The 144,179-nt window shown below is 44.7% G+C and overlaps 3 protein-coding genes across 9 annotated transcripts in view; 1 reads left to right on the top strand and 2 right to left on the bottom strand.

The window, feature by feature from the left end:
* The window catches only part of PTGS1 (prostaglandin-endoperoxide synthase 1), a 21,486-nt gene extending 7,908 nt beyond the window's left edge, over positions 1–13,578 (bottom strand). Inside the window, exons 1-8 of the mRNA XM_041726943.1 lie at positions 13,439–13,578; positions 13,250–13,348; positions 6,551–6,667; positions 6,053–6,193; positions 5,696–5,839; positions 3,082–3,263; positions 2,886–2,969; positions 409–655 (exon numbers count right to left, since the gene is read on the bottom strand). Of these exons, the coding sequence (XP_041582877.1) occupies positions 409–655; positions 2,886–2,969; positions 3,082–3,263; positions 5,696–5,839; positions 6,053–6,193; positions 6,551–6,667; positions 13,250–13,348; positions 13,439–13,544 (1,120 nt within the window). The 5' untranslated portion in view covers positions 13,545–13,578. The remainder of the gene's footprint in view (positions 1–408; positions 656–2,885; positions 2,970–3,081; positions 3,264–5,695; positions 5,840–6,052; positions 6,194–6,550; positions 6,668–13,249; positions 13,349–13,438) is intronic.
* Positions 13,579–54,936: 41,358 nt separating this feature from the next.
* MRRF (mitochondrial ribosome recycling factor) lies at positions 54,937–111,933 on the bottom strand. 3 transcript variants are annotated; one of them, XM_041725292.1, is made up of 8 exons: positions 111,720–111,737; positions 111,031–111,093; positions 106,456–106,667; positions 97,645–97,800; positions 94,261–94,379; positions 87,214–87,305; positions 66,465–66,624; positions 54,937–57,567 (listed from the first exon to the last, which is right to left on the bottom strand). In XM_041725292.1, the coding sequence occupies exons 3-8, from the start codon at positions 106,637–106,639 to the stop codon at positions 57,490–57,492; spliced, it is 789 nt and encodes a 262-aa protein (XP_041581226.1). In that variant the 5' UTR covers positions 106,640–106,667; positions 111,031–111,093; positions 111,720–111,737; the 3' UTR covers positions 54,937–57,489. The 3 variants fall into 3 exon arrangements, with proteins under 3 accessions (XP_041581226.1, XP_041581227.1, XP_041581228.1); XM_041725293.1 differs by lacking the exon at positions 111,031–111,093 and having other exon boundaries at positions 111,720–111,872; XM_041725294.1 differs by lacking the exons at positions 106,456–106,667; positions 111,031–111,093 and having other exon boundaries at positions 111,720–111,933.
* RBM18 (RNA binding motif protein 18) lies at positions 111,827–134,878 on the top strand. 5 transcript variants are annotated; one of them, XM_041725295.1, is made up of 6 exons: positions 111,827–111,963; positions 115,061–115,189; positions 123,950–124,076; positions 127,234–127,320; positions 129,014–129,099; positions 132,859–134,878. In XM_041725295.1, exons 2-6 carry the CDS (start codon positions 115,077–115,079, stop codon positions 133,016–133,018), a joined length of 573 nt encoding a protein of 190 aa, XP_041581229.1. In that variant the 5' UTR covers positions 111,827–111,963; positions 115,061–115,076; the 3' UTR covers positions 133,019–134,878. The 5 variants fall into 5 exon arrangements, with proteins under 5 accessions (XP_041581229.1, XP_041581232.1, XP_041581233.1 ...); XM_041725299.1 differs by having other exon boundaries at positions 111,852–111,963; positions 115,071–115,189; XM_041725297.1 differs by lacking the exon at positions 111,827–111,963 and adding an exon at positions 111,983–112,193 and having other exon boundaries at positions 115,071–115,189.
* Positions 134,879–144,179: the final 9,301 nt, after the last annotated feature.

Genomic DNA, 144,179 nt, shown 5'->3' with positions numbered 1-144,179 from the left:
CAGGAAGGCAGATACACACAGGGCAGAAACAGGAGTATTCCAGAAGGCTGGTCAGGCTGGAGTCTGACCTGCACATGTTAGGGATGTCACTGTGTGCCTCTGGGGCAGTAGACAGGGAAACAGATTGGGGTGGCTAATCAAATCTGCTGCAAGTCACCCAGCTAATGATCAACCATCACGGCCACCCATTTTCTGAAGGCCTACTATGTGCTAAGTGCTTGTCATTATCTCAACGAATCCTTACAATCATCATTAGCCCCAAATTCCAGATTTGGAAACTGAGCCTCACAGAGCAGAAGAGCCCTGCTCAAGGGCTTATAGCATCTCATCCCAACTCTCTCTCCCCAAGCCCCCCAACCCCTGCCTTTCAGGACAGAGGACATGACAGGGCAGGTCTGGAGTCCTTACCAATGAGGATGAGGCGGGCCGTCTGGAAGAGTTGCTCATCATCCCAAGTGGGGTGCTCAGCCTTCAGCAGGTCACACACACGATTGTGCTCACGCAGCCAGAGCGTGGCATAGAGCATGAGCCCAGGAAGCAGCCCAAACACCTCCTGGCCCACGGCCATCTGACTCTGGGGCAGAATGCCCCGTGGGTAGTGCATCAACACAGGCGCCTCCTCCACAGATGGCGGGTACATCTCTCCATCCAGAACCTGTGGGATGGGACCACCTGGCAACCTGGGGACAGCGTGGGTGCCTGCACTTGCCACAGCTGACATTCCCTAGTTACAGCTGTCCATGTCACACAGAGCAACTGCGCACCCTCCCTAACCAAGGCCTGCTAATTCTAGCTGATTCTAGTTCCTAAATCTTAGAATGGGTCCTTTTCTCTCTATCCCCTCTGCCACCCCCTACTTCTAACCCACCCTCATCTTCCACGCTGACCCTTCTCGTCAGTGGCTCCCTATGTCAACCCTTGCCTCCAGATAGTCCATTCTCAGCACCGCAGCCAGAGTAATCCTTTAAAAAACACAAATTTAGTATCATGTCCTGGCTTCAAACCCTCCCACGTTCTCTCTCTGCTCTTGGCAGAAATTGGAAATCCTAAACACGCCCCATAGGTGTCTCCCCCCTCACCTGCAGTCATTCAGGTGTCCAGCCACCACATGCCCCTTCCCTCACTCCCTCTGAGTAGCACAAGCTGTCCATCCTCTCCAAGTCCAAGTCCAGGTACTGTTAGCCCAGAAAGCCCAATTCCACCCCCTTGGCCTCTTGAACTCCCCTCATCCTCCCTGAAGTTCTTGATTTATCTGATCTTCCTAGTAGGGAAGCCTTCCCCACCCTAACACTTCCCCAGCACTCTCATGGCCCCTTCCTAGTGGGCGATCACAAGTGTAACTGGTTCTATGGCAGATTTTTCATTTAGTCAATAAACATACACTGACCTGTAGTAGGGCCTACTACAAGCCAAGTTCTGTTCTTAGCCTTAAAGATTCAGAGTTTGGTTTGTTTAGATTTGTGTAGTCCAATAGGGGAGTGGCTAGTCACATGTAGCTGTTGAGCACTAGAAATGTGGTTGGTGTGAATGAAGAACTGAATCTGTAACTTTATTTCATGTAGATTTAAATTTTAAAATGACTACGTCAGCAATTGGAACATCTTTAAGTATGCTCAGAACAACTTTGAGCATGTAAATCTACTTTCTAACTGTAACTTTGTGAAATCTAAATACAGATCAGAGATCTCTACTGAAAAGTTGGCATCCAAAGTAAAATGTGCTGTGAATATAAAATATAGATCAGTTTGAAGATTTAGCAGGAAAAAAAAAGAATGTGAGATATTTGTTTAATAATTTCTGTATTGAAAGGGAGACAGAACATGAGAGACTCCTAACTCTGGGAAACGAACTAGGGGTGGTGGAAGGGGAGGAGGGCAGGGGGTGGGGGTGAATGGGTGACGGGCACTGAGGGGGGCACTTGACGGGATGAGCACTGGGTGTTATTCTGTATGTTGGCAAATTGAACACCAATAAAAAATAAATTTATTATTTAAAAATGTATTATGGGGAAAATATAAATACATGTGGTATGTTGTTCTTTGGGATGCATACACATATAATACAAATAAAATATATAATATCTATAAAATGAAAAAAATAATTTCTGTATTGATTCCATGTTGAAATGGTAATATGTTGTGCTGGCTATCCATGGGGTTAAATAAAATACATTATTAAAATCAGTTTCAGGGGCACCTGAGGGGCTCCGTGGTTGAGCATCTGCCTTTGGCTTAGGGTGTGATCCAGGGGTCCTGGGGTCAAGTCCCACATTGGGCTCCCTGCAAGGAGGCTGCTTCTCCCTCTGCCTAGGTCTCTGCCTCTCTCTGTGTCTCTCATGAATAAATAAATGAAATCTTAAAAATAAAATCAATTTCACCTGTTTATTTTTACCTTTTTCAATGTGGCCACCAGAGAAATTTTAATGACATATGTGGCTCACATCATATTTCTAGTAGACGGTGCTTGTGCAGGCACAAAGTCCTTGTGGAACAGGCATCCTAGCATCTGGGGGTGGCCCTCACTCATCTGTGAGTTCCTTAAGGTCAGGATCCATTAACTCTCATGGTCAATGCTCAGTCACCTACATGAGGCACATCATAGTATCCAAATGATATGGTGGAAAAATTCAGTGTACATATACAGACTGGAAATGTCCATCTCCTCCTATCAAGTCTGGAAGTCTACCTCCCAGGAGAACATGAGAGGCCATGTCTGCTCCCAGTGTGCTTCTCTGGCCTGGCACCTTCTCCCCGGGTTCATTGTCTCTCTTATTCACACACACCTCCAGCTCCTGCAGCTGGCCCTCCTAGGCTGTCACTATATCCTTTGCCAGGGAAGACCACAGGAGGCCTCTCCCACTGCCCCACCTGTAAGCCCAGTGCTACCTGATACTTGAGTTTCCCATCCTTAAAGAGCCGCAGCTGATACTGACGGTCCAGATTGTCCCCATAAATGTGGCCAAGATCTACCTGAGGAGAGAAAGAGGGTCCACTCAGATCCCCAGGGGCTGCCTCGGCGGCGATGGCCTGCACGTGCTAAGTTGGGGTCCAGAGAAGTCCTGAGCCCCTCCTAGGTACTCACCCCATGGCCCAAGGCCTTGGTGAAGCCAGGACCCATCTTGCCAGAAGTTTTGAAGAACTGATGGGTGAAGTGTTGTGCAAAGAAGGCGAACATGAGGTTGGTGCCTTGGGGGTCAGGTATGAACTTCCTCCTGAGCAGGAAGCGACGGCCCAGGAGTTGGGCGTCTGGCAACTGCTTCTTCCCTGGTTGGGGAGGTGGGAAGGGGCAGTAGCTGCCTTCTGCCTCAGTCTCCCTGCCCCAGGACCTTCAGGGTTCTCTGGACCAAACTGGTCCACAGAGGAAGCCCAGAACAGCCTCCCTCCTACTGGATAGCCCTTGCACTTTCTCTACCAAAAGACCCTAGAAATATTTATAGGTAAAAATAGCATGATATTTAGAATTTGCTATAGATTACTCATAAAAAATAAGAGATGAAATAAGATTGGCAAATTATGGGTACATTTTGAAGTGGAGAGATGGATACATAGCAGTTTATCATGCTTTCCTCTCAACTTCTGGATGTGTTTGCAACTTTGAAAAAGTTAATCAAGAAGGAAGAAGAAAGAAAAGTAAATAAAACAAGAAGAAAGAAAAAAGGAACTTGGACTTCCTGGCCCTGGAGCAAGGTAGTCTGTGTTTAAAACTAGGGACATGGGTACCTGGGTGGTTCAGTGGTTGAGCATCTGCCTTTGGCTCAGGTCATGATCCCAGGGGCCTGGGAGTGAGTCCCGCATCAGGCTCCCCACTGGGAGCCTGCTTCTGCCTATCTCTCTGTTTCTCATAAATAAATAAATAAAATATTTAAAAATTAATTAATAATTAAACAATTAGTTAATTACAACTGGGGATGCTGCCTGCTGACTGTGTAAACATAGAGAATTCACTACATCTTTCTGAGCCTCATTTTTTTATCTGTAAAATAAGGCAAATGATACCTATTTTACACAGTATTTTGAGGCATTCATGAGATAATATAAACATGACTGAGCACTGGTGTGATGGGATCTTATAAATCAAAGATCAGTGAACTTCAAACTTTTTCTGTAAGATAGCTAGTCAATATTTTAGGCTTTGCCAACATATGAGCTCTGTCACCATCTATTCTGCTTTGCTGTAGGGGAAAACAGTCATAGATGATACCTAAACAAATGAATGTGACCAAGTTCTAAAAAAAACTTTATTCACAAAGTAGGGAGTAGACTGGATTTGGGCTGTAGGCTGGAGTTTGCCAACCTATGTTAAATGACGCCAGTCTTTCCGTCTGGAGAAAAGACAACAGGTCATCTTGAAGCAGGTGTCTGTCATCATGAGAATCAGTATTAAGGGCCTTCCTTGGGGCACCTGCGTGGCTCAGTCGGTTAGGCGTTTGCCAGCTCAGGTAATGATCTTGGGGTCCTGGGATTAAGCCCCATGTCAGGCTTCCTGCTCAGCAGGAAGTCTGCTTCTCCCTCTTCCTCTGCCTTTCCACACCCCCCTACCTACTCATTCTCTCTTTCTCAAATAAGTAAAATCTTAAAAAAAAAAAAAAAAAAAGAGCCTTCTTAATTACATCAGTATCAGATAAGTCAGTACCGAATGCCCACACAGAAAGGAATGACAGAATTTTTGTGTTTTGGTAAAGGCATCCTTTTATAATACCTTAAACGAGTCCCAGTGTTGAAGGTTCAAGATCAATAGAACCTCTCTGGATTGAGATGGCCAACTGGTTTCCTCCAGCGGGCAAGAAGATCAAGCACCCCTAAGGAAACTCACCAAAAGGGAAGTTGGAGGGAGTGGTCTATACCCTATAACCTAGAATCATGGCTCAGACTGACACTGAGCAAGGACTGGTTCCTGCAAAAGGCTGGCAGAGTCCAGAAACTGCCAGATCCAGCTATCTGGTAGGATAGTCATGCTTTAGGTTTAGTAGCTAAATATGTGAGTGCAAACCATCAGAATAATGCCCTAGAGACCCAAGTAAGGACATCAATATATATGCAGCATTCTGAACCAGCAAAGACTCACAACCACGGGACTGCAAAGGACAGGCATTCAACAGCCAGGAACAGAAGTGATGTCAATGGTGGACCAACGCTTCTCTTGTTTCCTCTATACTTAAAGCAGACTTCATGGCTCTGAACTGAGTAAAGCCCTGGGTTTTTGGGCAATCAAGGGGGGAGTGGGAAGAAAGATTTAGGAAGAAGACTCCTGCCAGTGAGACCAAGTGGGGTCTCAGGCAACTAAAGGAAAGAACTCTTACTGATGAAGCACAGTAAACTACACCAGTGAAGAGCCAAACATGGAGTTAGCAACCAAAAAATAGTACACTATTCCTTCCTACATTTCAATTTTTAAGTCCCCCCCCCCATTCCAGCAGGATCCTACCAATTCAGGAGACAAGGGTTCAAGTAAAGAGGCACCCTGGAAATACAGAAGCACTAGTCTGACTCTGCCCTAACTTTCTAGGTGACCTCAGCAAGAGGCCCTCATTCCCTAGCCCTGTCCTTGTCTGTGGTTCTGGATATGTCATATATCTTGCCTTGGTCCACCCGTCTCAGAAATGGGTCAATAATTGCTCTTCCACCTGCTTTTTCCCAAAGAGAACAGAGCATCTCTGTGACCCCTAGGCCCAGCTCCCTAACCCCATCTCCATTACCTTTGGTCCCCATGGGCGTGGGGCAATCTTGGGGCACAGAGGGCAGAACACGAGTGTAATAGCTCACATTGGAGAAGGACTCCCAGCTGATGTAGTCATGCGCTATGTTGTAGGTGGGAGGACTGGGGATAAGGTTGGAACGCGCTATAGAGGATGAAAACAGTGGTGACAATGGGTTTCCCATCCCCTGTTACACCCCCTTCCCTCCCTCCTCTTGGGTTGGACATGTTGAATCTGGCATCACAGTCTCCCACCCACTGTCCTTATCAGATGTCAAGAATTCCAAGAGCTGGCAGGATTTCTTGCTCCCCAGATTGCGGGGGGGGGGGGGGGGGGGGGGCGACGCACTCCGCTCACCTGTGAGTACCAGGCGCATGAGCATGTCACGGATGAAGGTGGCATTGATGAATTCCCAAAACCAGCGCCCATGCGTCAGCAGGAAGTGGAGGAAAGAGGGACTGGGGCGCAGTGAATTCCGGAGCCAGGTCCACAGCTCGGCTGCAGGGATAGTAGGAGGCACTCAGTCGGGATCAGAAGTATCCGGAGTGGAAGATGGGACCTGGAAAACTTGGCCATGATGGAACCAGGTAGAACACACAGGGCAGGGTAAGGGTGAAAAGTTGGGAGACATGACACATGACAGAGCCAGAAGCAGATGTGAGTGAGGGCAGGAGCTGGGGCCAGGGTGTGAGCTCTGCCGCAGCAGGGTCAAGGAGAGGGCCAGAGGTCAAAGCCAGGCAAGGAAGGAAGACAGAGCCTTGGCCAGGGTGAGGGCAGGATGTCCGTGGGTCTCGGGACTAGCCCAGGGGAGTCAGGGGAGCCAGGACAGGAGTGGGGCCAGGAGTCCCAGCTCACGGATGGTGCAGTTGGGGCCAGAATAGCCCGTGCGGGTGCAGTCACACTGGTAGCGGTCAAGGCCGAAGCGGACACAGATCCCTTGGTGCTGACATGGGTAGTAACAACACGGGTTCACTGCAGGGAAGAAGCAAAGATCACAGACCACTCTAAAGTGATCCCCCAACCCCCATTCTGCCCTGACAGGGAAGTGTAGGGCCAGATTTAGGGCATGGACTCAAGTCACAGCTCTGTTCTAACTCATTCAGGGGCCCTCTCTAGACTTCAGTGTTCACCTCGGGGGTCCTCTCTGTTGTCCCAGTCATGCACAGAAGTCCCCGGCCCTGCCTTGTTCAGGCCCTGCTCTGGTCTCCAGCCCCGTCCACACTGTGCCCCCAGGGGAAGTCCCCTCTCTTCCCTGCTGCTGTCAGAGTAGGGTAGGGAAAGAGTCCAGACCCCAACTGTGACACCAAAGGTTAGGAAACAGCTGATAAGATACTGCAGCCACAGAGATTTCTAGAGCGTTCACTTCCTGCCAGGTCAGAGCCCAGCACCAAGGGCAGGGTTTGTGGATAAGGAAGGGGGGCTTCTCTCAAGCCAGCGCCCCCCCAAAAAAACCCAGCCCCTAAACTCTAGGCACCTGGACACTAGGAAGATGAGAGTGTCCACCTTCTCTCTATTTCTGCAGAAGTGGAGTAAGAGCGGGAATCGTAATGCCCACTCACAGATAGGGAAACTGAGGCCAGATAAGGCGAACCTCACGCAGGTCACCCAGAAAGTCATACCAGACAAACTGCCTTTCATTTCCACCCCACCACCCCCAGATTCAACACTCAAGCCCAAGGAAAGAATTTTCCCAGATCCCTGTAGACAAAGCGTGGGTTTGAGGGAAGTCCCAGCCGTGGCCCATGTCAGAGTGGATTCTGGGCTCCAGGATCTTAAGGAAGGTCAGGGACCAAGGAAACAGCACAGATAGGGTTGGACAAATCTCCTGAGTTGGTGAATGGAGCTCTGGTGTCAGCCCTCCTGCCTCCTGGTGAAATCCACACCAGTAAGTCCCTCCTTGTGTCTAATTCAGGTCTTGCTGACCACAGCCCCTTTGCTCAGATCTGCACTGCTTTAGTGATTCTTCAACAGCAGAGTCAGAGACTTCTCAGGGCTCATTTGGTGTTCATTACAGCTCAGTGAGGGAAACCGAGGATCAGGGAGAAGGGGAGGCTTGGTCAAGGACATAGAACAGAGCAGGGCTTTCCTTGTAGACCCAAGTCTCCTGGATCTTGGCAAGGGCTGCTTCCCTGGTCTCATATCAAAAACACCAGACTCCATTGAGCAAACACACTTCCTCATCTAAGTTCAGAACCAACAGTACTTGGAACTCCTATTCTTTGCACCACTGATTATTGGGAGCCAAGAGGGTAGCAACAGGCGGTAGAAGGGTGTTGTTATCAGAGGGCATGACCCTAGGCAAGGACTGACCCCTTCTCTCTCAGCCTCTTCACTTTGCAGCATGGGGGCTGGAGAGCAGAGCGCTCCTGGCCCCCACCCAGGGGAGCACCCCAGCAGCAGCAGCACTCCCCCCAACACACACACACACACACACACACACACACACACACACACACACAGGCGTTCCAGCAAGAAGAGAATCGCAGGAATCATGCAAATAGTTTTTCTTAAGCCCTGGCACTCCCACAGTCCCACAATGGCGTCTCTGTGGAACCCTGTAGGGATGCAGCAGGGTAGGGCCAACCGGAAGAGGGCTGGACAGAAATGGCCTTATCAAGCCAACACAGGCAGACCCAGCGGACAGGACTCAGCCTCCCCTCCCAAAGCCACAGGCCCAGAAATGCCAAGGAGGGTGAGTGGATGATCACCCACAGCTGGCTCGGGGCTCTCCTCATTGATTCCTCCTGCTCAGGACGCTCTGTCCACTTGCCCACCTCACCTGCCCAGGAGCCCCGGAAGGCCCCCGCCGTGTGGCTCCCAAGCCTGACACACGAGGCCCTCTGTCACAGATGGGTCAGTCCTACCACCAAGCAGGCACAAGGCTAAAAGCCCAGCCTTTCTCTGGGCTCATCTTCCCCACCCTTATTGCAGCAGGGCTCTCAGAAGGACTCCAGGAGCTGTGGCAGCCCCATCCCTTGGCCCCCAAGCCGAAAGCTCTCCTTCCTTTGCCCAGAGGGCTGCTCTTCCCTAACAAAGCCCTCCAGGGCCACCTGACCCTCCCAGGGAGCTCACCTCTTGCATCTTCCAGGAAATCTGCCCTGAGAGTCCTTCGCCCTGCTCCATGTTCCCACTTGGCCTGCTTCTCTCCACCATGAGCCCCCCCAGAGAAGGGGCCATGCTTCCCCCCCACTTTCTCCTTTTTAACACTGGCCACGCCCACACTCGAGCTCCACCCGAGAGGATCCAGCCACCCACAGGATCCAGATGTGCTGGCCAGAGCTTGACAAATGTTTGCGGAGTTCATAAAATGAAGCCAAGAGAATGGCGACCCTCTTTGGCGACCCTTGGCCAAAAAGCATCCCTCATCCGTGGTAGCCAGCTCTGAGGGCCAGCCTCGAGCCTTCCCACTGCCTGCCCCAGAGTTCTGACCCAGCTCCTGCCCACATCCCTCTCCTGCCAGCAGAGGAGATGTGCCCAGGGAAGGCTCCTCCCACCCGGCCCGGCTGTCCAACCTTCCCTCCCTCCTGCTTCGTGATGTCTCCATAAACACCAGCTGCCCTGGGCAGGAAAAGCTCCCCAGTGAGGACAACAGCTGTCACTGGGGTCCCTGGGTGTCTGGGTGGGCAGGGAGGAGCTAAGTGCCTCTTCCCTGGGATGAGCCTGAGCACACTGGACTGTCACAGTTGCCAGGAATTCCGGGGCTCTAGCAACCACTCCACAGCCTTGCGTGCCTCCTACTCTTTTTTATCTGCTCGGCACTCCACAGGACGGTGGATAAGACTCCCTGTGGCACAAATGAGGAATGTGAGGCTCAGGAGCAGGAGCCTAGCCCCAAGCCCCACAGCTTTGAAGTGGCAGAGCCAAGACTTGGACTCTCTTCTCTTTTCCTCCCTTCTTTCCACTGGAGGTTCCCAGGCCTGGATCTGGGAAGCGGATGGGGTGGGACAGTCACTTTGAACCATGAACTGGGAATGACCTCAGAGGGATCACCATTCCCTGCCGCAATTAGAGTTCTAGGACTTCTCACAAAGAAAGGCCTTCCTTCAGTCTAACTTAAATCCAGCATGCTTTCATGCCAGTTCTGCTCTGTGATCAGTGGAGAACACCCTGTATAATGAACCATCCAGAAAGGGACAGCTGGGTGGTTCAGTGGTTGAGCGTCTACCCTTGGCTCAGGGCGTGATCCTGGGGTCCTGGGATTGAGTCCCGCATCGGGCTCCCTACGGGGAGCCTGCTTCTCCCTCTGCCTGTGCCTCTGCCTTTCTCCATGTCTCTCATGAATAAATAAATAAAATCTTTTAAAAAAATCCAGAAAGAGAAGTGGGGAGATATAGGCACCAAATGTACTAAGTTCCCAGTACAGGGCCAGGTACCCGGTAGGTGTTGGGGAAAATGTATCAAGAGAGTGGCTGTTTTTTACCAGTTGTATATTTTCAGGCACATCCCTTCCACCCTCCAGTCCTCATTCCTATGTATCCCAGAAAGGGGATGGAGCAGACGAGCTCTAAGATGCCTCCTTTTCTGCCTCCCCTTCTTCTCTACTCTGGTTCAAGCACATCTATTCCCATAAATCTCCATTATTTGCATCACTATGAATCCCCCAGCCCATCAGCTGAGAACCTTGCAACTTGCTCTCACTGAATCTTTAAGCCACCCCAGAGGTGGGGTTGACCAGCCTACTCATCCCACACATATTCCCACAGATGAGACTATCCAGTACTGTCTAGCTCCAGGACTTTCTGAGGATTCAGACAAAGAAATGTCCCCAAGCCCAGGAGTCAGGGCTCTGGGCAGGGTATGGGAACACTATGTCCACTGGGATGCAGAGGGTACCTTGCAGGTAGCAAGAGGGACCATTACAGGGACTGAGCTGAAATCTCCTAAGAATAATATTTAGAGAAGCTCTAGGGGTTTGGCTGCCAAAGAGCAGGGGGCGGGGAGGCCCTGACTAACCAGACCTGGGCCCCAGTTCCTATACTCAGCGGAGATAGCAGCCAGAGCTGAGGCACCAGCATACAAGGCCCCATCAGCTGGGCCACCCCCTGCTGGGAGAGTCTGCTGGAGAGGAAGCCCCCCCCCCCAAAGGCCCAGCTGGTACTGCAGATAGGAAGCAGCCAGCTGTGTGCAGCAGGGGGGACTCTTCTCAGGCTGGGTTCCCCCCTGCCATGTGCCAGGGCTCACTGGCCTCAGGACCCTCTTGCACAGAGCTCAGAGCCATGTATCTCTTGCCAAGGAGAGAATACTAGGCCAAGTCCAGGTGCTGGAGGTGATGAACTGGAGCATTAAGACTCTGCTTGCATGGCCTTACCCTCCAAGCCAGACTCAATCTCCTCCCCTACACGAGAAATCAAAGCAACATTCTCCCTGCCATCTGCCACCTGCCCCTAGGTGAGTCTGCAGCCCTCATCTCCTGGGGGTCGACCTTTGCTGTACCTCTAAGGGCACCCAGAGGCTCTGGCTTCCCAGGGGAGATGCCCAGGCGTCTTGCCTCACAGATCTGAAGTAGAGTACAGCCCCGCATGCAGTTCCTTGCTGTTCCTTCCTTGACCCTGGCAACAATGCTCCTTAAAGTCTCCTGGCCTTCAGTTCTGCCCCAAGTTACCTGTCCCACCCACTCACCCTCAGGCTGGAGTCCTGTCTCCTCACCCACATCCAAAGGCCCTTGCCAGCCAGCACCTGCCTCTTGTCCCACTCCTAGGTTCCCATCTGCCTCCCAAGGTGCAGAGCTTTAGGCTTCTGCTCTGCCATCACTTCCATCAGAAAGACCTTACAGAGTCTCGTAGTAAAGCCTCAGAGCCCTTCTCGTCACTCACCACCTCCTTGGGGATCTAAGTCAGACATTAGCACCTCCAGGAAGCCTCCCTGTGTTCCTCACCCTGCCTGGAGCCTCACACACCCCTGTGTGTCCCGCAGTCGTGACCCCGGACCCCCTCTGGATCACAGTCTATGGGCATTTCTGACTCCCTGTGAGATCTGGGCCCCTCTCAGCTCTGCATCTCCAGCTCCAGCCAAAAACTTAAAGCAAGTCCTTGGGAATGTTTGTGGAGTGAAAAGAATAATTCCATTTAAACACTTATGATATAAAGATAAGTAGAAAAGACAAAAACAAAACGGCACAGACCAGGGCTCACTGGGCATTAGTGAACACACCGGTAGACAGGCAGGCCAGCCCTTCTTGCCCTGGGGGATTGGAGCCTCAGCACGGGGGGGGGGGGGGGGGGGGGGGGGGGGGGGGGTGTTGAAGCCTCAGAGGAAGTGGTGTGCTGATCCAGGGGCTGACAAATCGGTCACTCATGCAGCCTGGTCAGCCCCAGCTCTGCTGCTGGGTCTCAGATAAATGGACCCCTCTGGACCTCAGCTCTCCCTTCTGTAGAATGGGTCTGACACATCTCCCTGGCAGGGCTGCCGTGAGCACCAAGAAGTAGAGGCCCGTAGCTGGGCTTTGTAAACTGTAAAGTGCTGGTCACATGAGTCTTCTTTCTCTTCTCCCCATGAACTGGGCCTCTGCTTATCTCCAAACTCTGGAAGCACCCTCCACCTGGCTTCCCCAAATGCCACCTACTCAAAAGCCTTTCCTCTGGGAAATCTGGGCTGATTCACAGTCCTCATAGACATCTTTCTTCTCTCAACTAAGCTCCAAGTCCTTACAGCATCACAACAGAAAACTCAGACCCCTCTCTGCAACCACCTTCCCACCAGCCCTCTCTGGCCCACATTTTCCCCCAGAGGGGAAGTGGAGACCCAGAGATCATATGGCGAGGTGGTGGAGGAAGGTATGCCCAGGACTTGCACACCTGCACATGAGCATGCATGCGTGCGTGCACACGCGAGCACACACACACACACACACACACACACACACACACACACACGCCAGCCATAAGCTCCGGGAGGGAGGCTGGCTGAGGGTGGAGTTGAATTCCTTCACCCGGAACCTGGTACATGCATGTGGCAGGGGAGCAGGAGTGGTGGAATTTTACAGGATCTGACTTTCCCCATCATCTTCTGCGTGATGAAACAGGGTCCTTGGAGGGGAATGGTGGTGCTTGCCTGGGGTGAGTGGGGTTGGGGCTCTGTGGAAAGACTTTGCAAAGTGCCTAGAGTAAGATAGATTGCAATTTCAAGTTTAAACGCTTGGCCCACCATGTGCTGTGTGAGCTAGAGAGAATTACGCACCTCCCGGAGCCTAAATCACCTGCCCAGTGGGAACCTCACAGCTGAGGATTTAAAGGGCAGGGGTTGTTGGGGGGCAAGGCGGCTGGGACAGCTGGGGGCCGGGAGCAGGTAAGGGAACCGCAGAGGCGCTATCCCTTCCACCAAGGCCCAGTCTCCCAGTTTGCCCTCTCCCCCCAAAATAGCCTGTGGCGCCCTAGCCAAGGCCCCTCGCCCCTGGGGGTCTTCAGAGCGCCCTTCTCCCACCAGCAGAGTCAGCTCCCTCCCCCATCCCAGGCCCATTGGGCAGAAAGGGGAAGCTGGGTCGGCCCCCGGGGAGGAGGGGCCAGGCCTGGGCGCAGGACTGGGGGGCCCCCCGGGGGCGAGGAGTGGGCCGCCTACCAGGCGCTGGGGTCGGGGCCTCCGCGGGCAGGACCGGGGGCGGCGGTGGCAGCAGCAGCAGCAGCAGGAGCAGCGGACACCGGCGCAAGCGACTCCTCCCTGCAGAGCGAGAGGTGAGGGCTGAGCCTGGCATTCGAGGCTCCACCAGGAGGCGAAGAGGGGTCCTGGGGGCCTCAGGGTCGAACTCACGGCTCATAGTTCTGGGCGGCTGCTGCGCTTGGGGTGCAGACTGCCGGGCTCCCGGGGTGCGTCTGTGCCAGGAGCTCCCGCTGCGCCGGGCCCGCCCCCTCCCCATTCCCTAGCTCCACCTCTCCAGCCCGCTGTCACCTCGGCGCCTCCGCCCTCTCACTTCCTCTGCTCCCGCTCCAGACGAAACGTTTTATTAATTATTCTGATCGCAACTAAAGCGATTTTTCCCCGAGATCCTTGAGGCACTTGAGCCTTTGAAGCCCCGTGGCACCAGAATTGTGTCCATTTGGTAGACAGGAAACTGAGGCCCAGAGATTATGTGCAATGCTGAGGTCACCCAAGTCTTCAGGGCAGAACCCAGAGTATCTCAGGCTAGAAGTGGCCCCCAGAGTGGAAAAGGGGGCAGTCCAGGCTGGCATGCATGTAGTTTCTGGATGAGAAACCCACTCAGACAGATCCAACAGGGAGGACTGGCTACACCCGGAGGGCCTGGCTCTGCCTTCTGAGGCCACAGGTCTGTCTGACCTCTGCTGCCAGAAAACCAAGAGACCTGAGCTCAAATCCAGACTCACAGCTTAGTAGCTGTGTCACCTTGGACCTGGTATTTACCCCTTTCTGGTCTTCAGTAGTCTCATCTACAAAATGGGGATAATCACAAGAACCATCCCTGAGGATTGATATAAGATGTGGTGAGATCCTGTACACAAACCCACTGATGCAATGATCAGTTATTAGGCGGCATTGTTTTCGGAGATCTCCCAACTCTTGGCACTCGAGCCAGACTCACATCTGCCTGCCAAGCTTCCAACACCAACATCTAGTTCCTGGTTTTTATAGATGGGGCGACAGATCCTAGCAGAGGGAAGGGATGGGTGCAGGGTCACACAGAGTCTCCTGATCATCCACAGATTTTCTCCCTCAGTTTCACCAGCCCACTGAGCCATCCTTTGGGCTCCACAGAAGGGATGCCTGGCACAAGGACTGAGAAGTCCTTGGGCCAATTCCCAGGGTGGGAGGGTGAGAATCACAGGTGTAGGGTAGGAACAATGCCAGGTGGGAGAAGTGAAATGTGCTGGGCAGCCCCTCCTAGGTCCCCACCCAAACTGTTCCTGTGCTCCACTAGGACAAAAGCCAGCTGCCCCAGGGAAACAGAGCAAGCCACGGCCGACCTGGGGAGGGAGCGGGGCAGATAGAAGCCCTAGGGCCCTGGGGTGCAGGGACAGGCCTCAGCTCCCCTCGTGCACACACACACACACACACACACACACCCATCGCCTAACACAGGTCCAGGGCCCCCTGGTATCTGGTGAGGAGCTATAAGTCATGGATAATCAGCAAAAGGGATGGGGTTGGGGTAGAGATTCAGGGGTTCAGATACCAAAGAAAAAGGGACTTTCTGCTGAAGAAAGGAGAGGAGAGCTTGAATGAGACCCATTTCTATTACAGGCCCTCCAGGCTCTGGGCCTGCCTGAACCTTCTGCTGACTCCTTATCCCCAAGCTACTCTTTATACTCAAAGGGACTAACACTTGAGTGGCCCTGGCCTTGGGAGAAAGAGCCTTAGGCTGGGAGTCAGGAGAACTGAGTCCAAGTCTCAGTTCTTCCAGGGACTGACTTTAGACAGGTCTCTGCACCTCTCCAGGAGGCTGCTTCTCCATCCGAACAATATAAAAGTCACATCAGATGGTCTCTGCGAACAGGTCTGGCATAGAATGACTGAGCCCTCACTGGTGCTGGAGATATTGAGATGGATGCAATGAAGGAGGACAGAGGTAAGATGGCAGGCAGTCCTCCAGGGACAGGAGAGGTTGCAGCAAAGGTGTCAGGGCTTGGTGACCGGTTGGCACTCGAAGGAAAGAGAGGTGCTGAGGAGGGCACTTGGTTTTTGGCTTGATGCTGGCAATAATACTCAGGGAAGGAGTCAGGGAGGAGAGCAGGCTGGAGAAATGGCATTCAAATTTGGACTCGTTCTGTTTGGTCCATGTGGGCAGCAAGGCCCAGCATGCAACTGGATTCACAAAGGAGAGGTCCAGGCTGGCCCTTGCCCCAGCCCCGGGAAAGCCTTTCCTGCCCCTCTACTCCAAAGCCTCAACATCTGGAGAATTTTCCCCAATATTTAGGATGGTGAGCTTCCTTCCACTCCAGGGTCCCCTGGGATGCCTCCTCCTCTTTCTGTTCTCCACGGAAATCCCTGTGCCTTCTCTGACCACAGCAGCCTTCCCAGCACACTGGATCATGTCGAGCTGCGGAAGACTCAGTCACTCTTATATCCCCGGGACCAAGTACAAGATCTGGCATGCAGAAGATGCCTGCAAATGTTGTTTGATTAAATAAAATATGAGTGATTTAATGAATGAAAAAATATAGAACTTCTACAAGTGAGTGAGAGTCCAAGGCCAGCTTCATAGGGTGACTGCCAACCCATCCATCTGCTGTGACCGCCACCAGAAAAGGAAGTACCCAGCCTCAAGGTTCCCTGTCTTCCCCATCTGGGCCCATTGACCAGCACCCCATCACTCACAGGACCAGCTCTACCCCAGGCCCTGAGCCCCTCCCAGCTACAGTAGCACACTCTTCCCTCTTTTCCTGTACCCACTGGCAGCACGGGGCAGGGTTTCTCCGTCTCTACATACCCCTACCTCTGGCTTCTGGCAACCCTACCAGAGGCCCTAGCTAGGGCCTAGATTTTAATGTCCCTGGAGAAGTCTCACCCCTGCTGGGTCCCACCCATTATTTAGAAATCCAGAGCTGACTCTTACCTGAATCACACAGGGACCTGGCCCCACCCAGCCCCACCTCTGGAGGCAGCTTCACAGAGTGGCAGGAAAGCTCTGGAATCAAGCTAACGGCTCTCTAAATCCCACTTCCCCTGCCCCCCACCCAAACTTCTGAACAGCTCTAAGCTCTCAACCTTAGGCAGCCAACTGTCCCTGCTTGGGCCTCAGTTTCCCCATCTGTAAAATGGGGTTAATAATTCTACTCTTGCAAGTGTTACTGTGAGAAGAAAATAAGATGGTCTATGTGAGCATGCCAAACCTCCAGGAGCCCAATGTAAATGCTTTACCTGCTTTCTCTTCTGTCCCCCACTCGAGCAGGAGGGTTTCATGCAAACTTCTCTTCCTCTTTTGTACCTATTTTACCACTGCCAGGCCAGGGTTGGGCACTGGCAGTAATAATAAAAATTGCTGATATTTCTCAGTACCTACTATGTGGCACATGGAGTGCTATGTACTCTGCATGCACTATCAGTTGTAATTTCATTGACAGCTTTATAAAGTATTATCACCTCCATTTTACACAGATAAGAAACGGCAAAAAATAAAATAAAATAAAATAAATAAAATAAAATAAAATAAAAAAAGATAGGGAATGGCAGCCCAGAGAGCTGAAATGACTTGTCCAAGTTTGCACAACTAGTAAAGGTTAGATGCAAAGGTCCAGTCCCTGTGTTCTGGAATAGCAGGTACCAGACACCTAAGCCCCAGCAGAGCCAGCCAGTGTTTGGAGTTAGCAGAGGAAGCAGAAATGCGCTATGGGTGATATGCTGTTCACCTCCTCATGGAAATCCTCACAACTGCTCCAAGAGGAAGATATCACTAACTCCATTGCAAAAGAGGAAACTGAGGCTAACGGAATTCACTAGATCTGATGGGGGGTGGGGAGGAGGCAGAGAAAAAAGGAGGAGGAAGAGGAGTTACAACCCCTGCAGAACACATGCTGTGTAGCAGACAGTCTGCTGAGTGCTCTGGGTGTACCAACTCCTCTATAACTCGTAACAGCTCCATGAGATAAGTTTTCTTCTCGTCTCTGTGTTTGTAAATGGGAAAAAGGGAAAAATAACTTGCTAGAGGCCACAGGCTAGGAGGTGGTAAAGCTGGGCTCTGAGCTCTGGTCTGCTTGATGCTGACATCTGCAAGCTTAACTCCCTGCTGCATACACTCCATCTCTGGCTCTCTTGGATTCTAACCCCTGAATCTTTAAAACAAACACCCAAATCCTGGTGGAGGTAGGCCAAGAAGACAGATAAACAAGCAGGAGATTGGTGAGTGGAGAGTCCCCAAGCTCATCTGGGGAGTTTCCACTGCAGGGTCCCCTGTCCTACAGGCCCCAGCAATAAGCAGCTGGCGCCATCTGATCTGTGATCGGCACAGGATGGCTAAGCAGTCACGCCACTGGCAACACGGCCTCCCCAGCCCACCCCCACCAACAACGGAATCTGCGGAGCATCGGACATCATCAGTTCCTGAGATCTGGGGGCCTGGCTGCCTGTAACAAGGGAGGAGCTGGAGGAACCAAGCTGGGAAAATGAACTATGGTCTTGCTAAAGAGACAGTAGCTGCTCTAGAAGTTGCTGGGACAAAGTCTCAGTCTCTGCCCCCCTCTCCTTCTGCACCACAGTTGAAGGAAGAGGAGCCATGTTCATAGCTCTCCTTCGGTATGTGAAATGTGAAATACCATCCTAATTCTACCCAGAAAATTTGGTAGCTCCCAGGGTCCCCAGACCTTAGCTCCATCTTCAAGTTTCCTGGTTCCCTGAGCAGCAGGTGCCATAGAAAAGAGCCCTGATAGGGAGACCCAGAAGATCCCATTTCTAGTGACACAACCTCCTGAACTCACCATGTGACCTTGGCAAGTCACTTACCCTCTTGGACCTGAGTTTCTCTGTTAAATGAGTCTGTTGAATTGGATGTTCTGCGGGGCGGGGGGTGGGGGGTATGCAGAGCTTTTGGAGTCAGGCAGAACTAGATTGGGAGCCCAGGTTCATTATTCTCGCTGTATGACTGGGAACCTATCATATGTCATCTCTGAGACTGTATCCTCTTAATATCTATTTCTGGGGACCACTGTGAGGATAAGACCACTTAGCAAAATTCCCAGCACTCAGGAAGCACTTGGTCAATGATCATCATTGATGGAATTCCTATAATTAATAATTATATAGGGGGATCCCTGGGTGGCTCAGTGGTTTAGCACCTGCCTTTACACCCAGGGCATGATCTTGGAGACCCAGGATCAAGTCCCACATCGGGCTTCCTACATGGAGCCTGCCTTTCTCTCTGCCTATGTCTCTACCTCTCTCTGTGTGTGTCTCTCATGAATAAGTAAATAAAATATTTAAAAATAATAATTATTATTATTATTATACAACTAATCCAGTTCTGTCAGCCTGGTCCCAGATGTGGAAAAAAAAAAAAGCGTGTTCTAGACACGCACACAAAATGTAAGAGGGAATGGTTGCAGCCAAGTGTTAGCCTTGTGCACAAGGAATGCATTTGGCCATATAACAAGGTCCCAAATATGGAACTGGAGAGGAAAAGTAGATTCTTCTTGAAGTTTCTTCCCATTGTTCTGCAACACCCTTGGGATGGGTTATGTCCTCAAGCCATGTTCCAGGCAGGAATGGGGTAGAAGGGGGAGCCACAGCCCCAGCAGAGCCCCCCTTCCATTCCTCTTGCCAGAATTGTGTCACATGACCTTGCTTGGCTGCAAAGGAAAATGGGAAATGGAGTTTTTGGGTTAAGCAGGAAGGACTGAGTGTTGAAAATGGAGATTGTCCAGTCAACCTCTAGTGTCTGCCAGGCGCTGAAGGATTTCTTTCTGGTGTAGGGTGTGGTTTCCGGTGTGTGGCTTCCGCAGGAGAATCCAGGAAGAAGTATATGCTGCAAAATCCAAAGATGAGCAGAATTTTTTTTGTCCCAGGATAGGGTCTGAGAATTGCAAGTCTGAAGTAGGTCAGAGCCAGGAGTTGCCCTAAGAGAAGGTCCAAACCACCTACCCCTCTCCAGTGACAGACTCAGAGACTCAGGGTGAAGCAGGGACTTGCCCAAACGGGCCAGGTATCTCTCCTCTGTGTCCTCTGGCCTCTTGTTTTTTGTTTGTTTCTTTTTAAAGATTTTATTCATTCATGAAAGACACACAGAGAGAGGCAGAGACACAGGCAGAGGGAGAAGCAGGATCCCCAATGGGGAGCCCAGTGTGGGACTCAATGCCAGGACCCCAGGATCATGACCTGGGCCAAAGGCAGACGTTCAACCCCTGAGCCACCCAGGTGCCCCACCACTGAGCCACCCATGTGACCTCTTGTAAAATGACCAGCCTTGGAATGAGTCACAGTAGAAACAGTGGTGCCCAGATGCAAGAACATCTCATCCTTTGAAACCTCATACCCAATGGCCTGAAAGTTTAGTGGGCAAGAATATGCACTTCCAAACAAGCCTTCAGTTCTCAGGCTAGAGCCTTAAAAGAGCATTTTCTTGAGCCTTTCAGATAGAACTGGACTGACTCATCACTGGCATAGAATGTCTGCTCCTGCTTTAAGCACCTCATTAATAACTTACCGTCACTGAGCTGTACCCAGTTTAGGAAAATATTTTCACTTACATCATCATTTCTTTTGTCAGCAGTCTTCTGACGTCGGTGTTTTCAGCCCTAAATAAGTCAGGATTATTTCCATTACAAATGAGAGATACCCTATTCCAACTGATTTCGGCAAAGAAGGGGAAGAGTTGGCTCCCAAGCTGAAAATTTGAGGACAGGTATGGCTACAGCCAGGCGTCAAGTTTTCTCTGTTTCTCTCTGTGTCTCTCTCTGTGTGTTTATTCCCTCTTGTTGGCTTCACCCTCAGGCAGGTGCTCCCCAAGCGCTCAGGCTGCTCCAGACTCACACTGCCCTAGCACCCCAATCTCATATGAAAAGAAAATGCCTCCTTCTTGGAAACTTCTGATTGCTCTGGCTCAGCTCATGTGCCCATCCCTAAACCAAATGTTTTGACCAGGAAGATGGAATATCCTGATTCAGACCGGCCAGTCCTAGACCATGTACCCATGTGAACTGAGAATGGGAGAGAGATGTTCCCCAAAAGAAAACTGGGCGCTGCTATCAAAAAAAGAGGGAGGGAAGGCAGGGTAGGCAGAAACAACCATGCTCTATCTCTCCACTTGGCAGACAAGGAAGCCAACACTCAGAGAGGTAAGTGGCTTTCTCCTAAAGCCTCAGGGCTGTTGAGAAGGGGAGGCTCTCTTGCCTTTGGTTTCAGCCTGGATGGAGAGAAGAGGAAAGAGCTACATGTTGTGAGTGTATGCCTGCCTGTTGGAGACTCACAGCATCAGAGCCTCCCCAGGAGGGAGGGAGAAGGGTTCAGAGGGATGCTAGTAGCCAAAGCTGCTTCTCCTATGTACTTCCTGGGATTTGCTTGAGCTAGAGAGAATGCTCACGTTTGCTGAACAATTTCAAGGCCTGCCAGATACTGTTGGGCACTTGACATATCTTTCTGACCGTGTTTTGCAGAGATAGAAGTTTAGGTGCAGGGAGGTAAGGTAACTTGTCTAAGTCACACACAGTCTTGCAATGGCAGGGCTGGGAACAATCCAGGTCTGGCATGATTCCAAAGCCTGTGCTCTTTTCTTCAATGCTTTTCTATGGGGCACTATTGACATTTTGTGTAGGATTGCCCCTCACAGGGCAAGAAGTTTCTCTGGCTAATATTAAGCCCAGTAAGGGCAACAGTCCATAGTTGCCCCATGCATTTCTAACTCTCTTCCCTCCAGGAGGCTACCTCTGGCTTGGAGGGGAACCGTAATACCATGAGGACCAAGTCTGTTTCCTTTTTGTGGGCTCAGGGCCTGACACAGAGCATGTACTTAATAAATATTTGATGGATGAATGAATGAATGAATGAATGAATGAATGAAATACCCTGTAATCAAACAGGGCTGTGTGTGACTCCCAGCTTTACCATTTGGTAGCTATATGTACTGAGCAAGTTACTTAACCCCTCTGTGCCTCAGTTTCCTCCTCTGCAAAATGGGGACAATATTAGTACCATCCTCATAGTGTTGTTATGAGGATCAAATGAGCTACTGCTTATAAAATGCTTGGTATGTTGGTCAATGCTTAACAAGCACTGTATCAGTGTTTCTTAAATGAGCCAAAAATGAATAAATGAATGACTATTATTTATACACACACACAATCAGGAGTTTACAAACACCGTGAGTTTGTTATCTCCTTGGACCACCTCCATTACCCTAGGAGGGAATGTTACACACATTTTACAGGAAACTGAGGCTCAGAGAGGTGAGGTGACCTGGGTCTTCTGGTTGTTCAACTGCAGCTCCAGATTTTCAGACTCTGGCTTCTCTGCTTAAATCCCCTGAAAATATCCATTTGTAAGCCAAGAATGAAGGAGGGAAGAAGGAGTTGCAGGCATTCCAACCTCTCAGAGCACCTGGAAAGGAATAGGTTGTCTGACCCCATTGCTACAAAGGACCACTCTCCTTTCCATCCAACCCAAGGCTCTCTCACTGGGCTGCCCAGTGCTCTGTGGGGTGTGTGTGGGGTGTGTGTGACCAAGGGGTTGGGAGGAAAGGGGTCCAGCCACGTGGCCAGGACCACAGGACCATATCAAAGAACTGGGTGGTGAGTGAGGACTGGTCAGCTGCCTGCCCACAGCCAGAGAGGAGTGCTGGGTTTGCAAGTGCCCCAGAATCCCCAGATCTGGTCCCCTCCCCCAAGCCACCCTCCAGACAGCAACAGGCTCTCTCTCCTGGGGGCATCTCACAGCCAGAGCACAGGAGTGGCCTCACTGCTCTATGATTTTTCAATTCCACACCCACCCATCCCACAAATAATCACGAGATAAATCTGGGCCAACTTCCAGGCCAGCTGCTGGAGACTTCTGCCCTCACAAAACCCTCAGACACGGAGGTGAGCCCCAGAGGAACAAAAGACTAAGGGTGGGGAAGGAGCCTTGGGGATCTCCTTGCAAGGCCCACCTGCCCAGATCCTTAGGAGGATCGCAATTCCCAGATGCTGCAGGTTCATAAACCCGCACCTGATCCTGCTGCCTAGCTGAGGCTACAGGTCCCATGACCAGGCTTTGACTAACATGGCATCTCTGGGTGCCCACTCCCTCAGCTTCTCTCCTGCTCACCCTCCCCGTACACCCCCCACCTGCTCTAGCTCCTCAGACCCTCTCACCTCCTTTGCCCATCCATGTGCTTTAAATATTCTCTTGCTCTCTTGGCATAAAGGAAAAAATATGGACTTTAGAGACATGCGCACCTGGGTTTCCATCACACTAGCTGTGTGACCTTGGCCATATTGCTTAGATCCCTTGGGTCACAATTTCTCCACTATAAAAAGAGGGATAATGTGATGATTTAAAAGGCTGTTGAAACACTCAGTGTATAGAAGGTGTTCAATAGATGCTACATTTCCTTTTCCTCAAGGGCTGCTACCCAAGAATTGGATTAAGAGACAAACAGGGAAAGCCTTCTGGCTTTTGCTTTCCCCTTTTATTCTCCTTTTTAATCTTGCCAGGGGTTCACACAAAGAAAACTCCTTCTTGCAAAAGTTAATGTTCTATGGGGGACATTAACATATAACCAAGAAACATATACAAATATATGTATATATACGCACATATATAATGGAATATTACGTTAAAAATATTTTTTAAAATCAGCCATAAAAAAGAAGGAAATCCTGCCATTTATAACAAACTTGAAAACATTATGCTAAACGAAGCAAGTGAGACAAAGACAAATACTGTCTGTACATGTAGAATACTAAAGAGCCAAACTCACTGGCAGTGGCACCTGGGTGGCTCAATCAGTTAAGCATCCTACTCTTGGTGTGGACTCAGGTCATGAACTCAGGGCGGTGAGAGGGAGCCCTATGTCGGGCTCTTCACTGAATGTGGAATCTGCTTAAGATTCTCTCCCTTAAACGAACTAGGGGTGGTGGAAGGGGAGGGGGGGGGGGGGTGGGGGTGACTGGGTGGCGGGCACTTGAGGGGGGCACTTGACGGGATGAGCACTGGGTGTTATTCTGTACGTTGGCAAATTGAACACCAATAAAAAATAAATTTATTTTTAAAAAAAATTCTCTCCCTCTGCCCCTCCCCCTTCTAAAAAAAAACCCCAAACACAAAACTGAACCAAACCAAACTCACAGAAACAGAAAGCGGACTGGTGGTTGCCAGAGGCTGGCAAGTGGAGGAAATGAGTGGTGGTCAAAGTATACAAACTTCCAGTTACAAGTTGAATACCTTGGAAGTATCAATGGACATTGTGGTAACCGTGGTTAATAACACTGTATTGCACACTTACAAGTTGCTAAGAGAGTAGATCTTAAACGTTCTCAACACACACAGATACAGTAACTATGTGAGGCAATTGATGTGTTAACTAAGGTTATCGTGCTAAGCATTTCACAGTGCACACCTGTACCAAATCACCGTGTTGTACACCTTAAACTTATAAATGTTATATGTCAAATACATTTCAATAAGCTGGAAAAAATTCTATGGGATACTGATTCTCAACAGGAGCGTGTCCTTGCTACGGAGGCATTTAAGAATCACTTCTAGGTATTTTTTCAAATCGCCTACACACACAAGCACATGCACACATTCAATGGGATTTTGATATTCCCTTCTTCTGATAGAAGATGCAAATCACATCCTTAGTGAGTTTCCATACCAGTGGAAGTGCAGAAAGGTAGAAGATGGGAAAACACTGAGATAGATCATTTATATGCCAAACCATCTCAGACTCACAGATCTGCTGAGATCTCAAGATCTCAGCCTGGCATATCTCCCCTCACCAGGTCTGTCCTTGGTATCTCACTTCGTCTTCCTTCCCTGGCAACATAATTTGGATTGTGTTGGATCTGGGCTCCTCCTTACTCCTGTCTACTTGAAATCTTCAACTTTCTTATCCAGACCAACCCAACCTAATCAACTCAGCTCAATCTCCCATAATTCTCCTAAATTCAACTCGAGTCAACTCAACTCAACACAAAACAACTCAGCTTAATTCTACAAAGTTCAATTTGAAGTAAACCAGCTCAGCTCTACTCCACTTGACCAAACCCAAACCCAACTTCCATTCATTCCAATCAAACTGAATTTTATTCACCTCACCCACCCCTACACAAGTCTATTCCACCAAAACCAAACCTACCAAAAAACAAAACAAAAACAAAACAAAACAAAACAAAACAAAACCAACCATGCTCAACCCAACTAAACCCATCCTGCCCAGCTCAGTTTTTCTCCCTTTGTATCTCCTCCTTCTTTCCAACACTTGATACCTACATTCCAATCCTGACTCCCACTACCAGATTTTCCTATCTTTCCCCAAATAGTCAGACACAAAGTTAATGCCTCATTTAAAGGAAGATGAGGACATTTTTCTTTGGACTTGCTACCTTCTTGCTCTTCCCTCAACCCTAACTGCATCCTCTTGTAGGTAATAACCTCCATTTAGCTCTCATTTCCCACCATTTGTCTCTACCCTTTAATGAAGACTTGAGGCCATGAAGCCTCAGACATCCCAAGCCTGTGCAGGCTCTCCTGTCTGCACACATTACTCCCAGGGGCATTATGTCGGAGGACATTTAGATTGGGAGGCCAGAGGGTTCTAGTCCCAGGGGAAATCCGAAGAGAAGAAGAGCAACCACCAGACCCAGGCACAGTGTGGGCAACAGCAGGATCTGGCTTGACCCCTAGGGAGCAAGACACTCTGTTGCTGACTTTCCTACCCATCCTCCTGGATCTCTTTCTAATCATTTATGGCTGCTCTCTTCCTGTCTTTATCTCTCAGTCTTGGTCTCTGTATCTCTGTATCTCTGTTACACTCTCTCTCTCTCTCTCTCTCTCTCTCTCTGTCCTCTCGTTATCTCTGCCTCTATCTGTGGGTGGCCCTATCTTTTCATCTCTGTCTGGAACACTCTCTTCCTCTTTCAGTATCTCTCTTGCTGCTAGCTCCCTCTTGCTGCCCAGTCCCTCTCCATCTCTGTCTCTATTTCTGGCACAATCCACTTCATGTTCCACGCCTTGGCTGGGGAACTCTTTCTCCTGAACACAGATGCCTCCATCTCCTCATCCCCTCCACTTTCTCCCTACCAAGGGAGCAGCAGTCATCCCAGGCTACCTGAGAGCCTCCCCAAGGCTGCTGAACTCAAGCTGATTTCTCGCTCAGGAAATCACAATTGTGCACATAACACTGGAAAGGAGTCCAGGCCATCACCTTGTTTTATGAATGAGGAAATTGAGCCCCAGAAATGGCAAGGGACCTGCCAAAGTTCATTTAGAGTTAGTGGAGCAAGAACTAGACACTATCAACTAGATACCTCAGACTCTGAAGCCAGAGTAGGAAGGTCTGGGTACCAGACTAGCTGGGAGGTAGATGGAAGGACAATGACACCTGATCCCAGAAGCCATCTGCATGAACATGGGAATTAATTGCCTTCTACATCGTCTCAGAGCAGCACTTCCTTGTCTCTCTGCCTGTCTGTCTCATAGTAACATGTATGCTCTGGGGGGCAGGGATGGTGGGAAGAAAGGGGACAAGAAGCATCCTGGGTGCCCTTTTGGTGAAGGTCATTTACCACTGAACCTGACCGTTCCTGACAATTTTGAGAGAACAAGCAGGAGGCCCTCAAAAGGCTTGGGGGAAAGGAGGAGACCAGGGTCTGGCCTCCTGCTGCAGCAGGGGACAGGGCTGGGGTTTTAGTCAGACTGGAGCCAGAATCCAGCCCCTGAACCCTCAACAGCAGGCTCCCTGCCCAGCGAGGCACAGCCCCAAGACTGTCTGGGTCTTGATCAAGGTGAAGCTTCGGACTTGGCTAAAGGCCAGGACTGCATTCCTCTTCAGCCCCACCCGGCACCAGGCTCCTGGCCAATCTGGGCCCCAGCAGGAACCAGAGACCCCTGGTGGGCCTGAGCCAGAGCCAGACTGGAGAAACGACCCTTATCCAGCCCAGAAGGGAGGCCCCCAATACCTCCTCCTAAGCCAGTGACTGGCACACATATAACTGCTCTGGGGCTGCCTCCCTCAGCAGCATAGAGTTCCTGGGCTGCTGCCAGCCCAGGCTTCCTCAAAACCCGAGAAGGTCCGAAAATAGAAAAGGAGAAGAGAAGGCTGTAGTCAGTGTGGTGGACCGAGGAGAACTTGGGGAAAGAGGGGAACTGGTTCTAAGCCGTGGGCAGACACCACCAGGACCAGGGCTGGCCTGACCTCCAGTACTCTCCCACCCCTCTTGCCTAAGCCCCAGCTGCCTCTCTGTACAAGGGACCCCAGATCCTTGGCCCCAAAACTCTATTGAACAAATCAGGAGGGACACCTGGGTGGCTCAGTGGTTGAGCGTCTGCCTTTGCCTCGGATCGTAATCCCAAGGTTCTGGGATCAAGTCCTGCATCAGGCTCAACCACAGTTGAGTCTCTGCTTCAATCTGTGTGTCTCTTATGAATAAATAAATAAATCTTAAAAAAAATTTTAAAAAAAAGGAACAGATTAGGAGACTGTGTCCCAGAGAAGGAAAGAAATTGCCCAAGGACAAGTAGCAGGAGAAGGAGCCAGAATCTGGGCTCCTGGCCCTCCTAGGCCCTGCTCCTTCACCAGCAGGTTCTCGGGTTAGGGTTCTTTTGGGTCCTAATCCTGCCCCATCTGCCCAAAAGGCCAATTTCAAGTAGTTTCCTTCTCGTGTGAACTGTCCTAACCCGAGAGTGCCCTGTTCCTCAGAACACACATCTAAGCTTGAATCCCAGCTCTCCGCAGAAGCCTTGGGAAGGCAAGGCTCTCCTCTGCTCCTCCTGCCACTGTTCTCTGATCTCTACCTGGCCTGGCTTTTCCTTCCCCTTTCCCCAGCCTTCTCTCCCCACTGCCACCATGCACCCAGTGGAGCCTGGGGTAGGCAGGGAGAGGGGCTGGCCCTGCTTCCACCCACTCTTGGCCCTCCCTGAACCCCCAGATTGGTCCCTGTCCCTGCAGCAGACCTCGCAGGGCTGGAACCCACTCACTCCCCTGCTACCCCTGCCACCACCAGGCAGCCTTTGTTCTTAGAAGGTCCTTAAACTCTTGAAACTGAAATCTGCTTCCCTGGATTCTCTGCTGCTGCCTCCAGGACCTTCCTCCACCTGATGTGCCCTCAGAGGTGGGCAAGCCGTGCACCTTCCCTGACAGCACTTTTGCTTCAGGAGGCTCCAAGGTCAAATCCTGCCTCAGCTATCACCAGCCGTGTGACCTGTGTGACTCTGCCCCATGTATCTCCTCCCCTGGCTGATCCTAATCTGTATCCTTTCCCTGTAATAAATAATAACTATGAGCATAAGACTTCCAGTGAGTTTTGTGTATTTTAGCAAATGATGAAAGCCGAGGGGAGTTTGCAGCACCTCCCAAACTCACAGTAGTGTCAGAATGACGGCAGTCTCGTGCAGACGCTGCTCCCTGCCCTTGTAGTTGGCCCCATGTCACTGCAACTCCTCTCATGCAATACCCACAACAACCCTCTGCAGTAAGTGCAATCGCCATCAGTCCTGGTTTACGGTTTAGGAAACTGAGTTAGGGAACCTAATCAAGGAGGCACTAGGGGCAAATGACAAAGGTGAAATGTGAAAGCAGGCAGCCAGGCACTGAAGTCTACAGTTGTAACCACTGTGCTGTGGCACTGCCCACCTCAGGATGCCGAAGGGGGACCCATGAGAACTGGTACGGGAGAGTTTCCAGAGGGCTTCCCTGGTAAAGAAGTTGAACTTTGTCCTGGGACCAATGGAAAGCCAGGGGTGATTTTGAGCAAGGAGTGACATGAGCAGCTGCACATTTTAGCAAGGTCTCCTGGATGCGGAGAAGACCAAATGTGGCTACTGCAACAGATGGGGCATGGGGACGGCGTGGGGGGTGGGGGATAGTGGTGGTTGGACCTGAGCCTTCGTCTTGGTGATAAAGAGCAGTGGACACATTCCAGGTCTACCTAAAAGGCAGACTTGACAGGACTTGGGGACAGACTGGATTTAGGGAGTAAGGCAGTGGAAGGGAGCCCAGGGTAACACCCAGGCTTCCAGACTAGACAATCATGGTGTTAAGTCCTTGAGATAGGGTAAGACCAAAGAAGAACAGATTTGGGATGGACTATACGACCATTAACGACCCCAGAGTCCTGAGGGCCAGGGCTACCCTCACCCCAGGGCACAAGGCCCTGGTCTGGACCAGGACAGCCTGCCAGCTTCAGAGCAGGAAAGCTGTGCCTCACCTACCTCAGAGTTGCCACCAGGTGGCAGCATAGGCCACCTTTTCCCAGGAAGGCCAGGGAAAGGAGGAAGACCAGAGCATCTCCTGGCTTCAGATGCAGACACATTGGAGAGACCTCCGAAAATGGACAAAGGAGCCTCACCCAGGGGCCTGTACATGTGAGTTCCTGCAAGTGCAGCATGCAAAGATCCCCGGATCTAGGAGGCAGGAGTCCTGGGTTCTAGAAACTGCCCGTGGTCCACAGCCAGCACCCGCCCCTCCTGGTTTCTCCCCTATAAAGAGCACTAGCCCTGCACAGGAGCCAGAAGCTGGCAGGGGACTTTGAACTGCATCTCTACCCTTCAACCCCTAATATCTGTGGCTTTCAAATATATTTCTTAAGGCAGCAATTTTTTTTCTTTTTACAAAATCCCAAGTACCTCATGTATAACACAGAGAACAAATTCATACTGATGTGCTCCAGCTCAAGTAGAGCCCACAGAGCCCACAGAGAGGATGAAATCCAGACCCTTCACCTTGGCATTCAAGCCCTTTTCTCACTACCTCTCCATGCCTTTTCTTACCCAGACCACACCCTTCAACTCTTTCAGCTCAGACTGGACTTGCCCTTGGGAACGCACTTCTCCTCCCCTCCTGATTCAAATCCTCCTCCTCCCTTACTGTCAGGTCCCTCATCACCTCCTCTGAGAAGGCTCTTCCAAAGCCCTTGGTGGAAAGAGTCACTCCATCCTCTGCACTGCCCCACACTTCAGCCACCAAGCACCTGCTGTGGCTAGGCACTTCCAACAAACCAACAGTACTTCGTCTTGCTCTGAAGGTCTCATGTTCTATGCACGCTCACACACCTCTCTCCTTGCTCCTGAGGACCTCCAGGTGGGGACCACGCCTGGCTCCCCCCCACCCCCCGCCCCCGTCCCCAGTAGAGTATGTACAGCCTCACACAGCTGGGGCTAGCAGACCAGCCTCTGCCCGAGCAGGCCTCCTCAATCCACATTAGCAGATAGCTGATCTTTCTTGGGTCTTTGCTTTCCCCTCTGTGTAATGGGGGCTGCTATTTTCTAAGCAGGACTCTGTATAGGATCAGGGCTGGCTACATCATTTGTGAGGCCCAGTGCAAAATGAAAACGTGCAGCCTCTTGTTCAAAAATTACTTAAAATTTGGGATGCCTGGGTGGCATCTGCCTTTGGCTGAGGTCATGATTCCAGGTTCCTGGGATGGAGTCCTACGTCAGGCTCACCACAGAGAGCCTGCCTCTCCTTCCACCTATATCCCTGCCTCTCTCTGTGTCTCTCATGAATAAATAAATAAATCTTTAAAAATAAAATAAAATAAATAAATAAAATTTAAAGACAATAATAGTATATCATTGAGTCAAACACAGATCGTACTCCCATCAAGCTACCCATGAAGTTTCTGCACTACACAAGGGGTCTGAAATGTAATCAGCCTGCACCCAAATGTGGAGTTTTGTCCGCCAACAACACACTTTTTTCTTCATTCAAAGGCACTGTCTGCTGCTCAAGTTGGATGCAGCAAGGCTGCATCTGCCCCAAAGGGAGTGACTTTTCCATAAGTCACACAAAGTTATGGTATTGGGCAGTGGCAGCCCTGTCTGAGTTCTCTAAGATTTCATGACCCAGGCACGTGAGCTGCACTTGTGGACTTTTTGTTGAATGACAAAAGGGGACTAGAAATTGGACATAAGACATTGGAAAGCAGGGATGAAGGCAAGCTAGCCCATAACTGTGGCCTGTTAATGTTTGATGGGCGAGTAAACGAATGGCCAAGTGAGCGCTGAAGACTCATCCCTGGGTGGCTCAGCGGTTTAGTGCCTGCCTTTGGCCCAGGGCGTAATCCTGGAGATCCGGGATCAAGTCCCATGTCGGGCCCCCTCCATGGAGCCTGCTTCTCCCTCTGCCCGTGTCTCTGCCTCTCTCTCTGTGTCTCTCATGAATAAATAAATTAAAAAAAAAAAAAAAAAACAATAGCCAAACTGTGGAAGGAGCCTCGGTGTCCATTGAAAGATGAATGGATAAAGAAGATGTGGTCTATGTATACAATGGAATATTCCTCAACCATTAGAAACGACAAATACCCACCATTTGCTTCTACGTGGATGGACCTGGAGGGTGTTATGCTGAGTGAAGTAAGTCAATCGGAGAAGGACAAACAGTGTATGTTCTCATTCATTTGGGGAATATAAATAATACTGAAAGGGAATATAAGGGAAGGGAGAAGAAATGTGTGGAAAATATCAGAAAGGGAGACAGAACATAAAGACTCCTAACTCTGGGAAACGAACTAGGGGTGGTGGAAGGGGAGGAGGGTGGGAGGTGGGGGGGAATGGGTGATGGGCACTGAGCGGGGCACTTGACGGGATGAGCACTGGGTGTTATTCTGTATGTTGGTAAATTGAACATCAATATAAAATAAATTTATTATAAAAAATAATTTTTTATTTATGGTTTATCTCTTTATTGTTTCTCCTTTTATCAAAACCTGTCACAGCTGGGGGCCAAGAGGAAGTAAAAAAAATTGCCACAAATATTCCCCCTTGTCCCCAGTCAGTCTTCCCCCACCCCTCACCCAGAGCTTCCCACCAACCCTGGGCACACATGATCATCTCCCCCCACCCTCAGCCTTCTCCCAGCAATAAATACAGGTGATCGTGATTCGATGAAACCAAAACAGATTTCTCCATCTTAAATGCCCCCAAAAGGGACAAAAAGGGGGCAAAAGAAGTTTAATGCTGATACCCTCTTCAGGAAGAGTGGAAAACTTCTTTCCCCCAAGGGACAGAGGAGATAGAACTGCCCCTGTCGGAACTGCAGCAACTCTAGAAGCAATCAGGAAGAGAAAAGGTTGGGATGGCAGGGAAAAGGATGTTCTTCAGCAACCTCACTCCTTTGATCCATTCATCCCTTATCAGGTAAGGGGTGGTCCCAGTGTTATCAGTGGGGCATATAAAGGGGAGGGCTAACAGAGAAGAATTAGGTGAAAGAAATAAAAGGAGAGAGAGCAGTTTGGTGGGGAAGGGGAAGGAGAAAAGGAGCCCTAAAGCTCATTGCCCTCATCTTCCAAGAAACAGCATCAACACACAAGAGGTATGATTGAAGAGCGTTTAGAGGAGATTCAGGGCCCCCAAAAGAAAGGAAAGAGAAGGGAAAGCAAGGGCCTCTGTGGGATTACAGAGCTAAAAGAGATTGAGAAAACATCAAGTCTGGGGTTTTCCAACCGTGTTCTCCAAAGTTATAGGGATCTGCAAACGTGTGTTGGTAATGGGGAAAGACCAGGCGCTCAGGGATTGGGTCCCCTTCCTGCGTTTTGACTTTTGATCTGTCTCACACTGGCCTTCCCATATAAGCTTTTGTTTAAAGAAGTTTGCTGGCTCTGGAAGGGCAGGGACTTGCCCAAAATCCCACTGCAAAGCCTGGGGAGAGGATCAAAGATTTGAAGGCAGAAGTCAGCCTTGAGCTCCCAGAGGAAAGCCTAAGGCAATACAATCCAGGCAGCAGAGTGAACATCAGAAACTGGAGTTTTGACCATAAAGTTGAGGGTCCACTTCTGGATTCTCTATTCTGTTCCATTGATCTATGTGTCTGTTTTTGTGCCAGTACCACACTGTCTTGATGACCACAGCTTTGTAGTACAACCTGAAATCTGGCATTGTGATGCCCCCAGCTATGGTTTTCTTTTTTAAAATTCCCCTGGCTATTCGGGGTCTTTTCCGAATCCACACAAATCTTAAGATGATTTGTTCCAACTCTCTGAAGAAAGTCCATGGTATTTTGATAGGGATTGCAATAAATGTGTAAATTGCCCTGAGTAACATTGACATTTTCACAATATTAATTCTTCCAATCCATGAGCATGGAATATTTTTCCATCTCTTTGTGTCTTCCTCAATTTCTTTCAGAAGTGTTCTGTAGTTTTTAGGGTATAGATCCTTTACCTGTTTGGTTAGGTTTATTCCTAGGTATCTTATGCTTTTGGGTGCAATTGTAAATGGGATTGACTCCTTAATTTCTCTTTCTTCAGTCTCATTGTCAATTCATATTCGACAAAGGAGGAAAGACTATCCACTGGAAAAAGGACATTCTCTTCAATAAATGGTGCTGGGAAAATTGGACATCCACATGCAGAAGAATGAAACTAGACCACTCTCTTGCACCATACACAAAGATAAACTCAAAATGGATGAAAGATCTAAATGTGAGACAAGATTCCATCAAAATCCTAGAGGAGAACACAGGCAACTCCCTTTTTGAACTCGGCCACAGTAACTTCTTGCAAGATACATCCACAAAGGCAAAAGAAACAAAAGCAAAAATGAACTATTGGGACTTCATCAAGATAAGAAGCTTCTGCACAGCAAAAGAAACAGTCAACAAAACTAAAAGACAACCTACAAGGGGATCCCTGGGTGGCTCAGCAGTTTAGCGCCTGCCTTTGGCCCAGGGCGCGATCCTGGAGTCCCAGGATCGAGTCCTACGTTGGGCTCCCGGCATGGAGCCTGTTTCTCCCTCTGCCTGTGTCTCTGCCTCTCTCTCTCTCTCTGTGACTATCATAAAAAAAAAAAAAAGTAAATAAACAAATAATTATATCTTTAAAAAAAAGACAACCTACAGAATGGGAGAAGATATTTGCAAATGACGTATCAGATAAAGGGCTAGTATCCAAGATCTATAAAGAACTTTTTAAACTCAACAGCAAAGAAACAAACAATCCAATCATGAAATGGGCAAAAGACATGAACAGAAATCTCACGGAGGAAGACATAGACATGGCCAACACACACATGAGGAAATGCTCCGCATCACTTGCCATCAGGGAAATACAAATCCAAACCACAATGAGATACCACCTCACACCAGTGAGAATGGGGAAAATTAACAAGGCAGGAAACAACCAATGTTGGAGAGGATGTGGAGAAAGGGGAACCCTCTTACACTGTTGGTGGGAATGTGAACTGGTGCGGCCACTCTGGAAAACTGTGTGGAGGTTCCTCAAAGAGTTAAAAATAGACCTGCCCTACGACCCAGCATTTGCACTGTTGGGGATTTACCCCAAAGGTACAGATGCAGTGAAACACCGGGACACCTGCACCCCGATGTTTCTAGCAGCAATGTCCACAATAGCCAAACTGTGGAAGGAGCCTCGGTGTCCATCGAAAGATGAATGGATAAAGAAGATGTGGTTTATGTATACAATGGAATATTACTCAGCCATTAGAAACGACAAATACCCACCATTTGCTTCTACGTGGATGGACCTGGAGGGTGTTATGCTGAGTGAAGTGAGTCAATTGGAGAAGGACAAACATTATATGGTCTCATTCATTTGGGGAATATAAAAAATAGTGAAAGGGAATAAAAGGGAAAGGAGAAAAAATGAGTGGGAAATATCAGAAAGGGAGACAGAACATGAGAGACTCCTAACTCTGGGAAACGAACAAGGGGTGGCAGAAAGGGAGGTGGGCGGGGGGTGGGGGTGACTGGGTGATGGGCACTGAGGGGGGCACTCGATGGGATGAGCACTGGGTGTTATGCTATATGTTGGCAAATTGAACTCCAATTAAAAAAAGGAAGAAAAAAAGAAGGAAAGAAAGAAAAAAAGAGAAGAAAAGAAAAAAAAGAAAAGAAAAGAAAAGAAAAAAGAAAAAACTGGAGTTTTGAGCAGCCCCTGTGGAGCAGCTGTTTAGCGCCACCTGCAGCCTGGGGTGTGATCTTGGAGACCCAGGATAGAGTCCCATGTCGGGCTCCCTGCATGGGGCCTGCTTCTCCCTCTGCCTGTGTCTCTGCCTCTCTCTCTCTCTCTCTCTCTCTCTGTCTCTCTGTGTGTGTGTCTCTGTGAATAAATAAAGTCGAAAGAAGAAAGAAAGAAGAAAGAAGAAAGAAGAAAGAAAGAAAGAAAGAAAGAAAGAAGAAAGAAAGAAAGAAAAGAAGAAAGAAAGAAAGAAGAAAGAAAGAAAGAGAAAGAAAAAGAAAGAAAGAAAGAAAGAAAGAAAGAAAGAAAGAAAGAAAGAAAGAAAGAAAGAAGAAAGAAAGAAACTGGAGTTTTACCCAGGAATGTGGATTCAGTGCAGAGGATCCCCGACAAACCAGAGGGTGGAGGTCAGCGATGGTAAATCTCAGCTCAGAGAAGAGATTCAAGGTCAAGTTCCAAGTTCAGGGGTCAAAGATGAAGGCCTATTCTTGGTTTGTTCATTCAGTAGGTATTTACTGAGCACCTACTATGTACCCAGCATGGTTCCAGGCCCTGGGATATAGCAGTGAACAAAACAATGCTCCTGCCCTCACGTGGCTCACGTTCTGGGAGGCAGGGGTCTGTGTGCAGGAAATAAAGATGCTTATAAGAAAACAAATGAGGCAACCAGCTAGAGATAAGTGACACAAAGCAAATTAGAGTGGGACGGGAGAGACTGCCAGTAGGTGGGCTCGCTCATGCAGGGCGGTCAGGGAAGGCCTCCCTGAGGAGGTGACATTTGAGCTGCACTCTGAATGAGTTGGGGCTGCCAGTGTCCCAGCTGGGGGTGGGGGGTGTAGCCGCCTGCCTGCTGGGAGAGCCTGCAGATCCACACAGTGAGGTTGGGCAGGCTGGGCAGGAAGTCTGGCCCCCTGTAACCATATCCCCAGGAAGGAGGAAGCCAGGAAGGCGCTTTCAGCAGTTGTATTCATCAAGGCCGGCTGCAGTAACCCCGGGCAGCACCAGAGGCTCCTTGGGGCCCCTATCCACCTTTAGCCGCCTGGGGAGGAGACAGCCAGGGAGGGAGGGCAGCCTAGAGCAGGCCTTGGATTCTCTTCCAGACAATAAATGCTTCCAGGTTCCTGGGGAGCATTCCTTGGGTCACAGCTCCATCTGATCTCAATTACCCCCGGTGTAGGGTTCCAGGGCTGGGTAGGGGCAGGGGTGGAGGGAAGGCCGCTTCTCCGTAATCAGAGTCTCCTGGCCCCGTAGTGAAGACACCCCAGGACAGATCCCCTCAAATTTCAGGATTCAGGGAAGGGGTCCTCCCTGGAAGGAGAGGTTTGGCTGTGGTGGAGAGCCTCTGCTTCGTGTTCCATTTTCTGTGTGACCTGCTGTGAGTCACTTAACCTCTCTGGGCTCCTGTGGAAATGGAGACAAGTTCACCTTTTCCTTCCCAATGAGGCAAGAGTACAGCCCAAGTCTGGACGGCAAAGCTCAGTGCTTGCTGCGTGCTGAGCTGGGGTGGGCTGGAACGGGGTGGGGTTGCTAATCCCTTACTTTTTCCTGCCTTGATTAGATCTTAACCCTCCTGCAAATACATCCCCACCCAAGATCATGGTGCCAGACTTGCTGGGATTAACAGATAAAACAGACCAGGGGCACACCACCCCCACCTCCAACCTTCCCCAACTTGCTTGGGCAACGCACTGTACCTCTGGGCCTCAGTTAGCTCATGCCCCTCTCCGGAGGGGATGTGGAGGTCTAATGAGTAACGAGCCAAAAGCCCCGTGAAGAGATGCACAGCAGTAGCCCAGCGGCGGCGTGCCCTGGATCCCGTCTGCAGTCAAGCACCACCAAACCGCGGCCAACGTCTGCTTGCCACAGGTTTTGTGATCAGTGACCTTGGGCAGGTCCTTCTCCTTCTAGCCCTGTTTCCCCATCCACGCCGGTGCCTGCAAAACTCCACGTCTAAGGGGGTCTTCCCGTGCAGCCCCCCTTGCACAGAGGGGTGTCGCCCGAGCTCCACTGCTGTTTCCCTTCCGGGGAAAGCGTCCGCCCTGCCCCTGGGCTTCACCGAGGCCTCTGCTCTTCCCGGGGCCCAGGGGCGAAGTTGGGTTTTGAGCGGGGCAGGTGGACGGTGGACGGGAGGGCGCGGGCGCGGCGGGGTCAGAGGCGGGCGTCCAGCGGGCGGTGCCTGGGGGGCGGCGGGGGGCGGGCGCGGGAGGCGGCGGGCGGGATTCGAACCCGGGCCCACGGCCGCAGGGGCGGGGCGCGCTCCTCTGCCGGGCGGACGCGGGGTCCGCGGGGCCGGGAACTCCCTGCCCGCCGCGGCCCGCGAACAATGCGCCGCTTCCTGCCGCCGCCCCCGCCCCCGCCCCGCCCCGCAGCCGGGACCTGGGCCTGGGCCGGAGCCAGGCCGGGGCGCCGGTACAGGGGCGCGAGGCCGTCCGTGCGCCCGCGGCACGTGCCCCCCGCCCGCCGACGCCCACGGGGGCGCCCCCGCGGCTGGAGGGCCCTGAGGACGCCGCAGGGAACGACCGAGCCAAGCCCTTGGCCTCCTGGCTTGCGGGGGAGCGGACCGGCGTCCTAAATGCCTGGATCGCACAGTGTATTTAAGAGTCACACTTTTCTAGCCAAAATTAAAGAAAGGGCTGACGGGTATGGCAGTTACGTCTGTCTTAAATAGGGTGGTCACGGAGATTTTGACTGAGGTGACATGAATGCAAACAAATATGTACACCTCAAAAGGGCTTGCAGTAGCCCCCAGGCAGATGCATTACGCGGCATGTACACTGGTCCCTCGTGTGCCCAGAGGTACGTGCCCAAGCCCATGTGAATGCAGGAGCACCTACAGTCCAGGTGCGACGCCCTGCATACATACCGTTACGTATCCACTACATCCGGCCTCTATGACACCTACCACCTCTACGCTCGCACAAAGGTGCCATGCTGTGTGCACATGTGCACATTTATGACCATGCTGCGTCTCAGATATCTGTCATCACCCCCATTTCCATACATTCATCAACTCACAGGTACAGAGCCCTGTGATATGTGAATCTCACATATCACATACCTCAAGTATATGTTTTTCTCTAATTTCGTAAGACACTTGTCAATACATCATGATACATTTGTGTTCATGTCTTGTGTCTGTTATGGAACATGTATCACATGAGCATACACCCAAGGACATTTAACAGAAGCCTTGAGTAAATGTATGCCCACACTCTACACACCCACAAACACACCTACACATGCCTCTCTCATACAAACCTACTAGATGCACCTTTCCCACGTGTCCCCTTGTACCTATTGACAACTACCATGTGCAAATAATAGTAATAACATTTGTGCCAGACACAGTCATAGGTGCTGAAATTGGATTATTTCATTCAGTCCTTAAGGCAACTTTATGCAACTGGTGCTATTTGTTTAGCCTAGCAGTTAAAAGTTCAAGATGTGATCAGACTGCCTGGGTCTGAATCCCAGCTACCCCACCGCCTCACCTGAGAGCTTCAGTTTCCCAGGCTGTAAAGTGAGGGCAACTGTAGTCCTTACTTCAAAAGTTATTTGAAAAGCCAATAAGATAATGCATGAGAAGCATATAGTACAATACCAGGCACACAGTAAGTGCTCAATAAATGTTCCCTGTGACTTTTATTATCCATTTTGCAGATGAGAAAAATCAGTCTCAAAGAAGTTAAATGATCTGCCTAAAGCCACACAGTCTATAAGTGGAGGAGGCAAGCCTCAAGCACAAGTCTGTGTGACCACACAGTTCAAACACAGTTCAAGTCCTTGAAGTGTTCCACTGCTCATGCTTCCATATTACACAAGAGACACCACACACACACACACACACACACACACACACACAGCACATTCCATGCAGACTCCATATGCATGCATCACATAGCTCCCATTGTGTAGATACGAATTCATTCAACATTTATATAATCCAATCTATCCACCCAGCCAGACACCCATCTAGGTGCTGCGGGTATTAGCAGTAAGCAAGCCAGACTGCTGTCATGGCACTTACAGACCGGCACACACAACTTAGGGCACATACTGCATATGACCTGTGAACACACTGCATGTCCACATGCAGATAACCTGTACATCGAGCCCAGGTATATGACTTACTTGCACACCTCATTGTTAAACCAGCTGCACATAATCCGTGTAGACACGTCTTCCATCATTTATGCATACTCAGTATATCCATCCCACGAGCACCACAGGTACCTACCTCCTCTGTATATGTCATTCACACATGGCCACTGTACACACTATGCTTAACCTATGTCCACATATTACATATACCCAGCCTGTGTCACTCATGTACCTGTTTCCCTTTCTGCCCCACGTGGGCATCTTGGGAGGCCCAGGTCAGCCCTTCTGAGCCGGTTGGCGGGGAGGGGGTGTAGGAGGTCAGAAAGACAGGGCCTGGACCCCCATCACAGGGGAGATAAGGTGGCCCGTGGCTTCACAGCTGGCGGCCAGGAAATTATAGTCGACACCAAACCAAAGCGGTCCCTTGGTGGACCAGGTAATCAGGCCTCTCCTGGATTCAGCCTGACAGCTTAAATGTTCTAATTCCGCTGCCAAGGGCCCAGCTCCCAAACTCCATGGCCCAAGCCTCGGCCCTCCGTCGTAATTGGACCCACGTTTTCATTACTTTGAGATTAGACAGGTCCCCTCCGGTCAGGACATCCGCAGCTGCATGGGAACCAGCCCCCAGCACAAATGCATTTACCTGATTATGGAGTTTATTTTATAGCAATTGCTCTGGAGTGCTGGAGGCCCTCTTCGCTCCACCTCCTGCTCCCCAGACCCTAGAGGCCTCTACCAACCCAGGACAAGTAGTTTCTGCCTAATGTGCTGAAGCCACCTCCCCCCAGTCCTGCAATCCTGGAACCTGCCTACTGGCTCCCTCACAGGGACTAGTTCCCTTTTTTTAAAAAAAAAAAAATCACTTAAGGAATTTGAAGACAGAGGGAGGAAAGAGCATTCTAAGACTCTTATCCTAGGGTACAAATAGGAGTGACTGTCCTTGTTTCATTTATTCACTCAACAAACATGTGTTCAGTTTCTGAGCTTATAGTAAAGCCATTGATGGGTGAGGACGTTCGTTCATTAAACATGGACTGTAACAGGCCAGACAAGACTGTGCAGGTGGCCACTGCTTTCCCAGACATCACAGTCTAGCAGGGATGGTTAGAAGTTTTCCTGGTGCTTGGTTTAAGCTCAGGTGAGGGCTGGAGACCTAGCAGAGTTAAGAAAGAGGGTTGGGTTGGCATGCCACTCTTGATCTCAGGGTCATGAGTTCGAGCCCCATGGGGGGTGCAGAGGTTTACTAAAAAATAACCTTTAAAAGGTGGGGGGAAGCAGTGTGTGCCTCGCTGGCTCAGTCAGGAGAGCATGTGACTCTTGATTTCAGGTTGTGGATTCATGCCCCACATTGGGTGTAGAGATTAAATAAATAACTTTTTAAAAAGAGGGGGTGGGGATGGAGGCATTTCAAGCAGAAAACACGGTGCAAGTGCAATAGCCTGCAGAGAGAGCCTGGTGTAGGAACTGGAAAACGATAATGAAGTTCAAGTTTCAGGTGTGCAGGGCAGAGGTAAGATTGAAGATGGAGGTCACCAGGACTCTGATCATAAAGGGTCTTGCTTAAAATTGCTGGTGCTTGACCTTGAGGACCCAGGAGCTATGGGAGGGCTTTGGAGGGACCCCTTGCATAGCACATACGAACATTTTAAGTACTTGCTGTGTGCCACACATGGTTCTGAATGCCCTGTGCATAATAACTCAGTTTATCCACATGTTAGCCCCATGAGTGAGGCAGAGACCCCAGGCCCCACAATCCCTTCTCCACAATAAAGAAATCCTAAAAGCTGCAATGACCAAAAGGTTTTACACAGGTTTTGTGCCATACCATGTGGTGCCAAAAGTGACTTGAATCAAGTAGAAGCTATTTTTGTTCATTTCACCACCTGATGTGAATATTCATGTTTTGTTGGGAAAAAAAAGAATTTGATTATAAGAAATGCCCCAGACCCTACTGGGAGGTTATACGTTGTATGGGCTATGTTCTGTATTAGACTTCAGACTCAGAAAAGCTCAGAAACCATCTGACTTCACAGGTTTTAGAAAAGGGACTCTGGGTTTTTAAAAAAGCCTCATTTCACAGATGAGAAAACTGTAGAGTGAAGTTAAGTGATTTATTTGCTTGAGATCACATAGCAGGATGGTGTCAGAGTCTGGCCACAGCAGTACACATCCTGTCTTTTGGCTTTTTATGCCCTGGAATGGGGGTCTGAGCCTGCCCCAGGGGACAAAGGCGTCCCATGGAAGGGAGGGAGAGCTGACATTGTTCAGCACGTGCTCTAAACCTGGTCCTGTGCTAGCTCAGGGGCCTCTGACCTTCAGCTGCGCCCCTTCTTGGCATCCTTAGTCTCAGGTGGGGCTGGGAGGATCAGAAAAGGGAGCCACCTTGGCCCAAGTCTTGCAGCAAGAGAGCAGCAAAGGTGGGAATGGGACTTGGGGAAGCAGTCACCAGAAACCTGGCCTTCCCACTATCCTGAGAACTGGCAAGAAGGAAACACAAGCTGGGCCAGGTGGGGCCGAGGAATGGGACCCCCAGTAAAAAGTAGATCCAGGTCAAGAGCCTTAACCCCAGGCTGCCCGGGAGCAGAGACATGATGCCCCCGTGTCACCCTGGGTGACAGCCCCCACCCCCACCTCTATCCCCAGCAGGGCTGCCTCCACCCCACCTCTGGCTCCTGTGTCTCCACTTGGCGTCTGTGCCCAGCCTCCTCCAGGAAGCCTTCCCTGATCCCTCTGAGCCAAGGTTCTATCTTCTTTTTTTTTTTTTTAATTTTTTTTTTTAATTTTTATTTATTTATGATAGTCACAGAGAGAGAGAGAGAGAGAGAGGGGCAGAGACACAGGCAGAGGGAGAAGCAGGCTCCATGCACCGGGAGCCTGATGTGGGATTCGATCCCGGGTCTCCAGGATCGCGCCCTGGGCCAAAGGCAGGCGCCAAACCGCTGCGCCACCCAGGGATCCCCTATCTTCTTATTTGAGCCCTCCAACCATGCCTTCTTCACTCTCCTTCACTAATCATATATGTTAAGCTATTTATTCACAGAGCCTCACCTGCCCAGAGACTGTGTGGGTCCTTCCTTTGGAAGAGAACTGACAACCAGCTTTGGAGACAGACTAGACCAGGGTTCAAATCCTGGCTGGATTTGACCTGGGACAAATCATTTTACTTCTGTAGACCTCAATTTTCTCATTTGCAACATGGGAGAAATAATAATGTCTCGTCTCTTAGAGGCTTGCTGTGAAGGTGAAAGGAGATCATGTCAGTGAAATGCAGGCCCTCTACCTGTGGGAGCTGCTGCTACGGTTACTCCTAGCATCCCGTGCACGACTGACTTTGAGTAAGTTTCTATCTTCTGATCGTGACTTTCCCTGCTACGAGGGATGTTCCATTAAAACAACAAAACCCAGGGGAGATCGTCTGCCTTTGGCTTGGGTCATGATCCTGGAGTCGTGGGATCGAGCCCCACATCAGGCCCCACATCAGGCTCCCTGCTCAATGGGGAGTCTGCTTTACCCTCTGTCCCTCTGTGAGCTCTCTCTCTGTCTCTCAACTAAATAAAATCTATAAATAAACAAACAAACAATAAAACCCAGTCCTGGGGCACATGGGTGGCTCAGTGGTTGAGCTTCTACCTTCAGCTGAGGTAGTGATCCCGGGATCCTGGGATCGAGTTCCGCTTTGGGCTCCCTGCAAGGAGCCTGCTTCTCCCTCTGCCTCTCTCTTTATCTCTCATGAATAATAAATTAAAACAAACAAACAAACAAACAAAAAACAACAACCAGTCCTGGGCCTGGCCCTGAGCCTACCAGGCCTCTCTCACCTCATCTCATAAGCCTTCCCTTTGGAATTCTGGATTCTGCCTTTGTACCCTGTTCCCTTTCAAAGATTTCTTAACCTCCATGCCCTTGCTTGTGCCATTTCTGACCCCAGGCATTTCTTCTCCATGCCCTACTTATGCATGTCTGAATTCTACTATTCATTTGCTATTCATTCCTTTATTTGTTCACAAAAAAAAAAAAAAAAAAATGCTTTACCAGATGTCTACTTCGTGCCCAGCTCTGTACCAGGAACTTTCATTAACTTACCTCACTCAGTCCTCATGCCAGCCTTGCAAGGGAAGGAGTGTTATCTGCATTTTACAGAGGAGGAAACTAGACACAGAGAGATTATGTCACTTTCCTGAGATGACCCAGCTAGCATGTGGCAAAGACCTGCCAGACTCTGGAGCCCAGCTCTTTCCTCTTTGCTCTGCATGCGCCAAGGCCCAGGGACAGAAAGCAATCCTCTGTGCCTGAGTGAGCGAGAGCTGGGTAGGGAAAGGAGAGGAGGTGGCAAGGGGGTGAGGACTAGATTTTGATTGAGCTGGGGGAGCAGGTTGTTCTACAGGGAGGATGTGCCTGGAGGGGAGCCTGCCACAGACAGCAGCAGACTTGAACCCAGATCCACGATAGGGGACTCACTGGGAGGATCCCAGTGTGCTTGAGGAGTCAGTGGGAGTTCTCCTCTACGCTGCGCACCCCCACCTCCCAGCCCCCTTTCCCAGGCCAGGGCGAGATTAGGTCCGTGATGTCTGTTTTCCTGCTCTCCTTGACCAGGGCTGGAATATGGGTGGCCCGGTGCTGGCTTCTGCAGGAAGGCTCCAAAGGGTTCAGAAGCCCACCCACAGCCCCACCTCCTCCTTCCAGGGTTCACAGGTCGAAGGGAGGCAGCCCTGTGCTCTCAGACTTACCAATCCCAAACAGAGGCCAGCTCCAGTAACTCAGGCAGCTGAGAGCAAGCTAGCAGATGTGGTCTGGCAGAGAAGCGGCAGTCAATCACAGAGAGATGGGGGGCGGGGTGGAGAGCGAGGGGCAGGGAGAGAGAAAGAGGAGGAAGGGACGCAGAGACAGTCGGGAACCAGGGATAAAGACAGGGACAGACAGGGGAGAGAAAAAAGCACATGGAGATGCAAACAGAAAGAGGAGCCTGGGGAGGCTGAGAAGCAGAAAGTAGAATGGTCCTCAGGGCCTGCATCAGGAGGCTCTGGCATCAGTACCGTGTGGCTTTTAGCCCCACCTTCCCCTCTCTGGACTCAGTGGTCCCACTGGCAACATGGGCACAAAATGGTGCCCCCTGCTTTGGTTCAGATTCCTGGATCTCCGTGACCCTGATCTAGGGAGCTGAGGTCACTGATAGGCAGGGGCCTGCACCTGGGCTGTGGCAGCACAGACCTGTCTCGTTCATGCCCAGGGCTGTGGCTGTGGCTCTGTCCACCTCAGGCTTCTGGCTGTCCATGATGATGACTGCAGCTTGGGTCACATCCCTGATGGGTCCCTGACTACTTGTGCATCCCGGTCTCTCTCTGGGCCCTAATCCTCCACTCTCTGTTTCCATGGGGAGCTTTAAGGAATTTTGGGATGCACAGACCCCTGTCCTGGCAGATCCTCAGGTCTGATGTCCTCATCCTGGTCCTCTCCCCTCCCCACCATGAAGTGTGCAGCCATTAGCCCTGAGGGTCTCCTGACCACACACAGCTTACTCCCCACAGTCCCCTCCAGCCTTGTGCCTGGTATTGAGTCCAGGCCTGGACTATGAACCATGATCTATGAACCATGATGGTCACCAGGAGCATCTGGAGGACAGACCCAGATTGGGAGGCTGGAGGCTCCCTCCTGGGACAAGCAGCAGGAATTGAGAAGACCAGCCCTAGGAGAGGTGACTCGGAAGAGCACAGTCCCAAATGCTGGCCTCGTGGGGGGGACCTTGAGGGAGCACAGGTGGGCCGGGGGCCCAGAGCACAGGGTCAGGGCTGAGAGGGCTCATGCTCCTGGGCAGCATCCAGTCAGTCAGAAGCTGAGGAAGCTGGAAGAGGCTCGCTACAGGCAGGGAGCTCCTCATCCCCAGGGGAGATCAAGTGAGAGCTGCTCTACCTCTCCACAGGAATGCAGTGGAAAGGGTTTTCATTACCAGATAAATGAGGGATCAGAAGCTTTCTGAGGCCCAATTCCGAGAGCATCCTGCCTCTCCACCCAAAAAAAGAGCACAAGAAATCGAGAAAGTGGCAAAGGGCAGCTGCCCAGATTTCAAACTTTCCCAACTGCCTTGGCTGGCTTTTTTTGAGTTTTGCTGGCTGTCGCTCAAGCCCACAATGATGATACTATGAAGGCAATAATAATAAAAACAATTGCATCCGTTGGGGCAGAGCTAACATTCGGCAGGAATGCTCTGCTGAGGCCCTACCGGTTGTTAAGGTACTGAAATGCATCCGCACCAGTTGTTAAGGAGCCCAGGTCCCAAGCGCCCTGAGCACACCCAGGCCCACAGGGGTGTGCTTAGCAGCCGGGGTTGTAACCCCACCTTTCACTCTCTGGCCTGAAAGCCTGCCTGACTCTGAGCATCCCTGGGTCTAGTTCCCCTGCAGGAAACGTCCTCCGGAACGGAGATACCCTGCCTCAGCCACAGAAGCTGCCCCGAGGCAGCACCCCCTCTGCCAGGGCCCCTCTCCCAAAGAGTGTGAGCAATCAAGGCCTGCTCCCTCCCTGGGCTGGTGCTGAGTGCCCGCCTCCTCTGGGTCCCTCACCGGCTGCAAACCCAGCTCATTTGCATGTGGATCGTGCCTGCCACCATGGGTGCTGGGGTCAATTGAAACTCAAGAAAAGAGAAGAAATTTATGCAAAACTGTTGATTGCATTTGTATGTAATGAAATCATCCAATATTCATCTGACTATAGAATCTAATCTGAGGAGAGAACTGAAGGACATGAGTGTCACTGCAAAACCGTAATGAGCCACTGTAGTGATTAAAAAAGCTCTTGAGCCTTCTGAAAATCCAGGCAGAAATAGTGTCTAATCAACTCTGAATATAGGAGGCGAGATTGGGCTGGCGCGCTGCGCACGGCCCGCCGCAGTACTGGGGGTGCGAGGTAAAGCCTGGCGGCCCGGTCTAGGGGTACCAACCGCCGGGCCACAATCAGCTGAGTACTCTGCGCATAAAGCAATTGCTGCCTTGTGCCATACAGGAAGAGCCCAATCATGGCTGTTGTGGAGAGCAGCTCCTTCGGGCTTTCGCATCCGCCTCAGAACCCTGCCAGAGGCCCCGCCTGGGTTCCTTTCTTCTGCCCTGGGAAGTAGAAAGGGTGTGGGTGGCTGGGACTGTCACACCTGGACACACCTAGGGCCCAGCCAGCCTGAGTGGGGGAGAGGCTCTGTGCTTCTTGGGAACCCTGGATCATCTCTGAAATGCCACCTCCTCTGTGAGGCCTTCCCTGACTTCTCCCTCTATACTGGCAGCTCCCACCAAACTTGCACACAATGCTCCACCCCTGCTTTGTTTTCCTTCATAGCACTTAGCTCAGCCTGGCATTGTCATTCTTTCATCTGTTTAGTATCTGCCTCTTCCAAGTGAGCTCTCGGTGAAGGCAGGGACTTTTATGGTAGTTTGTTCACCACTGTGGTGTGTGGAGAACTGGGCTCAATATGCTAAAAAAAAATGCTAAAAAAGTTTTGTTATTGAGCAAAACTCAGTAGATGCTCAATAAATGCTGAGTGAGTCAATTTCAGTGGGCAGCCAAACATATTTACTCGATCTTTCAGCAGGTACTTGAGTGCACAGTGTGTGCCGCGTGAGATGGTCTCTGCCTTCTTGGAGCTCACGGTCTGGGCAGGAGGCAGACCCTGAAGACCACATGGGACACTGTGGTGCTGGTTCAGTCCAGTGGCGGTATGAACCGCAGACAGAGGGTCTGAACCCAATCTAGGAAGGTCAGGGCAGGCTGCCAGGAAGCAGTAAGATTAGGAGGCTATCTAAAGGACAGCCAGGAGCCAGTCAGGCAGGGTGGGGTCTGGGGTGCCTCAGGCAGAGGGAGTGGCAAGTGCAGTCCAGTGACCAGTGCCTGTAGGGACATGAAGGAAGTCAGAGCCAGAGCCACTGGAGCCTGAGCAAGGGAGGGCCTGGTGTGAGAGGCGGTTGGAAAGAAGGTTCAAGTCAGACCCTGCCGTTAGAACTTGAAGCAAGAATATGGGGCTTCTTCCTGCAGGTGACTGGGAGCCGGCATCTGAAGGGAACAGCATGATTTGTGTTGTCACCGTGTGGAGAACGGGTCCGAGGGGCCAGCGGTGGAGGAACAAGACAGGTTCAGAGGCTGTTCAGTTATCCAGACGATGGCAAGATCTGGGGGGAACTTCTGAGCAAGGCCATTTTAAGATCATTGATCTGACAGCAGGAGATGGCGCAGAGGAAGGGAAACCAGGTGGGAGGCAGCCATTCCCTCATTCATTCATTCATCAGGCATGCATTTAGCATTCAACATACAACTGAGTGTAAGCCACCCTTCCCCACATCCTAATTTATAGTTTCCAATCTGCTCTGGGCTTGCCTACCAGGTTACCTATTATTAAAACAAGTTCTAAAGTTGGAGTCAGTAGCTTCTGAGAATCCAAGGGATTCTGTGGATCATGAGGCTGCTTTTTTTGGCTTGGACTTCCTGACATCAAAAAGGCCTTGTGAGTCATTTGCTTTCTTTAGGCCCTGAGTTCCCCATCGCTGCCAGGAGAGAGCCAAGCAAGATGATCTCTAAGTCCCATCCCTGGTCCCCAAACTCTCAGTTCTATGTCCTGTGAAGACATCATGACACCACAATGCCCAGTGGACTGCAAGGCCCCAGGTAAAGTCTGCCCTGCTATGTACGTGGCCAGGGGAGCTGGAAGCTGTGAGGAGGCTGGAGCTCATGTCCAGCTCTGCCACCCACTTGTTCTTCTGTTTATGAGTAACTTGGTCTCTCTCTGTGCCTCAGTCTCCCCCCAGCTACTGGCTCCTTCCTGTGGGGGGCAGGGTTTAGACTGGCACACAAGGGTCCTCCTGGGCTGTTGCCCACATTAGACCCCCCCCCCCCCATACAATGGAATTCCAGGAAACTACCTTCAAAAACAAACACACAGGGAGATAGGGGAGTTGCCTGCAAGTCAGGAGAGCCATGTTTCCCCACTGCCCACACCAGAGACACACTCTCCTCCACCTAACAGCTCAGACCTCAGTCCCAGTCCCAACACTTAGGGCTATCCAGTGACCCTGAGCAAATCGTCTAGACTCAGAGTCCTCACCCATAAAACAGGGGCTCTGTGAGAGCCAAATTAGATGCCGTAGCTCAGGGCAGAGCATGGAGTGAATAGATGCTCAGGAGATGGGGCTGCAGTTAGGGTTGGGCCATGCCTGCCCTGGTTCTTCTTCCTGCTTTGGCCTCTACAACAGCTCCATTTTACCAGCAACTGGGACTCACAGGGGGCCAGGGGAATTCAGGGTTTCTTTTAAAGGGTATATTTGGGTGGGAGGAGCTACATGTCTCTGCCTCACTAGGGAGGGGAGATGGGACTCGGCTGGGACTCAAGCTTCAGCTTAGTTATTAGCAATGGTGCTACAAACACCAGCAAACTAGGACCAGGTGATTTCCTCGTCAGCAAACAAGACCTCCTAAACATTTCTGAGTAGCAGCTGCCACCCCCAAGGTCCCATTCTAAAAGGAATGCTTTGAATTTCAGGAGCCTACTCCTCTCTCCCCAAAATTGGTTGTGGGTATTGGAGCTATGATGTCATCAGAGCCTTGGTGATTTGCCTCCTACAGCGGTGGATGGGAGAGCTTGACCCAGTCTATGGACACCCCCTAGCTAGGTACTGCCTCTGTGTGGGCCTGGGGCTGGAAGCCCCTGTCTGCTGGGGGGCTCCTGTCCAGTCAGGAAGTCAGTCCACGAACATCACAAAGGGAAACATCACAAAGGGAAACACAAGAGGGAAAGCGCTTTGAGCCCTGAGAGGCGGATACCAGCAAAAGGGAAGACCACATCTGACTGGTGGATGGATTTCTGGAAGGCTTCTTGTAGGAAGTGGCACTGAGCTGGCTCTGGACTATAGCTAGGATGTCTCTCTTTCTCTGGAAAAAAAAAATTTTAAACAAAACCAGAAAACAAAGGAATAACCAACCGTTCCTATTTTCACAAGCCCAAATTAACACTTGTAGAGTTTTCATTTCTATCCACATACATGAGATGATTTCAGGTACCTTTACACTCTTCCCCCCCATCCCCAGTGGCAATCACCATTATGAATTTGGCAAGTATCCCTTCACAACCCCCACCCCTTAAAAAATATATGTATAATGGAAAATAGTCAGGAATAATTTTTAAAATTACTTTGTGTGTGTGTCATGCTAGTTTACATAAGGGTGTCACATTGTACCCACGACTCTGCTTGCTTTTCCACTGCCTTTTGTGTTTCAGGGGCTCTCTTCTTATTCCAACATGCAGCATCCCGTGGAAGCACCACGCTGATTTACCCCTGGAGTGGGCAGGGTTTCCATGGATGGAGATCATCAAGGGCTGACATTCCAGGTAGAGGAAGTGATGGCAGCAAAGGCATGGGGATAGGAAATGTGGGGGGTGCATTTGGGGGCTGGCAGGGGTCCAGGGTGTCCAAGGAGGGAGCATCAGGCATGTGTGCGATTGCTGAGGGAGGCCCTGAACCCCGGGCCAGGAATCTGCGCTGGCACGCTGGACATCTGGGAGTGGGGGGACAGGCCTTCCCCCACTTAGAACCGCCCTCCACAATAATTCCATTTATCCACCCTCCAAATCCTCCCTGGGGAGGCCTCTGTTACTCTTTCCATTAATTGTCTCATTAATGACCCACTGAAGTCAAGTACCCATTGTTCTCTGGACCCGGGGCAGCCTCCCTGGCTTTCTCCCCTGGGGGGGGTGTAAATGTCTTTCCTTCCCCGCCTTCCTTTGGCCACCATTCTTATCTGGTCCCTGCAGCCCTGGCCTGGCTGCTGCCTCTTCCTCCACCCACACCCTGGGCCCTGCAGCCACCCCGGCGGGGCTGGTACCCCCCACGCCTCCCTCTGCTTCATTCTGTCCCCCACTTGTTTGCGTGTGTCCCTTCCTGCGCTGCTGTGCTCGCTCACCCGCTGTCTCTTTCTTCCTTCTCTTTCCTTCCCTTCCTCCTCTCTATCCCTTAACTGTGTTCCTCTCCCCGGAAATCCAGAAATCTGTCGTTTCTCCCTTCGCATGTATTTATCTCCCTGTGTCTCTGTCTCTATCTCAGCATCTCTCTCTAGGGGTCTTGGAATATCTCTCCGGGGGACAGTGAGACTGTCACCCTGTGTTTCTGTCTCTGTCACTACTTGCCCACTCTGTACTTGTGTGTGTGCATGCGTGTCTTTGTTTCTGATTCTGCCTCTTTCTCCCTCTGGCCTTTGTGTCCCTCCCTCTCTCCCTCTCTGTTTCTCTGTCTCTGCTCTCTCGACCCCGTCCCTCCTCCCTGTGTGTCTCTGAATCCTCTTGATTGACTATTGTCCTGTATCCAACCCCGGCCCCACCTCCAGGACTTGCTCATCCACAGGGTCCCCAACTCCCACACAGGTCAGACTACTTCCTTCTGTTGCCTGCTCCCTGGTGACAGCTCGGGCTTCCCCTGGAGGACAGCCTCAGGACCTCAGTGTAGGAGTAGGCTGGAGGTCCCACAGCTACCAGACTTTGGGATTCATACATCCGTGAAGTTAAAAAGAAAAAAAGAAAAAAAGAAAAAAAACAAAACAAAACAAAGAACAGAGGTGACCAACAGAAGGTGACCGTTTATCTTTCTAAATGGGATTTTTTTTCTTTTATAATCACCAACTTCTCATGATTTGTGATAGAAAGAACATTTAACACCAAAAGTAAAAGTATAGAGCAAGATCTAACAATACAGGATTGCTCTTTACATTCAATAAATTTAATTTTCTGAAAACATTTGCAACATTGTCTGTATTTTAGTTATTCTGCTCCCAAATAGGAGAAGATGTTGTCAGGGACCGGCCCAGTTGTGCAGCCCCTCACTGTACCCACAGGGAAATGGAGTGACCTTTACTCAGGGTACAAAGGGCAAGATTGGGGCAGCCCCGGTGGTTCAGCAGTTTAGCGCGGCCTGCAGCCTAGGGCGTGATCCTGGAGACCCAGGATGAGTCCCACCGTCAGGCTCTCTGCATGGTGCCTGCTTCTCCCTCTGCCTGTGTCTCTGCCTCTCTCTTTCTGTGTGTGTCTCTATGAATAAATAAATAAATAAAAAATCTTTAAGAAACAAACAAACAAAATAAAGGGCAAGATTGAGAAAAGACCATAGCTCGCAGGCACCTCCTACACCTTGTGGGGCCGGTTTGCTGAAAGAACTTCTGAAGCTGCTTGACTGGGAGTCAGACACCAGATGCCCTGCATCTTGTGTCTTCTGCTGGTCCTGTGTGTCTCTGAGCAATTTAACCCCTCCCTGTGCCTCACTTCCCTCATTTATAAAATGAGCAATTAATAACTAGCATCCTAGAGCTGCCTCACACCCAGCGAAGGTCCAGGACTGTTAGCCACTATTATCATCATCATCATCATCATCATCATCACCAAAGGGGGCAATTTGGGCTGAGGCTAGAGCCTGGGAGAGAAGGCTCATGCACCCCAAGCCACCTCAGGGCAGGGGTAGGGGACAGGCTGTGCCCCACAATTTGGGGGGCGGGTACCAGCCTATGAGGCAGCCTTAGGGCCTTGGACCCCAGCAATTCTGCTCTGTAGGGGCCAAGGGTGGCATGGCACTAGGGAAGAGACCTTCCCTTGTGTCTTCAGGAGCCCACCCAGCATGTTTGGGTGACCCAAGCCCAGCAGCCAGCACTCCAGTCACTGACAGACACTTCCAATCGGAGTGAAGGCGAAGCTCCAGGTGGCATTCACAACTGCAGATGCCGGCAAGGGAGAGCCTGGACAGCAGAGGAGCAGGGTGGACGCCAGGTGATCAGGGACACCACGGGAGGCAGCCTTTAGATGCTGAGAAATTCTGGAGGCCGACTCTGCAAGATGAGGTTGGAGGTCTGAGTGAGCAGGTGAGAATAATTAGGGAGACTCTGGGTTACTGATGCTGAATTGACTTCATTTGTATTCAAGGCCCAGGCAGGCCCCGGACAATTGGGCAAATATTTCCTTCACAGCTGCTCTGAGCCAAGCACTGTGCTAGTCATGGGATGCAAAGATTAAAAGAGCAGAGAACCTTCTATTCAGGGATTCATACAAGGCGTATCTCGGGCCTGTGGTGTACTGTCTCTGAGGAAGGCCCAAGACACAGGCAGAGCCAGCCTGAAACATTTGGCACTTCTGTTACCTGGTACATACCACTCGAGGATGTGTTAGGAAGGAGAGCACTTCAAAGGTACAACTGACAGGTTGGTGACTTCCCAGAGGAACGTGTGAAGGAGAGGGAGGTGACAGGTGGCTCCCAAGGTCTTGGTTTGGCACTTGCTTGGACAGCAAGGGCATTTCCAGGAGGCAACGCAGGGGAGTGAGCAGGCCTGGCGGGGACACGTTTTCCAGATGGGGCCTGCTGAGTTTGGGGTGCTAGAGGTATATGTAGGTCAGTGGGCACACACACATTTAGGAATCAGGAGAAACATCAAGATACAGAAACGAATTAGTGCAAGGCTGTGGGACCAAGGAGAGCTGTGGAGGCTAGATAAATTTTGCCTATTGGGTGGGACAGCCATCTAAGGCAGCGTGTGGCAAGCAAACAGCCAAAGAAGACAAGACACGGAAGTGGAGGAAAGCAGGACAAAAATTCAGAAAAGGTAATAATAGCATTGAGCTTAAGCACTAGTTGCCTTAGGGTAGTTGGGAGAGGCGTATCACAGCTAAAGAGATACAGAGGCTTAGACGGCAGAAGTCACTGCACACCCCGGTGAAGTCTGTACACAGCTCAGCAGGCAACAAGGAGCCATTGAAGGGTGTGGAGCAGAAGACAGGGTGTGATGAAGGCTATGTCTCAGCTTGAGCTAACAGCATGTGATGAATTAAAGACCAGAACAGAGGAATGTGAGAGACAGGGACCGCTACTTCTTTGTTCATTCAACAAGCAGTGAACCTCCTCTGTGCAGAAGCAATCCTCCTCCTCAACCTAACATCTAGCCCCTCATCTGCTAAGGGTTTAGACACCAAAATACCTAATATTAATACTGCATGCAAAAAAGAGTAACTGTAGGGTTCTATTAAACATTTCAGCATTATCAATACATTTGAATGAGTTTAGGCCACCTCCTAAAAGAAAAGGAGTCAGCCAGGACACCTGGGTGGCTCAGTGCTTAAGCATCTGCCTTTGGCTCAGGGTGTGATCCTGGGGTCCTGGGATTGAGTCCCACATCAGTTTCCCCACAGGGAGCCTGCTTCTCCCTCTGCTGTGTCTCTGCCTCTCTCTCTCTGTCTCTCGTGAATAAATAAATAAAATCTTCAGGGGGAGAAAAAAAGGAGTCAGCCTTAGAAAGGAAAGAAATTCTCACACCTGCTACAACATGGATGGACCTGGAGAACATTGTGCTGAGTGGCTATTCCCCGAGATTATGACCCCAGCCCAAGGCAGACGCTTAACCACCGACTGAGCCACCCAGGTGCCCCCTAAAGATAATTTTTAAAAGGAGTTTCAGAATGGATCATAAAACCTAGCTCCAAAACAGAAACCACACCTAAAGCAGTGATTTAGAAACCTCAAATAAAGGAATGGGAAAGATACATCAAACAAATGTGAATAGAAAGTAAGCAGGGGCTGTGATCTTGAGAGAGGACAAGAACTCAGACTCCAAGCACTGAGATGAAGACGAGAAGAGCCAAGCTCTCTGGGCATCGGACAATCCAGCAAGTCATCCAGGAGAAATTATAGGAAGTGCAAGAAGAAATATGAATGCTAATAACAAGACTGAAACACCCCACTTCCAGTCCCAGACTCATCAAAAGGCCAAAAATTAGAATATGGAAAACCTAATATAATCTATAAACTACATTTCCTGTGTACATATCAAAACTTGTACTCCCAGAACAGAGACCATTCCTTTTAACCCACCTCATGGAAACCGACCACATATCATAGCAAAAGAAACTGCAAAGTTTCGCTCAATGATTTCAATGGGATAGAGGACACAGGGCAACTTAGAAAACTAAAAGAGACCAAGCCAGTATTAGTTATTGACACCATCAATACTACTACTGTCATTATTGTCATTATTCACTGCTGGTGGTCTTTCTGCTTATTCACTGGTTCTCGTACAAGTTCTAGAGGAGTCTGTCAAACAGGTGTGAGGTAGATATATGTAAATATAAACCTTTCCTGTCTCCCTTAGAGCTACCATCCCTTCAGCATTTACTATGTGCCACCACCTCCCATGCAGCTTTCAACACACCTTTATTAGACATAGGTAAATTGTTTTATGAAAGGGAGCTTTGTGCTTCTCTTTCGATGACCTTTGGGGCCAGGCGCAGTACTGAGTGCATTCTGAATAAGTACTCAGTGAAGACTTACGGACTGAAGCGCACTAATTAAGGACCTACTTTAAAGTCAGATCTGAGTTTCAAACTTCACTCTGGCACTGACTAATTGTGTGACCTTGGACAAGCTAAATGCCCATTCTGAATTTCAGTTTTCTCACATGTAAAGAGAGCGGAGTGATATTTACACAGCATAGCATTGTTCAGAAGTTTAAATGTAGTAACACATGTAAGGTGTCCAGCATGGCACCATTCTTCAGTAGGCATTCAGCAAATATTAGTCTAGGTTGAGGAAGAATAAGTAAAACTCAACAAAACAAATAAACCTAGGAGTTCTTATTTCTCAAAAAAACAAAAAAATCATCTTTAAATAGAAACATCCTCCAGGGATCCCTGGGTGGTGCAGCGGTTTGGTGCCTGCCTTTGGCCCAGGGTGCGATCCTGGAGACCCGGGATCGAATCCCACATTGGGGTCCCAGTGCATGGAGCCTGCTCCTCCCTCTGCCTATGTCTCTGCCTCTCTCTCTCTCTCTCTGTGTGACTATCATAAAAAAAAAAAAAAAAAGAAAGAAACATCCTCCAATGCATGTCAAATGATTTTTTAAAAGATTTATTTATTTGAGAGACAGGGCAGGGAGGGGTGGAAGGCAGAGGGAGAGGAAGAAGGAGTTGCAAGCAGAGTCATGCAAGGAGCTCGACACAGGGCTCAATGCCACAATCATGACCCAAGACGAAACCAAGAGTCAGATGTCCAAATCGATGGTGCCACTCAGGCAATCCTGTAAAATGATTCTTTAAAAATATCATGGTGGGGGGGAATCCCTGGGTGGCTCAGCGGTTTAGCGCCTGCCTTTGGCCCAGGGCGTGATCCTAGAGTCCCAGGATCAAGTCCCACGTTGGGCTCCTGGCATGGAGCCTGCTTCTCCCTCCTCCAGTGTCTCTGCCCCCCGCCCCATGTCTATCATTTTTTTAAAAAAAATATTAAAAAAAATATCATAGGGGTAGCAGTGAAGTAAGTTACGATACATCCATATCAAGGAACACTGCACTGCAACAAAAAAGGGGTGAATTGCAGCTCCATGTTCACATATGAAGAGATGGCCATAATATGTTGTTGGATTTTTTTAAAAAAATAGCAAGCTTCAGAATATGAACAGAATAGTTCTCTTCCCTGCTTCTTAAAAATTATGTACATACAAAGGTCTGAAAGGATACACATCTAATTGCTAAAGAGGAGTAAAAATGGGAACTTAAGAGAAGTTTCTCTTTTAACTTTTTATAGTTTCTTTTGTAACTTCCAACACACACACGCACACATACACATGCGCATGCACACAAGCATATAAAAAAAGAAAAAAACAGGACAAAAGTTCTCTTTGGCCTCCATGTTTTGTGAGACTTAGAAAGCTGGTGAGCTGAACAGAGGAGGTGGTTAATCCTTGTGCCAAAGGTAGGAATTTCCATCCCTGCTTTTCCTTTTGAAAGAAAGAAGTTCAAGGAAGGAGAGATGGAGAAGGCATTGCTCCAGCATTACTCATTACTCAGCAGATCCAAAAAGGTAGTCTCATCCCCGGTCCCTGCCACCATGGCAGCCCTGACACGGAGAAACAGAGAAACTCTTTGATAAATGTCAACTGAAATAGAGCAATCAGCTGAAAGTCATTTGCTGAGCTGTCTGGCTGCCCTGGGCTCGAGGTTTTCCTTTATTCATTTATCATGATATACAGCTTTGGCCAACATACACACAGGAGAGAAATTATTGACATGTGGGACCCAAGTACAGAAAATCTTTCATTTTCCATCCCCCTCCCTCCCCGTCTGTTCACCAAATAAGTTTTTGTTTATTTAAAGACTACAGAGGATTTGGCAACAGCCAAATGCCTTTGGAGTGGAGTTACAACATAATTTATCATTTCCTCTCTTTATTAAAAAATCCTGCATCTTTGAGAAGTACATTTGCTGTGAGTGGGGGATTTCGGCCACTCACAAAAGACAATTGCAATGCCCTGCCATGTGGTTTACTCCAAAAAAGGCTTCTTGATTGCTATTTCTATCCCTGTTCTACCCCCAGCTGACTTCCAATCCTGTGATGGCACTCAGGGCTGGGGTTGGACTGAGGACAGGTAAATAGGCCAGGAGACTATGTTAGCTTCTTTCATTTTTTACCTGACTCTGACCCTGAACCCCCACCGGCTGTGCACAGTGTGCTCCATCAGCACCAGCAGAGGGAGAAGGGCAGACCTCCACAAGGGGCAGGATCTCAGAGGAGTCAGACAGCAGGAAGTCTGGATGCTGCTTCGAGGGAGTTGCAGCCAGGCCTGGTGGCTGCCCGAGTAGATTCCTCTCTAAAAGCAGCCATCTGGCAGAACTGGAATGAACTTCCTACCTTCCACCCGGAACATTTTGGATAATGACTTAGTCTAGTGTGCCATGCACCCCTCAAAGACAGACTTAGTCTAGTGTGCCATGCACCCCTCATATCTTATCTATTTTACATGTCTACCCAGCATGCAGCACCGTACCTGACATACAGTGGGTGCTCACTAGATGTTTATGCAGGCTGCAGGATGCATTGGGCAGAGCACAGGCTTTAGATCAGGCCTCAGTTTGAATCCCAGCTCTGCCACTTGCTAGGGTAACATATACCCTGAGCAAGAAATCTGACCTCTCTTGAGCTCCTCCCTCTATGTAAAATGAGTCTGACCATGCATAACAAAACATTCTATCACTTACGAGGCTTGTCACTTTGGGGAAGTTATCCATGATGTCAAGTCTGTTTTCCTATTTGTAAAATGAAGATAATATACATCTCACAAGCTTACCATGAAGATTAAAGATACTGCCTAGAACTGTATCTAGTTGTATTACAGCTATAGGATAGCTACATTATGAATGAAAGAAAAGAAGAGAAAAGAAAAGGTAATTACTAAAGAAAAAACCATACTTAACCAAAAGATAAGCCACAACAAACCAGTCCTCTGTCAATAACAGGCAGGCCCTGGGGAAAGGCAAGATTGGAAAGTGACAGAGTGATGGTACTATGATGGAAAGAAAAGAAAAGCAGTCAGCATTTGTTGAGTGGCTACTTCGTTCAATTCATTCACAACATATTTGAATGCCTACTGTGTTCCAGGCATTATATCAAGTCCTGAGGAAAGTGAAGCTCTATGGACTAATTATCAAAAAGAATAGTGAAGGTTCCGCTAAAAAGCAGTGGACAGTGCTAAGAGCCAACAACAGGAGTTGTAGGCTGGGGAAGACGGAAGTAGGTGATACCCAAGCTGAGACCCGAGGGACAAACAGGACTGGCCAGGTAGGTCAGCAGTGGCAGGATGGTCCAGGCAGAGGAAAGAGCAGGTGTTACGATGACTCAGAGGCAAACGTATTGTCTGGTGGCTTGACACACAGGTCCTTAGAGAATGTTAATCCAGATGGACCACTCCTTTGTGGTGGTTATTTTTTCCAATTTATTTTAATTTTACTGTTAGGTAAAAATGGGCCTGTAGCAAAGGGATCCAGTTGCAGGTGAAGGCCCAAATCAGCCCAGAGATCAAAGTTGGGGACTGGGCCCAAATGATTGAAAAGGCAGCTCCTGAGATGAGAAACATAAGGTGTGGAGCCTGCCAGTGGTCCTGATCGCTTGCCAATGTCAGGATCAGGGCAAATACTCTGAGTAGAGGCCATCCACTGGCAGCAGGGACTCCTGGAGGCCCACCCAGGCAGAAGGCCAAAGCAGAATGGGTTGGGCAGGGAGGAGGAAGAAGAGAATGAACAAGTCTGGGTGTCCCTCTAGAAGGTTGAGCCACACAGTGACAACTGCATGATGATAGCCTTCGGCGTGGACAGGGAAGAGAGGCACCAACTTGCCATCCACAGGATCCAAAGAAACCAGGCTCTGGAGTACCGCTGCACCAGGTGGACTCTCATCCAAGGAGTTCTTTGGTCTTCACTGCCAGATGCCTGTCCAGCTCTGCAACTGTATCGTCAGCCATCTGGCTGATCTGTGGGGACACAAAAGGAGACGGTTCGAGAACAGCCTGGGATAGGGCAGGGGAACAAGCATTCCAAAATTATGTACAAGTTATTTGGGAAACAGCAATGGTAACAAAAGCTCACGCTGTTTAGTCCCAGCCAGGCACTGTGCCAAGAACTTTATACACTGCCTCTTAACAGCAGCCCCATGAAATCCTGTCATTATCCTCATTTCACAGATGAGGAAACTGAGGCAGTTGGGTCACCTGTCAGGACACACAGCTGCAAGTAACAATTATAAAATTTAATCCCCAGTAGTCTGATTTCATAGCCCCAAATTCTTAATTCTTATTACAGGAATACAGAGAAGCCGGCCTTATCGGTCACTAATGACTCTAGAATTTCCTACACCTCAGACACCATGCTGTATAAAGGCCTCATACTAATTGATAAGACTACTAAGATCCCAATAATTAAGCAGGAAAAAAAATCTTGAAAAAAAGAGTACATCTGGTTAACAAACATGGAAAATTCAACAGACACTAAGGAATGCAAATTAAAACAAGATATAATTCAGTTATTGTAGTTAACAAAATCTGATGTTGTAGCTTTTAATTACAGTATTCAATGCCAGAAAGCTATGGTAAAATGGATGAGCTCATATATCAATGATAGGAATTCAAATCAATGCAAATGTCCACACCGGTTTTTAACTCCTAAATTCTCTCAACTGGGAAATTACCACATGGATGGAATCTGAAAACATTTTTCTAAAGTTCCATATGCAAAAATATTTATCTAGGCTTTATAGTTAAAGATTTATTTATTTTTAGAGAGTGGGGAGGGGCAAAAGAGAGAGAGTCTCAAGGAGACTTGACACCAAGCAAGGAGTCTGATGTAGGGCTCAATCTTACAACCCTGAGATCACCACCCAAGCCAAAAACCCATCACCACCAGAGCTAAAACGAAGAGCTTAATGCTTAACTGACCGCACCACCCAGGTGCCCCCATCCAGGCTTTATTTTTAATAATGAAAAATCAGAAAATCTAAAGTGATATAACACAGAAGTAGTTGAATACATATAGCCATTAAAAATGGTTGAGATTATCCACTTCTTATGGAAAGGGTTCAAATATGAATAACATTCTAGTACATATTTCTGAAATGTTTGAAAGTTTATAACAAGTATGGATTGCTTTTGTAATCAGATAAACAGAAATAATGTTTCAAGATATTCTTTATAATACCATGGGAAAATGCTCATGTTACCTTTAGAGTTAAAGAAAAAGCCGGATCTCAAATATGTTACAAAAAATGCTTATTTCTTAAAAATGGAAGGAAACATCTTATATAAGACCTAGTGTAGGGCAGCCTGGGTGGCTCAGTGGTTTAGTACTGCCGTCAGCCCAGGGCGTGATCCTGGAGACCCGGGATCGAGTCCCGCCTGAGACTCCCTGCATGGAGCCTGCTTCTCCCTCTGCCAGTGTCTCTGCCTCTCTCTGTGTCTCTCACGGATAAATTAAAAAAAAAAAAAAAAAAGACCTAGTGTATAGCAAGTGCTCACAAAATATTTACTAAATGAATAATTAAGGTTTTCTGTACTTTTCTGTATCTTCCAAATTTTCAAAAATAAACATGTACTAAGAACGAGAAACAAAACACAATACAATTTAGTAAGTGTTACAGCTTCCCTCCCAAGTCTAAAAGGGACCTAAGACAGGAAGCCTTCAAGGATGGGCCCAGGATCTGTGTGCTCAGCCACATGACGGCTGTCTTACATATTTGCAGACCACAGGCCTTACCCAAGAACTAGGAACTAAACGCACTGGAAAGGAGAGAGGCTAAAGAGGATTTGGAGCAATTGGCCCCAGGCAGGGATACAAACAGGCTCTCACCATAGCAACAGCTGCACTTTTTGTAGCTGGAGGAAGCAGTGTCAGAGGCTGCTGGGCATGCTGGCAGAGCGGCTGCACTCAGAATGGCTGCTTGATCCCTCTTCACTCAGCCACATACTCTTTAGATCCTGCTGCCCCCGCCCAGAATAGTTGCCTTGCATGCAGGGTGGCATGATGCCCAGTAGCACTCACTCTAGTGCCTGGACGCTGGCAGCCTGGGGCAGCCAGGAACAACTGCCAGAAGCCTATTCTGAAAAAATGTCACCAGGGCAATGTGGGAACAGGAATGAGGACTGGGGGAGAAAGAGTACCAGGGGTAACACTGTGATAATATGGGAGCCCGGTTTTCTCAGTGGATGACAATGTGCAAGTCACTGAATCTCAGTTACCTCATCTATCAAATGGGGATGCTGGTCCCTTCCTCAGAGAGTAGTTGTGTGGGTTAAATGCATTCATGAATATGCAAGCACAGTTTAAACTGGTTATTTGCTATGCAAATGCTGCTTGTGCTACTCTGATTTTTATTATCACTTCCTGACTTCTTTTCAAATTAATCAATTAATGAAAATATTTACTAACTTTCTACCAAATTATACGCACAAAGTGCCCTTGAGGACAGTCTGCCTGTAAGTTCATCTTTTTCATCTTTATCAGACTTCTTAAAATAATGATGATTAACATGGGGTGCCTGCCTGGGTGGCTTAGTCAGTTGAACACCCGACTCTTGATTTTGGCTCAGGTCATAATCTCAGGGTCGTGGGATGGAGCTCCAAGTCAGGCTCCCTATTTGGGGAGTCTGCTTGAGATTCCCTCTCTTCCTCTCCTTCTGCCCTTCCCCCTGCTTGGACATTCTCTCTCCCTCTCTCTAAAATAAATAAGTAAATAAGTAAATAAATAAATAAATAAATAATCTTTAAAAAAACAATGATGATTAACAACAATGACAATAGCACCAGCAACAGTTCCCTCTTACCTAGTATTACTACATGCCAGACACTGAGCTAAAAACTTTATGACTTATTTCACACTTTCTTCAAAACATATGAAATGCTATTATGCCCCTTTAAAACACTGAATATTTAACCATTTATCCTGACAGTTGCACAGTCGTTCATGGCATGCAAAGGGGTTTTGTCCTCTGTTATTTCACTCAAACCCAACAATTACACGTAACTTCTATAAGGCAGGTGAGAACAGGTATTATCCCCATTTTACAGAAGAGTAAACCAAGGCATAAAATGTTAACTAACCTGCCCAAAATCACATTAAAAATCAGTAGTGTGACTGAGCCAGGAACTTACCCACCCTGATTGCCTTTGATGAGTCCCCAGCACCTGGCCTGGTCCTTCCTCACTCCAGTCAAGCTGTGTGAGTCACTCCAACAATCAATCCCAGCCCCACATTCATAGTCAGAAGGGCAGAGAAAGGAATGGGACAGACACATACTGAGGACACAATTACTGAGGACTGGCAAGCATGTCAGTCACTTTTTCAGTCACTTGGTCCTCTCACCAAACCTGTGAGATGAGCACCCCTCTTCCCACTTTATAGATGAGGAGACAAGCTCAAAAAGGTGAAGCTATTTGCTGACCCTAGCAGCGGAGAAGTGAAAGAGCTGGGAATTTGAACCAGTCAGGCCTGCCGCCAAAGCAAGAGCCCTTTCCATTTTAATCTGCTGCCTCATAAAGACCATATCAATGGCTGTGGCACCAGCAGCAGCAGTAGCAGCGACGTCACATTTGCTCCCTTCTGGTTCAGGAAAGTGAAAGGAGGAGACAGGAAAGGGGAAGGCAGGCACACACAATGCATGGCTGGGGCAGATAGGTGGCAAGTCATCCTCCCCAAAGCCTGGCTCAGAACACCCAGTGCCTCACCCACCCCAGACTCCCCTCCTGCTTGCCTGCCCACTAGGAGCCCTTCCCTCCTTCTGCCCATTAGCACCCAGCTTCACTTCAGAGCAGCAATTTCTCAGAAAAAGGCGGCAGTGAAAGGATCTTGGCCAGCTTTACTGGTGATTTCTGCCAAGCGCTTTAATGCTCAGCAGGCCCATTTATAGCAAACTGAAGCAAAGGTGAAACAGCAGGCTGGCAGATGTCAGAGTCCTGAGCGGGTAGGCCTCGGTCCTTCTTTGGCAGAGCTGGCCTGGGCAGCTGGGTGGGGAAGTTGGTGGGTAGGGGTAGGTGAGGATCAGACGTGATTATAGGCATGCAACCTACAACTTGATCCCTTCATTTTTATACACCAAAGAAACATTTGTATAATGTTTATAATATAGCTTTTTAAAAAAATCTGACCTCAAAAGAATTTTGGAATGTAAAAAGAAAATCCCATAAAGAATAATATTTAAATTGTTCATAATCCCATTGCCTGAAATGACCACTATTAATATTCTCAAGTGGATAAGCTGCCAATCTTTTTTTTTTTTTTAAGATTTTATTTTAAGTAATCTCTACAACCAATGTGGGGCTCGAACTCACAACCCCAAATCAAGAGCTTCATGCTCTACCGACTAAGCCAGCTAGGCGCTCCAAACTAAGCTGCCAATCCTTTCATGTACATGAAGATTTTCATTATAAAAATTGAATCATATTATTATACTGTTATGTAACCTACCTTAAAAAATAAATTCCAAAAGAAACTTATTTCTGCAATATATTTTTTAAAAAGATCTATTTGAAAGAGAGAGAGCTGTGGGGAGGTGCAGAGGGAGAAGGAGAGAGTCTTAAGCAGGCTCCACACTGGGTGTAGAACCCAACTTGGTGCTCCATCTCCAGACCCTCACATTACAACCTGAGCCAAAATCAAGAATCAGACGCTTAATTGACTGTTCCACCCACGTGCCCCTGCAAAATGTTTTTATAACTGTCTCTATATAGAGATTCCAGTAAATGGATGTAGAAGAATTTATGTTCCCACTGTCAGAAATTTAGACAGTTTCTAATTTTCAACTATTATGAAATACATTAATGTATTTCATAATGTATTAATGTATTATGAATACATTAACAGATAATAGGTAAGATTCTTGACAATTTATTTTGAATAAATTCTTTAGCCACTGAGTCAGAAATGTATGGATTTTGGTATATACTGCCATATTACCCTTTTGAAAGGTTGTATAGAGTTATATAAAAAATAACTGAATATTTTCTGTGGAGTATAGAAGTAAAGACAAAACTTCCAAGATAAGCATCATTTCAAACTCACATTAAACATTCTGGGTTCAAGGGATGCCTAGGTGGCTCAGTCAGGTAAGCATCTGCCTTCAGCTCAGGTCATGATGCCAGGGTCCTGGGATAGAGCCTCACATCGGGCCCCCTATATATTGGGTTCCCTGATCGGTGGAGAGTCTGCTTCTCCCTTTCTCTCCCTTTGCCTCTCCCCCTGCTCATGCTCACTCTCACTCTCTCTCAAGTAAATAAATAAAATCTTAAAAAAAATTTCTGAGTTCAAATGTTAGGGATTAGAAAAGGCAAAATTAAAAAACAAAAACAAAAACATCATACATTTTGAAACCCCTGTGAGTGATTTAGGCAGCACATACCAAGAATCTTAAGAATATGTATTCCCAATGTGCAATAATTCCACAGTTTGGACTCTATCCCAGGGAAATCATCTTAACAAAAATTTATGTATAAAAATATTCACTGCAACCTTATTTATAACAAAAAAGTTTAAACAAACAAAAGGTCCAACAAGAGGCCTATGAAAGTGAATTATGATATAACCACAAGACAGACTATTCTCTAACCATCAGAAATGGCTGTTTACAGACAGTTTTTTAAGACACGAGAAAATGCTAATGGTTTAATCCTAAACAGAAAATAAAAAGCTGAGTACAGAACCATATGCATACTACATATTCTCAGATACGTTACAAACTAGGTAGTTTAAAAAAAAAAAAAAGAGGGAAAGCACAAATACTCCAAAATATTAACAGCAGTTGCTTCTGCAATGTGGGCTTATGGTGTGAACTTTTCCCCATTTTTTTTTTTTAAACAGTCTTCTGAACTCTCCCTGTTATCTACAGTGAGCATACATTACTTTGATAATCAGGAACAAAGTAAACAAATAAATTTTTAAAAACCTTGATAAAACAACAATCAACCCCCTGCCTTGCTTATTTTAAAAATGAAAACAAAAACCACAGACCCAAAACTCCAGCTCAGTGCCTCCTGGCAGGAAAAAAGGATAAAATAAAATGTGCACAAGTCTGTCTCCTAAAGATTTTCTTACTCCACTTATGATAGATAATAAAGGCAGTTATTAACACTAATGGTAAGAACTCATGTTTAAATGAGAATATCTTAATAAAGATTACTGCGCAGGATATGTTATGTACGTACACTGTGATCTTTTATTTTGTAATATTACGCGTGTCATCACGGAGAAAATGTGCAGATCTGCACTAGAATGTTAACAATGGTCATCTCTGGGTGATGAAATTTCAATTACTTTCTTCTTCATTAAAAAAAAAATATTATACTACCATGCATAGCTTAGTGTCAGAAAAAAACTAATAGTCATTTTCATTTCAAAAAATAATAATAATCAATAGCAATAAGCATAGAAGAAACAAATCTAATCTGAAAAGGAAGGTGAAAAGCCAGGTGCTAATGTGAAAGCTTCTAGCAATGTCTTTGTCAGTGCGTTTGATCAAGGGTATACTGCTTATCTGATCATTCTTCCCTCTTCAGGGTACATGGACATGGGCTCTGGTCCCTGACGCAGAGGCCCAGTCTTGCTGAGTGAGAAGTGCCTGGCATGTTCCTGAGGTCCAAGGCTTTACTGTGAGGAAGCAAGGAAAAGGTCAAGGGTAGACTGCAGAGATGGAATATCCGGGGAGCTGGCCACCTGGGACCAAGGACAGACTCCTACAAGGCCTGACTAGTGCTCAGAAAGGACCAGCCTCATCTAGGAACCTCTTTTAGCTGATGCAGGGAAAGAAGAGGCCACAATGAAGGCAGAAAGGGAGCTCTGAGGGTCAGGTGGGGCCAGGTGTCAGATACTCTAATGGTGTAGAATTCTAGCACGTCTACAGCAATCTTTTAAGCTAGGAATTACAAACCCTTTTTTACAGAACAAGCAGACTTCAAGCAGTCAGGTAGCGTCCCCAAGGTCACAGGACATCAAGTGCAGAACCACCTTGATGCAACTCTGGTAACATCACAGGGATACACCATTAGGCTTCTAGGTTATTAATTACCATCTGTGTTGGCTTTTGCAGAATTATCTGGGAGCTTTTTAAAAATATACATTCCTGGGGAAACCTACTAAAACTCAGTGAATGAGGAGCAGAGCCCAGGCATCCTAAATGTTTTCCTGGGTGATTGTTTGGGCTGGCCTACAACTGTCATTCTAACTGCTGGTCCAAGAGAAGGGAGCAGTTAGTCAATTTATGGCCTTCTCCAGATGTCTCCCTAACAGCGCTCATGCTCCTTGCCTCCAGCCTCTAGCCTCCTTACTCCCCATCCTGCCCACATTCATGTTTAATCTTCCCTAAAAAATGTGAATGCAGAAGCTTTGGGTAAGCCTTTTATTTCATGCTAAATATCATTCTACCTCCTAAGTACTGCTAAATTCATCTTCCTATCTTAATTCCACTGGTACCACTCAGGTTCAAGCCACCATTTCCTGGATGGATTTCTGCAACAGCCTCCCTGGCCTCCCGGCCTCCACAACCTGTTTTCTACCCAGCCAACACAGTCATCTTTCATGAACACAGATGTGATCTCCCCAGTCTGGAAAAAAGTCTTTCCAGGGAGTTAATGTATCAGAATCACCTGGGGAGAATCTAAAAATAATCTGTAGGCCCCACACCAGACTCACTGACTCAATCTCTGGGTATGGGGCCACAGAAACCTGTATTTTTATAAGCTCCTTAAGTGATTGTGATGCTGTGGTAGATTTGATTACTGTTCAACAAATATTCACACCCACCCCTAGACTTCCACAAACATATATTTCCCTGTGCTGGTGACACTGGGCTTGGCCCATATTATTTGCTTGGCCAGTGGGATGTGCCAAGAGCAGGTGCTTCAAATGTATTTGAATGGTTGGGCTTAATCTGTTGGCATCTGCTGTTGAAAGGTGTCCTAGGAAGCCTGTTGACTCCAGAAGATTGAGGGACAGAGAAAGCAGATCTGAACCCAATCCAACATTTAGAGCAAACCCACTGAACCCAGCCTAGAACAGTGACTCCCCAGCTGAGCCACAGAAATGAGACTAAGAAATAAAGGCTGATACTGTAGATCACTGAGTTTTGAGGTGGTCACAGCATTACTGTGGCCACAGATGACTGACAGACCTGCATAGCCAGCATGGGAGTGTCTGGACAGGCTGGAGTCCAAGCTGCTCAGCCTGGTTTTCAAGCCCTGCTATGAATTAGCTGCCACATCCATCCACTCCCAAGCCTCAGCCAGTGTTCACACTACAATTACCCACCTGCATACATTCTTTTACACAGTACCTTTGCCCGTGTTATTCTACCCCCCAATCCCTCACTATTTTATAGCACTTTGTTCAAGTGCCACTACTCAGTGCAGTAAGAACACTGCTAAGTCCTCTCTTGCTAGCACTCAGAAGAGCAACCCCCCCAACACACACACACACACACACACACACACACACACACACACACACACGAGAGCATTGCATCCAGGCTCTGAAGTTAGTCTGCCTGCGTTGGGATCCATTTCTAATTGACCAGCAGTGTGACCTGGAGCAAGTTAGCTTCTCTGAACCTCACTCTCCTCAGGACCTACTTCACAACTTTGTAGCGACAAGGATACATGAAATGATAGAAAGCATTCAGCACGGAGTCTGGAGCCCAGCAGAGTAGAGTCCATGGCATCGTCCCTTCCTCCATGTTCCGATGGCGATGGCTAAGCCCAGAAACAGAGACTCAGTCAATCCTGATCATGCCAAGGAAAGAGTCAGGGGTATTCTGTTGTACTCTCCCTCTCTTCAGACATGAACAAGTGGTTCCTTGGGTCAGACACATACGTACCACAGATGCTGGCAACAGTACCTGTTTTTCTATGAGCCTAATGGTGTCCTCCGAGACCTTGTCCTTTGATTTCTTCAGCTTATTCATTGCATTGGTACGAACCTTCCGTAAAGAATCCTTGGCCTTGTTGGTGTTCTGTTTGGCCAGTTTCACCATCATTTCCCTGTGCTCCCTGGTTACTCTGATAAAACAAAACAAAAAAATATTCAATAAAATCATCCTATACGTGAGCTGCTGGCCGAGAATTTAACATCACTGTGTCTACTTGTTCAGCAGTGAGTAGCTTTGCTCTCTGTCAATGGTGATCTTGATGCTCCCAAACCATGCCCACAGGTGTGCTCAGGGCTAAGTAAGTTCCTGGTGAGTGAGGTGAGGACTGCTTAAAACCTTGAGTCAGGGCATCCTGGCCACACCACTTACTGTATGCATAACTGACTTGTCTCGTCAGAGTCCCCATACAGAGGAGACAGTGTACATCAACTGTTTAGCGCTGACCATGGTCCAGCACATGCCTGTGCTGACAGGCAGCAATTGTTAACTCTATAACCATTCTCTCCCACTAAAGATGTAGCACAAATGAGCACATGAGGCTATAGAAAGCGCACCATTAAATCTCTAAATCACCCAGGACTCCTGGGTGGCTCAGTGGTTGAGTGTCTGCCTTCAGCTCAGGTCGTGATCCCGGGGTCCTGGGATCCAGTCTTGCATCAGGGGCTCCACAGGGAGCCTGCTTCTCCCTCTGCCTGTGTCTCTGCCCCTCTCTGTGTGTCTCTTTCATGAATAAATTTTTAAAATCTTAAAAAAAAAAAAGCAGTATCTTTCATTAAAAAAAAATCTCTAAGTCACCCAAAATAAGTAGCTATCCTCAGAATCTTACTAATTATTATAGTAAACTACTTATGAATAGCCTCAAAACTGACCAAGATACATGAGCCCTAACACATGAGAACCGCCATGTCAGTTAACTTCCACAAAGAAGCCATGGGAGGGTCTGGCACATGTGAGTGCTTGCCAAACATCAGTTATTTCTACCGCTTCCTTTCTCATTGTATTACCACCATGAGTACTTGGAGGGCCTGCTACAAACCCCTGGCACAGGCACTTTATAAGCTGGCTCTTACAACTACACAAGGCACTTATAATTATTCTTATTTTACATTTACTCATCACAACGACCCAGCAAAGTCACCCCGCATGCACGTTTGTTCTACCTTTGTTTCCTTGTCCTCCAGATAATGAGGACCTACTTACCTATCACAACCAGGGGTGGGCGTGAGGGTAACACAGTGAACACTAACCAACTGACCTTTGTTCTGCTCTTAGGGAGCTCAGTCAGGGAGAGAGGCAAGGAAGGAGACACAATGAGTGTGGGAAGAGAAGCAGAGAAGTACAAGGTGTCACAGGAGCACTAAAGAGCTGCATGGACTCATCAGCAACTGTCCGAGTTGGGGCAGGGGGCAAGTAAGGGGAGACCCTCCTGAAGAAATAATCTCTAAATGGGGTAGTCTTCAGGTCCACTTACTAGTGGTTTGGTTCTTACTCCTTCCAGTAGAAAGATATTTTCATTATTGGCTCTAAAGTTTGGTGTGGTACCACAACTTGGTTTGGTCAATGAAATGTGAGCAGAAATGGGGGTGTCACCTCAGGGCAGGAGTGCTAGGAGCTAGTGTGTGCTACCCCACATCTGCTTCTGTTGGCTGCAATACAAGTGGATACAGAGCTCCTCCCATCAGCTTGGGTCCCAGAGTGATCATGATAAACAGCGCCCATCACACAGCCTGAGCAAGAAGATTTCTGTGATAAGCCATGGAGACTCTGGGGTTGCCTGTTACTGCAGCACAGCCCATCCTGTCCTGACTAATACGCACACTAGGATCTGAAGAACAAATGTAGGTTGACTGAGCTGGCATGGCAAGGAGGGCTTCCAGGAGGAAGAGAGAGCACATACAAAGGCCTTAAGCCACAAAGAGACCATGTTGCATCCAAGGAGTTACTGCAGGACAGATAACAAGAGAGTAACAAGAAAAAAAGCTGGAAATCCATATCATGGAGGTTCTTGCAAGAACATGAGCCCCATTTTACAGATGAAGAAAATGAGGCCCAAGAAGTTTGGGGCCAAACCCAGGCTGACCTGTCTCAAATGCCAACAGTCTTAGTAAGACAAAATTCCTCAGCTCCCTGGGTCCTGAAATAGACATCACTGGATTACGGTTCTTGACCTTAATCAGTGTGGTTCTTGCTTGGTAAGGACGAGCAAGTCCTGGGTATATGTTCCATGTGAAACAGTGACAAACAGGTGTTAAAGATTTAGTGGCATCTACCTGCTATTCTTCTCTCCACCAAGATGAGAAAAAAAAAAAAAATCAAAGAATTTTGAGGGAAGATGAGCTCTGAAGACAAAGCAGATGTCTGCATTATAAATCAATCCTTCTGGATTCAGTTATTTCAAGGTATTCTCAAAATAGAAATAATCCTGATTACTGCCATTATTAAGCCTGTCTATGCCAGGTGAGTACTGTAAGTACAGTACCTCACAGACCCCCGCAACAACTTTTCCAGCTAGATTCTCATCCCCCTCCCATTTTCCAATGAGGAAATTGAGGCGCACAGATGTTGAGTAACTTGCCCATGGGCTTGAGTGACAGGGCAGGGATTCAAATCCAGATCTCTCTGGCCTACATGCTTTCCACTACTCTGTGCTGCCCACCCCTTGCAATCTATTTCAAATAAATTATGCACTGCTGCCATCACTTCTGCTTTCAGGCAGAAAGCTTTTCAAAGTCAGTAATATGAATCTTGGGACTGAAAAGGACAAAACCACCATGTCAGGAGTTTAGGGATTTGGATCAGATCTTGTTACTTTTATGGTTTTTAATTCATTGAACAAAAATCATGCTGACATGTTTAGGTCTCTTTTTTGTTCTGCCAAAGCATATGTCAGTATAAGGAAGGAACAGGGAAATTTAAACTTGATCTACTGATTCAAAAAACTTAATCCTGCTGAAATACTAGGAGGGGGAGAAAATTAATGAATCTAAGTCTGTAAGAAACCTCTTAAACTTCTCTAAAGAGAGATATTTCAATCTTTTATTCCATATATAATTTGAAATAGGTATTCACTGTTTAGACAACCTTTAATAAAATAAAAAATTCTATCTGACTTTCTTTTCACTACATTGTTATGTTTACACTTTACAGGAAGAAAAAACCCGTATTTAAAAAAAAAAACATTTAAATTGGGACTCAAAGAAATCTTAGGAGTAAAAGGCTGTATAAAGAAAATCATAATATATATAATTTGGCTTTATAACAACATATTATTTTGTATTTACTAATACAAGTGTGACATTAGTATACTATTGACACCAGACAGTTTCCACACATAATAGTATCCAATTATTGACAGTAACAAAAACATTTCAGTTTCAGGATGCAAGGGAGGCAATAATCTAAGGAAATGGAAAGTGGAGTGGGGGGTGGCAGGGGCAGACACAGAGAGGGCTGAGAGGAAGAAAGGAATATGCATGCTGGTTCAGGGTGTTGGGCTGAAAGGTCTCTCAAACACAAGTTCAGAAGTAGTTGGGGTGACAGAAAGGCACTGGTTTCAAGTCAGCCAGGCCTGTTGCATTCTCATATCTATCACTCAGAAGCTGAGTATCCTTGGACAAGTGACTTAATCTCTCTGAGCCTCAGATTCCTCATCTCTAAAATGGAGACAACCAACCCTCCCAGGGAGACAGGGAGAAGCAGACACAACATATATAAAGCACCAATAAAAGAGAGCAGCATATAGTAGCCTTGAATAAATGATAGCGATTATGAATGTTTTAATCAAATACACTTAATTACTTCCTCATGAAACAATGAGGGCACATCTGTTTTAGAAAAGAATCATACTATATTATGGAAATATTTTAATTCCTTTCCAAACTAGTGATTAATACATCTGATCATCTCCATCTCGCATTCATGGAGTTCTCTGAACACACACTAGTTTGTACCCAGGCTTCTGCACTCAGCCGGTTAGTGCTGAGCACTCGCTCTGCACTTGGCGTGCATTCATTCGTTCATCAGGCACTGGCTGAGGCTCCTGAGTTCTGTGCCAGATCCCGCGCCAGGCAGAGGAGCTCCGGAGAGAAGGGGCCTGGTCCAACTTCCCCAGAGGCTCAGCCCAGAGGTGGAGACAAACTCATCAGCCATTTAACTTAGAAAGAGCCTGAGTGCTGTTAGGACTGAGGGGTGGGCCTTCCACAGGAGGAGCAAGCAGAAGAATACAACTCATTCTGCCTCTAGATTTGGAATATGCCTTAGAAGCATTCTGGTCCATGGCAGAAGAAAAGAGAGGGCATTTCAGGCAGAAGCACAGTGGGATATCTAGTGGTGGGAGGGCAGAAAGCTGCAAAGGTCAAATTTGTTCTGCAGGCCTGGACTTTTCAAATTCTTCTGTAGCCACAAAACTCTGGCTTCAAAGAAAACCAAGGCAGAGGCTCCAATTCTAATGTATAAAACAGATAAAAAGAGAGCTCTTCCAGCTAATGAGGGGAAAGGTACTAGGGGGAAGGCTGGTGCTCTATCCCAGGCCTCCAAAGCTTAGTCTGCTCTGACCCCCTCTACTTCTGGGCCTACCACTAGCTGGCTGAGGGACCTCAAGTAAATCATTTAAACTCCCAGGGCTTTGGTCTTCTCATCTGGAAATAGAAATTAAAATCAAACAAACAAAAACACCCCACCATCTACCTTTTAGAGGTCATGTGAGGATTTCATGAGAAAATACATAGGATGTACACAGGACAAAAGCCTAGTAGAGAATAAACAATCAGAGAATGTCAGCTGCCTTTGCTGCTGCTGTTTATGTGTTGGCACTCACTGAGGCATCTTCAAATAATGAAGAGTTTATTCTTGGAGGTTTTTATCAACAGAGAAATGACAGGGCAAACAATCAATGCTCCAGCAAGATGACTTTTTGAGATCCTACTAGTAATTTAACATCTCATGTACATTTTATAATCTACATGCTCCCAGCATGTAGCCTTGAAATTTTCTCTTTTCAATACTAATTCATTCATTTTGTTTATAGTTTCATGCAATAGCTGTTTACTGGGCACATATTATGTGCCAGCCCCAATGCCAGACATGAGGGATGTAGCATTAAACATAAGAGTTTACTGTCTGGCGAGGAAGGCAGTCATTAAACAAACACATGCACAATTAATAAGTTACAGTCATAATAAGCACAATAAAGACATACAAAGTTCTATGAAAATAATTAGCAGGAGGGGAGAATCTGATCGAGGTCCCCTGGGGCTCCAGGAATGAAATGTGGGAACATTTAAGCTAAGTGACATTTAAATTAAGATGTGTAAGAGTATAGGGTCTGGGGGGATCATTCCCACCCTCGGGAATGGTCCGTGTCAAGTAAAGGCATCTTTCCAGATCAGAAAGTGGGTACTGCTCTCTGAGGGACTGAAACAGACAGTGAGGCTGAGGACACAAAGAGTAGAAAGACTATCCCAAATGTGGAGGCTGGCAAGCTCAAAAGTATGTACACATGCTCCTCAGTGTCACACTGAGGCTCAGGAGGTCCACTGACAAGTGAACAGACAGGCACAAGTAGTATATACACACAGTACAACTTCATTCAGCCTTGAAAAGGAAGGAAAGGGAACCCTGTGGCTCAGCGGTTTAGCGCCTGCCTTTGGCCCAGGGCGCGATCCTGGAGACCTGGGATCGAGTCCCACGTCGGGCTCCTGGTGCATGGAACCTGCTTCTCTCTCTCTCTCTCTCTCTCTCTCTCTCTCTCTATCATAAATAAATAAAAATTAAAAAAAAAAAGAAAAGGAAGGAAATCTGACACACGCAATAGCATAGGTGAATCCTGAAAACATTATGCTAAGTGAGATAACCCACTCAAAAGAATAAATGTGACTCCACTTTATACAAGGTATCTAGGATAGTCAAATTCACAGAGACAGAAAGGAGAATAGCAATTTCCAGGGACTACATGAGGGGTTAAGGGAATGGGAAGTTATTGTTTAATAGGTAGAGACTTTTTTTTTTCTCAAAGATTTATTTATTCATGAGAGACACAGAGAGAAAGAGAGAGGCAGAGACATAGGCAGAGGGAGAAGCAGGCGCCTCACAGGGAGCCCGATGCAGGACTCAATCCTGGATCCTAGGATCACGACCTGAGCCGAAGGCAGGCACTTAACTGCTGAGCCACCCAGGTGTCCCATAGACTTCTAGTTTTGCAAAATGAAAAAGGGTTCTGGAGATGGTTACACAACAGTGTAAGTATACTTAATACCAGTGAACTATTCATTTTTAAATAATGTTAAGTTTCTTATGTATATCTTACTATGATAAAAAAGTTTAAAAGAGTCCTAGCAGGGGGGGATCCCTGGGTGGCACAGCGGTTTCGCGCCTGCCTTTGGCCCAGGGCGCGATCCTGGAGACCCGGGATCGAATCCCACATCGGGCTCCTGGTGCATGGAGCCTGCTTCTCCCTCTGCCTATGTCTCTGCCTCTCTCTCTCTCTCTCTGTGACTATCATAAATAAATAAAAATTAAAAAAAAATAAAAGCATGTCTGACATATAATAGCTACTCAATAAATTAGTATTGTATAAAACTGAATTGTGAATTAATAAAAATTTAAAAAAAAAAAAAAGAGTCCTAGCAGGGGCACCTGGATGGCTCAGTGGTTGAGTGTCTGCCTTTGGGTCAGGTTGTAATCCTAGGGTCCCAGGATCAAGTCTTGCATCAGGCTCTCCACAGGGAGCCTGCTTCTCTCACTGCCTGTGTCTCTGCCTCTCTCTGTGTGTCTCTCATTAATAAATAAATATAATCTTTAAAAAAAAAAAAAAAGAGTCCTAGCAGATTGTTCCTAAGAACAACATGGAGTCCAATGAGTTTGAGTAAGGCCCAGGAAGCATGATCAGATTTGTATTTTGTGTAGACAGCAATGTACAAACGAGATCTAAGCACATGGCAAAAGTTTACCCAAGAGCCTCCAGGCAGGCAGAAAGGAAGCCATGGACTAACCCTGTAACAGTTTCTTGGCTGGATGATGAAGACAGCAGCCTTTTCCGTTAGGGTCGGAGAGCCTCCTAGCATAAGGCAGGAGTTTTGGCTGAGCTGGCAGGGTCACACCTTATTTGTACATACTCCACCAGGCAGGTCTTCCAGTAACATCCTGGATGGGGGTCCTTCCTGCAAAATTCCTTGAGCACGTTCCCATGAACAATAAGCAGAGGGCATGCCCTGATGGTAACTCACACAGTAGAGAATCCCCCAAACTGAAATGATACTTCCTATTGTTTCAGGGAGAATGGGACACATGTACAAAGCTATTCACCACGTGTATATCAGAGGAAGCTATGCTCAGCGTGGGCAGTTACAGTAAAGCCCAGTTATGATATGTCAGACAATCGACTTCAAAAGGAACATTGGTTACTTAGAGTGGACTTTAAAAGGTGGAACAAACATGCTCCAAAGCCAAGGAGACCTAAGTTGGAATCCCCTTGGCTCTGCTACTTTTTAGCTTCAGAATTGTAAGCATGCTATTCAACTTCTCCAAACTGGTTCTTTGTGTATAAAATGGCAGGAAGAAAGTTATTAAGAGGGCAGAAGCAAGTCTGAGATTAAACGGTGGTAGCAAGGGGTTGGCACGCCTCCAAGTGTGTGCATGACAGGTGCTCACTACAAGGTGGCTACATTCTTACTCTTACCATAGACTCTCCAGAGCTTGGGGATACTAACAAGATGTGAATGGTGAGGGAGAAAACCATCAGTAGGATTTAGTGGCTTGAGCCTGGGCTGCTGAGTGGATGGTAAGCAGAGGGAAAGAAAGAACAGAGGAAAGCAGGCAGTGGGGGCAGTGGGAGCCATGAGTTCTCTAGCAGCTGTGAGGGACAGGCTGAGGGAGAAGGAAGCTGCACTTCCAGGGAACGTCCATCAAAACACATCTCTGACAGCTCCACTGAGACAAACCTCACCAGCTCTTCACCGGCTTCTGGGAGACTTCCCCCCAGTAGGAGCATCAGCCCGCAATCAGCAGCAGACACATGCCTGACTTTATTGTTTGTTGGTGGGCGCTGTCCACTGCTTTGGGGCCACTGGCCCCGAAGGAAATGTTTTTGTTTGTGTAGCCCAGCCAGACTTCCTATGCTTATGGGTATAATTTCCCCCTCCCTTCTTTCCTCACCCCTACCATCCCCAGCTCATGAGCCTGTTATACAGACACTAATGTCTCATAAAGACATCAGGGGTCATTTTGGCCCAAAAGAAATCATACCTGCACTTTGGAGGGACTTCTACCACCTGTAGTAACTTTAGTTCTCTCTGGGGACACAACTGGCCACCTGCTTTCAGACAATGGTCCTGTGACTCTTAAAGGCCTGGCTAAGCCAGACATACCATGCTGAAATACAGCCCAGCAGGATGGAGAGAGAAAGGAGGCTGAGGTTGGGGCTCCCATCTTCACATTTTTAGCAGAGTGGCCTTGATTAAGTCAGCCGACTTCTCCTTCCCTGTCACTCCTGCAGGATGGAACCCAAGTCCAAAGATGAATGCAGGAAACTCTTCCCTCAGCTCTCACATACAGGAGAAAGAACACAGGTTTGGTGATGAAGGCAGACTTGGTTTCCAATCCTGGCTGTGACACCTATAATCTGGGTGACTGAGCACAGGTAACTTGACCTCTCTGAACTGAGAAGACATCAAGGGAAGCACTTAGAAGAACAGTTCCTGAAGCCAGACAGCTGGGGTTTGAGGCTCAGATGTCTTAGCTGTGTGGCCCTGGGCAATTAATTTTACCTCTTTGCCTCAGTTTCCCCATCTGTCAAATGTGTATATTACCATTAACTCAAAGTAATACATGTGCCAGCACATGGTGATGCTCAATAAACATTACCTGTTATTATTTCCTCAACTGTCAAATGAAGGGGAGTAATAACAACACAACCTTTCTTCCAGAGTGAGTGTGAGGAGCAAAGGAGCAGATGGTTAAGGAACTCTGCCTATTATGTATTAACTATTCAAAAGCTGTCAATGCTGTCAGTAATAAAAATACTGATGGTGTTTGCTACTGACAGAGCACAGCAGAAGGGGTATAAGCCCTGGCTCTGAGAAAGACTGACTGCTTTTCCACTTACTAACTTGTGACATTGGGCACAGAGAACACCATTCCCCTAGGACTTAGTTTCTTCATCCGTAAAAAAGGAGTAACTGTATACCTACCTCAAAAGATTGTTATGGATCTATCACAGTGAATACAAATAGCACCTGGAATAGCAGTTAGGCTATAGTAAGTGCTCGTATTCATCTATTCCATAAACCCTGATGGCATTTTTACATTCTTACTACACACGAGGCCCTGTTCTTTTTTTTTTTTTTCTTTAAGATTTTATTTATTCATTCATGAGAGATACAGAGAGAGAGAGAAGCAGAGACCCAGGCAGAGGGAGGAGCAGGCCCCATGCAGGGAGCCTGATGTGGGACTCGATCCGGGGACCCCAGGATCACGCCCTGGGCCGAAGGACCGCTGAGCCACCTAGGGATCCCCACGAGGCCCTGTTCTGAGGCTAGGGATACAGCAACGAATGAAACTGACAGAGCAACTCTCATCCATGTTCTAGTGAAAGAGAGAAACAAAATTAAGTATAAAAAATGAAATGTGAGTGCTATGAAGAAAATAAAGTGCGACAGTGAGGTAAGGAAGAACCCTGTTACTGTCATACTAAAAGCATGCTTGCATTTGCCTAGACATGACTCAGATGGCATCTGCTCCCCTTCAATAATAATGATACCTGACATTTGCAGAGTTTGTTCCCTGTGCCAGGCCCTGAGCTGATAATGAATGCACTCTCTGGGCGTTAGCTCTGTGAATCCCAAGACATAGTGACACTCTTACCTGGCTTTACAGATAAGAAAAGAGAGGCTCAGACAGATCACGTAACCTGCCCGAGGCCACATGACAAGTTCCTAGCAGATCTGGGATGTGAGCCCAAGTCAGTTGACCCTTGCATTCCAGATCTCCTTTGTTGGTGCTAGACAAATCAAAGCAGCTATTCTTACTAGTGGAAGTGGTAAAAACAGCATGGCTCCTGCATTAAGGCCTGCTTAGATATATAGTTCATTACTATTCCTCCAGCTCCCCTAGAAGTCCAAGTGCAATGGGGTGAAAGGAGAGAGGGAGTCCTTAGAGGACTGCAATGGAAAAGTGATCTGACCTATAGCACTGGGTTGCCACATTCCATACATAGGTGCAGGACACAAAGTGAGGAGGACAGAGAGGTAGGGAGAAGAGCCTGTCCTTTGGGGTGCAGCTTTTGCATAGTTATTGGTGGCACTTTCTCCTCCATCCATGCTCCACTCTGGAATCCTGATTGCACTTGTTTACGTGTTTCAGCCCCATGTATGTGTCGGGAGGGAGCCCCCATTTCACACACATAGATCCTGAAATAGTAGGAGGCGTGCCTGAAAAGCTGCAGGCTAGATGGGAAGCCACGACACCGGAGAGGAGGTAGGCCCCCTAATGGTGCAGGGAGGCCTCCTAAGGGCCTGGAAGGCAGGAAGAAACAAGGAACTGGAACTCAGCTAGCAGAACTAGTGGCCCTGACCTAGCAGCGATGGCAAGCAGGCGGTGGGAAGGAGAGAGCAGGAAAAGCAGCTGTGGTGACTCAAATGCAGTTTGCGGATGCCCCAACCCAAATGAGGTCCTCAGGCATTCTTCTCGGACTTTTTTCTCCCTTTCAGGATTGCTGAAGGCTTGCATGTGTGCAGGTTTATAAGAAAAGGGTGTTTCCTGGAATATATACATCAGACACACTACTTGGGTCCAAGGTCCACGAGGCACTACAGCAATCAGATAAGAAGGCCACAGAGCTAGGAGACGGATTCCAGGTCGGCAGCCCGATGAGCAACATGTCACAGAACATGAGCTCTGGAAGTAGACAGATTCAGTCTGAATCATGACTCCTCTGCTTGCTGATCTGTGACCTTGAACAAAAACTTTCTGATGCCCTAGTTTCCTTATCTGTATTATACCCATCTCAAAAGGGTATTTCTCTGCAGCAACAAAAACAGTAAGATCACCATGAAGAGATGTACACAAGGCATGGTTAAGCAAAGAAAAAAAAAGCAGATATTCAATCCTTTTTATGTAAACTTAGGATTGTATATGCATCTTTTATAATTTGGAAAGATATACACCAAACTCATGTTACTTCATGGAAGAATATTTGGGAAACAGTAAAAGAACTTTTTATTTTTCTGTTGGGTTTGAGTTTTTGCAATAAATGTGTACTATTTCTACAATTATGAGATGAAAGTTATACATCTAGAAGTCTAGTACCCAGAATATATAAAGAACTCTTACAACTCAATAAAAGGACAAACAACTCAATGAAAAAATGGGTAAAGAACTTCAAAAGATATTGTTCTAAAGATATACAAATGCCAAACAAACACATGAAAAGATGCTCAGCATCAGCAGTCATAAGGGAAATATAAATCAAAACTATAATGAAATACCACTTCATACTCGCTAGGATGGGTAGTAATAACAACAATAAACTAAAACAACTGTTGAAAAAAAAAAAAACAACTGTTGGCAAGGAGATGGAGTAATTGGAACTCTTATACTCTATTGGTAGGAATGTACAATGTGCAGCCCCCATAGAAAAGTTTGGCAGATTCTCAAAAAGTTAAACAGAACTGTCATATGACCCAGCAACTCCACTCTTGTATATATACCCAAAAGAACTAAAAATATATTTACACAAAAGTCTGTGCAATGACGTTTATTTTTTATTTTTTTATTTTTTACAAAGACGTTTATAGCAGCAGCATTATTCCTCAGAGCCAAAAAGTGGAAACAATTAAAATGTTCATCAACTTAGGAATGGATAAATAAAATGTGGTATATGCCCCTACAATGGAGTATTATTTAGCAACAAAAAGAATGAAGTACTTCTACATGTCAGAACATGGAGGAACCATGAAAAAGCATAGTTGCTAAGTGAAAAAAGCCAGTCACAAAAGACCACATAATGTGTGATTCCATTTATATGAAATGCTCAGAACAGGGAAATCTAGAGAGAGAAAACAGATTAGTGGCTGCCTACAGCAATCTCAAGGTGGGGGGGAGGTGAGCAGGGCGATTAGAGGATATAGCTGGGAGTGACTGCTAGCAGGTACAGAGTTTCTTTTTGGGGTGATGAAAAGTATCCTAAAATTGACTGTGGTGATGTGGCACAACTCTCTGAATATACCAAAAACCACTGAATTGTACAGTTTAAGTAGGTGAATTATATCTCACTAAAACTGTTAAAAAAGGTCATATGCCTCTCTGGTTCTAGTCATTGAATACTGCTCGTGTCCTGGATGGAAAGTGGAAGGATTGATAGCACACCTGTTTCCTCGCCTGGGGAATGGCAATGCTGATACTGCTCCCTGCAACAGTCAACAATCAGCACACAGGAAAGGTCACAGAGATGCTCTGAAACAACAGCTACCTTAACAGCGACCACTTAAAAAACTAACATTCACTCTCACTGCCTGCCTTTCTTTCCTCTCTTCAAAGGTGTCAGGACTGAGTCATGCTCCAAAGGCTCTCCCCTCCACCCCTGCTCTCGTTCCTCTTGATCTGTCTCAGGAGCTTCTCCTAATAAATCTTCCCCAAAGTACATATGGCTATTATCCCATTCTACAGATGAAGACATTGAGACTCAGAGAATTGAAATACCTAGTGTAAGGTCACATAACTCCCTTTATTGGTTTTGTTTTCATGGCTTTTCTTATTGTAACCTTGGCTCCCCCCAAGCTTTCAGTGCTGCCTTGCTCTGGCTGCATCTTAGCTCCCCACCCCCAGTTGACTCAGCCTGGGGACCATCCTACCTTGACTTACCCAGCTTGTTCTCCCTGGAAAAAACCTGGTCATCGTTCATGAGAAGCCATACATCAGCACATGGTGGGGAAAAGCACTTGGGAAAGGGAATTCAGGCTGGGAGAACTCTAACTCTGGACTTTTTACTAGAATCTGGTAAAACATGTGGGTCAGATCCTCCTCCAAGCTGTCACTTCAGAACAAAGTCTGAGGGAAGGAGCCTGGCCTGGGAATAAGGCCTGTCATCCTCGAGATGCCCAGAGGAAAAGTGGGAGCTGACAATGGCAACTCTCTGGCTGTTGGGAGGCCTTGCCAAGCAGCTCGGTGGGCTGAGGGTGTTAAGAAGAGCCGAGGCCACTCTGCTCACCAGAAACACAAAGCAAATCTCACACCAACAGCCAGGACTGGTCCTCAGATTTTCTGATTTGGGATATACCTTGTAGGGGGTCTTATTCACCATAATTCACATTCAAGGAACAAACTGAATGCTCATTAACAATCAAACTACAGTGTTCCTGAGCAACTGAAATTCCAAGATAATTATAACCTCGTGACTCAACTTCTCCCATCCCTAAAAATGGAGGAAAAGATAGAAAAAGATGAACATGAGGCTGGGGGAGGGAGTTAGTGAGAAAGGGGAAGAGTTAAGGATCAAAGGAGCAATCACTAAACAGAAGTAAAATATCATTGGTTTTACTTCCAAATAATCAGAAAAAGAATGTTTCCAAAATTTCTTTACAAGGAGAAGTAGATAATGACAAATGCTATAAGATAAAGGAATTAGGGACACCTGGGTGGCTCAGCGGTTGAGTGTATGCCTTTGACTCAGGGTGTGATCCCGGAGTCCCAGGATCGAGTTCCACATATCAGGCTTCTTGTGTGGAGCCTGCTTCTCCCTCTGCCTATGTCTCTGCCTCTCTCTCTCTCTCTCTCTCTCTCTCTGTGTCTCTCATAAATAAATAAATAAAATCTTAAAAAAAAAAAGACAAAGGAATTAAAATTACACATGCAATCTGCTCAGGAATGGCCCTTCAGCCTGGGTGACTTTCTCAGAGGGGTACTGTAGGACAAGTCTCTTCTCACCCAATCCTCCTCTTTCTTCACTGGTGGCAAACCTGCCTTCTATCTCTTTCACGGGCATTTCCTCCCATAAACCTTTAGCACATCTGATTCTGTCCTGGCATGTGCTTCTCATTGGACCCAAGCTGACATACCCAGAGAGATATATCAGGGATTTGAACCCCAAAACCCTTGTGCTTTCCTTTATACCTAAAGATTAAGTTGTGGATAAATCAGGTAGCTAGAACCAGTGATCATTCTCAGAACTTCTCTCCCTGGACTTAACAGCTGTGTTCGGAATGGCCAACAACTTTCTCCTCTTTAAAATGCTTTGCTCCGTTTCCCAGATCCATGCCCTCCTGGTTCTCTGGCCACTTAGTCTCCTTTGCTGGCTCCTCCTCACTTCCTGACTCATAAATCCTGAAGTGGAACATCAAGGCCATTAGCCACCAAAACCCTTCTCTTCATGATCTACATTACTCTCTAAAATAATCTCCTCTAATCTCACAGCCTCCTCTACAGGTTCACGCCGCCCAGAGGCCCACACCTGTCCTCTAACTCTAAACTTATAAATCAAACAGCCTACTTGCCCTTTCCACTTAGATATCTGACAGTAATCTCAAAATAACTACGTACAAAACCTGTTCTTCCCTTACCTCCAACTTGCCCTCCTACAGCCTGCCCTGTCAGTGAGTACCAATTTAACCCTTCCAGGTGCTCAGAACGAAAACCCTGGATGCATCTTTGAGTCCTCTTCTTCTAAATTCACAATCTACTAGCAAATCCTGGCAGCTTTTTTAAAAAAAACATATCCAGAAGCAACCTTCTGAACAACTCCACCATTACTAAGCTAGTCCAGGCCATTATCACCCCTAGGTCACTGCAATAGCTCCTAACTGGACCCTGCTTTCACCCTTGCCTCCTACAGTGGAATTCTCAAAATAGCAACCAGTATGATCAAAGACTAACTCAGATCACGTCACTCCCTAGCTCAAAACCCTCTCATGACTTCCATTTCATTCCCAGCAAAAGCTAAAATCCTCATAATGGTCTATAAAAACTCTGAAAGTGAACTTTATGTGTCAACTTAACTAGGCCACAGGGTGCCCAGATATTTGGTCAAACATTATTCTGGAAGTTTCTATGAGGGTGTTTTGGGATGAATTTAACATTTAAATCAATAGACTGAGTAAAGGAGTCTGGATCTGAGGAGCTCTGGAGGGGTCATTTGGGTGAGCTACAGATGGCTGTCTTGCCCTGAGATGTTCACATTGCTAAGAAGCTCAGCAATACACGGCACACTGCTGCAAACAAGCACGAAACCATCAAGCAGCAAGAGCTGCACTAAAGCTTCCCTGTTCCCTTGTTTCCTAGGTACATTCCCCCTGCCCTACCACTTCCTACTCCAGGCAGAACCAGAAGCAAACCTTGAAGATCCTTATGACACTGTTAATAAAGGAGAAAAACTTTCAACAACCAACATTTTCAACTGGGAACTAGTTAATATTGTGTGTAAAATGCAACTGCTAGGTGTCCTTTAAGAAGAGAGTGGAAGAATTCTCATCAGAGAGTAATGACACATTGTTAAGTTAAAAAACAAGTGCAGAACAGTATGTGTAATTTAATCCCTTATCATTACGAGAAAAATGGAGGAGACAGAAACACATGTTTGAATCTGCATAGAAAAAAGTCTGGAAAATCAAGGTGCTCAGAGTGGTTCCCCATGGAGAACAGGATGGAGGTATTTTAATTTTTTCTTTAATTCTACTTAAAATAAAATCAATGCGGACATTGATGAAAAATAACAAAAAAGGAGAACAATCAAGACAGAATGCAACCTCAGCAGGGAGTGAGTCAATCACACGTACTTTTATTTCTTCAGTGAATTCATGATTCCTTACAGGTTTCTTTAAAGGCAGATATGAGGTCCGTGCTCTCCAACAAGTAGCTTATTCTACTATCTGGGGTTTTCTCACGGCAATTTGGTAAGACAATGAGCAAGGGAGGGTGTGTTTGTGTGTGTGTTTGGGGACATGAATAGGGTGGAAATCTGGCCTGGTGAAAAGGATCTCCTGCTCAAAACTTTTCAGGGTCCCTGATCACTTTACTTAGTGAAGTAAAAGAGTGAAGACCTTTGTTCTAATGTGGCTTCTGCCACTTAGCTTTATGACAACCAGCGTTCATTTCCATGAGTTTCAGGTGCCTCACCAAACAGGCATTAGAATCGTCTCCTGACCTCATCAGAGTGTTGTGAGAATTTGGGGAAAAACTATAAGGCATTCAGCACAGCACCCTCAGGCACCACACCTGCAGAGCAGGTGGTTAATAAACAGTACCACAATGTGATTACATAAATAGGTAAGAAAAGCAGAAGGAATTATTTCACTGGATCTGACACATTAACAGGAATGTTCAAAGACTCTATCCAGCAGGCTGACTTCTCTAAATGAAAGAACACTGGCCAGAGGAGAAAACAAGAGCTGTACACACTGCCTGTGAGTACAGACAGAACCCAGCTTCTGAGGCTCAGTGGTACCTGTCCTGAGGAATAGTCTCGAGGAGAACCGGTGCATAGCCACATGGGACTGTATTCCCGGAGGCTGGGAAAGACTGGGAAAGGCTCCCAGTCAGGCTGTGGATTTAGGATTTATCTTCCCCCAACTTCCCCAAAAGATCTCGTAAGAGTCACATACTCAGTAGACTCATTTAAATAAGAATATAAGAATCAGAGGATTATAATGAGGATGAGGTACTAGCTGAGATCTGCTGCAACTGCAAATAAAACTTAGCTCTGGGCAGCCAGAATTAAGGCCAGAAACCTTGCAGACTGATCATTAGGCAGAGGAAGAATCAAGATCAATAAGGAAAGGCAAACTTTTCTAGAACTAAACTTCAAATTTTATTTTATTTTTTTAAGTTTTTATTTATTCACAAGACACACACACAGAGAGGCAGAGAAATAGGCAGAGGGAGAAGAAGCAGGCTCCCCGCAGGGAGCCTGACATGGGACTTGATCCGGGGACTGTGGGATCACGCCCTGAGCCAAAGGCAGATGCTTAACCACTGAGCCACCCAGATGCTCCTTAACTTGACATTTTATAAACAGAAACTAATCCTAGGAATGCATGTTTCTGGTTTCCTCACATCTCCTAGCCTCCTAACAGAAGGTTTAGCATATTATTTCCCCCCTCACAGCTTTGCCAATTACCAGCTATCTGACCCGGAACTAGGCCCCACTTCTCGGGATCTCAGTGTCTTCATCCTTAGAAGGGAACAGTGTTCCTGCCTATTTATGAAAGAGAATGGAGAAACATTTGCTAGCATTCACTGGATATTGGCTAAGCATCAAAATCTTTGTGTACACTATCTCACTGAAACCTCCCAATAATCTCAGAAGGCAGATCCTGTAAATGTTTTACAGATGACCTCCCTGAGACTCAGAGAGGTGGGGACAGTTGCCATCAGCACACAGCTAAAAAGCAGGACAGGATGAACTCAACTGCATGCTTCTGTGGTACCAAGGCAGAAATTTAACCGTAATACTTTCCCACTTTCCCCGTCTGTGTCAAGCCCCTAACAGGTCCTGGGACATAGTCTGTACTCATATCAGTTCCCTTCCTCGTTCCTAAACTATAATTCCTTCCTTCTTCCTAAACTATAATTATGTATATCGAGAAAATTAAGTTTACTGAAATAATATCAGTATCTTATATAGTTTCTTTCCTCTAAGGAGATCATACAACTTAATCTATTTTCTCTACTAATCCCACCAAATCTCTATATATCATTATGTATTATTTCACTTATTTTACAAGTGAGGAACTAGAAGGCCTCAGGCTGCTAGGGCGACGTGCACAGTCAGTCATATGGGAGTTACTGCCAAAACCAAATAAAAACCTTGGTCCTCTATGTCTAAATCAACCTTTATCCTCTCATATGACATAGCCTCCATAATGAAGAACAGATCATTCATTTTTTATCTGGAAAACTACCAAATTTATAATTCAGTAAGGGGCCTCATGACCTTACCACCTTGTCAAAGGGAAGTAAGTATATAAAAAATGAGATTTGCAGGAGCAGACGGTTTTGGTCTGTCAACTTTCTCTTAGATTACTCCCATTAACTAACATAAAATAATGTAAAATAGAATGTAACAGATCCCCAAGTCTTTGGGAATTTAAATAAAACTCACTGATCCTTCAAACTTACATACAGTGTACATTCACTAACTCCTCTCAAGTTGCAGAGGAGCACATTATGTCAACTGGATCTTTGCAAGAAGAATAGGATACACAACCAGGCCACTCTCAGAAGAACCCAAGGCAGCAATGAGCCTTTAGCAGCATAAATTCATAGCATCCACAGACTTTTCAAGTTCCAGAAGGATCTGGCAGGCCACAGAGACCAATCTCTTCATCTGGTATACAAGGAAGCTGAGGCTCGTGGAGGTTAGGTGGCTTTTCCAAGATTTCACAGACAAAAAGGCAAGTACTAAAAGCAAACCTGCTGACTGCTATCCATTCCACTTGCAAGTCTTAACATCTGATGTCCATGAATACACTTTCCACAGTCATTATGACCCATCTATAAAGCAGTGCAGCAGAACAAGTATGTAGACTAGTAACAGAAAAACTGAGAAGGATGACTGCCCATTACTGGCCATGTGATCTTGGGCAAGTCCCTTAATTTCTATGATTTTCAAAGTTTTCATCTGTAAACTGTGGGTAATAGTAAATTCCACAGATAAACTGCAGATGGTATAAAAAGGGGACTGGACACAGCCTGTGAGCTCCACGAAGACAAACATTAGGTTTGTATATCCCCAGCCCCTGACACAGAGCCTGACACGTGGTACATTTGTAAAAAGTTGCTGAGCAAATTAATGAACCAAGCAAACAAGTACTAGACTTGAACCTAAGTCTACTTGGTTCTTAAATACTAGGTTCTACTGCTCCCAATTCATATGATTTCAAAGCACAGCATTAATTCTGATTTACAGAATACAAAGAATGATGGAATAAGGCAATTTCTAGCCATAAAGTGGGGAACAAAAGTTCAGTGGGGAAAGTTCCTGGACTTTCAGTGTTAGAAATTAATTCTTATTGCTAGCATGGTATATCACGAGGCTTTAGAATCAACTAAACCTGGCCTTAGGTCCCAGCTTTAGCATAAGCTGAGTGATCTGAGATATTATTTTACCTCTTTGAGTCTAAATTTCCATACCAGTAATAAACATACATCACAGGGATTATGTGAGAAGTGAGGTAAGCATATATAAATACAGGATGGTGTTTAGTCTTTTTTAGAGAAAAGACTCTCCCTTCTAGTTACTTGAGGCTTCATTCATTCATTTCACTTAGGTCTCTGCTCAAATGTCACTTCCTTTCAGGGCATGTGGGTAGCTCAGTCAGCTAAGCATATGACTCTTGATCTCAGCTCAGGTCATGATCTCAGGTTTGTGAAATCAAGCCCCATTCGGGCTTCATGTTCCACACTCAGCATGGAGTCTGCTTGAGATTCTCTCTCTCCCTCTCCCTTTGCCCCTCCCTCTACTCATGTGTGCTTTCTTTCCCTCTCTCTCAAATAAGTCTTTGTTTACTTTGCCTACTCAACTAGAAAGTAAGCCCAGGAGGACAGCAGCCTTTTGTTGTTTATTTTGTTTACTGTTGTATCAAGCCACCAGGAAAGTGTCTGGCATGTAGTTAGTACTTATTAAATATGTGTTGAATGACTAAATGAGTTAATTCAATGCTGATTTGGGACCTGCTGTCTGTGAGGCACACTGTGCAGGAAGAGGGACTTAAAGATAATAATGCTATGAGGTGACAGAAGGAGAAACTACTTCTATATGCTGTGGAATCTGCAAAGATTCCTTCTTCACCTGGACCATCACAGCTGACTCCTGACTATTCTCTGTGACTACTATGTCTCTCCATATTCCATTTGTTAATTCACAGCCAGAGAGACCCCCAAAAAGTCAATATTGATCAGAACACTCTGCTTAAACCCCTCCAGTGGCTTCCCATTTCAATGAGAGGAAAGCTCACACTCCTAACCGCAGCCTGAAAAGCCTTTCCCACCGTTCTCTCTCCCGCCCTCCCTAAGTTTCAGACACTCTGGCTTTCTTGTTCTCAAACATGCCAAGGTCTTGTTATTAAAGACCTTGGAGTGTTTCTTTTCCTTTTTAATTAAAAAACAAAACAAAACAAAACATACATTTTTATTCACTCAAAACCCTAAGTTCTATTTATATAATTAACAATATTCTGTTCTAATGCCTAAAAGTTTCAACAAGCAAGGACCAATGTAAAAAGTAACCCTCTGAGGAGCATGAGTTGGAGATCACAAGTGTCAAGGTCTTTTCTGATTTGTGGCCTTTGTGCTGGCTGTTCACTCTGCCTGAAAAGCTCTTCCCCACCATTTAGCTCAGCAAAAATGTTACCTCCTTAAAGAGTCCTCCCAAGCTGAAGTTGTCCTTCCACCATCACCCTCATCAAGGCACTCTACTGTGTCCCACCATCTTTTCTTTCCTCGCAGTATTTCATTATGTGAATGACTTTATTATTTATGTGTCCTACCTTCTCAAACAGAATGTACACACACTCAGACAAGAATTTTGTCAGGTCTACTGCTGTATCTCCAGCCCCTAGTAGGCACTCAATAAATATTTCTGAATCAGTAAACTGGATCTCAAAAGATGTTGGAGTTTGCCAAGACAAAAGTACAGGTAAGGTATACTACCAGTCTAACAGTCTTGATGTATTTATGTCCTTCCAAGGACAAATGCCCCATTCCGTCAAAATATGTGAATTTTAACCAAACTTACTTGGGGATGGGTACCCGAATTAGTGTCCCTTCCACTTCTGGGTTTAGATTCATTCCACTTTCTCTTATAGCCTTGATAGCTGCAGCTGTACACTGAAAACCAGATCAAAAGGTAAACAGAATTAGTAAATAATTATTACCAGATGCAAGCCCTCTGTCGATAACTGGCAACCCATCTTGGCAGAACATGGAAACATTTAGTTCTGTTACCAGTAAGATCAGGAAGTTACATTGGTGTAGAGTGCTTTGATCAAGCTGAATAGCAAACTATGTCCACTCCTGGTACCAGTATATTGCGGGAGGGAAGAAAAGCAAAGAGAAGGAAAAAATAAAAAGAAAACAGCTCTGCTTCTTTGAAAAGATTTCAATGGTTTGAGGCAACACAGATCAAAACCACAATAAATCCTCAAGGGAGGGGGGCTGGTCTGTGCAAAGATTGGTGTAAAGACAGATGAAAGATTTTATACATTAAAAATTCCAGTTGACATTTTACACTCAAAATATACCAGCGCCGATTTGGAATGAGTAAATAAATTTAACTCATTCGCATCTACACTCACACCAACCTCACTCATGTTTTGGAATGAGCAATGAGTCTCTGCTGAGTATGTGCTCTAGGAAAGGCAGTATGGGCTCTGGAGTCAGATAGATCTCAGTCCACATCCTAGCTGCCCTAACCATGTGACCCTGGGCAACAATCGTGACCTCTCTGAGTCTCCATGTTATAATCTGAGATCACGCGGTACTGCGACCTCACAGAGGATTAAATGAGATAACATGAACAATGCAACCTGCTCTGTGCCCCACACACAGTGACATCCAGGCAAGGGGCCTTATCATATAAACTCCCTATATAAAGGTAAGAATATACAAATCCTCCAAACATGGCTAGGTTGATATCATCACTCAGCTGATGTGCTGCTGTCCAATCTGACATCCTCCAGGCTCTTCTCTGAGTAGTCTTGCTCTCTACTCAACTAGGTGGCACAATGGTACATTGGTTTCTCAACATGTGGGTCATCTCACCTCAAGCAACATTAGAACTACACCTGCTATGAAATCCTTTTTTTTAAAAAAAAAAAAAAAAGATTATTCATGAAAGACACACAGAGAGAGAGGCAGAGACATAGGCAGAGGGAGAAGCAGGCTCCCCATGGGGAGCCCGATATGGGACTCGAACCCAGGACCCCGGGATTCAGGCCCTGAGCTCAACTGCTGAGCCACCCAGGCATCCCTGCTATGAAATCCTAAAAGATAAAGTAGTGTGGAAGAAAGATACTTTCATTGGCATGACAATGTGGAATTCATAAAAAAAGGCCTCTGACATTTGCAAAGAATTTTAGGTGTGACCAGAGCCAATCTACTTCACTTGGATTCACAGGGCCAGTTCTTGGCCTTAAGCTCCTCCCTAGACTTTGCGGTTTAATGAATGGGGTTTACTGCATACCTATTCTACTTTTCCAGGTTTGATTTTGATTTTTGAGGGTTTGCCTAAAAAGTTTATCCATTTCATCCTAACATGACTTTAATTCTACAGGGACATACAGTGTTACCATAAGATCAAAAAGATAAATTGGAAGTCCACATGCAGATGAATTATTCCTTTGAGAGACTGTACACAGAATATAACAGTGTGACTGACCACTGCTTAAAATAGTAAATTCCTAAAATGGTACCTCTAATGACAGACCATTGAAGCTGGAAGTAATCTCTGACATAATCAGGTACAGTCCCTTCCATATGTATATAGGGACCCTGCACACATATACCATCTTCCCTGACAGCCAAGAGCAATGGTGGGGAGGACCTCATCCACATACTTCCAATTACTGGCAAAGTTAGGAGGAGACTCCTGGCACCTCAACTCTCCACCCAATGACATTATTTCGAATTTTCTTCCAGATCTGTTAGCTCAATGTATTCAGTAATTGAGGCATGGAGAATCTGATTTTTTTTTTTACTTATTTTTTATTTATTTATGATAGTCACAGACAGAGAGAGTGAGAGGCAGAGACACAAGCAGAGGGAGAAGCAGGCTCCATGCACCGGGAGCCCGATGTGGGACTCAATCCCAGGTCTCCAGGATCGCGCCCTGGGCCAAAGGCAGGCGCCAAACTGCTGCGCCACCCAGGGATCCCTTTTTTTTTTTTTTTTTAATAGCCAAAAATAGGGGAGCCTGGCTGGCTCAGTTGGTGGAGCATGTGACTCTTATCTTGGGGTTGTAAATCTGAGCCCCACATTGGGTGCAGAGATTAAAAATAAAATCTTAAAAATAAATGAATAAATAAAGTAGCCAAAAATAATTTGGAATTGGCCTGGTGTATAAAGGCAATGGTCAAGGTAAATAAAAGAGCTGGATAAAGAAAAAAATTTCTCCTCCATTTCTAAAGTTAGCAATAAAGGGAGAATCTCTACTTTGAAGAAGTAGCCTGATCTCAAGTCTCTGAGTCCCCCTCTTCTGAAGCTTCTCATGGAGAACTCACCTGTCACATCCCACCACCACCAACTGCCTATGATCATCTGGTCCACACAGTCTTCCCATACAACCTTCTCCCCTAGACATGGGAACACCCACTGCTGTTTTGAAGCTGCCTCAATACGTACATCTTCCCAGTACAATTACAGTGCCAGGTACATGGTAATGTTGAATAAGTAGATTAATGAACTGGCTCAGATCTGTTAGAAAAACCCAACTCCTCATTTTTACTTCATGTATATCCCCCCCCCCAAAGTTTATTTTATACTTTTCTGTATCCTTTCATATGTGAAAGAAAAATTGTGAATCAGAGGTTTCATTTGCCAAGAAACCTATTAAAAGAGGAAATCTAAGTATGTACATTTTTGTTTGATACAGTAGGATATAGAAATTCAGGGAATCAGTTATTTACCAACATGGCTTCTCAACTACTCATGGTGCAGACAAAAAAGGCACATATTTCTACTGCACTTCCATCCCAGCCTGTGCCCCCTTACTGATGGGATGCTGACCAGGACCCAGGGCAAATGGGCTGTTCTTAAACAGTAGCACTGACCAACTAGTTGTAGCTGCTTGGAGTACTGTGTGGAGAAAGTTCACAGGCTCCATCTAGGGTCAGGCAATAAAGAGTACTGTGATCAATTAACAATGTCTGCTATTGGTATTCTTAAGCTAATCTACATTAAAGGATGAAAGATGATAAAACTTCCATAGATAGGTGAACAAGAACTTTGACAATCTGGGTTCAAGTCAACTTTGCTAGGGCCATTTTAATTACTGGCCTTCCATTTTCTATATCCCAATGAGTCCCTCATGTGAAAAGTCATGTGAAAGGCAGGAACCCTGGTTGTTTTTAAAATTTTTTATTTAAATTCAATTAGACAACAGTACATCATTAGTTTCAGATAAAGCGTTCAACCATTTATCAGTTGCGTATTAATCCTGGCTGTCTTAATCATCAATGAATTCCCAACCCCTCAAATAGAACCAAATAACTCATAGAAAATAAGTTACTGCTGAATTAATCTAGGAATAGTGAAAGGAACACAGGCTTTAGTGTCAAACAGACCCGTGTTCAAATCTTGAATATCCTAACAGTGTGAACATGGGAAAGATATTTAACTTCTCCAAGCCTCATCTATAAAATGGAATAAATAATGCTTCTTCTTAGAGAGGACCTATGTCGATCACTGAACAAAAATACGAGAAAGTAATGCCTGGCAACACAGTAGACACTCAATACACATTAGCTTTCTTCCTTCTACAAGAGCAATAGAGGAGCCTGTTCAATTTTTTTTTTTCTCATTTGCCTTGTTCAAATCAAGCTGTGGTTTTTACTCCCTTCTTTCCTTTCCCATCATTAACTCTAGCTGCAGGCAAGTTTATGGAAGGCAGCAACTGTGTGTATCATTTATCAAGCAGGACACATGTTAAACAAATGCAATGCAGTTTTCTGTCTTCAATGCATTTGAAAAGATTATGCATGTAAATCTGCATCGTGTCACTATGGCATGACACAGAAATGCTCAGGTTTGGAAAGAAAGTCAATTGCATGTGAAACAGAAAGGAATTACATAAACACAGAGGGGATTAGCTCAGCATTTTGAAGCTAGGAACCTGGTTACTCAATGGACAGTTTCTAAACTGGAGGAAGGAAATATTTAGTTAGAGCTATTTGTTTAATATATACACCAGATGAGATAAAGGAATTCAAAAGACAATGTAACTCATACTTCCTCACTCTGTCCTTGTAAAGAACCTCTCTACTGAGATGATTATGAAGGTTTTTTGTTTTTGTTTTTTTTTCTTCAAAATTCACAGGATTTCAACTTAAGAGAAATGGCAAAGATGCTTTGGTTGAAAAATGAAGATATACTCCAACTTCCTAAGAAAAAATTAAGCTGTTAATACTTCCTCCTGCCTCATAAGATGCTCTGGTGGCCAATCAGATGCTTCTTCTGTGAATGCCATTTGCTATTTAATAACAGAAGTGGCTGGCTCTGAAAAGCAATCTGCCTGATGAGGTCTTCAAGCTGTGTAATTAGGAGGCTATTCCCTAAATTGGCCCTTGGTGCCTATGGGATCAGATGAACAAGGCAGAAGGCCTCAGCCATTCAGAAGGAGCCAGGAAGGGAAAGAGTTGACGATTCTCTTTTTGTCCATTTCTCTGCTTCTCAGTTACACCAGGAAAGAATGCTCTCCTTCCATCAGTCTAATGACAAGTATTCATCCACTTGAGGAAAATTGACTGAGTGCTTCCATGTGCCAGGCACTGTGATAGGTGCCAGACACAGTGAACAAGTTAGATAAGATTTCTACATTCCAAGCTCACAATCTAGTGGAAGTGAGATGGAAGATAAAGATGTAAACAAATGCCTCACTGTTAATGACGAGTGTGATGAAGAAAATGAACTGGGCTATATAAGAGAGGTTAGCATGGACAAATAATTTAGATTGAGATTAGGGAAGGCTTCCCTGAGAAAGTGACACTTAAGCTGTGATCCAAAATACTAGTAGCAATTAGCCACACAAGAGTGTTCCATGCAAAGGAAACGGCATGTGCAAAGGCCCTGAGGACACAAATGGTGTGTTTGAGGAACTGAAAGGCCAGTGGGCCAAGAGCAGTGTACAGGATGACAGTGGCATAAAACTACAGAGATGAGAGACAGGCAAGGGTCATATCATAATGCAAAGCCTTCTAGGCCACAATAATTTTTTTCTTAAAGATTACATGAAGCCACTGATAAATTTAAAACATGGGAATGACATAATCTAATATGTATTTATGAAAGTTCACTCTGGTATGAAAAATGGAATGGGGGAGTGGTAACAGCACCCCCCCCCCCCCCCCGCAAAGTATGCCTGCAACATTAGCTACAGTAGCCCTCTGAAACAGTTTGTTCAGAGGCAGGGCAAGATGGCAGAAGAGTAGGGTCCTCAAGTCACCTGTCCCCATCAACTTACCTAGATAACTTGAAACAGTTTGTTCTTATCAACAGCTTTCCCTTACTCATACCTCTAACCCAGTCTGTCTAATCCAACAGGTTTCACTCTGGTCTCTGGGAAAGAACTACTGAAAGAGACCATTGGAACAGAAAAGTACTTCAGATTCCTTCACTGCATATTAACAGATTAGAAAATGGAGATCAGGGATCCCTGGGTGGCTCAGCGGTTTAGTGCCGACTTCAGCCCAGGGCGTGACCCTGGGGTCCCGGGATCGAGTCCCACATTGGGCTCCCTGCATGGAGCCTGCTTCTCCCTCTGCCTATGTCTCTGCCTCTCTCTCTCTCTGCGTCTTTCTCATGAATAAACAAATAAAATCTTAAAAAAAAAAAAAAAAAAGCAGGGCAGGGTGGGAGCCTGGGTGGCTCAGTCAGTTAAGCATCTGCCTTCAGCTCAGGTCATGATTCCGGAGTCCTAGGGTTGAGCCCTGCATCAGGCTTCCCTGTTCAGCAGGGAGTCTACTTCTCCCTCTCTCTTTGCCCCTCCCCTTGTTCTCTCTCTCTCTCTCAAATAAATAAATAAAATACTTTAAAAGAAAATGGAGGTCAAATAGCCACCTGAAGGGAGATGGGACCAGGTTCCAGATTCCCCAGGACTTCCAATCTGGTCAATTCCAACTGAACCAATAAGGAAAAAGCCATTTATCTTCCTCAACTAGACTTAAAATCATAGCCTCCAGGTTGCAATGATCTAATGCAAACCATCTTTCATCTTGGAAGCTCCGTGCTCTGTGTAGTTCTACAATGATTATTCCAGAAAGGAATATGAATTCCTGAGGGTCTGCTCTACATGTTAATGCAAAGGGCACAAACTGAGGGCCCATGGACCAAATATGGCCCATTAATATGTTTTGTTTCATAGTCTTCAAAAAAAAAGTGAATCAATTATCAACATTTAAACAAAGATCTTTTTTTTTTTTAAGATTTTATTTACTTGAGAGAATGAGCAAGAGACAGAAAGAGCACAGCAGGGGGAGGAACAGAGGGAGAGAGAGAAGCAGATTCCCCACTGAGCAGGGACCACCCCCTCAATGTGGGGCTCAACCCCAGGACCCTGGGATCATGACATGGTCCAAAGGCAGATGCTTAACTGACTGAGGCACCCAGGTGCCCCTAACAAAGATCTTATATAAAATGTGAGTTACTGACTTCTAGAAACAAAAACCTTAATATCAAATAACACTGATTACCAGGTGTACATTTCTGCCTGGCAAGGATCAGTAGAAGCTGGGCAGAGGCTGCTCCCTTCAGACAGGGCGCAAGCTCTCCCACTAACCGGAGTCCCTTCCATTTGGCTAAGTGCCAATCACTGCATTGCCACTATTGTTTTCCTTAGATGGAGACTGTTTCAGTATTCAAATTACTTGCCTGGTCTTTTAGTGTTTGAGTTTAACTGCAAAGGAATTTAGAAACAGGAAGAGAGCTTTCCTTAAATCCTTAAGTTCCCTTTATCATGCCTTCTCTTGTTTCATCCCAAACTGGAGGGAATACATCCTCTTGACTTGACCCAGCCTCCTCCATTCCAAAAGAGACCATGAAGAAGAATCCTTTATGGGCAAAGCCACCTCACCTCTGGGAAGCTGGCCATATTCACCAAAATCAGGTGTGGCGACTTCATGGAAATCTGGCCAATCTGGTTTAGAGCAAGCTTCCCATTAGCAGTTACCACAGTGATACAGTCAAGGGATCCTAGAAGCAAAGTCACAAAGTCTGAGAATTCAGAAGGAATTCCACCAGCCCCACACCCAAGTCCCTACCTAATTCAGATTCAGCTAAGATTCAGGGACTCCTTATCAATGTAGCAAAACTGCTCAAGGGGCTTTCACAGGAGCAGCAGTGTCATGTACTGGAAAGAGCTCTGAAATGTTGACAGAATTAGGACTTCTTTACCATCAACCAGGATGGCCAACCATAAATGGATTATTCAGAGACACAAAGAGAAAGGCAGAGAGGGGTCCCTTTAGACAAATTGGGTGTTGTCCCAGCAAACTGTTGTTAGAATAACATAGTACTTTACTATGGCCCAAAGATTTGACTTGAAGTATTCAACCAGATTCAATGTCATTGCAAGACAGGAGGTTATTGATACCACTGGCTTCAATCTGGAAGAGTCCAGGACATATAATGGTATAAGTCTCCATGATTCTGAAGACCAATAATCTGGGTTCAAGTACCCACTCTGCCACCGCCTGATTGTGTGACCCTGGGCAGATCCCCTCAACCTTTTGGCACCTGTGTCCTGATATCTAGATGTAACATAAATATTGTACTTCTCTCATAAGGTTGTTATGAGGATTCAGTGAAGAGTTTCTGGAAAGCATTTGTAACTATCCTGGCATATACAAGTGCCCAGTAAATGTTAAATTATTTCTTGACTTTCGCCTCAAGTTTTAACCAAACTATTCTACTTCCAATTTCTCTAATATAATCTTCTCTTTCTTGCCTCAGGACTCTGAGTATATATTTTTCTTTCTATTGAGAATGCTCAGGACACCTGGGTGGCTCAGCAGTTGGCATCAGCCTTCAGCTCAGGGCATGATCCTGGTCCGGGGATCAAGTCCCACATGGGGCTCCTTGCAGGGAGTCTGCTTCTCTCTCTGTCTGTGTCTCTGCCTCTCTCATGAATAAACAAATAAAATCTAAAAAAAAAAAAAAAAGAGAGAGAGAATGCCCTTCTCTGCTCAGTTAACTCCTGCTCATTCTTTAACACTCAGATATAATAACACCCAATCTCAGAAACCTTATTTGAACTCTAGGCTGCATTACAAATGCCCTTATGAGCCCCCAAGGACCCTATGTACCCTTTTATAATAATTAGTATTTGCTGAATATTTCCTATGAGAAGACATTGTGCTAAATGCTTTCTATAATGTCTTTGCTTTCATTCTCACAATGACTATGCAATAGTTGCACTACTTTATGGATGAAGAAACGAGGGACCAAATGGTAACTTGTCCAAGGTCACAACAGTTCTTCATAATGGAGCCTAAATTCAACCCAGGTCTGGCCAACTCTGAAGGCATGGTCTTCACCATTCTGCTTTGCTATATGGTTTTGTCCATCTTGGTTTACTTGTCTATTCCTTCACATTAGGCTCTAGGCTCTTGGAAGGCAGGAACAATGTCTTTTCTTTCTGTATCTACAGCACCTATTAATCAGCACAGTGTAAGTGCTCAATAACATTTTGGTGAATACTAAGTGTGTAGATGGACAAATGAATGGAAAAGGGTAAGAACAAACACATGAATAAATCTATACCTTAGACAACTATTAAGAGCAATCAACTTCTTCAGAGATAGAAATTGCTGGTAGACAGTTGGAGGTGTGAAAGGAAAAGTGCCTGCTGGTTCAGATAGTAATGAAAGAGGATATGCAAAATTTGGCATGCAGAAGACTGGCTAAGTTCAGTTTCACCCAGTCTCTTCATGGCCCCAAGTTCTACGGAGAACGTTACACAAACATAACCCTGAAGAGAAGGAGGCAAAGAGGAAATACCAATGGGAGGCCTTTTGAAAATGGATCTTAGCTCAGCTTTCCTGATTTGCCATAAGATCCTTTGCCACAGAAGTTGCAACATGGGCTTTTCAGTATGCAATTGTGGTGGTTCCCATTCCCTAAATACATATCGACATAATGCATCAAATCCTTTTCCCTCAATCTGTCCCCAGCGAGAATCTCCCTCAGCCTCATTTCTGCCCCTCATTTTCTCAGAGGTTAACATTTAACAAATTACACTCCCTACCTCTTTCCAGGCCCATCATCTTTTTAAGTTCAACAAGAGTGGAGCTTGCTGGCTAATTTTAAGTATCACATTTCTCCCTGAGCTCCTCTCAAACTGCTCTCTGGTTTCGGCTGCAGAATGTTAACAGGCCAGAAAGCACAGGGGAGACAAAGCACTTTATCAGTTTCATACCTAAAATAATAAGCAAGTTTAAAATAAACAGTTGGGAGAGATTGAATGGCACGCTCTACTGCTAGCAAAGGCAGAAATGCCCCAGTCCAAAGTTTGACAAATGATGGAATGGTCTTCTGATTTCACATAGGATCTCGTCTCTCTGAACTCAGTATGTTTCTCCTGGTGTTTATAAATGGAGCTGTATATTTTTCACTTGGTTTTCTTAAGAACAAGTTCACAAAATATTTTCTAGTTTCCTTAGGAACTATCCCAACCAAGATGTGAGTGGGAGCAGCCCAAGCTCCCAGAGATAACTTCAGAGGGGGTCTCAGGCTTGACTCTGGGATGATGACAATTTCCAAAAGGCCAATTTAATAGCAATTGGATTTTTCCTGCCTGCCTGCACCATTAGCTGACAACTCACTTCTTCCATCACATCTGCAAACAGTTCTCCTAGACAGTTCTGACATTTCCCACTTAGAAAAGCCACTTTCAGGAAGTTATTAACCCAAACGGAATCTTCCTGGTCAAACTCAGGGGTACAGATATGCCTCAGATGGATAGGTTTGCAGCCACTTGGTTCCCAGAAAGCCATAAGAATGGCCAAATGGGATAAATAGGAAAAATCAGACCAAAGATGTCAGTTACTGTGAGATTAAATACCCAAAAATGTTTATATAGCATAACCATAATAAAACTCCCATTTTCTGAGAGTGCAATTCCATGAGAGCAAAGACTATGCCTATTTTTTGTTCACCACTGTGTACCAGCATAATACTTACTTCAGAGTAGACTAATATTTGCTAAATGGATGAATCAGGTATTACTGTTAACTATGAGCCAGGCAATGTGCTCCAACCATTCTGTATTTATTTTGATACCCACCCCAAAGATATAAAGTAGGAATTAGACAAGGAAACTGAGGACCAGAAAAGTAAAGTAACTGTCCATGGTCACCAGTTAGTAAGTAAGTAACAAAACTGGGACTGAAACCCAGCTCTGCCAAAGCCATGATCTTTCCACTATGCCCCTCTCCAAAACGTTGGTTCAGTCACTAACCTGGTGAGGTCCTTATACTGATAGTTTTATTGAAATTATCTTTGAGTGCTTCCATCACAGACTTCATTTCTTCATCCACCTCTTCCAAGTTGATTATATCCTCAACCAAGGCAGCATTAAGATTCACTCTGGTTTGGAACTGTCCTTTCCCTTTGGCTAGAAAGTCAACAATCATTGAATAAAGAAGAGCAGCATAGACAGAGATAATAAACAATTAGTGAAGAAGTACCTACTAAGTGCAGGGAAAAATGCTAAGTGCTAAAAAATTGTACATTAACAGTATCCTAAGAAAGAACTTTAATTATTGTTCACTAGGTCCCCAGAACTGTGCTAATCACTTTCTGAGATACTAGTGAAGACACAGGCTTTATAATGAAATACTTCAGGTGAAAATCCTGACTATGATGAATACCAGTTTTATGACTTTGGGCAAGTTACTCTACTTTTCTGAGTATCGGGTTTCTTGCCTGTGAAACAGGGATAATATCTGTATTGCCAGGTTGCTATGATACAAATTAAGTAATTCAAATACCTAAAAGAGCACTGTCCATATGGCAGGCACTCCATAAATGAATTCCTTATTTTTTAGAAAAATAAACTGAAAATGAGAAAGGTGAAGTGATTTGCCTAATGTCATAAGGTCCTGGAATCGTAAAGCCAAGATGTGGTCCCAGATCTGTCTAATTTTAAATCCAAGAACTTTCCATTAGATTGTCTCTGAAAAATCTAATTGGAGACACAGGAAACATATTAATTCATTTTAAAATGAATACTAAGGGAGGATATGCAAAGTATTTGATAGCCAGGACAGATAAAAAGAACAACAGTAGTTAACAAATATTAAACACCACTAGTGGGGGAATCCCTGGGTGGCTCAGCAGTTTAGCGCCTGCCTCCGGTCCAGGGCATGATCCTGGAGTCCCAGGATCAAGTCCCGCATCGGGCTCCCTGCATGGAGCCTGCTTCTCCCTCTGCCTGAGTCTCTGCGCCCCCCCCACGTGTGTGTGTGTGTGTGTGTGCGCGCGCACGCGCTCTCTCTCTGATGAGTAGATAAATAAAATCTTTAAAAAATAATAAAATAAACACCACTAGTGGTAATAACAATGGTTTGTATTTCAGAAAATCAATAGCAATGGCAGCTGAATAAAATTTGATTTTATGCCTAAGCCACCAGTTCTTTTTCCATATACATTCTATATATATAGATCACTCCCATGAGTAATACAAATATTCCTGCCTTTCTTCATGGAAAGTAGGTGAAGGCGAAAAAAAAAAAAGTAAAAATACTAAGTAATACTATCTTACATTTGTTAACTATTTGACAAATATTTATCGAGTTTATTCACAACAAATTTCATTGAACATCTACGGTGGGCCAGATCCTGTGATATTTCTAGAGTATATACATATATTTTAAGATTTTATTTATTCATGAGAGACGCAGAGAGAAAGAGGCAGAGACATAGGCAGAGGGAAAAGCAGGCTCCATGCAGGAAGCCCGATGTGGGACTCGATCCCAGCACTCTGGGATCACGCCCTGAGCCAAAGGCAGACGTTCAACCGCTGAGCCACCCAGGTGCCCCTCTAGAGCATATTATAATTTGCAATGCAATTTAAAATACATTCTTCTAATTAGAGAGAGCAGTTCTCAGAGGTAAGAAAAACAGAGTTTATTATTGTCCCTCTTGTATGGGAGATGAGATGAGAAATATACAGCATTTAATTGAATCCACAGCACTTAGAGAAATCTAAGCACTTAAGTGACTTGAATGTTTTCCCCGAAATACCAACTAGTAAGCACCAGAGTGATTTTAAAAAAAATATGTATTTGCTTGCACCATCACTGTGCTTGAAACCTTATTGCTCTTAAGTTAACAGAATGATGGCTTAAAATTTTCAGAAATGATGAAAGATGAGAATCTTCAGATTTAGAAATACAGGTTCCAAGTAGGATAATAAAAGTAAATTCATACCTAGACATCCTGTGAATGCAGAAAGGCAAGGACAAAGAGATCCTGAAAATAGCCCAAGATAAAAGACAAGTGATCCATAAAGGATCAAAATCCAGAATAACAGCAGACTCTCCAAGAACAACAACATGAGCTAGAAACGATGGAAACAAGATCTTCAACTTTTGATTTTTTTTTTTTTGATTTTTCTTAAACTAAGAATGCATGTTAAAAGTTTTAAGTTATGCCCATCAATATTAGAATGGATAATATGAATGAAATAGTGTACAGTCATCAGAAAGATCTACAACTACACAGAAGAAACTGACTCTCACAAACATAACATTGAGCAAAGAGGCTAGACACCAGAATATAGAGTGTGCAGTACAAAAGCCAGATACAAGAATACACAGTACAACAGACAAAACTAATCCATGCCATTAGAAGTCAGAATAATAATTACTTACAAGTAGTAGAAGGTGGGAAGTTACTAGAAGGGAGCATAAAGGGGACTTTTGACATGCTGGGAATGTTCTGGGTTTTGATCTGAATGCTGATTATACAAGTGTTTTCAGCTTGTGAAAATTATCAAGCTGTTTCTTATGATAGCTGCATTTTTCTATAGGTGCTTTTAATTCCTATAAAAAGTTAAAAACAGAAATTAAGGGTAACTGCTAAGACAATAAGAAATAAAATGTGCAACTTCCAAATCAGCAAGCATGAAAAAAGAGAAATAAAGAAATTTGATTAATTCAATGGAAAGGAGAGGAAAAAAAGAAACTAAAAAACTATGATAAAGTACAAAATAAAATGACAGATACAAATGCCTATAATCACAATAAATATAAACAGACCAAGAAGAGAGTTAGAGATTATCAATAAGAACTTTTAAAATCTAGTCATATACGATACATAAGAAGATTTACAAAAACGTGAGATTATAGAAAATGTAATGTATAGGAATGGAAAAACTATAACCCTGGCAAATATTAAACAAAAGAAGGCCGATGCAATTATATTAGTAACTAAAAATAGATTTTAAAACAAAATGCATTATTAGAAAAAATGAAGACCATTTCACAATGACAGTAGAAATCAATTCACCAGAAAGATATTACAATTTTGAGCTTAAATATACCCCATTACATAGTCAAAAAATTAACAGAATTAAAGGGAGAAACTGATGAATCTACAAGCATACAAGGACATCCAAAATACCTTTCTTCATAACTGATAAATTGAGCAAATAAAAAAAATAGAAACTTTGATCAACAAAATTAGCCAACTCAATCTAATGGTCACATATACAATCCTGTACCCAGTAATAAAAGAATACACATTCTTCTCAAGCACACTTGGACCTTTATACAAAATGACCATGTTCTAACCCACAAAGCAAATTTCAATAAATATCAAAGAATATTATAATTGGACACATTCTCTGATCTCAGTAGGATTAAGCTAACTCTCCAAAAACACATATGCTTGAAAAATTTTAAACACTTTCAAATAACTCATGGACTACAGAAACACACAATGAAAATTTTAAATATTTAGAAAAAAACAATAAAAATACTATACATCTAAAACTTCTAGGAGGCACCTGAAGTTGAATGCATTTATTTATGTATTTATGTATGTATGTATTTATTTAATTATGTGTTTAAAGATTTTATTTATTTACTCATGAGAGACAGAGCAAGACAGAGAGGCAGAGACACAGGCAGAGGGAGAAGCAGAGGGAGAAGCAGGGAGCCCGACGTGGGACTCGATCCCAGGTCTCCAGGATCAGGCCCTGGGCTGAAGGAGGTGCTAAACTGCTGAGCCACCGGGGCTGCCCATGAAGTTGTATTTAGATAGAAGTTTATAGCTATACATGCTTATAAGAAAAGAACAAAGGTTGAAAATTAATGAACTGTCCAGTTCAAGGGATAGAAAAAGAAGGAAATGGGAGAAAATAAACAATAAAGGGCAGAAATCATAAAACTAAAAAGAGATCACCAAAATTAAAAGCTCTTTTTTAAAAGGCTATGAAACTGACAAACTTCTGTCAAGAATAAATGAGGGAGAAAAGGAAGTAGAGATATCAATAACATTAAGAAAGAACAGGAGGAGACCATTACCAAAACATTAGAGATTTCAATAATCTTAAGAGACTATTATGGACAACTTTATGCCAACAGCTTTGAAAACTTAGAAATAATGAAACGTTTCCTGAAAATATACAATTTACTGAAACTAACTGAAGAAAAAAGAGAAAATCATAATCATTAAAGAAACAATATGATTTAAAGTCTGTCTACATATAATACCAGGTCCAGATGATTTCACACGCACATTCTACCAATCATGTGAAGAACCAATTAATCCTGATCTTATCGACCATCCCACTGTGAGGGAGACAGAGACAGAGATGAACTTCCAACTCACATTATGGGACTAATACAGTCTTGATACCAAAACCTGACAAGGATAATGCTAGAAAGTTACACTCCTCAATATCAGAGAGTTACATTAAAGCTAATCTCATATAAAAGTATAGACTCAAAAACCTTAAATTAATATTAGCAAACCAAATCCAATAATGTACATACAAATCATGTATCAAAAGTGGTTTAGGGGATCCCTGGGTGGCTCAGCAGTTCGGCACCCGCCTTTGGCCCAGGGCGCGATCCTGAGTCCTGGGATCGAGTCCCACATGGGGCTCCCGGCATGGAGCCTGCTTCTCCCTCCTCATGTGTCTCTGCCTCTCTCTCTCTCTCTCTCTATGTTTATCATAAATAAATAAATAAATAAATAAATAAATAAATAAATAAATAAATAAATAAATCTTTTTTTTTTACGTGGTTTAACATCAGAGAAAGCTACTGATGTTGAGTCACCCCATTAACAGATTAAAAAATAGATGACCGTCTCAATAAATGCAGTAAGAGCATTTGATAAACTTAATACTCATTCAAAACAAAAATTCTTAACAAAATAGGGACAAAAGATATTTGCTCAAAAGAGACTACTGAAAAATAAAGCAAACATAATTCTTGATGTTAACATATGAGATGCGTCCCCTGTAAAGTCAGAAATGTAATAAGGATGCCTACTATTATCAGTCACATTTATTCAACTTATATTAGAGTTCTTAGTCAATGGCGGGGGGGAGGGAAGGAGAAAAAGAAAAGGTATATGAATTAGAAAGGTCTATGGATTAGAAAAACAAAGCTATCATTATTTACAGATATTATGATTACCTAGAAAATCCAAAAGAACATACAAACAATAGATCTAATAACAGAGCTCAAGGTTGCAAAACACATCAGTGTATAATAACCAAAAGTGTTCCTATTCACCAGCAACCTAACAGAACACATAATCTTTAAAAGATATGAATTTAAAACAACAAATCATCCATAAAAATAATACCATAGATATACTCATGACCTTAAGGTAGGGAAATTTTTCTTAAACAGAAAAAAAAAAGAAGCACTATCCATAAAGGAAAGCTTGATAAATTGGACATTAAAATTAAGAACTTCTGTTCATCAAAAACCACCATTAAGAGTGAAAAGGCAAGCATGTCAGCAATACATATGTATGACAGCAGAAGTCTTTAAAACTCCTACATATCAATTTTTTTAAATGGGCAAAAGACTGGAAAAAGGATAAACAAAGAGCCAATAAACAAATGTAAAGATTATCTAATCATTATTATTATTATTATTAATCATTATTATCTAATCATTATCCATCAAGAAATTACAAATTAAAACCACAACGAGATATAACTGCACACCCATCAGAATGGCTAGAAATAAAAAGACTGACTATATATCAAGTGTTCAAAAATATGTGGAGCAAAGGGAAAGCAAAAACATTTTTGGTAGGGGTGTACCCTGGCACAACCATTTCGGAGAACTGTATGTACAGAAACTGAATATACACATCCTCAAAGACTCAGAGTTCCCACCTCTTGGTATATGTACACCAACAGAAAATTATTCATGTGGGCACCAAAAGCCACATACAGGTGTGTTCACAGTAGCATTATTTATTTTAGCTCAAAACCAGAAGCAACTCAAATGCCCATCAACTACAGAAAGCATACACAAGTTGTGGTGTAAGCATTCCCTAGGATCCCATAAAGAAAGTAAAATGCACAAACAACTACTACATGCAACAACAAAGACAAATTTCACAAATAGACTGCTACCAAAGGAAGCCAGGCACATAGGAAGCCAGACTTAAAAAGGGCAATTCTAATCTACGGTGCTAAAGTCAATAAAATGGGTTATCTTTTGAAGGGTGACAACTGAAAGGGACGTGTGGTAAGCTTCCAGAGTCTGAGTGATGTTCTATATCTTGATGTGGGTGCCAGCTACAAGGCTGTGATTCATTTGATGAGAATTCTCTGACCTGTAACCACTTACAATTTACGTGTGTACTTTCCTGCGTATATAACTCAAAAATTTACTTTAAAAATATATGTATGTGACCAAAATGATGACTGCCCAGAAATAAACCTGTTCAAAGAAATGTTCATGCAGAAATCTTTATGGAGAAAAACTCATACTATGATTATAAAGTTCATCTACAAGAGCAAAAGGCCAGAAAGAAGAAAATGAAAAAGTGTTGTGCGTAGGATGAAGGGAAAGATTTGTACCCCTAGATTTAAGACTTTATAACAGTGATTCAGGTTGAAATGAATTTAGTGTAGGGAGAGATATGTAATCAACAAAATTAAGAGCTCAGAAATAAAATACATATAAAGAAACTTGACATGCTACAGAGGAATAAAGAATGGGCTAATCAACACGTGATACTGACATAACTTATCACCCGTTATAAAAAAGAAACTTAAAATTACATTCCCAACCTCACAACATATTTCGGAATAAATTCCATATAGATTAAAAACCCATGAAAAGTAGAAATCTCTAAGATATTTAGAACTTAATATAGAAGAGCTTTACGACCTTGGATAGGTAAGGATTTGTTAAATAAGACATAAAATGTATAAATGATAAAAGAATGGACTAAAGAATCTGACCATATTAAAACTTATGCTCGGGGGATCCCTGGGTGGCGCAGCGGTTTGGCGCCTGCCTTTGGCCCAGGGCGCGATCCTGGAGACCCAGGATCGAATCCCACGTCGGGCTCTCGGTGCATGGAACCTGCTTCTCCCTCTGCCTGTGTCTCTGCCTCTCTCTCTCTCTCTCTCTGTATGACTATCATAAATAAATAAATTAATTAAAAAAAAAAAAAAAAAAACTTATGCTCGGTATGCCTGAGCATAAGATGTGGCTCAGTGGTTGAGCGCCTCCTTTCAGCCAGGCTGTGATCCTGGAGTCCCAGGATCGAGTCCCACATCGGGCTCCCTGCATGGAGCCTGCTTCTCTCTCTGTCTGTGTCTCTGCCTCTCTCTGTGTTTCTCATGAGTAAATAAATAAAATCTTTAAAAAAATAATAATAAAAAATAAAATAAAGCTTACGCTCAATAAAAGATATCATTAAGTAAAAAACAAAGCAGACAGTTATACAATCTACGGAGTACTCTCATTCCTAACACAGTAAAAATCCAATAAATCTAAAAGAAAAAAGTCAAACAACTGAGTTTTTAAAGAGGCAATCAAAAAAAAACATAAAAACTAATAGCCAATTAAATTTGAAAAGATGCTGCTTACATGCTGTTGCTAACATGTATGATGCTGTGTGTATCAGGAGCCCACCCACCCCGTTTCCAGTTCTGCCACTAACTAGATGGGACCATGGACAAACAGATTACATAGGCACCTCAGCTTCCTCATTGGCAAATGGTGAGATCTGTGCTTCACGAGATAATTTTAAAAATTTCTTCACTGGATAATTATAAATCTTTCACTGGGTAGTTAAAAATATCAACATATTAAATATGTGAATTTAAAAACATTAGTGCAACATACAGATTAAAAGTTGTTGCCATTATCAGTATTAACAGAATGTAAGTCTTCTAAGTATTAATGCTCTTTCAGTAACTTGTTCATTTTCCATTAATAGAAAAAGGAAGGTCCATGTGAAATGATAAAAGCAAAGTCAGTGGAAAAAATAGTCAGCAGCGTATTCCCAGCACCATCCTTGGGAACAGACTCCCTGACCCACCACTGCAAATAGCTGGTATGTCTGACTATTGTCTGTCACTCCATTCATTCATTCAACATTTTTTGATACAATACTACGTGTTGGGCCCTGTTAGGTACTAAACAAGATACAGATCCTAACCTTATAGGGCATACAAGACATACAACAAGTAATAATTAATCTTACAATTAATTGATTAATTAATGGGTGCTGTGCTAAGGACGTCAAAGGTAAAATAACAGTGCATCTGAGTGCACGTAACAAGGGACCTGACCCAGTCCAAGAGGTCAGAGGGGGCTTCCATGAGGAATCGACATTTAAGCTGAGAGCTGCGGTATATCAAAGTTTCATTCTTGGATGACACAAACCATTAAGATCATCCATCTAAATCCATGGCTTTAAAACTTCCTAACCCAACAAACTTCTGGTTTTAATTTTACTTCCAACATAGGTCTTCCTATAAGGAGAAAATACGTTGATCTCTGCCACAAATAGTCTGATTTGCTTGGCACTTATATCTCTGATTCTAAAACTAAAAGAAGGAAATCAGACATTTTATACGCAATGGTAACCCAGGAGGCAGCACAGTAATGAGCAAACAGACCCTCAGTTCTACCACTGTCTCTGCCACTGTAGTATCTTTTAAGCTGATCATTTCCACTGTCTGAGACACCATCTCATCATTCTTCTACAAGGAGAGAAATTCAGTATCTCTCGGAGATCCCTTCCAGCTATGATAATCATATATCTCTACCTTTGGCTTTCTTGGTAGCAAAATGACGGACTGGTAGAGCTGGAGAGGCCATGGATTGCTCATGGTTATTTTGTCTTCCACTCACTGTCTTCAGTGTCCCTTCCGAAATAGGTCTGGTCAAGGCTGCAAGGTAGTTACAAAAGACAGGGCGGACCAAGCAGAAGCATCTTAAACCCAAGGCCATGACTGAAGACAATACTTGTGAACATTCACTAAAAAAAAAATAAGACAAAAAGGAGACCTAAGTAAAAGAGACTATGATGCAACTTCAGAAAATATTTTGTACCAATTATCAAGCAACCCCTGTAAACTGAGCTATGTGCTAGGCAGTTTAAGTATATTATCTCCTCCCATCAGCCATCTGAGGAAATATGATTAGTCCTATATTAGAGGATGAAGATATTGAGGCTCACAGAGATTTAAGCAACTTGCCCACAGTCTAAAGGACTCCAAATCACCAGGCTCTTACTACTGTACCAAATGCCTCTTATGGTACACAGGGAACACAGAGTAAGTAAATGCGCAGCAGCCTAAGTCTTTAATGATGCTAATTAAACCCTTACATGAAAAAAGGCAAAAAAAAATCTTGATAAAGTTATACTATAAAGAGGGAGGGCAGAACACTGGAAGATGACTTTAACCTAAATTAAAAAAAAAATCATTTCAACAGGCATAAAATGACTGGAAAATCCACACGACAGCATTTAACTAAAAATTTCCTTGGTTCCTTATACACTGATTACCAATTAGAATGCACTTTAATGTGAGTCTGAAGCATGGTTGAGGTTTGAGGTCTTCCATGTTATAGAACTAAAGCTCTGGAAAATGCCACTCTCTTCTGTGTTAACACAAGTTACACATTATACATCTAAGGTCTGACCATGAAAAGATGCTGGAGCCTACAGCTAGCATCTGCCAGGAATCTGGCTATCACTCAGTTAAAACTGAGAACAATTCGCATCAAATACCTGAAAGCTACTATCTTTGAAAATCCGTCCTACACCTCATTAAAAAAAAAAAAAAAAAAAAGCCCCATTCTAAAATGTTGATGCAGTAGAACTAAGTAAGAGCATGTGCTCTGTAGCCAGGAAGACCTGGAATCCAATGCAAGCTCCATCACTGACTAAATGCTCCTGAACATTTCTGCCACTTGATTCCCTCAACTGTAAAATGCGGATAATTAGAGTTACTTCTCAGGGTTGGTAGAATAAATGAGTTTATGCAGGTAAAATAATTGTCACAGTGCCAGATGACAGCAGGAGCCCCCCAGAAAGGATATCTGTTGATAGCTATCACCTTTCCTTTCAAAAAGACTCCCACACAAGAAAAGTCAGATACAATAAAGAAATCTTGCATGTCATTACTAATGTACAAGATAGCTTAGTCAATCAGATCTAGATGCACATTTCAACTTTGGGCAATTCACTCCACCTATCTGGGCATCCCTTTCTTCATCTCCAAAACGAGAAAAAGAATCTTGATCTTAAAATGAAATAATATGTGTATGCAAAACACCTAGCACAGTGCCAGGGATATAATACCTGCTTAATAAATGCTAGCCATCATTATCATTATTTCTTAAAAGAAAAGTAAATGAATAGAGCAAAGGCAAATAATTTCTCCTGATGGAATTCTTTTTTCTCCTGATGGAATTTTTAATAGCAAGGGATGCTAGATGACAGTGATTAGTATACAAAGTTGGTCAAAGTAAATCTGGATTAAAAAAATCCAGAAGTATCTTTTCCTCTTCTTTAATTACTATCAATAGCTACTATAAATTGAAGTCAGGCCCAAGCTGCTTGCTTTACCTGTATATATTTCACTTAATCCTCCCAGTAATGCTACAAAGTATAGTAATCCCCATTTTACAGATGTAGAAACTGAGGCTCAAGAGAGTCACTGTCCAAGGGCATGAAACTATAGAGCTCTGCCCTATCTTGGCAAAACTGTTCACAAAATTTGGCTCTGAGTGTGGTTTCTATATCTAGATTTTTCTAAGATAGCCAATGCCTAACCTACACTTATATCCAAATATGGCTATATAATAATGTGGGTTTTATTTTATTATTATTATTTTTTAATCTACAGGGTTTCAGTTTGGCTGCTCCATTTAAGACAGGTTTCCTGGTATTCCTGTTGCAGGTCATAGTACCAATCTGCAAAGCAACAGGAAATCAAAATGGGTTAGAAATAAACAACTTTTGACAGAAAATGCAGCACCCAAAAGCAGACCCAGTACATGTGAACGGAAGACAACTCTATAAATAAACCACATTGCTGAAATGTTTTAGGAGTAGATTTTAATTGCACAGAGGTCAGGAAATTTCAAAGTGGAAGTTCAATAAAGGCAGTCCCTTAGGCCCTTTACTTTAAGGACATGCATATTAACAGTTCAGCACAGAAGTATTAAAGTCAAGGAAAGGAACTGTCATGGGAGTCCAAGTATTATACAACAAAATTAACCTATACTCAGAAAAAAAAAATGTGCCAGGAAGTCAATGGGCTTTGGATACAGTATTGAACTGGAATTGTGAGCTTACTAGCTGTGCGATCCTGGGTAGATCATTTAGCCTCTCTGAGCTAGTTTGTACCCCATTTTAACTATGATGATTTTTTTTTTTAAGATTTTATTTATTTGAGAGAGAAAAAGAGAGAGAGCATGAGCAGAGGGGAGGGGTAGAGGGAGGAGAATCAGGCTTCTTCCTGAGCAGGGAGCCCAACATGGGGCTGGATCCCAGGACCCCAGAACCATGACCTGAGCTGAAGACAGACACTTAATCAACTGAGCCACCCAGTCACCCCAATCATGGTGATATTAATGAGCTTTTAAAAAGATAATTTAAAAAAAAAAGAAAGAAAAGAAAAGAAAAGAAAAGAAAAGGAAAATTATAGGGATGCCTGGGTGGCTCAGAGGTCGAGCGTCTGCCTTTGGCTCAGAGTCTGGTCCCGGATTCCTGGGATCAAGTTCCACATTAGGCTCCTTGCATGGAGCCTGCTTTTCCTCTCTCTGCCAGTGTCTCTGCCTGTGTCTCTGCCTCTCTTTCGGTGTCTCTCATGAATAAATAACATCTTTCAAAAATAAAAAAAAGGATAATTATAACAATAACAATGAAACAACTGCCAACACTTACAGAGTTACAACTACGTGCCAGAAAGTATCCTTAGTGCTTAACTCACTTGAGCACAGGTTAACTCACTTGAGCCTCATGAAACACTATGAAATAACTATTATTAACATACCCATTCTGTGGACGAAGAAACAAAGGCACAGATAAACAATCTGCCCATTATTAGATTTTATTAGTGCTCTTTACCACTATATTATACTATTACGTATATGAAATATGCACAGCAATTACTGACATTATTATTCAAACTGTTGAAGTAATTTTTAAAGCTATTTGAAGCACATAATGTTTTTCCAAAGTTAAGATTCTCAAAACTTGACTTTCTCTGTTTTCCACAGAAGGTGTATTTTAATTTTGGAAAGAACTAGATGAAGGACAAAAAGCCATTGCTTATCCATTGTCCCAGCAACCTCTCCCAATCCAGCTGTAGATTAGCTTATAATATGCACATTTTTATAAACACCGGTGTGGGCCCTTGCTGTATATAAAATACTTCCACATGTATTATTCAATAACCAGACTTGTGATTACCACCCACACTTTACAAATAAGCACATTGATTTTTCATTTCCTGGAATGTTCCTCCTGCTCCTAGGTCTTCAAACATACTGCTGAAGTTGAATCTGCTTGGAAATGATCTTCCCCCACCTCTTTAATGAACTACCTCCCATTTTTCTTTCAGATTTCAGCTTAAGCGTTGCTTCCCAAAGAATGCCTTCTTTGGCCATCTCCTGCAGCTCAACTAGATCAAATGTCCTGTAGCCCACTTTCATTAACGCCCTATACTTCTTAATAGCAGTTAAACTTTATCAGCTAATATTTGTGTGGTTATCTGATTATTACCTAAGTCCCCCCATAAGACTATAACCATCCCAAGGACCGACCTATGGTTGTCTTGTTCATTGCCATACCTCCAGTACGCAGCACAGTCTCTGAACACAGAAGACACTGAATACAAGTGATGAACACACGAGAGTCTAGAAAGAGTAAATCCTTGCCCAAGTTCACAATTATGGTGCAAGATTTGGGATCTAAGCCTCAGAGTGAAGGTCCTGCGTTCTACTTCTCAATAGTGCTCCAATGATCTCTTGGTTTGCCAGATTTTTCGTATAGATAGTAGGGTATGCTCTCTAAATTCCGTGCCTTGTAAAGCATCCTGTGCTTCGTAAAGGTGATTTCTAGCAATTGCCTATATGGTATCTGACAATTCATAGTATCATGACTATCGTATAGAATCATGTCCCTGACGTAGCCGAAGGAGGATAAGACACTTTAACAGGTGGGAAAAGAGCTTTTGCCTAACAGCTAGAAGGTATGGATCCCAATATTCCTATCTCGTCACTCCCTGCCAACGGACCCTCCATAGACTCAAAACCATCTGTCCTCAAAACGCATTTGTGGCAGCTCTACCACCGATACGTGACCTGTATGAAATCGTTTCCCCCACCTAGGTTGCGTTTCCTCGACCGTAAAATGAAAGGTCAGACAGGATTCTGGGCAGTGCGACAGCCTATAGTGAAAAGAAAACGACACCAAACTTAGAGAAAACCTGGGAAAGAGTCCTGGCTCTAGCCCTTCCCAGATACGCGACCTCAACCTCATCTGTAAAGTGTAGATGACAATACTATTGGTCAGGACGATCGAATGAGAGGAGTGCGGCTCACACACTCTAACCAGGTAACAGCTGCTGGAACGGCAACCGTTCCCGCTCGTCAGTAAAAGCTGAGGCTTTGTAACGTAAGCTCCACCACTCCTGGCCGTACGACCCTTGTAGTTATTTCTCTGAGCTTCCATTTCCTCATCACGGAAGGTGGGGTGACAATAATACCTACTCTCACGGGAAAGTTAAATGTTCCTGCCAAATAGTGGGCTACCGCGAAGTGGCTGCTGTGGAGTTAGGCCCCTCCCCTCCGCCATCCACGAAATTCCTAGCTGGAGAGACCAGCCCCAGGCCCACCCCCAAGCAACTCTGGGAAGCGACAGGTCCCGCCCCTAGCCCCAAGGATCAAGCCGGACTCGCATGGAGCCGGCCGGGGACGGCGATCAGAACCCCTGCGGTCCCCCAGAACCCCCTGAGTGGAAGTCTCTGGCGCCAGGGCCCAGCGCGCGCCTCCAGGCCGCGCAGAGTCCACTCACCGGCTATCGCCCCAGGTACTGGGAAAAGACCCACGCGACCGCGGGGACGGCGGCGGCGCAGGCGCCATGACGTCACGGGGCGGGGCGGGGCGGGGCGGGGCGCGGTGGCGGCGCGGTCGTAGCGCGTCACCGGCGGCCTGGCAGCGGGCGGTGTGGAGGCGGACGCCTTTGGAGGGCCGTCGGGCCGCGGAGTCGGGACCTGCTTCTGGGGCATGAGCCGAGGGGACGCCGCCGAGACCACGAGGTAAGTCGGGTCGCGATGCGCCCCGGAGCCCCGGAGCCCGCCCCGCGAGGGACTCACAGGGGAGGCTGCCCTCGCACGGCGGCTTCCCAGGCCCCGCCCCGGATCGTCCCGCCGCTAGCCCGGAAACAGCAATCCGAGACCTGACCCGCCGCATCTGGGAATCCGCGGCCCGGAATCGGGAAGTCGGGGTTCAGGCTTGACCCTGCCGGGACCCTGAGCTCTAGGAACAGGTGGCTTTGCTCCTCTGGACTTTAGCTTCCCCGTGTGACCATTCTTGCCTTCCGTGTTGTTGCAGGCTAGCCGCGAGGGTACATGTATCAGCGTGGTGGGAGCACTTTTAATCTAGGGGGTGGTCGCCGTTGCAGACCTAAAAGATTTTGATAGTCGCGTGCCTTCTTGATCTCATTACACCCTGCCGTTCCTCAAAAGGCCCTGTGCTGAGCTGTCACTGTCTTCTTTATTTTTATTTTTTTAAAAGATTTTATTTATTTATTTATTCATCAGAGACACAGAGAGAGAGAGAGAGAGAGAGAGAGGCAGAGGGAGAGGGAGAAGCAGGCTCCGCGCTGGGAGCCCAACGTGGGTCTCGATCCCGGGACTCCAGGATCACGCCCTGGGCCGAAGGTGGCGCTAAACCGCTGTGCCACCCGGGGATCCCTGATACTGTCTTATTTAAACCTCTGGACGACCCATGAGTTGGGGATAATTGGGCCCATCCTAGAAAGGAAGAAGGAATGGAAGCTCCAAGTGGAGCCTTATTTAGTAAACATTGAGCACCAGCCGTGAGCCAGGCCGTGTACTGAGTGCTGGGGGTAGAACTCTGATCAGGATAGGCAAGGCCCTGCCCTGTAGGAGCTTACATTCTGGTGAGGGAAAGGGAAGATAGAATAGTAAATCACATTGAATTGGCGTTATATGGAAAGAAAGGTGGCTTTGATAGACACTAACAAGGAGCTCAACCCTTAGGGAGAGCTTTTCTGAGAAGACACTTAACTAAAGTCATGCAGTAACTGGATGCAAAAGCCAGGATTTGAATACAAATCTTTTGGCCCCATATCCCGTACTCGCAGCATCAAAACATGGTACCCTCCTGTGATAATAAGTAGTTGGTGGTATTGCTTTTTTCAGACATGAGAAAGTCAGGAGGTCCTATCATTGAAGCGTGATCTCAAATGTTAGGTCCTTTAGAGAGGCCTTCCCTTTCCACTAATTCTGAAGTAGTCCAACCTCCGTCTCCATGTCAGATCACCTTGCTTAATGGTGTTCGCAGCTGTCACTAATTACATCTTGTTTATTTATTTTGCTTCTGTTTTGTCCTGCCCGTCTTCCAATATAAGCATCCCTAGTGGAGACTTGTTTGTTCACTGCTCTGTCCCCAGTATCTAGACAAGGCCTAGAAATAGATACTCGATTTTCTTTTTAAATGAATGAGTGATCTGTAGGAAAATGGGAGGAAAGGAAAGCAAGGAGAAGACAAAATGTTCCTCCTCCTGTTTCCAATCCTGGGATTCTGTTTATGTGTGTTTCACCTTTCTCTCAGATGGTAAGAGCAAAATCTGTAGCTTACTCATATATCTGTTTTCGGCACATAGCCCTGGGTTTAGCAGTTGTTTATTATGCATTGCTGAACAGAATGAACATGTGAGTGGGAAAGGAAGAAGAATACTCTCCCATGTGGGGCTAGATAAACATGTTCAGCAATTACTTAAGGGCCCACCTTGTGCCAGACTTCATAAGCTGTGCTGAGATAAATAGGAGGTAACAGCAGTGTTCAGTCTATGTCACTAGTTTTTTAAGACACAGTTCCTGCTGCACTGACCGCTGGGGCATTCCTGGTTACATAATATACATGGGTCCTATGGGTATTCTTAGTTCTGAAGTCTGGCACAACCTGCCATCTTCCCAGGTCTTTTTTCTTTCTCTGCCACATTATGTACTTGTTAAAGCTTTATTATACATCTGTCATCTCATTGTTGGCCCTCTCAGCAACCTTAAGTTACAAGCAGGCCAAGGTTTAGTATGTAGAGATGAGGGAACAAGCTTAGAGAGAAGTGACTTCCATTGGAAATGCCAAAATTTGAAACCAGGTGTTCTTGACACCCAGGTTTTTTCTCTTGCCACTATTGTCTCCATCATAACCCTCATCATCCTTTTCTGGTTGTGAGATGAGTCTTTTCAGGATGGAAGGCTAGTAATAATTTAAGCCAATATTAATTAGAAGCTTCTTAGGTGCCATTCATTGTTCTTAATGCTTTGGGTGTGTGAACTCTGAATCTGCACAACTTTGATGAGATGTTACTCCGTTTTAGAGATGAGGAAACTGAGGTACAGAATGGCAGAGTAACTTGAGCAAGGTTACACAGCTAGTAAATGGTGCAACTAGAATGACTGTGGAGGAGTTAATCTCTTCTTCTGAGTCCCCCAAAATAATATGATGCTACTGAACACTTACTGATTGCTTACTGCTGTTAGATGCAGTATCTAATGATTTTTCATGCACTCTCTCTGATCTTCACAACAGCCCTCTAAGATAAGAACTGTTATCTCCATTCATAGTATAGATGAGGAAACAGGAGGACATTCCCAGAATGTTCAGGGAATTCACCAAACCCACAACCAGCTTTAAAATCGAGTTCTAACTCCAAAGTCTAGGGCCTTAAATTTCCTAGATTGTCTTGTCTGTGAGGAAAACATGTTATGTTGCTCTTTCCCACTCATCTCCTTCAGTGCCATTAAGAGTCTTCTTTCTGGTGATTTCCAAGACTTATTTTGGGTAACAGTTGCTAAACTGAAGTATCATGTAGTAATAGAGACTTTGGCCTCCTGCCCAGTCTGCCTCCTGCTTCAGAAGAGGAAAACTTTAGTTTCTGCATGTAGAACCTATCCCTTTCACCTTAAATGGAAGCTTTTGCACTCCAGCTGCCAGAGGAGCTGTCCCAAGGGAACTGGTGCTGGGGCCAGTTGTGGAATAGTTGAGGCCTTTGAAGAACTGGTCAGAGTTTGCCCTCCTTGAATAAATGTTTGTTGAGTTGAATCTAAAGTCTGGTGTTCACAGAGTGTTGCTCCTCTCCTGCCTGAATGTTCACATTTCCTTTAGTATTTCATAGAGATTGATGGAAGCAGAAACCAAAACTCTTCCCCTGGAGAATGCATCCATCCTTTCTGAAGGTTCCCTGCAGGAAGGGCACCGGTTATGGATTGGCAACCTGGACCCCAAGATCACAGAGTAAGTCTAAGTCATCTTAACTTGTTACCTACAAACCTGGGATGTTTGTAGTGATAATGTTCAGGAAAACTTTCAAGAGATGCGAGATATTTTTTGGCCCTTTTATTTATGTTTTAATTATCTTTGAAGGGTATATATTTTTGTCACTAACCTGTTATGTTGACATTTTTCCCATATCCGGATTCTTCAGCAAGAACACAGGCTTGGGTATTGTTTAAAACATAGACCTCTTTTTCCTACTTGCCAAAGATGTTCTCCTGATTTCACTGATTTGAATCCTTTTACCCAGTGACTACAGTGCATTATTTTCTAGAATCAGCCCACAGCGTACTTTTGTTCCTCAAAATGAAAGAACAAGCAGGAGAAGTCTCAGCACCGTCACAAACAGGCAGAGGGTACCACTTAATTGTATCATGTAGCCATGGAACCATAGAAAGTCAGAGCTGGAAGGCATCTTAGAGATCACATCAGTCCCTTTGGTTTTCCTGTATTCGTTAAATGATGTGAGTGCCTCTTGTGTGACAAGTGCCATGCTAAGCAGTGTTCAAATCTGAGGAACCCTGTCTCAAGGTAACCAGAGCCTATTTTTAAAATAAAGGCTCAGAGCTGTTCTGCTTAAAGGGAGGGAGGTCCACCCAAAGCCTTTTGGCAGATGCCACCCTTTCTTTGGTGGTAAATTAGAGGACTCTGGAGCACACTTGAAAACCTCTGATATGATCCAGCTCTTTTATCCTACAGCAAAGGAAACTGAGGCCCAAAACATGGCAGTACCTTGCCCCGGGTAACAAAGTTAATTAAATTGTCCTGACTCCCCACTCTTTGTACTGTGGCCATTATAGTTTAAAACAATTTCTTAGCAGAGAGAATTAAGTTTTTCCTTCTCCTAGTTTAGTAGGTACAGGGCTGTGGTTGGTGGCAGGATGGATGGTAAGGAGTGAGTAGATTGGGCTCAGTGCCATCAGTGCTTAAAGCAAGCATGGAGTATGCCATGGGTCCTAAGAGTTACTCCCTTTGGAATGATGTTAAAGGCAAGATGAGAGGAGACAAGAGAATCCATTTACTTGGATCTAGGATGAGGGGAGGCGGTATATACAATTGGGATTGGGAGAGAGGAGGGGGTGTGAACTAATGGATCAGGATCATAAAAGAAAGTTCAGTTCCTTGATCCTGTTCAAGTTCAGTTAGCTAAATATAGATACCTTTGGATCCCTCTAGGAATTATGATGCCATTTAAGATATGTTGTCCCCATATTATGTTACCTTGGTCATTGGGGCCCTGGAATATGAACTGTGCATTTATTTTTGTTCTCTTTTTGGCTCATGGCTTTGAGGACAAATTTGTGAATCACCCAAGCCTCTCAATTATGTCTGTTGATCAGAGAGGCTGTTTCCATCATCTAAAACCCAAGCTGTGAGGGGATGCTCCAAAGAGTGGTTTCCATTCCCACCTCTGCTTGTCTCAGTGGAAATCTGGAACATGGAAACACTATTCATTGTTTTGGCTACAGTTCATTGTAATGAGACTTGTTCTAATTGTGTCCTGCTGCTTGATAGGAAGGTTCAAATGGGTATCTGCCACCTCAGTTTATGTCATAAGCTGGAGTATATGAATGTTTTCTTCAGTTAGATCATTAACAGGAACATTGAATCGAAACTTTCCTACTGCTATCTCTGCTCTTTTTATGTCAGGCCAAAGGTGGACATCACGTACTAAACTGCAGATCAGGGCTTTGCAGGGTCTACCTCTGTGGCTTCCCCACGTCTTTGCCACATGCAGTTTTGTTTACCATTTTTCTTCTATGGATTGCTTATGTTAAAACATTTTCTCTGGGGCCCCTGGGTTGGTTATGTGTATGCCTTCAGCTCAGGTCATGATCCCAGGGCTCTGGGATCAAGCCCTGCATCAGGCTCCTTGCTCAACGGGGAGCCTGCTTCTTCCTCTCCCTCTGCTGCTCCCTTAGCTTGTGCTCTTGTACTCTTTCTGTCAAATAGATAAATAAAATCTTAAAAAAATTTTTTTTTTCTCTGCCAAACTGATTTATTACATAGTAATGTATTTCTTTTTAAAGATACAGCTACCAGTCATAGCTGTGGTTGGCATGAAATGCTTAGTATTATCTCATTTACTCTACTTAATTACAGCAAAGACACCTAACATGTTAGTAACGTAGGTATTATGGAAATGTGTAATTTCCTTCCAAGTTTTTGAATTACATAAACTTCTGGATCCTGTTCCTCTTAAAGTGGGTAGTGATGAACTTAGATGGACTATTAAAATATAGTCATTTCCAGGGACGCCTAGGTGGGTCAGTGGATGAGTGCCTGCCTTTGGCCCAGGGTGTGATCCTGGAGTCCCAAGATCGAGTTCCTCATTCGGCTCCGTGCATGGAGCCTGCTTCTCCCTCTGCCTGTGTCTCTGCCTCTCTGTCCCTCTGTGTCTCTCATGAATAAATAAAAATAAAATATTAAAAAATATATTTATATAGTCGTTTCTAGACATTTTAGGATTGCGTGCTGTGACTTTCATGAATGTGGGGCACCTGGGTTGTAGTTCAATCTCACAGTATTTGAATCTAGGTCTTTAAACTTGTAATGACTCTTAGGAGAAGTTTGTAGATCACACTCCAGTTTTCATAATTAAACCAACCCCCCCCCCCCCCCCATAAACTGCTGCTAGTTCCTGCTGTTTCCCCCTGCGGTGCACTCTTCTTATCTCTTTCCTGTGCATACCCCTGCTCTTTACTGTCCCTCTTCCTGATCTCTTTTATAAACTGATTTGAATGCCCCTCTTATACAAATGGTCTCTCACCTCTTGTTGGAGGCAATATATAGGTGTATATTTATTGTTGTGAATAGTTACAAGGATATGTAAAACTGTGACAGTTTTTTAAAAAGATTTTTCCACTCAATTCTTTTTTTTTCTTTTTCTTTTCCTTTTTCTTTTTTTTTTTTTAAGTATTTTTTTTTAGGATTTTATTTATTTATTCATGAGAAACAGAGAGAGAGAGAGAGGCAGAGACACAGGCAGAGGGAGAAGCAGGTTCCATGCAGGGAACCCGATATGGGACTTGATCCCAGAACTCTAGAATCACGCCCTGGGCTGAAGGCAGTGCTAAACTGCTGAGCCACCTTGGCTGCCCTTTCTTTTTTTTTTTTTTTCTTAAAGATTTTATTTATTTATTCCTGAGACATACAGAGAGAAGGTAGAGACATAGGCAGAGGGAAAAGCAGGCTCCCTACAGGGAGCCCAATGTGGGACTCTATCCCAGAACTCTGGGATCACGCCCTAAGCCGAAGGCAGACGCTCAACCACTGAGCCACCCAAGCATCCCTCCACTAAATTTTTGAAAGTTTATTTTGTAATTCATTTGAGTTACCCTATGTATATGTGCTTCTTAGTTATTAATCTGAGTCCTGTTCAAATTACCTGGAACGTCCCAATAATCTTCTCTCAGTGGAATATGCATTGCTAACCAACTGTGTAGCACTCTGATATTCTGCTTCATGTTAATTTGTGTTCATTGCTCTGTGGTTGCAGTATTCACCATTTCATGGCTATGCTATCTGCCAAGAATACCTGTACGACTAAATAGGTTTTAGAGGTTTAGATTTCAAGGAATGATGATGTATTATTGTTTGTGGAAGTAGCAGATTGTAAACTCATGTTCTTTCTACTCTATTCTGATTGCTCCGAACTATATGACACTTTATATTACTTACCTTTAAGGCGAAAATGTTCAACTAATGATCTGAACATTTCTTCTAGCTCTAATACTATATTATTCCTCTTATTTCAGCTCACAACAACCTTATGAGGCAAGCAGAACAGATAATATTTTCTCTAGTTTACTTGTCTTTAAGTAGCCTTCACACCTAGCATGGAGCGCAGCGCAAGGCTTGAACTTTGAGATTGAGATCCGAGCTCAGATTAAGAGTCAGGCGCTTAACCGAATGGGCCACCCATGCACCTCTTTCCCTCTTTTCTGGGACAGGAAGAGTTGAGTACGTTGACTTAGTGTACTGAAAAATAGTGAATGATGGGACTGATTTCCCATCACCTAACTTAGTGTTCTTTGTGCAGATATTCTAATAGTCCATATAACAGAACAATCCTAGCCTAAACTATCCTATTCTAAATGTTAAAATGTAAGGACTTCTTTTAAATTGTTGTGGGACCCAGTCTAACCATAGGGTAAAAAACAATACCTCCAAATACCATTGCTAGTGCCTGCAACAGAGAAACCAAAAAAGTTAATATCCTTAGACATTACCTATTTTCCACACTGTGGTTTCCTCTGAAAGGATTAATACTGGGTTTCTTTTTCACACATTAAATGTGCTGCGTAGAAAGCCTAATTAATAGCCACTGCATAATTCATAAGGAGAAATGAAGGGCGAAGCAGCAGAAATTCTAAAAGAAGGAGCATTCTAAGTAGAGGGTTTAAGTAGAAATAAGAAAGAGTGGGTGTGGGCAACCCAAGTGGCCCAGCGGCTTGGTGCCGCCTTTGGCCCAGGGCCTGATCCTGGAGACCCGGGACAGAGTCCTGCATCAGGCTCCCTGCATGGAGCCTGCTTCTCCCTCTGCCTGTGTCTCTGCCTCTCTCTCTGTGTCTCTCATGGATAAATAAAATCTAAAAGAAAAGGAAGGGAAGGGGAAGGGAGAAAGAGAAAGAAGGAAAGAAGGAAGGAAAGGGTGAGCAGTCTGTCGGGAGGACCTTTTTGACTAAATGAGTGGTTGAATACTCAATGATAGTGAAAACATTAGTTGGAAGAGATAGAATACTATCACAATAGGGAGTACCTGGGTGATTGATCATTTCCCTTCTGCATGAGTAGTGATCCCAGGGTTCTAGGATTGAGTCCCACATCAAGCTCTTGCGAGGAGCCTGCTTCTCCTTCTGTCTCTGCCTTTCTCTGTGTGTCTCTCATGAATGAATACATAAATCTAAAAAATATAAAATAATGAATACTATCTGATTAATACAGGGCTTTTTCAATGTATTCAAACAAGAAATGTGAATTTCTTATAGAAGAGACTTATTACTGTGAGTGTTTAGCAGGATGCCGACAACCTGGAAGTGATGTTTTAGTAGAGAAATGAGATATCATATCAGTACATAGAGTGGGTTGGAGGAGCAAAGATGACCAAAGATTAGCTAGGAGAGACTGCCAGAAACTAGGCCTATCACCTTAGGTAGAGACAGTGAACCTGGAAGCCAGTAGGTGACTAAGGGATGAAGAACACAATTGAAGAGCAGAATTGAAAATGGCCCTGATGTTTCTTGCCTGAGAAATGGAGAATCATGTTCACACTGACCAGTAGAATAGCTAGAAAGAGCATCTGTTTGTGGAGGGGAGGTCAGAGTGGGTTATACTAAGTAAACTTAAAAGCAGTGGAGAGCCATCCAGGTAAAAAGGTCCTTCTGAGGCCGACTTTCAGAGATGAAATAGAACAGAAGGGGAGAGCATGTGCATGGATGTGTGAAAACAGTGTGCTTACCCATGAAGAAACTCTGGTTTTCTCAGCCCATTACTTATTTTTCTGTCATGCTTTCTTTTTGATGCCTTGGTTTGCAAGAGTCAGCCTTTACTGTTTGCTGCTTAGATTCGAAACACAGTAACACTATTTAATAAACGTATAGAACAGAGAACATAAAGACCCAGCAAATAATTTCTACCAGTTTATAAAGATAATTTTCTCTAAAACAAATTATGCATTTAAAACAATCTTAAGGGACGCATGGGTGGCTCAGTGGTTGAGCATCTGCCTTTGTCTCAGGGTGTGATCCTGGGTCCTGGGATAAAGTCCCGCATCAGGCTCCCCACAGGGAGCCTGCTTCTCCCTCTGCCTATGTCTCTGCCTCTGTGTGTGTGTGTGTGTGTGTGTCTCATGAATAAAAAAGCTTTTTAAATCTTAAAAAATAATAAGTCTTAAATGTCATTTCATTGACCTCCCATTGCCTACGGCATCAAATTAAAATTACCTCACCGAGGACACCAACATCCTTCACAACCTGTCCCCTGCCTGCCTTTCAGCCTCATCCCTTAACTGCCTTACCCTCGCTCTCTTCCAGTGGAGCAGACTCCTTTTCACCTTTCATGTGATACTCACTAACCAGATGTCCCCTACACAATTGGGCCTCTTTGTGTGCTCCTGTATGTACCTCTACATGCAAGTATCATAGTACTTTGTAGTTTTTTTGATTGCGTATCTCTTTCCTCTAACCAGAATGTGAGGTCCTTAAAGGTAGGGACCTAGTTGGATTCATCTGGATTATTCAAGTGCCTATTACAGTTTTTGACAAGCAGTAACTGTCCATTTTAACATTTGTGTAGATTAATTACTTATGTGCCATAAGGCAGGAAGGCGGTTTTTCAGGACCCACCAGAAAGCACTATATTGCAGAAATATGTTGGGACTGGTGTACTAGCTCCTGAAGCCACAGGGCCCACATTTCATTAAGTGAAGCAAGGCTCTGAGGAGTAGTAAGCCCTCTCATACTTCAGCAGCAGATGAAAGTGCTTGCAGATGTGAAAGCAAGATTCTTCAGGCTTTTTTCACTATCAGAGCTTGCAGTTCCCATCTCCAGGAAGCAAAATAGTAAACATTTCATTCCTTTTGTTTTGGTGTTCCGATAATTTCAAGAAATTATCAAACAAGGACAGAAATCCTGGAGAAGTTGAAAGACACAGACCTAAGCAGATGTTCCTGGAATCTTAAGGTCGCACTTCTCAGGCAGAACATATTTGTTAGATTTTCAAAGAATAATCTTTTGGCATTTTTTTTCTGAGTAGATTAAAATTCATTTCCTAGGAAATGCCGATTGCCTTACCTTCCTGCTATTAGGCAGAATGGAGCTGATGAAAAGATGACCAGCCCACAGTAGCCCTTAGATTGTTCTTTAGAAAAACGGGCCTGACCCACCATTCATGGCAAATAACACTGTGTTGAGGCTTGAGTGGGTATAGTAAGTAGAAGATGCAGCTGTGAGTTAAGGACACAGAGGAGGGGCTCCTGGCCAGCTCAGTCAGTGGAGCATGCAACTTAATCTTGGGGTCGTGAGTTCAAGCCCTAAGTTGGGCATAGAGATTACTTTAATTAATCCGTTAATTAGAGACCCAGGAGAGATTCTTCCCAGCCCACCTGTGTATTCGAGAGGCTCACCCTTACGGTAAGCCTACTCAAAAATAAGTAAAACCAGAAATTTACACTTGAGGTATCTCTCTTTTCCCTAAAGATTCACCTCCTACGTCCTCAGTAGTAGCTGAGGTCTCCTGATGGGAGTTGAGAATTTGGAATCTAGGGAGATACAGTTGTTTGCCCTTTCAAAACAGGTCTAAAGACCAGATTAATGTCCATAATATGCCTTGGGATCCTTGTATCCTGCCCCAGTGCAAGACCTGTATTATGTCTTCCTTGCTATTCTGTGTCAGGCACCTGACCCAGGATAATAGGCTTGCTTGTTGATATGCATTAGTATCAAATTTAATATATATAGCTTATGATCCACTTCAAATCTTCCTGCCTCCCAAAGGAGATTCTTAAGAATAAAATTTTGATGAGTTTCTCCTAGAAAACAATGTGAATATAAATGTGGCTGTAACTACAGCTTTACTGACTCCCTATGGGGTAGAATTCCCAGTAATAACAGATTTAGCATGTGGGCTGATACCTTTTTAGTATCACAGGGACAGCATTGTTTAGAGAAAGCCTTGACTCCATTTGAATAGTGTGGAGGATGCCAGGAGGAAGGCCAAAGGAAAAGGAAACGGGAAAGCTGTTGGTTTGTCTCACCCTTACATCAGATGACAGGAAGTTGGAATTGAGATTGGCCACAGCAACCTGTTAAAGGCCACATCTGTTTGAATAACTTAAAAGCTCTATAGAAACCAAATAAGTTTGAGAGAAAGGAATCCAAGAAGAGGACTAGGGGCAAAATGACAAGCAAGAGCTTGGGGTCAAATTTCTTCCTGGGTCATCCATATTCTTTATCAACCATGTTCCTGAGTAGAAAGTGTGTGAAAACTCTGAGGTTGATTAGTTACCCACAGCTGGGTGATTATAGAACTGACTGGGTTCCCCTGCCCTGTGTGAGACTAAGCCTCAGTCACATTGTGGTTCCACATTGTCCCTAACATTCGGTCACTTCGGGGCTTGAAACTCTGAGGCACCTATGGAGGTGCTACTAGCTGTGGTTTGGTTTTTGGCAGAGCTTTACCCAAGTGCAATTTGTGGCTAATGATTAATTACGAAATCTATTACAGAAGTCTTCCAAGGTTGTTTTTCTGTTTGTGTGAATGTGTATGTATGTGCTACTTTATTTATTTTTGAGATAGGATAGTCCTTGGCTTTTGGAGTGTGGGTATGTGTTCCTGATGGAGTTGTAGTTACTCACAAATACTAGTTCATTGCCAAGAAATTAAAAATAAATAAATTGACACTATTTTTGAGCTTTTCTCCGAAAGAAAAACAAATAGTACATGTGGGCCAGACAGCTGTTTGTTAGGTGTGGTTTTTTGTTTGGTATTTTTGTGCTGGACAGATGCATAGCCATGACAATTCGAGTCCCATTCCAAATAGAGGCAAACAAGTCTGTTTGCCAAATAAACTAACGCAGCAGTTTGGAAGAAGGCAGGGGGTGGGGGTGCAAGATATTTTCCCCCCTCAGGATAAATTATCTCCTGCTTTCATCTCACACTTTGGGCCAAGTGGCTAGCCAGATTCCCAGAGTGTACATACGGTCTATTCTTTCTCTACAGATACCACCTCCTCAAGCTCCTCCAGAAGTTTGGCACAGTAAAGCAGTTTGACTTCCTCTTCCACAAATCAGGTGCTTTGGAGGGGCAGCCTCGAGGGTACTGTTTCGTTAACTTCGAAACTAAGCAGGTAAAGAAACCTTCCTTTTCACGGTGCCTTTTATGCTCCCCTACTTATTTATACATCTCTCTCAACTACTAGAGTAGCAGTGCCTTGTGGGCAGGGCAGATTCATCTCTCTGTGCCTTGCCCTGAGTCCTGCAGGAGGACCCATGATAAAGGAGTGAATGGCTTTCAAAATCTACCCTCCCCAGGCTCCCGGTCTGAGGCGGCTGACCTACTTTACTGACCAGATGCTTTGGGGTGCCCACATTAAGCACATGGACATCTTCCTCCCTATTGTGGTTTGTTTGTTCCTTTAATGGCAAGCCAACAAAGCCTCCTTTTCTTTCAGTAGTTTTGCCCCGTGGTGCAGAATCATCCCTGTGTGTGGTGAGCCACCCACAAACTCTTTTATTTTGATTTCTTAAAAATGTACCCTTCTCAGTCTCAGAACAACTGCATACAGATTTGAATATACATGAAGGAAGAGAGCATTACGTGTATCTTCTTGGAGTAAAATTCTATCTTTTGAGTGAACATACCTTGATAAAAAAATTGAATTTGAATGTTATTAAATACAGACTTACTGTTTAGTATTCTCTATAACTTTATTAGTCACGTGGAAGGGCATTGCCTAGTTATTGTTTCATTAATATTATATTTGGCTGTTTTTCTTGTTATAAAAAATAATACATGTTAAATATAGTTGAAAATACAGATCAGTGACTTCATTTATCAGCCCAATACCCAGGCATAATCACTGTTAATATTTAGTTATATATCTTTCTAGTCTTGTCTTTCTTCACCCACACACATGCATACACATATATGGCTTAGAGCACATATATAAAATCATATTGTCCTGTTTACCACTCAAAGTATATTAAAAATTTTCTGTCCTCTATTATACATCCAGATAACATTCTATACCACGATACTGTGGTTTCACCAGTGCGACTACATATTTGCAAAAAATCACTGATACAGAGTTTTAACTTAGACCTCAGTTTAAAAATGAATCAATGTCATTTTGATGACTGCACAATATTTCACTGTGGGAATATATGATAAGTTAACTGACTAATCCCCAGTTGTTAGCTATTTAGGTTGTCCTCAGTGATTCACAAGTATAAACAGTATGCTAATGAATATCTTCATACTTCTAATTATGCTCACACATATGTATATCCGTAGAAATGGAATAGTGTCAACAAAGGCCTTACATACTTTTTCTTGATACAACTGCTATCCTCAAGCAATGATGTATCAGTATGTTCTGAGACTGTATGAGAGTGTTGTTTGTCCTTATCAATGCTGAGGATTCTTTCAATTTCCTCTAACTTTTGTGAGTGAAGTAGTAAGTGATATGTGGCTGTTCTGAATGGGGAAACTAGAAGAATGCTGTGTATGGTTAGCATTTTTAAATATTTTACTCTTCCCTAATGATAGAATGTGATGAATATTCTTGCAACCCTTGTAGACAGCTAAAAATCAGTGGTCATGCTGGGAATACATGTTATTTTTAAAACACTGGACTACACAGCAGCCTGGGTGGCTTAGCAGTTTAGTGGCACTCTCAGCCCAGGGCCTGATCCTAGAGACCTGGGATTGAATCCCACGTCAGGCTCCCTGCATGGAGCCTGTTTCTACCTCTGCCTGTGTTTCTGCCTTTCTCTCTCTCTCTCTCTCATGAATAAATAAATAAATAAATAAATAAATAAATAAATAAATAAATAAATAAAATCTTAAAAAAAACAAAACAAAACACTGGACTACAGGTCACAAAGCCTAGCTTCTATTGCTGGTTCTTTTATTTATTAACTTTGGGCAAGTCTCTTAACTTCTTTTGGCCTCAGTTTTCATTTAAAAATGGGGATTAAAAATACCTTCCTTGCCTTCCAGGAAGTTGAAAAAAATAGATGAGGGTATATAAGAAAATACAGTTGGCATTTAATAATGCTGTTGAATACATGAACTCTGAAGTGATATACAAAGAGGAATTTTTTTTAAAACATTTATTCCCTTGCTGGCATCTTATTACTGCTGATGCTGCAGAATCAATAGAGAGTACCATGTAAATTCTAATTGATTGGTGACACTTAAGAGTAAAACATCTCATATCTGTCTCTCAGTTAGACAAGCAAGCATGGCAATGACTTTCCAATGGCTGACACATAGTGAGTACACAGATGTCTGTTGAATGTCATACTGACAAACTCTGGAGGGGGAAGAGAATCACTGGTAAAGCCAGACTGGAATGCCTGTGGGTATTATACCGTGATCTCAGATAGATTCTTCTTCTTCCTCTTCCTGTTTCTTATGGGCTTCTTCACCCCCTAGTAGACGTGGGTTATGCTTGGCTGAGTGCCTCATGGATACACATGGGGCAGAGAAGGTTTGGCAGGATGGAAAAGTACGACCAGGCTTCCTGGGAATGTCCTAGAATGACTCTTATCCAGCTTCAGGAATTCCTTTTAACCTTGTTGCTTCTGTATCTGATAGGGAAAGGGTCAGGGAACTTTTGGCTCCAAAAGCCAGGTGCATAGATTGGCTCACACAAATACCTTGCTCACAGGCTCTTTGACTCATTCCTGCTTTTTCCGGACTAGTTTCCTTCACTCCCATATCCTTTGAAGCCATTACTGTTTCTCACTTTGGATCAAAAGTATAAGCCCTAGTCTGGGGTATAGTTCCAGGGTCCCTGAGGGAAGTAAATTTCTTAGCACAGTAGGTCCTGACAGACAGAAGTGTACAGAAAGGTATCACCTAATAAGAACAATCCACTAACATTGAGTGCTTACTGTGTGCTGCATGCTTTCTTTACATGCACTCTTTGACTCCTCACAATAGCCAATGAGGAACAAGTAGTAGTATGCATATTTTATAGACGAAGAAGCTAATATTCACAGAGATTAAGGAACCTGTCAGTCAGGATACACTGCCAGTAAGTGGCAGAGCCAGGATTGGCATTTTTGTTTGGCTGACTTTACAAAACTCATACCCTTTCTGTTATTCTGTCTTTTTCCTTTCTTTCTCTATTTTTTAATTATAAATCCTTTGCAAGTTGTTTATCAAAGGCAGTCTGGTTAGGACTGCAACTATCAAAGCTAGTGAGACCCTATGAGATACATACAGCTAATTAGGCATTTGAAGTTTTGGCTAACATTCTTCCCTTTCCTGGACAGGAAGCAGAACAAGCCATCCAGTGTCTCAATGGCAAGCTGGCTCTGTCTAAGAAGCTGGTGGTACGATGGGCACATGCTCAAGTAAAGGTAAGTCTAATTGGCTAGAAAGACAACATCAAGCTTGCCCAGAATGAGTTTTCCAGAAGATAGTTGTCCATTTATCCATTTGCATCCCAGCCTCTTCACATCTGGAGCAGTCATACTTTGGTCTCCTACTTGTATTTACCATCTGTGTTGCCAGATTTTTCTTTTAAGAAACATCTCAGGAGGGATTAAGTTCTTTCATTGTTTCTTTCCACATACCCACAGATTCTGTTTTTGATTGATTTTTCCATGTGGCTGATGTGTATACTCAGACCTCTATCATGTTTTCAGTGGGGGTTGTTCTTTGGAAGAAAAAATGTATTTATTTTTAAAATTAGTTGCTTTAGGCATTATTAGACTCTTCCCAGCCTCTCAATTTTCTGGAGAGCTTGAATATGTTTATCCTAACTGCTTGAGAAATGGGTGGTTTGTATGAGTGCTTAAAGCACCAGTGTCTCATTACTCCAGAGAGTTTGAGAGTTATTTGTAGGACTTTGCAGGGTCTGTTTTGTCTCCAAAGCCCAAGAAGTGGCAAATCGTCTTATTCATCTTCTGGCTGGTCTCTTGGGAGAATGCACTGGAAAAGATATGACCATTTAAAAAAAAAAAAAAAAGAATGGCATTCTGTTTTACCTGGCCCAGAGGTGAAGTATGTGGACTGGAGCAATCCCAAGAGCTTATTCTCTTCCTTTGTGGTGGGGTCTTAAGAGACCTGCCTGTGAAAAGATTTGTAACAGTTAAAAAGTGGAGCTTCAGTGTTTAGCTAAGGAGCACTGCTTGTGATCACAGACTCCCTACCCATCAAGCTTCCCAGTAAGGAGTCATGGCAGTTAAACATTTGAGCTCAGTGTCCAAACTGAAAAACAGAGCTCAAAGAGCACTTTGGATCCTTATGAAGGATCTCAGGTAATCACAGAGCCATCTCAATTTCTAGGACATGTTGCCTTAAAAATAGAAACAACAAGGAGAATTACGAAATACTTTTTTACTCAAAAGAAAATCAAGTCTCATTTGCCAAACTGGCTGTGATTTTCTCATTCTGTGTCTCATTGAAAAGACACGCAAGAGAAATCATCCTTTGTTCCTGTCTTTTCGTTTGAAAATCTCAATGCCTTGTGGCTCTCTTCTCCTACAAGTCTTTTTGACCACAGGCTCCTGATTACTCCTTAGTATTTAATTTACTTTTTACAAGAGGTATATAATTATCTGACATCAAATTAAACTACCCTTTTGCTATAGGATGTTTTCTATATCAGTGGCTGAAAGCCGTTAATACTTTCCGTCTCCAATCAGGCCTGTTAAGAATTTTGCAAAAGTCTAGCAAAATTCTTAAGTATTTTGAATAAAGCAAAATAAATATTGTAAGAGGTGATATGTGACAGTTAAAACAAAAATGTAGGAAGGCAATCCTATTGTATATTTATACCAGCTGTGAATTAGAAAGTCAAAGTTCTTTCAACTGCCAAATAAGGATGACTAGTGGCTAGATGGAAAGCTACTTCTAAACTTCTCTTTCTAAATGTATAGCTTTTAGGCAGAACCGTGTAGAGTTTTGCATAATTCTAAATGTAAAGCAGTCCTCAGATTGTCTAGAAACACGCTGACAATACGCTAATAGATTTGTGGTTTCTGAATTTGTGTACTACAGTAAAGGACTGGGTTTTGCTTATCCAAGTGATTTGTCTTTTTCTTTCAGAGGTACGATCATAACAAGAATGATAAGATCCTTCCTATCAGTCTTGAGCCATCCTCAAGCACTGAGCCCACTCAGTCTAACCTAAGGTAAGATGCTGTACTAAAGAGAAACACAAATATCCAAGAGTATGAGCCACTTTTCATTCCAAGCCTTCATTTATACCTTAGTGAATCTTTAGACTCTTAATTTAGAATAGAATCCACTAACTTTTGACATGTTGAGAGACATGTTCAGTTAATCTCCCGAATGTATACATATCCTCTCCTTGCATACCCCTAAGATCATATACTTAGAGAATTCATTCACTCAAAAAAGACTGGATGGACCTGCCATATACCAGCCATCATGCTGGACCCTGGGATACAGGGCATGCAGACAATCCTAAAGAGAAGCATTTTCATGAAGCCTGAAGTCTCATCAGTGTTTGTCATTGTCTACTACTTCCTCCCCAACTGTGAGTTCCTTTATACAGAGTGTTGGTTTATAGCACTTTCATTCTCTGTGCTGTGTTTCTCTGACAGTAACAGTGTTGGTTCTAATGAGCACAAATTGTCAGTTACTTCTTCAGAGTTAATTCAAAACAGAAGGAACAAAGGGTTGAGTGGAGAAAGGCAAAGTTAAGTGGATGGTTGAGCTGAAATAGAGGGTTTTTGGATTTTTTTTCTCCCCACATTATAGCCTAGGGAGAAATTTTAATAACAATAGCCAGATTTATTGAGGTTACTCTAAAGCAGGCACTGTGCTAAACACTTCACATGCCATATATCATTTAATTATAAAAATTCTGGTAAATGTACTATAATAGTCATTTTTTTTTTTTTTTTTAATAGTCATTTTATATCCAAGGAAACTGATGCTTAGCAAGGTAAACTATCTCGGCCAAGATCGCACAGGTAGCAGATAGCAGATCTCAAATTCAAAGTTAGGTCTGCTGAGTTTTTGAGTTACTACTTTGAGTTACTACTTCAAAGAAAGTTCATGCTGTGAATACAAGAATACAATTCTGAAGCCTTTTCCAGGGAAGGAAGAGCAGATAGGTGAAAGAGCATCAGTGTCCTATAAGGGTTAGAAATCAGCAAGCAGTCATAAAGTCAGGAAAGTGATGCCTATTTGGATGGAGGACCAGACAGCAAACAAACAACTTTTCCTTGTGTATTTCTTTTTTTAAGATTTTTATTTATGTATTAGAGAGGGAAGGGTCAGAAGGAGAGGGAGAAGTAGACTCCCAACAGGGACTCAATCCCAAGACCTTGAGACCATGACCTGAGCCAAAGACAGATGGATAACTTAGCTACCAGGTGCCCCAACCTTTCTTGTATGCTATCTGCACCAAACAAAACAGATTTATAAGCATCTCATGAAGCTTCAGAGGAAAGTGATCCCTAAATGTTTTCAGGATAAATGTTAGTAAAGTAAAATTAATTTTATAGTTAGTAGTTTAGCATCATTGGTTTGTGTATATATAATACTTACTGAAATATTTTATTTGGTAAATTACTATATTTTATATATTATAAATAAAATTTAATATTTTTGTAAATATTAAATGTAATAGTTAATATTATTGATTTCTTATTTTTGTGCTCTTTTACTATTTTGTACTCCCAGAAATTAAAAAAACATATATGATGACTTTTGTAGGTTTCCCTGGGGATTATATCCACTCTGTTGTTTTCCCCATAAAGTTTGAACCGCCGTGATCACAAATTTTATAAATCTGACTCGTGTTGGGAAGAGACCACTGTGTTTATGCATGGTGTTCTACATGTTACAGTGACATGTTTTTAGTTTTATTTTCAGTGTTTGCACTTCTACTAGACAGTTGAGTATTTTCCATTTATTTTGTAATCCAGAGAACCTCAGCTTACATCTTTCTTATTAACATCTATACCTAATTAGAGAAATTTGTTTTTTGGTGACTCCTACAAAACAAATGGCTGGCTATCCCATTAATGGGGAAGAAATGCTGGAATGCATCTTGGTAATAAGATGCATTGGTAATACATCAGTGTTCTTTTTGATTGTAACTTAGGTTTTAAATTTTACATTGACCATGTGAAGTTTTGAGTATGTGCAGCCGATGTAAACTTTTTGAGGATCTCTAAAAGGCCACTGTATACATTCCCTTCCAAGTTTATCTCCCTGATAGTAGACCACTGACAGCACTGAGAATGGAAGGGGAATCATGGGTCATAGAATACCCATTGCCTGAGGGCTTTGCATCCTGGTCCAGGGAAGGCAGTGACCTCCATCAGAAGGGAATTCCCCCAACTTGTGCAGTGTCTCCTCACCTCTTCTTTCTAATACAGAGCTACTCAGCTCCCAATCTGGAGGAAAGGAGAAAGCAAGGGCTTTGGTAATAACAAACTAGGCTTGAATCCTGTGTAGGCTGTGCAGTTTGTTAGCTCTATGAACCCTGGGCACGTTACTGCTTCTCTGCATTTGTTTCTTTATCTGTAAAAAGTGCATATTATTGTAAGGATTAGAAACAATATAGGTAAAATTTTGGGCACAGTGCCTGGCTCATTGTAAGCATTCCATAAGTGATTGTATTTATAAATACATATTTGTTCGTAAAAAAGAGATTTTGTAGGATTTCCCAGGGTGTTTTTTCCATTATTATTCAGTGATTCAACAAGTAGTACAGTGTAGTAGTTAATAGCATGGGATCTAGAATCTGTGTTTAAACCTCAACTCTTCTATTTACTAGCTATGTAATATTGGGCAAGTTAACCTTTCTGTGCATTGGTTCCTTCATCTGCAAAATGAAGAATATGATCTATCTTATGTTTCTTTCAATCCTACAGAAATTATTTTTTCCAATTTTTTTATTGCACTAAAAGACACATAAAATAGCATTTGCCATCTTATGAATTTTTTTAAAAGATTTTATTTATTTATTCATGAGAGATACAGAGAGAGAGAGAGGCAGAGACACAGGCAGAGGGAGAAGCAGGCTTCATGCAGGGAGCCCAATGTGGGACTCAATCCCAGGACCCCAGTATCACGTCCTAGGCCTAAACCACTGAGCCACCCAGTGATCTCCACCATCTTATGAATTTTAAGTGTATAGTTCAGTGGTACTAAATATATTTGCAATGTACAACCATTACCACCATCCTTCTCCATAATTCTTTTCATATTGCAGAACTGAAATTCTATACCCATTCAATAATAACTTCCTATTCCCATATCTCCCAAGCCCCTAGCAAGCCCCATTCTACTTTATGTCTCTGATTTTAACTAGTCTAAGTACCTTATACAAGTGGGTCATCCAGTATTTGTCTTTTTGTGACTGGTTTATTTCACTTAGCATAATGTCTTCAGGGTTCATCCATGTTGTGGTGCATGTCAGAATTTCCTTCCTTTTTAAAGCTGAATAATATTTCAGAATGTGAAATAATACCATATCCTGCTTATCCATTGATCAACACTTGGATTGCTTCTACATTTTAACTATTTTGACTAATGCTCCTATAAACACATAAGTGTATAAATGCCTCTTCCAGATCCCACTTTCAGTTTCTATCTGAATTATTTGAGAGCCTATTATCTGCTGAGCATTAAGGTGTCAAACAATGTTGCACCTGAATATTTAATGTAGCCATATGTGAAGTACTGTTACCAGTGTCTGAGATTTTAGTAAAAATGTAATAGATGGTTCAGGTTTGGTCTCTTTTTTTTAAAATGTTACTTGAGTGTGTGTTTTATGTGAAATATTTGCATATTCATGTTTTAGTATGTTGTTGCTTCTGTGATATGCACAAAAGGCACAAAAAAGATGAGATACACAAGTATTTTCTGAGTGTACCCAGGCCCGCTCTGATCCTCTTCTTTTTTTCCAGTGTCACTGCAAAGATAAAAGCCATTGAAGCAAAGCTGAAAATGATGGCAGAGAATCCTGATGCAGAGTATCCAGCAGCTCCTGTTTACTCCTACTTCAAGCCTCCAGATAAAAAAAGGACTACTCCTTATTCTAGAACAGCTTGGAAATCTCGAAGATGATGGTTACGAATTATTGTAGCAGCAAAATTGGTCTCTATACCTGAAATCCTCTGCCTTTGTACTTTGTAGATGTGAGTGGTACTTCCCAACAGAGCACAATCACATGTTAACGTTTGGTAACAACATTTTTGGATGTCTCATGGATGTTTCTTCCCTGAAGTATGTGTGGAATTGAGCATCATCCAGAATAAATAGGATTGTATCCAAAATTGTGATTTGAACACTGGGATGCTCTAGTTGGCTGGTTTGTTTGGATTTGTAACTCCAGAAACATTATATAGTAGGCCAGAGAGAAAGGCAAATGTAAAAAATGTTATTTAAATCAGGAAACTAAATTTATTAATGTCCATCTTAAAAAAAAAAATAGAACACTTTTCTGTGCTCAGATGTCTTTACAGCATAAAGAAAAAGTAAGAGGAAGGAAAGTGAAAAATTTTGAATCATGTTGAGAACTTATTGTTCCTGAATTTATTATGGAAATCCCTCCAACTAGACTAAAAAGGAAAAGTTCTTGGCAAAAGGAGCTGGTTCTTTGAGCAAATGTTGTGGTAATCTGTTTAAGAATTATGGTTAGTGTTTCAAAATCCCAGTTAGGAAAACATGGTGTATATCTTAAGATTGTTGGCATAAACAAAACTGTAGAATCAAATTTAGCATTTTATACCACAACGGAAGTCCTATTTGGAAATCCAGCTTTTATTCTATAGTGATCATTTTTTTAAAAATCTAAATATTTAAATTCTGCCTTCTATAATACCAAACGTTGTTATTAACGTGGGACTTTTTAAAATTGCACTTATTGCATGAGGTTTTTTTTTTATAGCATGAGAATGTTCTATTTGGAATTGTATCATGGCCAATCTAAATAGGAAAGCAAAATTTCTTTGAAAACCTAATCGTTGTTATATTGACCTCTATCAACCATACTATTTATTAATTAGGGGTCTGAGTAGAAGAAATGGAACTGTCTTGTACAGCATGAGGAGGGGACATGCAGTGAACACAGAAGGTCAGTGGAGCAGGCCCTCCTCTGGCACCAAGATTGTAAAATGACTTCATGTTTTATGTAGTTTTTAAAGGTTTAGAAGACTGTATGACTTTAAAGGGGTTCTTCCTTTGTAGCACATACTCCTGCCCGATGTTTTGCCACTTGGAATATCTTAAATATAGGAGCAGAGAGAGAAAAATAAGTCAACAGATTTGGCAATGTGTTTCTGTCAGCAGTTTTGGTCATTTTGGTGCCAGGTTGACAGTCTGTTTCATTGGGCAGCACCTTTGCTTCTTGACCAGGTAAATCATTTTGATACCTATCTGCCATTCTTAGTGATTATGGACACTTACCATTACTTTTCCTAGCAAGAGGAAGCTTGCATTATAGGAATTCAAGTCTTCCTGTGGGCATAAGTGAGTTTAAGACACTTGAACCAAATCTTGAGCAGAGTGAGGTTTCAGAGTTTATAGAACCGGTTCAGAGAAATTCTCATCCTCTTTCCCAAGGTAAATCTTTTTTAGATAGCTTTAGATGGTAAATACTTTCTGCACTTATTAGCTCTGTCTATGATGCAAGTAACTCTCCTTCCATTTGAGGGATAGTTCAGGGAGGTGGGAGCATTATCTCCCATTTTTCTGGTGACTTCTTAAGAGTACTAATTCACCATTTTATCCTTACGTCCTCAAGGGGTTATGGTGGAGTAGGACTTAATGCAAAATAGTCTTCTATTTTTAATAGGAACCTTACCTAACTTTGGATTATCTAGAGTTGTTTCCTTTAGAAACCAGAGCTATTTATTTGTATTTAAAGCAATGTTAATTATTTGTACTGATTCTTAATTCCTCTGTGTGAATAAATGCAAGACAGTGCCTGTGTGGTTGTGTCTCCTCTCATTTATTTTCTGGAATAAAGACTACAGTTCTCTGGTAGGCTCATTTCCCCTCAGGACTTGGGCCAGGGTGTCTAGATGGGATGTTTTTTCTAAGTACCTTCTCTGCAGAAGGCTCTGGCTAGAGGCGACCTCAGAGACAATTCTCTCCACCTGGTATGCCTGCCTACTTCTGTTGTTAGAGATGAGAAAGTAGTTTTCACAGCATATCTAACCATTTGAAAAGAAGCTAAGTGAAGTCACTGAACGTATCACACTGTATTTGGTCCTTTCAGATTAGAGGTTTCAAAGAATAAATGTATGTGTCATAAATATGCTGAAAGCAGTCTGGGGTAAGGTTTGTAAAATACGAGTTAACTTGGTTGACTCATTGTTTGAAGTTATAAGAGTGAAGAATTTAGGGAATATTCAGGAAAGTGGTATGATCTATATTCGTAATCTCAGCTCCTGGTTTATCAAATGCAAAATGTAACCGTAACCAGTGGACATTCTCCAACAGGCATTTCACTGTTGAGTAAGAGGATCACAAGAGGAATGGTTTTTCAAAGCATGTCAAAAATCAACAGCAAAGGTTTTTTAAAACCAAATATCCCAGAGCTCTGTCCTTTGTTTAAATTACATACAGTCAATTTCTGAATCAGCAAATAGAACTGATTTTTTTAATACTACCGTACATAAGGGATTAATTCTTCCCTTATAAATTGAATGTTAAATGTTTCCTATATATAATCACTTTGTTCTTAAAATATTATTTGATCCTGGGGCGCCTGGTGACTCAATAAGCTTCTGACTTTTGGTTTTGGCTCAGGTCGTGATCTCTGAGGTTGTGAGAGCAAGCCCCGCATCGGCTTCTGAGCTCAGCTAGGAGTCTGCTTGGGATTCTCTCTCTCTCCCTCTTCTTCTGCCTTCCCCTGCTCTCTCTTTCTCCTTCTCAAATAAATCTTAAAATATGATTTGATCCCATCGTATTTATCCTTGACGTCTCTTTCTCTCTTACTCATGCCCACTCTTTCAACGAATCCTGTCAACTTCGCCTTCAGAATCCATCTTGAATCCAACCACTTCACACCAACACCCAACACTACAGTTTTTGTTCAAGCCGTTGTCATCTGGACTCTTGCAGGGCATTCCTGATGATTTCCCTGCCTCCACTAGTGCCTCCTCAGAGTCAATTTTCCACACGGTTGGCCAAAGTGATCCTTTTTAAAATCTGAGCACATCATTCCTGTCTTGGTGGCTTTGCATCACACCTAGAGTAGAATCCAGAGACCTCCAGGGCCTTGAGTGGCCTGTCCCCGACTGCCTGTCTGTCCTGATGGCCTCTTGCTACCGCCTTTGTTCCTTGTGCTCCAGCCACACCAGCCTTCTTGCTGTTTCTTGAATATAAGGAAGCCCCCACCCCAAGGCCCTTACATCAGATTCCACAGAGCCCACTCCCTCATTTGTCTGTGTCTGTGTTCAAATATCAGTTGTCAAGAGGGCACCTGACCTCCCTTTCGAAAATCGCAGCCCTGTCACTTCCCAATCCTCCCTCTTCTTCATTTTCTTAATAGCATTTACCACTATCCAATTTTAGACATCAGTTTAATCTTTTTTTTTCACATTAGAATATAAGTTCTCGGGCAGCCCCGGAGGCCCAGGGGTTTAGCGCCACTTTCAGCCTGGGGTGTGATCCTGGAGACCCGGGATCGAGTCCCACGTCAGCCTCCCTGCATGGAGCCTGCTTCTCCCTCTGCCTGTGTCTCTGCCTCTCTCTCTGTGTGTCTGTCATGAATAAATAAATAAAATCTTAAAAAAAAAAAAAAAAGAATATAAGTTCCGTGTGAGCAGGAACTTCTATTTGCTGCTATATGCCCAACATGTAAAACCATGTGTTGTCTACATAATAGATGCTCAATAAATAGTTGTTGATTTGAAAAAAAAGTGTGGTACTTGAGAGCTGAAGGGCTTTGAGAGGCTAACCCATATGGCCTCTCATTGCCCAGATGGAAAACAAAACAAAACAAAAAAAACCCGAGACAGACAAAGAAGCTTGGCTGGGATCCCATAGTAAACAGCACCAGGTAGAACTCAGGCCTGCAAACACCTATGTTTGGTGTTATACGGATGTCCCTTTCTGTACAGCCTACAAAGCTAAGAATGGCTTGCACATTGTTAAAGGTTGAGGAAAAAGAAGAATACTATTTTGTGACACACGAAAAATAAATGAATTTTTAATTTCAATGTCTGTAAAAATAAATTTTTCCTGGAATATAGCCATGTCCACTCACATACAGAGTGCCTGGCTATTTTCCCACCACAGTGATAGAATGGCATACAGTGAGTATTGTCAGTTCCTCATCACATCTTTTGGGATAGAGAACTGGCTATCCATACCATCTCTGCACTGAAAAAAAATCATATGGGTACGGATTCAATGCCCTCCTGTGCACAGGAGGAGACTAAGACCCAGAGAGCTTTGGCATCAGGTATGCTCTGAGTTAGATTCATAGCTCCAGCTGTGTGAGCAGATGAGTAAGGACTCACTTCAAGTGACAAATACTACTCCGGCTACCTTATGGTAGGAATTTACTTGGCTTACGTAACCAAAAAGTCCAAGTGTTCAATACAGTCAGAAATCGATCTCTCAACTGTGTTTTCATCTGGGTTGGTTCATTCTCAAGCAGGCTCTCCCTAGTGGTCTCTGGAGAGAGACTTGAATCCCAGGTGTAAAAAACAGATCTGTCAGAATTTATCCCGGGATGTGGGACTATATCTTCCTTCTGCATTTGGTCTTACTTGGCTAGGAGTCCTAATTACACAGAATGGCATTTTGTTTTTAATATGTCCTGTGATCTTTGTAAGCTAGAAATAGAATTTAAAATTTAGCCATAAAAAATCAAATTAAGTTTTCCTCTTCTAAAAGCAGCTCTCTCCCCATTGAGAAGCTTTCTGGTGGGCGACCTCATCAAAAGGAAAGTTATTCATTCAGGTATGTGCTGAGCATCTGCCACGTGCCAGGGGTGGCGGGTGTGAGATGGTAAGGCACAATCCCTCCCCTTCCCCCCCTTTTTTTTTTAACATTAATGCAAGTTTTATTCAAGAGATAATATTGAAGAACTGAGTTTTTAACGAAGGAAAGATTTACCAGTTTTCCACTTTGTAGTAAGAAGTGAAACTGGGGACCATTTACAACACATAAATAAACTCTACCTTTACATTTCTGAATAAAGCTATATTCACTTCTGAGAGAGAGCCATTTAACTTTTGCTGATAAGGCTTTGTGACCATTTTCCAGAGAAAGCAATACCTGAGCTGAGTGCTGCAGGATGTTTAAACACAAGCCAGGCAAAAGGTTTAGAAAAATGTAGGAGGGGGTGCCTGGGTGGCTCAATCAGTTAAGCATCTGCCTTCGGCTCAAGTCATGATCCTCAAGTCATGGAATCGAGCCCCACATCTGGCTCCTCACTCATTGGAGGGCCTGCTTTTCCCTCTCCCTCAGCCTGAACTCACCCTGTTTGTGTGCTCTCTCTCTGTCTCTCTGTCTCTCTCTCTCTCACTGTCAAATAAATAAATCTTTAAAAAGAAAAAATAATCTTGGAGGAAGAGGAACAAAGCCTATTGAAGTGAGAGCTAATCATATGAGGAATTAAGACACCTCTGAACCTCTGTACCCATAGGATAAGCCAGGTGTATGTGGCCTTCCACAATCTGTTCCCAAACACATTCTCCCCCTAATCAAAGCCAACTGCATGGACACCCCAAACGTGATGCAATCTGCCAGACCTCCCATTGTCCTCGCTCAAGATGTTCCTTCTACCTGGGAAGTCCCTTCTCATCCGCACCCCACTTGTCAAACAGACATCTTCCTGCTCATCCTCACTGTCCCCAAGGCAATTAGTTGTCTTTCTGCTTCTCAAACGTCCAATTCTGTTTTAGCTTATATCACTGTATGTTCGACAGAAATACAAATGATAAGATTTACATGTTTGTATACTTTTTAAAATTATTTAAAATTTTTTATCATTCAAAAACCACTCTCAGGGCAGCCTGGGTGGCTCAGCGGCTTGGCGCCTGCCTTCAGCCCAGGGCATGAGGCTGGGATCGAGTCCCACGTCGGGCTCCCTGCATGGAGCCTGCTTCTCCTTCTGCCTGTGTCTCTGCCTCTCTCTCTCTCTCTCTCTCTCTCTCTCTCTCTCTCTGTGTCTCTCATTAATAACTAAATAAAATCTTTTTTAAAAAAAATCACTCTCACTGAAAATAAGATTAGCCTCAGGGACAAGTTGCTTTCCCCTGAAAACAAAAAGCAAACAAATCAACTCTCTTCTGTATGTGGAATTAATCCTCAAGGCTATAAAAACCTCAACTCCCATGGCTTCAGCTGCCATCCCTGCACTGATGTACCGGAGGTTCCCTTCTGCAGCTCCAGCCTGTCTTCTGAGCCAGACCTAACATCCAGTTCATTCTAGGCACCTCCACCATACTCCCCTAGCATGTTAAATCCAATCTGAGTTCCTTATTCTCCTTTGCCCGGTCACTCCCATGTTCCATGCCATGTGGAAGAACATCATAAATAAAAAATGAGAAAACCCTGAGTTATCTTCGACATTATTTGCCACTCCCCTACTCCTCACATCCTGTCTTCTAAATGATCAATTTTACATATTAGTTATATATGATGTTGTATAGACGCATATAATACATAAAATAAATGTATTATATATATAACATATATAATATGGTTCTACATAACATCATATATATTGTATGTACAGTTATATATATGATCCTTTATAACATAATAACGGGACATACAACAATTATCTCTTCATTATATTTCTTCTTTCTTCTATCCTTCTTGTCCTTGCAACTGCCTCCTCACCTCACCTTAGATAATTGCAATATATTCAGGAGTCAGTGCAGTGAAGGATACAGCCCCTTCAGACCTGTCCTCAAGCCACTGCTTCAATCATCTTTCCAAACCCTCAATTTGACCATGCCATCTTCATTGTCAAAAGCCTTTGAGGGACACTCACAGCTTGTACGTTAAAGGTATCTAGCCCTTTGAGGACTTCCCACTTAATAAGAACTTTCTGTGCCCTCATGACACTCACTGGGTGACCACATGCTTGCTGGATGCCAAGCCAGTGCCAAACTTTTAACTTGGAGATATATCTTGGTCTTCTTTTTTTTTTTTTAAGGATTTTATTTATTTATTCATAGAGACACAGAGATTGAGAGAGAGAGAGAGAGAGAGGCAGAGACACAAGCTGGCTCCATACTGGGTGCTGGTTGTGGGCTCGATCCCCGGTCTCCGGGATCACGCCCTGGACTGAAGGCGGCGCTAAACCGCTGAGCCATCCATATCTTGGTTCTGGGCTCATCACAGCTCGTTTGGATTCTGTAAATGCCTCGTTTATGGTTGAGGAAAATGAGGCTCATAGAGCTTGTCACTTGCCTTAGGTCCCACAACCAGTGTGTAATAAAGTCAGGTATCAACTCAGGCTACCCAGTTCCAAACCCGGCATCCCTAGCCACCATCCCAGACTGCATCTGCAGAACCAGGATGCTGCTTTCTGTACAGTTCGGCTGGCAGATGCAAAGCTTTCCAGATGAATGCAAACTCCTCACCTGGCACTCAGCCCTCCACAGTCTAGTTCCTTCTGCCCCCTCAGCTTCATCTAATGAACCATCCACTGGCACCCAGTCTCCATCCTGACCTAGCTCCTGAGCTCCTCTCTAGCCTGAGTCACAGTCACTCATCCTCTAGGACTTCACTCAAAGGTCACCTCCTCCAGGATACCTTTCCTGACACGCCTGCCCTGTAAGCCTGGTGAAATGCCCCTCCTTCTGTGCCACCCACTGTGGAGCACCCGTCACGTTACACTGCAAATGCTGTCTGTCTTCTCTCCCAACAGACTGGGCTCCTCGTGGGCAGGGACCAGGATGGTTCATTCTGTGTTTGCAGCGCCTAGCCTGGCAAGGAGTAAATGCTTTATTATTGCCCTTTGTCCTGAATTCACATAGCAAATGTCAAAACTAGAAGGGGATTCTGGGTGACTGAGGTTTAGTTAATTGACCCTTCCAAGTTCACCCAGGCAGGAAGTGGCTGGGCTGAGACTGACTTTGGGTTTATCTGGCCCCAAGGCTGGTGCTCTTTCCATCACTTCCCCAGTGGTCTGATTCAGATGACACACACACATTTTACTAATGAGGACACTGAGGCCAGGGGAGGCAAACTCCTTGCCCAGGTCATGCAGTCCATACTCTTTCTGTGGTCTTTCCTCATCTCAAACAGGAAATGCCCAGGAGGTCACAAGGTAAGGACTGGGTACCGAGCTGGGAAAGGGTGTACTGCCTGTGTCCCTTCCCATTGCTCATTTCCCATTTGTCAAACCTGAATGTTTAAATCTTGTATTTAGTATTTACTCTGAAATGACTTTCATCTAACTCTCCCCCCGCCCTGCTCACCAATTTAGCTGTCAGAGTGAATAAATGTGAAGCTGGGTCTCTAGCCTCCCCTGGGCTCACATTACCTTCCTAGAATTACACCCCAGTGGGGCGGAACCGCTGCTGGGGGGGGCACTCCCACGAATTATCCAGTTATTATTGAAGTCTCTTTTTAAACCCAAACCTTGGACCTAGACTCCAGTGGAGAAGAATGGCAAAATTCACCTTGGAGGATGAAATGATCACATCCTGTTTAGTGACCAGGAGAAAGAATGAGATAAAGACTAGATCACATTGTAACCTATATGTGATGCTTATGATGTCATATATGCACGATGCTGATGACATTGTATATACAGATTCTGTATGACATTATACATGGAAGGTGTTTATACAACGCCAGAAACCGAGGTGACACTTTCCAAATATTGGTTTTTAATATATGGTTCATTGTCACTACACTGCTGAGAGATAATGTTGGAATCTCCATTCTGCAAGTGAGGACACTGGGGCTCAGAGAAGCTAAGTGACTTGCCCACAGTCTTTCTTCCTGTAGGAAGAAATTTAGTATCCTCATGGAATGCCCTGAATTTGCTGATCCTGATTTTCTCAAAGTCACTCATAGATGGACTCTCCTTCCTGCTAGAGTCAGGAGTTGTTAGAAGAGAGATTTCTTTTTTCAAAGTAAGTTCAGTCCTGTCTCCATGGAGGTCAGGCAAATCTTGGATTGGAATAATGGCTCAGCAGCTCCTTTAGTTATTCGAAGCATATCTGATCATTTGGTTGATTTATGCCCTGCCATCCCCCATTTAAAAAACTGATGTGGCGTCTAGTAGAATAATACCTGGAAGATGTAGCCAGTCCATCCTGTAAGATGGGAGCCCTTTGACATAGATCATTTGCTCAATTTTCACAAGGATAAGAAGTGGACTCTGTTGTCACACCCATCTGGCAGATAAGGAAAGCTGAGGCTGAAGCAGGAACCGAATACCTTGTCTGGGGTTACCAGGTAATAAAAGCCAATGGTAAGACTGGCTCAAGAGTCTCTCACTATTGAGATTAACACCTCTTATTCCAATTTTGATTTCCTGCATACCTAATCTGAACTCAGGAGTGGAACTGCATAGTAGGTGAGAGTTTGGTTTCTGGAGTCTGAGTGCTACAGTCTGAGATGGGGCTCCTGCACATTTGTTTCCTCAACTACAAAATACATATAATAACAGGGGGATCTGGCTGGCTCAGTCAGAAGAGCATGCAACTCTTGATCTCCGTAGTGAGTTCGAGTCCCACATTAGGCATGGAGCCCACTTTTAAAAAATAAGTATAATAACATAACCTCCTTGTAGTGCTGCTGCAAAGGTTAAAGAGAATAATATAGTAGTTGAGTTACTCAGTGCAAAGAGATAACTAAGGGGGAGGCAATTATTCATCTGTGGTTATGTGGATGTTTAAGGGCGCATGTGTATGTGTGTGCGCATGTGTGTATATGCACACATCTCACTAGCTTTCACACTGCAATCATGCTCTTCAAATAAAGATTAAGATTCAGAGAGAAACTCCTCACTCTAAATTTCTGGGTCCGAGAGCACTAAATCACTAGGTGGGAGTGGGAGATGGCATTGGATGGGGCTGGGGCTGATTCTGTGTATATTGGTGTCTATAAAGGAACAGTATTTGCATCTTTCAGGGAGACAGCTGTGGGTCTTTAGTATGACACCGGTGTGCAGATACCCTTGTCTGCTATTTGTGCCTGTGTGTGTTTGCATGACTGAGGCTGTAACTATCAAGAATCCTGTGCCTGCAGAGCTGTGTATACTGTTTCTGCCTATAAATGGTAATTTTTCTATCTGTAGGGATGTGTGGGCATATCTGTGGGTGTCTGAGTGGAGGACATGAGGTTTTACATGGGTTTGGAGCTCTGTAGGTATCTGTGCTCTCTTGAGTACACTTGTGAGTACAGGTGTAAAAACAGTTGTGTGGGGGTGCACATCTGTAAATGAGGGCAATCAGGGGTTGTGATGATCCGCGTGATGGTAGGGGGTGAGGTGTTGTGATGTTTATAAGGTTGGATCTAAGTCTGAGTGTGCATATTTGTTTTTCAAAGATGATGTGTATTTACATGTGTCTCTCTAGGCTCAGTTTGTGTGTGGAGAAGGGGGCTGGAGGCTGTGAGTGTCCACTTGTGTGTGTATAATGTGGAGTCTTAGTGTGGGTAAGCCTCTGTATTTGAGTCTGAGGTGTGTGTGTGTGTGTGTGTGTGTGTGTGTGTGTGTGTTTAGGGGCTCTGTCCCCTAACCACAGGCCTGGGCTCCCCCTGCGTCCTCAACTTGTCTATCAGTAGAACCCTACAGAAGGTGAGGTGTGCGTTAGACTGGATGGCTCAGCAAATCCCAGAGGGAACCTGGATATCCCAGGCAATCCCTCCCAGGAGAATTGAGGGAGAGAACCGCCCCCCACCCATACCAAATAACTCCCCATCCCCCACCCAACCCAATCCCATTCAGTCCTTCGGAGCCAGTACGCTCTCTGGTTGTTATGGAGCAGAGGCATTTGTGCAGGTGTGTAGTGTGGATGCCTTGTGCTCCTGCTCCTGTAAATGATGTGAGCAGGTAATCACTGGCATCACTGTGTGCACAAATGTACCAGGAGTGGGACCGCATAAACAGAGCGTAATGTGTGACTTTATATGGACTCCATCTCCGCCCGAGGTGTGACCGTGGGTTCCTCTTGTACCTGCGAGTGGGGCTGTGCCCTAGGGCTGTGGGTGCCCCTGAGGGAGGGACGGTTCCAGAGCTGAGTAGAAGTAGGGGTGTTGGTGCCTTTGTACGTCAGCTCGGAGTCTCTGTCAGCAG

The sequence above is a fragment of the Vulpes lagopus genome, chromosome 12 (genome assembly GCF_018345385.1).
Source record: "Vulpes lagopus strain Blue_001 chromosome 12, ASM1834538v1, whole genome shotgun sequence".
In the NCBI taxonomy this organism is placed as follows: Eukaryota; Metazoa; Chordata; class Mammalia; order Carnivora; family Canidae; genus Vulpes; species Vulpes lagopus.
This window is presented reverse-complemented; position numbering and strand designations above follow the sequence as displayed.

Bases quoted from the DNA above. Each gene is read 5' to 3' on its own strand.
- MRRF (XM_041725293.1), bottom strand. From the start codon at position 111,787: ATGGCGCCTGCGCCGCCGCCGTCCCCGCGGTCGCGTGGGTCTTTTCCC. The intron at 106,668-111,719 runs GTGAGTGGACTC...TTTTTTTTTTAG, and splicing joins AGTACCTGGGGCGATAGCCG to TGAATGTTCACAAGTATTGT. The intron at 87,306-94,260 runs GTGAGGTGGCTT...TCTGGTTTTCAG, and splicing joins ATATGGCCAGCTTCCCAGAG to TGTACAGCTGCAGCTATCAA.
- RBM18 (XM_041725295.1), top strand. From the start codon at position 115,077: ATGGAAGCAGAAACCAAAACTCTTCCCCTGGAGAATGCATCCATCCTT. The intron at 115,190-123,949 runs GTAAGTCTAAGT...CTTTCTCTACAG, and splicing joins CTGGACCCCAAGATCACAGA to ATACCACCTCCTCAAGCTCC. The intron at 124,077-127,233 runs GTAAAGAAACCT...TTTCCTGGACAG, and splicing joins TTAACTTCGAAACTAAGCAG to GAAGCAGAACAAGCCATCCA.